We start from the raw sequence: 144,179 nt of genomic DNA on the forward strand, positions 1-144,179 counted from the left end.
TGTAGCCTTCCTCTACCACGCTTTTGGGACATGGACACAGAGAGCGGACATAGAAGCTTCATTGAGCATTGACCCGACACCTTCCCAATCCATGGTAAACCATAATTTCCATTATTTCACAGAATTTCCACAGGTCACATATCTTTTAATATTTTTTCATTTGAGAGAGAGGGACAGAGAGAGAGCACAAACAGGGGGAGAGACAGAAGCAGACTCCCCACGGAGCTGGGACCCTAACATGGGACTTGATCCCAGGGCCTGGAGATCACACCCTGAGCTGAAGGCAGATGCTTAACCATCTGAGCCACCCAGGTGCCCCCATACGTCGTGTATCCCGAATGACTTCTTTCAGTGGAGTACTTAATCGAAGGAATCATTGTGCAGCATCTCCTGTATACTCAGCAACGTGCCTGATGCCAAAGGTTTGCCAAAAAGAATGCTGTTATTCATAATACATTCATAAGACTGCAGTTTTAATCTCCCCCATGCTTTACTTGTTCCAGTGTTATTTTATGCAAACAAAATTTACTTTAAACAGGACCAAATTTCATAATTCCATAAATTACTGGTATTTCAAGAAACATTAGATGACAGTGAAGTCATTTCTAATTTTAGTTACATGAAGAGTTAAGTACCAAAAGGAGGTACCAACCCCAAAATACAAAGGCTATGCTACTAAGAATCATTTCTGATAGCTCTTACTATTCGCCCAATCGTTTACTAATCATGCCCTGGTACTGTTTTGCAATGTGAGATGCTTTTTGTAAAATAAATTCCATTTCATTTTTGAGCCTGATCTCAGAATCCTTAGATCTGGTGGACTTTATGGGAGAGCATGGCATTTTTTATGCACTTACAATGAAAAAGAGTTTGGATTAAATTTACATTAACTTTGCCCTTTTCAGCATTGCATAAATGTGCAAAATGCATTTAAAAGATAGTACTTAAAACTTGGAGTTTGGAACCTTATTTTTAAATGTAAATATTTTGGCTCGTTCTAGTTCCAATTGTTCTGACTTCGCTTGAGTCTTTTCTTTCCGATTCAGGTCCCTGAAGTGAGGTTTGCAGTTCCCTGGTTCACTTGATTTGCAGACATTTGAACAGAGAAAGCTATCTGACTAAGCATGAAAAGTGTATTTTCCCCCTGCTCGCATATCTTAAAAAATGAAAATGATTTGCCTCTACTTTTTTTCCTGTCCTTTCCCATTTCCCATCTCCTCCCCTTCCCCTTACACATCAGAAATAATCTGGGGAGATTAGAAAATAGGTTTAAAAAGCTGGAATTCAAAACAGGCTGTTTTGGGAGGTACACATGCTTGCGAATGTAGCCTACAGATCATTCTGCCCATACATCTTAGAACATACTCTTCCTGTCTCCCTGAGCCGTTGGCATGCTGACGGAGCAGTGCTAACGCCGCTCATCCATGTCTCAGTGGCTATCGCACAGATGAAAAATGTATCTAGACACCCCCTTTCCAACTCTGAGCAATGAACCTCAATGCTTCCTGGTGTCCTGGTGGCTTTCCAGGCTCCCTTTGGTCTTGCAGTGTCAGGACCCACAGTCAACACATCCCTTTCCACTTGCATTCCACGCCCCCGCAGCCTCCCACCTCTTCCCTTCCTCCTGCCTCTTCCCTTCTCTGCTGCGATTCCTACTCTCTCCCATTAACCTCCCGGACCCTTCCTCCGTAGCCATAGTCCTGGTATTCGCCGCCTCCTCTCCAGACCTAACCAATAGACCTGTTTCCAGTTCTGCCCCCAGCCATAGCCCCAGGTTCCCACCTGCACACCCCACTCTGAAGTTGGCCGAAGCCCACTGGTCCGTGGTCCTCACCTGTCTCCACCAGGGTCTGCAGGACAGAATCTCAGCCTCTGTGACAACGCCTGCGCTGTGGGTCATGACCCCTCCTGAGAGCCCAGCTTTGTTCTCACCACAGCCCAAGCGCATTCCATGCCTTTGCTTTGAAATGCATTTCCAACAAGGACACCACACCCTGGTGTCTGGTTTTCTCCCCTCCCACACTCCACACACCCCTGATCCTGACATGATAGTTTTCCTCCTCAATCCTCACACCCACTTGCAGACCAGGATCCCCACTCTTCCCTGCAAACACTTCTCCTGTGAAGTACAAACATCCCTGCTTTCCAGGGTCACCACCCACTTTACCCCTGCTCCATCACTGACCGATGAAGCACCTAGCTTCCCGTTTATTTCAGGGTTGTGTCATCCTTGGTGAAGTCAGCAGCCATGCAGACAGTCGGTCTCACACCAGGCTTTCCATCCCCTGATCGGCTCACTCCTATGGATTGCCTCCCCGATACACTGGTGGCCCTTTCCCACTAACTCTCACAACTATACAACCACCGTGATCTGAACCGAAAGGATGACCTTCTCCCACCACAATCTCCTACCTCTACTATCCTTTCCTGAACAAATACTGTCACTGAGTCTTCCAATCTATCCAGAAATCGGGTGCTCTCTACTCACTACTCCCCTCAAGTCTCATTTCCCCCAGACCCAGCTTTGACACCCCCGTTTCTCATTTGTATGGCCCCTCCCTGTTTACACAATTCCAGTTCCTTGGTCCTCATTCCATAATCCCTAAATTAAATCTAATTTTGCCAATTCTGGTTGGCATCAAAATACTTGGAAATTATAGGAAAAAAATATGCCAACTGTGCTGATTGCTCTCATTTTATATTCGTGACTACAAAGTTCTCAGGGCCCCTCGTTTGTCTGTCAGTCCTATTATGTTGTTCTAGTCAAGTTTTTCGAAATAACTATTTCACATGGTGCCTCTCTTGGAACTACCAACAAACACACCTCCCTTTCTCCCCCACTCAATGGCCTTGCTTATTTAACTGACAAAATAAAACCATCATCAGAGTGCCTGTCAGACTTTTCCCTACCTTCTCCCCCAAAATCAGCTTTTCCAAGGTCGCTGGTGAATTGCATGTTGCCAAGTTCTGCCGGGAATGGCCAGCAATCCCTGTACCGACGAATGAAACAGTACTCCAAACTTTGCATTGAAAAAGAACAGAAGGTAAGAGGGTCAGCACTCAGCGGTGAAGACCCTTTGCTCTTCTTTGCTCCTGCTTTTATTGGTCCTTCAGGATCCTCACCAATCCTTTATTACTGTTCCTTAAGCACGTGATGTATGACAAGGGGTCTTACTGAAACTGGGAGGATCTGTTTCAGGGGAAGACAGGATATGCTAATTTGGGCGTTTTCTACGTGTTAAGCTAAACATAGCCTAAGGGACAATGCCCAAATCTCTTAGATCACAGGGTGACTGTTTGGGCTTGGAAATCTTTGGGAAGGCAAGGCCCCGCGGCATTCCAACGGCAGAGTGGTCACTTAGGCCTTGGCATTCCAAAGGCCTACGCCCTTCTCCGAAACCTTCCCTGCCCCCAGCGACCTCCACGTTACATTGTAGCAAGCCAGGTATTATGGCTGATTTCGAGCTCTGCATTAACCCCAACAAAGTTCAGTGACATCTCTGTCTCCATTTTACTCTGCCCTTCACCATTTGACACAGGTAACCACATGTTTTCTTCTTGAAACTCATTTTAACTTGGCTCTGAGGACAACGCCTGTTCGTGGTTTTCCTCCCATCTCACTAACAACTCCTTAAAATCCTTGATTAGCTCCTGCATATCTTCCTGTTCCCTAAACACTGAAGTGCCCTAGGGCTCTTTCTTATCTACACTCCCTTCCCCTGTGAGCCCATCGTGGTTCCTAGGCTTTAAAGCAGCAATGTCCACATAGCTAAATCGTGGAAGGAGCCGAGATGCCCTGCAACAGATGACTGGATTAAGAAGTTGTGGTCCATATATACAATGGAATATTACTCAGCAATCAGAAAGAATGAGTTCTCAACATTTGCTACAACATGGACGGCACTGGAGGAGATAATGCTTAGTGAAATAAGTCAAGCAGAGAAAGACAACTATCATATGATTTCTCTCATCTATGGAACATAGGAACTAGAATGATCAGTAGGGGAAGAAAGGGATAAAGAGAGGGGGGGTGGTCAGAAGGGGGAATGAAACATGAGAGACTATGGACTATGAGAAACAAACTGAGGGCTACAGAGGGGAGTTGGGTGGGGGAATGGGATAGACCGGTGATGGGTAGTAAGGAGGGCACATATTGCATGGTGCACTGGGTGTTATACACAACTAATGAATCATCGAGCCTTGCATCGAAAACCGGGGATGTACTGTATGGTGACTAACATAACATAATAAAAAATCATTATTAAAAAAAATAAAAATAAAAAATAAAAGTTGAAAACAGATAAAAAAATAAAATAAAAAATAAATACCACCTTTAAATTGATTACCCCAAATTTTACATTTCAAATCCCCATTTCTCCTAAATTCCATGCTGGTAATTCCGATGGCCCAGCAAACGTCTCCACTTGTAAATCTAACAGGCATCTGGATGATGACTTGTTGAAAGTTATGACACGTGGGTGAGGTACAGTGAACCAGCTCCCTACCAGTGATATTGGGGGGGGGGGGTTCAAGGTCCCCCTGGGGCCCCTTTAACTGAACCAGAGCCCATGAAGCAACCAAATCTGGGCTTTGGCAACTCTTTAACTCATCTGTCCAGAAGTTCACTGCTCTCTGTCCAGCCTCTGCCTCTATATTCCTCATCTTACACAACACTTCCTTTCATGATTGCTATTTTTTTTAACCATCCCAACAACCCTCTGAGACAGTGAGGTTATTCCCATTCTGCAGATGAGACAACTGAGACCCAAAGAAGTTCACTTGCTTGCCTGATGCCATGCTGCTCAATAGTGGAAGGGCAGAAGAAGGATGTGGTCCCAGATCTGACAGCCTCCAGGCCCAAGGGTCGTCCTGCTCCATTGTCCTGTGGTCTTTTCTGGAAGAAGAACAGTGTCCACAGTGTAGACTTTGCATTAGGGACACGTAGTGCTCACCAACCCCAGAGATATCCCTTCCCTGACCCTTTTCACCCAAGAGCAGAATTCTCTAATCCTCGTCCTTTGTAATGAAGACGCCTGCCCCAAGCAGAGGAACCCCTCAGATGGAACTGTGGTTGCTTCAGAGTGGCAATTTGACCTTAGAAAAGAGATTGTCTCTTTGGGCTGCATTTCACCCAACAGATGGATGTATGAGGGTTCTCTCTGCACTTCTAAGCCCTTTTGCTAACCTCAGAGTCTGGAGGTTGTTCTTGCATGCACGCTGATGACTGTAGGTACTACCTGTCCTTAGTCAAACCCATAAGGTCCTGCCTAATCCTGGCCCCGACGACCTCTCGGATCTCATCTCCCACCACTCTGTGCTTCTCCCACTGTTCCAGCCAGGATGCCTTCCTTGCTGCCCCTCATACATTTCACGGTTGCTCCCAGCTCAGCCTGCCTGTTGGACTAGCTTTACCCTCTGCCTGAAACGCTCTCCTTGGATAGTAATATGACTCAGTTCTTCGCGATATTTTTATTCCCATTCAAATACCATCTTTCTTGATAAATCTTTGAAAATGCTACCTAAAAAAGCACTCCTATCATTTTGTTTAAAATTTTTTCTTCATAGCATTTATTGCTACTGTAACAAAAATATCTATTTGCTTACTTTTTATTATCTGTCTCCATTTTTATATTGTTCCATAAACATAAAGGGCTTTTATTTTTATTCTCAGCTATTTCTGGGAGTAATTTCAATAGCTTCTCAATAAATATTTGTTGAATGAATGCATAAATGTTATAGCCCACAGTGACCTTTACACTGTGTTATATGAATAAAAATTAAACTGGCAGCATGTATAGTACCAACTAGAAGGGAGTAGAGAATATGAGTAGGGGGTCCAGTTGAAGATTTATCACAGTAACTCACCTATAGGTAGGTGGACCAAAATAGTCATGGTGGAAATCATAATGTCTTATGATTTTTTTTAAGTGGAAGACAAACATTTTTGTTATGTTTTATCTGTGTTTTTACTTCATTCTCCTTTTTCCAAACCAGAAAGAACAAAATAAGAGAAAAAAAAAAAATTGTGTCCATTGAAAAAATGGAATCACTCTGGCTTCCAATCACTGTGACGTAGTTCCAATACTGGGAATGTGAACCAAACTAAAGGACAGGACTTGAGACTTAATAGCTAAATCCTCAAACCTCAGGCAGCATAAAACATATTTACTTAAAAATAAGGACCAAGGTTCTAAAGGTGATCTTAAGTTAAAGGTTATCTTTAGGCTATGGATGGACCATGAAAGGAATTTGTGTCGATCCTCTTGAGTTTCCATGGGACGCGATGGAATGGCTTCTGGAGAGCGTGAATCACCATTTCGAAGTCTTTACAACGTAGCCTTCAAACTCAGGGAAATTTCCATGGGCCGAGGATTGTAGGGGGGGAAGATACACAAAAATTGAAGATATCAGTGTCTCACTCAGGGGTTTTGCTATAAATCTTACCAATTTCTTGAAGACCAAATACTGAGGGAGATATTCTTTCATGTCAATGACTAGTAGATATTTCATGAGGAATTATTTACAAAAACCCCCAATTGCAGTTATGAACGGCATACCAGTTATTGTCCCTAGGTCAAGTTGAAGCATAATCTTACAAATATGGAAATGAAAGCTACCTTAGAAATACAGAAAAATGAAGTGGATATGCACTAATTCTGTGGAATGTAAGTAACAGGTAGCAGGTAATAATGGGTTTTAAAACAGAGGGCTGGGGCGCCTGGGTGGCACAGCAGTTAAGCGTCTGCCTTCGGCTCAGGGCGTGATCCCGGCGTTATGGGATCGAGCCCCACATCAGGCTCCCCCACTATAAGCCTGCTTCTTCCTCTCCCACTCCCCCTGCTTGTGTTCCCTCTCTCACTGACTGTCTCTATCTCTATCAAATAAATAAATAAAATCTTTAAAATATAAAAAAATAAAAAAATAAAAAATAAATAAATAAAACAGAAGGCAAAAGATCTAACTTTAAAACAGTGGGCAAAAGATCTAATTCTTAGTTTTCTCAAAAACAGGATAGAACAATAGAACAGAAAAGAAAAAAAAAAGTTGGAGACAGAAAAAAACATTCCTGAAACATTGCTTCTGTGCAGTGAGTTTTATGGTGATTTTTTTTTTTCATTTAATTTTACAAAATAGAAAAAAATTGTTGAATAGGATAGAACTAGAGAATGATCAGGAAGTCCTAGGAAGGATTAAAGATCGGTCAGCAAAGCAAGATTCGTCTTGAGAATTAACCCAGGGAATCTGGAGAGCCTCTCTATTCTGTTTCTTGATCGGTTTCTATTCCTGCACCAATTCCACACTTTCTTGCTTTTCTAGCTTTATCATAACTCTTGAAATAGGACATTTCCAGTCCTCTGACTTTGTTCTTCTTCCTTGCTATTATGGTGACTATTAAGTCTTTGCCTTTCCATAATAAAAACAAGAATGTTTGTTGATCTCCACAAAACAACTTACTGGGATTTTATTTAGGACTGCTTTCAATCTATGGATGAGTCTGGGAAAAACCAACAACTTGACAGTATTGACTCTTCCCCAACATTATCACTATCTCTCCACTTATTAATATATTTATCTTCTTTCATCAGAGTTTTATAATTCTCATTATGTTAATTTTGGGCAAATTTTGTTAGATTTATACAGAATTATTTCATTTATTTTGTGCTAGGTAAGTGGTATTGTGTTTTTAATTTCAAGTTCCAATTGATCATTACTGGTATATATGAAATTAATTGACTGTTTCATACTAATTCCGTATCCTGTAACCTTACATTAATCATTTATTTGATCCAAGAGGGTGTTATTTACCTTTTTTGGGGGGTGGTGAGGAATTTTCTACATAGACTGCCATGTTATCTTGAACAAAGGCCATTTCTTTCCTCTTATTCCGTTTAACTTTTATTTCCTTTTCTTGTGTTATTCAATTATACAGGAATTCCACTATGATGTTTCCAATCTCAGGAGGAAAGCATCTAGCTTCTTGACACTAAGGAAAATACTAACTCTAGGTTTTTCATAGATTTTTTTTTTTTTTGCAAAGTTGAGAAAGTATTCCTGTACTCATTCTCAGAAATTTTTTTTCATCGTGACTGAGTATTGAATTTTGTAAAATATTTTTTCTGCATCTTTTAAAATGAGCAAATGATTTTTCTACTTCAGCCCGTCCATGTGATGGGACATGCCTTAATTTCTGGATGTCAGACTAGCACTGCACACCTGGCGTAAATCTCACTTTGTTGTGATTTATAATTCTTTTTTATACATGGTGAGCTTTGATTTGCTAACATTTTGTTGAGAATTTTTGCATCTCTGTTCAGGACAGATTTTGGTCTCTCATTTTTCTTTCTTTGTCCAGTTTTAGTATTATGATAATGCTAACTACAGAATAAGGAAGTATTTCTTCTGCTTCTACTTTCTGGAATAGATTGTGGAGAAGTGGTATCATTTCTTCCCTAAATGCTTGATATAATTCACCATTGAAACCATCTGGTCCTATGCTTTCTGTTTTGGAAGGTTATTCAACTATTGCTTCACACTCTTTCATAGAAATATGCCTATTCATATTGTCTGCTGATGGGGCAGCTGGCTGGCTCAGAGGAGAGTGCAATTCTTGATCTTGGGTTCTGAGTTCAAGCTCCATGTTGCAGGTGGAGATACTTAAATAATTACATAAAGTTAAAAAATTGCTGCTTCTTGTGTAAATGTCAGTAGACTGTTTCTTTCAAGGAATTCATCCATTGTTTCTAAGTTATCAGATTTCTGGACGTAGAGTTGTTCATATTTTCCTTTATCATCCTTTTAACATTCATCGGATCAGTAGTGGTGGACCCTCTTCACATCTGATATTATTAATTTATGTCTTTGCTGTTTTGTTTCTTCATTAGCCTGACTAGATGTTTATCAATATTATTGATCTTTTTAAAGAAAAACCTTTTGGTCTTGTTGATCTTCTCTACTGATATCGCGTCTTCAATTTCATTGATTTCTGTTGTAATGGTATCCTTTCTTTTCTTATGCTTATTTTGGATTTAATTTGCTCTTTATTTTCTAGTTTCCTAAAGGGGAAGCTTAAATTATTGATTTTAGATCTTTATTCTTTTCTACTATGTGTATTAAACAGTATACATTCCCCTCTTGGCACTGCTTTTTTCCCGAGTTTGCAAAATATATTTACAAGTATTCCATGTCTAACTTCAAATAAAACTCTGCCAGCCCATCGGTAGTGTGGATGTGTCAAGTATTCCTAATTCCTACCTCTGTCCCTTATAACATTGCTGTCACCCGTTTCACTTCTCCATAAGCTGTAATTACTAAATACATTGTTGCTATTATTATTCTGAACAAATTATCTGTTGTATCAGTTAAGAATCGGTTAAATAGGGGCACGGGGTGGCACAGTTGGTTAAGCATCGACTTTTGGGTTCAGCTCAGGTCATGATTTCAGGGTCTTTAGATCGAGCCCCACATTGGGCAGTCTGTTCGACTCTTTCCCTCTCCCACTGCCCCTCGCCCTGTGCTCTCTTGCTCTTGCTCTAAAATAAAAAAATAAATCTTAAAAAAAGAATCAGATAAATAAAAGATTATTTTACCTTCATTTATTCCTTCTCTAACACTCTTTCCTTCTTTATGTACCTCTATGGAGCTTAGATTTGAGTTTCTGACCTACATCATTTTCTTTCTTTCTGGAGAAATTCTTTTAAAATATCTTGCACGTCAGTTCAACTGGCAACAAATTACCTGATGTTTAGTTTGCCTGAGAAAGTCTTTATTTCTATTTGACTTTTGAATGACAATTTCCCTGGATACAAAAGTAATTAAAGTGAGTGGTTTTTGTTTTTGCTTTTTGTTTTTCTGTTTACACTTTGAAAACTTTGCTTTGTTCCTGGTTGTCAGTTTCTGAAGAAAAGTCCCTAGTATGTCTTACACTCCTTACTCTCTGGGTGACTGGTTTCTTTGGCTTCCTCCAAGATTTTCTCCCTATATTTTATTTTCTGCACAATTGCCATGCCTCAGTGTAGCATTTTGGCATGTACCCTGTTCAGTGTTTTCTCAGATTTCTGGATCTGGGATTTGGTGTCTGTCATTAATTTTGAGAATTCTCACACTCCACGTATTTCTTCAGTTCCTTTCTCCATCTTTACCTTTTTGTGTTTCCATATGCATAGGTTACCCCTTGGGTAATTGTTTCATGCTTCTTAAACATTCTGTTCCATTCGCAACTATTTCTTTATGCCTCTCCTTTGGTTTTGCTCTTTGCTTTTCGGCTTGAGAAGCATCTTGGGCTGAACTGTGGCCCCCACACTCCCCCACGTTCATATGTTGAAGCCCTAACTCCCAGGACCGCAGAATGGGACTGTATTTGGGATTAGGCTTCTAAAGAGACCATTCTGGGTGAATGAGGTCGGCGGGGTTAACAAAGGGTTGGTTGTCTGCGGCTACGTGTCCTCCTGGGTGATGTTTTTTGTCTCCCATGCTCCCCAGCCTCCGTAAGTGGCGTGTGAGCCTCTCCCTTCTCCTCAGCTGTAACCTCCAGGTGTTGCTCAGGAGACCCACTGATGGGGCGGTACCACGTGGTCGAGGGAGGGCATTCCGTGGTCCTGCGCTGAGGCCTCCCCTTTCACCCAGTCCGGGAGCGCAGGCGCGGGGCGAGGCCTGGGGCGCGCTCTTTCCCTGCCCCCAGCCCGCTCGGGCTCTGTCAACCCAGGTGTGTCAAATAGTTTCCTTTGAGGGCAAGACCTTTGTTGATGCTGACAGTCCTCTAGGCATATTTCGGAATTACTTTGTCTTCGCCCTGCTGGAAGCATGACGGGATGATTATCCCGAGCCCTTGGTGGGGCTCCTGGCTGAATCCAGGTCCCTCTGGGTCCGTGCAGCCCGCGTTCAGGCCGAAGCGATCAGTCACGCACCCTCGCAACGTTCCCAACCAGCCCCAGCGGCGGCTCCTCTCCGGGCGGGCTTGTCTGTGCCTCCGGTTTTCCTGGTGGTGTTTGCTCTGTGACCTGGTTTCTTTCGGTGATCCGGGAAGGATTATAGATTTTCAGTGTGTTCAGCTTTTTTCTTAGAGGACGGCAGGGTGATTTGCAAGCCCCTCAAGCTTCAGACCAGATACTGGAAGCCCCAGACACTGTCTTTTAAGGTAAGTCCGACTAGTACTTAATTTTGATTTTTCCTGCCGCTACCAAACCAGAAGAGATGGGTGTGATAGAAAATAAAAGGTAAAGTGCCAATTCACAGTGTAAGGTGTTTATGACATTGGGGAGAATCAATAGCAGTGAGGTTTGTCTCCTCAGAGGGGGACCACGGAAAAGGGAGACGGGTTCCCCACCCCAACCCCCCCGGAAATGGCGGCTGGACACCGTGGTTCTGACGCAGTCCGTAGGGATCCCCGTGCTTCAACTGCCAGGAAAAGGAGCTGGGCCTCTGAGTGGCCCCCAAGCCTGTGAGGGTCTGATGCAGAGCTTTTCAATTTTGGCCGCAACTTAGAATTACCTGGAGATATTATAAAAATTCTGGTGCCCAAATGACACAATTTTTAAATCAACAATTAAATCAGATTCTCTGAGTGATGAGCCCAAGGTGTCCATGTATTTTAAAGCTACCAAGATATGTTTACTCTACAGTCAAGGACGACAGTTACAGTTCTAAAATATTCCAGGAAGAAATTGAAACCATGGTGGGAATTAAACAAGTTTTAGGCTTGATTTTTTTTTTTTTTTTTTTTTTTTACATAAGAGACAAAATATATGTTTACTCCATCCCTACAGATACGCATGTGCTGTTGAGTGAAAACAACAAACAAACCCTTCTCTTCGGTACCGGTTTTTTGTTTGTTGTGATTCACATGGAGAGGTTCACTCCTAGGACCAGCCTGCAGGTGGTGACCCAAAATGAGCAAGCGCCGTCAGCGGGATTCTTCAATGGGATGACACAGACAATAGTGGGCTCTGTTAGGAACAGGCACTGCTTCCCAAGACACTGATAAATGGGGCAAAAGGACACCAGAGACCCTGATGGTTGACAATAAAGCTAGAAGCACATGATTTTATCAAGGGGAGTCCTATTCTTCTCACACACACACCCCCCGCAAAAGTTGAACTGATACGTAGAGAATAGGAATATGAAAGGTCACCAAATCTCAGTTCTCCGAGGAATCTCTGCCAACTTTGGCAGAATGAGAATAGCGTCTGTGGGAGGCACTGGTGCCCAGGGGAGGTGAGCATGAGCGAAAGAATAGACCTGGTGGTGGCTATGGGTAACTAGTCTGATGCCAGGCTTCGTGAAACTTCTCGTGGTGGGTGGGAACTGCCGTGGCAGAGCGGGAACATTGCATGAGCACGTTACAGAAGGAGCCAGGAAGAGTGGATTATCCTTATTGTAAACCATATTTGAACCCTCAATCCGATAATGCCTGGGGTGCCGGGAAGCTTGGAATCGGTTTTTTCTGGTTGGGAGAGAACCTTATTTTGCCTGTGAAGGTGGGGCCTGGAGCCAGGGCGAAGGAGCAGAGGGCACAGATGTCCTCTGGCAACCGTGTCCCCAAACACACCTCCATCTGCAAACAAAATTGCAACTGTGGGCTTGAGTTTTTCTCTTTTTACTGTCTTACCAACTAACATTTCAGTATTGTCTTCTGGTTCTTGTGACTTCTGAGTCATAATCATGATAGAAATTAGAATCCTCAGACTTCTCACAATGCCACATCAGACCTAAATATTCTCGGGGTTCTGCCCATATTGTTTTAAAGGTCATTGGAAATGAGAGGTTTCCGAAATGCTTTCTTAATATATTACAGTTTTTGTCAACTTCACACCCAGGGTCGTCTTTGTCATAAATGGATTAATGCCATTTTTACTGTGTTCTCTGCTCAATATGTAAAATAAAAATCATGCTTCCATCCTCTCGGAAAATATTGCACAAGATGTGATAATAAATACCAATTCAGAAAAGAGATATCTGGTTAGTGAATTTGGTAAATGCCAGCTTAAAGCTAAACAGGTCTCTTTACTGAAGAACTATCTAAAACATGGAAGATCCCACCATGTATTGTAAACCATGGAGAGATTCATATATTAATTATAGCGAATAGTGTTAACCATATAACCGTATATATAATTATAATAGACAATTATATATAACATTTAAGTATATATAATACATTAACATAATAACTGTAATATATAAATATATAATTATATATAAAATATATATCCCTTAAAGTCATTTTACCCTGAAATTAGACTATTTCATAAATTTGACAAACAGGTGAACACATTTAACAAATCCATCCTTCACTCTATTTGTAGGCATGAATATTTGCTCTATGATATATTCAAAGCTTAACTAGCTGTCCTGCATTTACAACGGGAGGATATTTAAATACATGTGATAAACAATTTTCTCTGTGAAGATTCATGGCCATTTAGTTGCCACAGATTCTGATCATTGTATTCAAACCACGTGCTCTGCGGGTCTCACGTCAGATAATCTCATGCTAGGGATTTCTAACTGTTAACACCTTTAAATATCAGTGGGAACAGCTGAAAATCATGCTGCTTTAAGGTAGGTTAGTAGGACCAGGGAAATTATCACAATTGTAGAAGGAGAAAGTTTGAAGTTTTTCAGTTTCATGTTAAGCTACTGAGTGAGAAGTTTTTAGGAAATGGTAAAACATAGCTCTCTATTTCCTGCTCTTAATTCCCAACCACATTGATAGAGTGCATTGAAACAGCTGAAAATCAAAATCAAGGTTGAAGGAGGGGGTAAACATTTCACCTGCTCTCAATAAATACTGAAGACGCAGAGGGAAGAAAAAGTGGAGGGCAGTTACCCCAGGCTTGGGGAGGGTGGGGCACTATGCCCAGGAGGGAGGTGCATGCCCCCAGGAGTCCCCAAACTGCTTGCACACTCATCCCTCACCAACCCAGAATTCCTCCATTCTCCCTTCCTGTGGGTGATTTGCTTTCAGCAGCCAGTTTATTCAGACAAACTGATCAATGGGTTGTGGAACTCTTCAGTCACATGTGTCAAAGTTATAATCAGAGCGGAGTTAAGATACTCCCATATCAGTGTGAAGTCCATTATTAATAATGTCACTATTGATCACTAATTATTTGTTCACAGTTGAAATTGATCTGTTTTAATACAGTCTAATTAAAACCTTAGTGCAAATAAGTGTGTGCATGTGTGTGTGTGTGTTCAACACCTTTCCTAGGATTTATAGACTACATTCAAACCAAATCCCACAGTAGGCATTTAGGAAGTCTGTAACAGGCCTAAGAAGTTAGGGCAGTAATAAGTTCATTCATTTAAACCCACAAAAGATCGTCTGTCTAAATACCTGCAATGCATCTTATTTGTATACAAAAGTGTAAATGATAAATAGTGCATACTATTATAATCAGTGGGTTAAACTCGGGACATTGTTAGATGTGATTAGACTCTCGATAATTTAATAAATGAGAATGAGCTCAAAGCAGATAATAACTTCTGATAGTAGTATCTGGAGTGGTGTTGATTTAATGGGAAAGGAACTTTTCCTTTTTGTTTTTAGTTGTATGGGTGCAAATTTAATGAGGTGGAGCCTGATGTCTGGCCCATGAAGTGGATTACATAGTTTCCTTTTCCATTTGCGCAGATTTTCTGTTGCGCTTTTTTCTACTTTCGATCTCTATGAATTTGCCTATTCTAGATATTTCATGTACATGGAATCATACAGTGTCCGTCCTTTTATGACCAGCTACTTTCACTTAGCATAATGTTCTTAAGGTCCATCCATGTGCTGGAATATACTGAACTCCATCCTTTCTTAGTGAATGATAACCCATACTATGTGTAGACCCCACTTTGCTTATCTACTCATCCATCAATGGACACTGGGCTTGCTCCTGCCTTTGGCTTTTGTGAATGATGCTGCTGTGAATGTGGGTATCCAAATAGCTGTTAAAGTCCCGGCTTCCAATTCTTTTGAATCTGTATCTCCTAGTGAAATCTGAGTCGTATGGTAATTCTGCTTAACTTTCGGAAACACGGTTCCCACGGCAGTCACACAGGTTACATCTCCACCAGCAGCCTGTGAGGGTTTTATTCCTCCTGCTTCTCATGAACACTTTTTCTTTTTCTTTTCTTTTTTTATTACAGCCATCTCAATAGGTATGAAGAGGTATCTCATTGTGGCTTTGATTTACAAAATCACTTCCCTGGTGATTAATCATGCTGAGAATCTTTCATGGGCTTACTATTTACATATCTGAGCACCGCGTTTGCTGAATCACAAAGTTTGTGTTTCTGTTTTTGTTCATCTCAAGGCATTTTCTGATTTCCCTTGTGATTTCTTGTTAGGCCTAGTCTTATTCCACAGTAGTTGGAAGAGGTACTTTGTATGATTTCAACTTTAAAAAAATCATTAACACTTGTTTTGCAGCCTAACTAATATATGGTCTATTCTGGTAAATGTGCATTTAGAAAGATGGTTCTGCTGTTGTTAGTCGGATTGTTGTATCTGTTTTGTCTAACTTGTGTATAGTGTTGTGCAAGTCCCGTTCCTCGTGGACCTCTCTGGTTGTTCTACTCATATTGAAAGTGGGGTATTGATGTATCCAACTATTGTTATAAACTCTTTATTTCTCTCTTGAATGCTGTCAGGTTTTTTTGCTTCACCTTTTTTGGGACTCTGCTGGTAGCCACATATAATTAATGGTTACATTACTTTTGATGGATTGAAACTTTTAGCAGTATATAACATACTTGTGTCTTGTAAACTTTTACTTATTTCTGTATTTCTGTATGTCTGTATATTTGCTTTACTTAAACTCTGTTTTGTCTGATAATATAACCCTTTTGGGTGAGTTACTGTTTGCATTGCATAACTTTCTCCATTGTTTAATTTTCAAACTCATTGTATCTTTGTATTGAAATACTCTGCATATAGATAGGCAATATTTTCACTTATTCTGACAACTTCTGCCTTATTTGGAGAGTTTAGTCTATTTACTTTTAAAGTAATAATAACAAAAATTCACTTGTACCGTTTAATATTTTTTCCTGTGTGTCTTAATTTTTTTCTTCTTTCTTTCTTTCCTTCTTTCTTTTTTGTTCTTCTATCTTCTGTTATTGCCTTTCCCCATATGTAGTTGATGTGTGTGTGTGTGTGTGTGTGGTGTACCATTTTGATCTCTTATTTCCTTTTCTATCACTGTGTGTTTTATTAGTGATTATCTCGAGGATGCAATTCCCATGGTCACCTTATAGCAACCTACTTTGAATAATGCCAATTTAGTATCAAAATTACATAACACTGTGCTTCTGTACATCTTGTTCCTCCCCCTTTATGCTGTTACTTTCACTGGTTACATCTTTCTGCATTACCTGCCCACTAACCTCAATATAAACAATGTATTGGTTTGTGTGTTTGCCTTTTAAATCAGAGAACAAAAGAGGAGTTATAAATCAAAAGTGCAATAATATTAGTTTTTATATTTACCTGGGTGGTTACCTTTACCAGTGAACACTTATCCATACCGCTTGTATTTAATTACTGTCCAGCATGCTTTCATTTCAGCATGAGGGGCTCCTGTGAGCTTTCCTTGTGGGGGAGGTCTGAAGGTCATAAACTCCCTCAGCTTTTGTATGTTTGGGAATGTCATAATTTCTCAATTTCGGAAGGGCAGTTTTTATTTAGAATTCTTGGTCGGCAGGCTTATTTTTCCCCTTTCAGCATGTTAATTGTGTCATCCCACTGCCTTCGTGCCTCATGGTTTGTTGTGATAAGCTATTAATATCATTGAGGATCACAGGGACAAGTCACTTGTGTGGCATTCAAGACCCTCTTGTTTTGTTTTAAGCTTTTATTTAAATTCCAGTGAGTTGGGGCGCCTGGGTGGCACAGCGGTTTAGCGTCTGCCTTCGGCTCAGGGCGTGATCCTGGCGTTATGGGATCGAGCCCCACATCAGGCTCCTCCGCTATGAGCCTGCTTCTTCCTCTCCCACTCCCCCTGCTTGTGTTCCCTCTCTCGCTGGCTGTCTCTATCTCTGTTGAATAAATAAATAAAATCTTTAAAAAAAATAAATAACAAATAAATTCCAGTGAGTTAACAAGCACAATAGTAGTTTCAGGTGTACAGTCAAGATCCTTTCTTTGTCATTGTCTTTCAACAGTTTGTAACGGGTCTTGGTGTAGGTCTCTTCTGATTTAGCGTGTTTGGGGTTCATTTGAGCTCCTTGGATGTGTGATGCATTTGCTTCATCAAGTTTGGAAACTTGCATTATCTTTTCAGATGGTTTCTCTACCTCTTTCTCTGTCCCTTCTCCTGGGACCCCCCACAGATTGGTCTGCTCGATGGTGACCCACAGACCCTTGGGGTTCCTTCACCTTTCTTCATTCTGCTCTTCAGACTCCATAATTCCAATTTTCCTAACTTTGAGTTCACTGATCCTTTCTTCAGCTTAATCAAATCAGTTGTTGACATTTTCTTATACATTTATTCATTCCAGTTATTGTGCTTTGCCAGAATTCCTATTTGGTTCCTCTTTATAATTTTTACCTCCTTACTGATACTCCCATTTTGTTCCTACATCATTTTTCTGGTTTACTTTCTTTGCCTATGGTTTTCTTTAAATTTTTGAAAATATTTAAGTGTTGATTCAAAGGCTAGTCTAGTAACTCCAGTGTCTAGGTTTTTTCAAGGATGGTTTCTGTTCATTTATTTTTCTTTTGCACAGGCCACATTTTCTTACTTCATTATATGCTTTGTAATTTTGTATTGTTGTTGTTGAAAACTAGACATTAGAATATTATTCTGTGGTAATTCTGTAAATCAAATCTGCTCCTTTCTAGGTGCTTTTCTTCTGATGGCTGAAAGCTGACCCTTTGTCCTACTAATGTCATGTTAAGGTAAAAACTTCCTCCAATTCCAAGAGCAAAAAGCTAAGCAAACCCAAACAAAGTGTTTTCCCATGCTTTGTGAATCGACTTCGTCTCTGGTGCTGAGCCTAGAGACCAGCCTAGGATCTGCTCAGGTCTTTTGTGAACATTCATCCTGTCCCTGGTACATGTGTGTGGCTTTCTAAATTCCCACAGTACACATGGGTGTCCAAATTTCCCCCAAGAAACTCTCTCCAGGCCTCTGAGGTTAACTGTATGTCTCAATCATTACCTTTCGCCCCACGTGACTGTGGGTCTTTCTTGGCCATACAGTGTTTCCGAGCAATGTCTGTCATGTTTCTGCCCCAGGTGGGTTCTGTCTTAGGTGAAACAGAAATGAAAGGTTTACATCAGTCCTTCAGGCAGCCCCGAGACAGATTAGGACAGACAAGCGCATTACATTGTGGAGAGGCTCTGCTCCCTCTGAAGCCAGAGACCAGGGTCCGGCACGAGGGATTCAGGCTGCACCTCAAGACTCTGTGAGCCAGGGAGGGAGGTGGAGCAAGGGCAACCAAAAATGGAACAAAGCTTTCCCCCCGTTTTCAAGTTGCCTTGTCTTTGGTTCAGCATTTGCCTGATGGCTGTAAACAGTTGGCTGTTTTCCAGAGTCCTGACACAGTGGGCTCAGTTTCTGCTCACTTTTCCTTTTCTCTGTGGGGGAGGGGAGTTTGGAGCTGTCCAGTCCGCCATTTTGCCAAAGTCACTCCATTGACTCCACTTCTTTTTGATGTCACCTCACTGTCCAACCCCAGATATCACAGAGCTCCTATGAATTCCCTGGAGTTTCTCCACTTTCCCATGCGTTTGTGTGTATATGATCAGCTTGCTCTAATACTCTTACTAACAAAAACTAACATGGGGAGCGTTGCCTCACAATGACAGAATACTTATTACAGTGTTATGGTTAAGCAACATCCATCTTCCTGGAACACTGCAGGTATTTTCAAAATATACATCAGGTATTTGGCAGTAAAATACATATTTGGGCTTCTCTTCACAGATCTCACATGATTTCCAGCATAGAGATAATCAGAATCATTTTTGTTGGCTATTTTTCCTGAGATGTGATTGACATATAACATTCTATTGGTTTCAGGTGTACGACATAATGATTTGGTGTTTGTTGTATTGTGAAATCAGTACCGCAGTAGGTCTAGGTAACAGCTACGTTAACATGCTTTTTTTTTTAACTTGTAGGAAAAAGAAAATGGTCTCACTGTCTCTATTTCTTCCCACCACAGCTTTCAACAAGTTGAGTGTATGTAGATATGTCTGTGAATAGATGTACACGTGCAGACATACGCTCACCCACACGTACTTCCAAATATTTTATTGAATTATTTTGTTTCATGGAGAATGTTTGTCTTTATAACTTTTCATGAGCACAGTATTTTAATTTTGTTTGTGCCCCATACAGGACAACTTGAAGGTAATCTGAAGGGTAGGAAAGAATATATTTTGACAAATAACTAAGCTGCGACATAATAATCTGATATCTGAGCTTCTGTCTGTCAGATGCAATCATAAATAAAAGAAAGAAGCAAGGGACTGCTTTTTAAGGAAATTAAATTGTCTTGAGAATATTTCAAAAATGTGACTTGAAAGGGCATATACATGACACAAGTGTTCTTCAGATTTCTGTTGATTCCTGAATGATCCTGGGTGAGATCAGTCATGGTGATGTTCTTGTCTTGTGTCTAAACGCTCATCCAGGGAATAAACTCCTTCAGAGCAAAGGGCCTTGCTCACGGCCCCAGACTCCGGAGGTAGACCATGACTTTTTTAAGGTGATTCAGGCCTTCACCGCACCCCCTGGGGCCCTCAGGAGCTCCATGTAATGTTCCCTTTTGTGTTTTAAGATTTTTTGGTGTGATAATTAAGACAGCAACTAGTACAACCTTTTTAGGCATCTGCCCATACAAATATCTCCCGAAGTGAGGGCTGTGGATGTCCTGAGGTTTTGTACATTTTCTCGGTGGGCCAAATGTCAAGATGCAGAACATCAAAGTTCTGAATTCACTGGAACAAAAGGAGGAAAAACCTGCCACATTTGCAACTGAGAAATGGAAATGCGATACACGGGGAGTATGCTGACAGATAAAGGATGCAGAAGTGCCGCCTTTGCTTAGTTGGTTTTAAAGGCATTTTGCCACAACTGGTTAATAAATTTGCATATGCTTCTTCCAAAGTCTCTGCATTTAAGTAATTAGACATTAAGATTCTTATCAAGCTGCATTTTGCATTTTGTTCTGTTTCATGCTGTTTATGCAGAAGCCAATGGATATTTAACCTCTGAGAAACCTGCATTAAATCAATATTACATTAGTGTTTCAATGCCATTAGCGCCATAGCCATATGCCCAGATATTTTCTCCATTCAGAATGTTAGGAATCAGTAAATAAAAATGAGATAATTAACAATGAATACCTGCTACTCACATTTTATGTATATAACATTATCTCTTTCCATTCAAAGCATGGCATTATTACCTATAATTCAAGAAATGTAAACCCATACCCCATATATTGCATAGCAATGGAGCTCTCGTGATGACCTCCCGCAGGTTTCCATAGTAGCATAGTCATCTGGAAATAGCACAGCGCTTTGATTTATAGATAGTCGAAGATGGACTCCTGAATTATACCCATTAAAAGGCTAATTTCAAAAGAAATTCTTAGGTTGGAAATTTAGCAATGCAGGAGTATAAACTAACATGGTATTTATATTTTTAATGATTATGCATTTCTACTTTTGAATTTGAAGTAGCATTTCTATCATCCAAATGCCTTGCAATTAGAATATTTCCAAGGAAGGTAGATATTAGCTCCAGAGTAAAGGAATGTACTTTTGGCAACTCTCCAGTGTCACAGACAGTATTGCCACATGACCCATATGCGTGTTCATCGACTTGGGCTGCAGACTGGCTGGCTTAAACGGTATAAATCTATTTTCTTATGGGTCTAGACACTGGAAGCCACAGATCAAGAAGTGGTTTCAGCTGCTGGTGAGGTGTCTTAGCTTCTGGACATGGCCTTTCCTCTGCAGAGAGAGAGAGAACAATATTGAGCAGGCTCTGGTCCCTTTTTATAATGACGCTAATCCTGTGAGATCAAGGCCCACCCTTAGAAACTCATTTAATCTTAAGTAACCCTCATTACTTTCATAGAGGCCCCATCTCCAAACACAGCTATTTCAGGGGTAGCGGCTTCAGTGTATGAACTGAGGAGAGGGGCACAAACTTTCGGTCTGTAACCCCAGGCCTCTTGATCTCCACCTTCCTAGGGCCCTGGCATCTGCATTGCCCAGATGTAACAGGGGATAGCTTTGTATCTCCTGAGATCAAGGGGTGTGTAGGGATTGCTGGGTATGTGATGTCATGATAGATCATTTAGTTGCACCAAAGTTACTTTGAACTTCAGCAAACCAGTAACAAACTAGAGGTGACTATCGACTTTTAAAAAATAAGCTAACATTAAAAGATAAAACAAAACAAAACAACCCCAAAACCCTCTTCTTCCATAACATCTGAGTAAAGGTAAGAGAGTAGATGTTTTCCTGTGTCTTGTGGGAAGGCTCTCCCGTGCCCAAGACTATGCAATCGGCTGGAAACTCCAAAACCTCAGGCATTTACTTTGACCCTTTCCTGGCTCCTTCTCACCTGCTTTGCTCAGTGAATCTGGGAGATCACGTTCACTGACCCCAGGGCTGACCTTGTTTCTACAGGCAAAAAAGTGAGGCAAGAGATGCCCGTCACATAACCTCACAACGTCTCAGAGGCAGCAACAATTTTAACTCAGAATCTGGATTACTGAAACTATTTAAAGTTATCGTGGTCAGCAGAGACCCTTGGAAGTTGGAATGATGCTTATCTATAGTAGCATAAAACACCGTAAGGCATTCCTGCTCTAAAACTACACATGCATTCTGATAAACATCATATTCTGCGAAATCACGGACTCGAAAACAGGGCTTATGAGGGACATAAGGTCAGCATGCTAACTCCAGATCCAGAGCCCTAATTAAAGCAATAATGATCCGAACGTGAATTCTAGCCCTGTCCATGGGCATTGCCACTTAGAGCCACCCCCTGTGTGTCTTTGCAGGCCCTCAGGCTTGCAGGGCTTTCAAGACATTCACTTCTAATACAGACCGTTCCATCAAAATGAAAACTGCAACTCAGGGGTAACCTTCTTCATCAGTATTTGAACGCAGGGGGAAATTTCCTTGCTGCTTCTCTATCTATCCTTGAGCTTCCCGGGAAAGCTTATTATACTGGGAAAACAAAGACTAAGTCACCGATTCCTTGCACTGAAGTAGGACCCTTTTGCCAGATTTTGCATTTTTGTCCCCTTAAGATCTTTATATATTGCTGATGTTTTTATATTTAATCCTCTTATGACCTGACCATAATCCCTTCAAATTATTAACATGCTAGGGGAAATTGTATATCAACCAACAGGGTCTATACAAACTAACATTGTTTTCCTGTGTGTATGATCTAATTTAAATCAAAGAAACAACATATGTAGCAGAATACACTGTATTTTGGGGGTATGATAAGAAAGAAAAAAGAAAAAAAGAACAGAGAGACCACTGATTACATTATGAAGATGGCCAGGGCTTCATAAAGCACACCGTCCCAGAAATTCACACACACACACACACACACACACACACACACACACGCATGCATACACACACAGCTGCAATCATGTTTCTTTATTCAGTGACGCTCTCTCAGCTTCTTCACATGTGAATGACCTTGCCTTCTTCTTTCCCTCTTTCTTTAGATTTTGTCCCACTCTGGCTCTGCACACCTGCATGAAGCAGTTTTTTCCCATCAGTTCAACTTCCATCTACACCTTGAAAGAGCAGTGGTCACACCCCATGTCTGCACCAACTTCCCACGAGGAAAGGGCCCCAACAGCATGACTGAGCTTCCTCTCTTTGGTAGGAGATGAGGATCACTTTGTGATTGGAGCAGGGAGCTTATGAAAGCAAAAGAGGGGCACTCACGTTTGAAGAAAGACATTGAATTCTGAACTAAGGAATTCTTCTATAATTCAAGTAGCATGACATGCTTAAACCTTTTGAATTGCTAAGAAAGAGTTTCCAGAATAAGCATATCCCTTTTAATTCCAGCCAAGCAAGTATGTGAAAGAGCCTGTGAGGGTTTCTGAGGATAGAGGGAGAGCCAGAAGGACCTGAAGGACAGGAGGCCCCAGGGATGTAGTGATGACGAAGTTGATCCTGCTTGTGGTTTGGAATGCTATCTGAGCACCAGGTACTAGAGGCTGAAGGAAAGGTGGTGTGGTCTCGATGTGGATGTTCCCCCCAATTCATATCTTGAAATGTTAACCCCCCAATGTGAGTATGGACATGTGGGGTTTTAGAGAAGTGCTCCAGCATGAGGGTGGAGCCCTCATGAATGGGGTTAGTGCCCTCATGAAAGAGACCCCAGACAGATCCCTGCCCCCTCCCGCCATGAGAAGACACATAAGTAGCCGTCTGCACCCAGAAGAGGCTTCCACCTGGACCCCACTGTGCTGGTGCCTTGACCTTGGACTCTAGCCTCCAGAACTGTGGGAGATGAGTCTGTGTGGTTGAGAGGCCCCCAGTCAGTGGTCCTTTGCTGTGGCAGCCCCAGTGGGCTGAGGCAGAGGGCAGCACCATCCACCATGGCTTTCTCTGCACTGGTCACAGAAGATAGCATTACGCTGACTCTCCCCATTCCTTCCACCCAGCTTTTCCAAACGTGTCCTGTGTGAAATTCCCCGCAGAAGTTCCTCCCTGGTCCTCTCTTTTACCTTTCATCCTGATTCCTGAAAAGTCAGCTCAGGTGTCCGACCTTTGAATCCTTTTACTTTCTCCTCCATCATTTATTGCTTTCTTTTCTAAATAAGAATCGTAAATTGCATGGGGTCCTTATTTTAGAGTATAGGTCTACTTTCGAGTTAGGATTCAAAGCCCCTTATCATTTCTTGGAAATTCCATTTCTTGTTATTTTTCCAAAACAAATCTGTTCATAGGGAGCAGAGGACATGTCTTCTGTAGGTCGTACTTGAATTCACCGTGTTTGTCCTCTGCATTATTCTCTGCTGGGACTGCCATTGCTCTTAAAATTACCGCATTGCAGTCCACTTACAGACTGCCACCCTCAACAGGACTGGAACAGAAAGGAGTATTAATATAATCTTCTTTTCTCGGTTTCACAGTACAGAGTGTGTTCTATCCACGCCTTCCACAACACCTCCGTCTGAAATGTGTGCCTCTGTGGATTCTCGTGGGGTCATGTACGATGACCCAGTCTTCCTTCCATATATATAGTTCACAGAATACTTAGTCCAGTGGATGTATACAGTAAACAAGCTATACATAAAAGATCAACAAATCAATAGGTGAAACACATAAATAATTTTATGTGGAATTATTGGTCATTACTGAAAAAACCTAAAAACGAAATCTCTAAAAACTAACCACATTGTTGTAGAACGAACTCTGTGCAGAAGGATAGCTGAAAATAAAATATAATTTCATGTAAGTAGTAGGTTAAGAAGGGAAAAGAGATTTAGGGCCATTTAAAACAATCCAATGAAGTGTGAGCTTTACACTTGATATCATGGTGCTAAGGTCTGAAAATAACCCTTAAACTAGCAAGGACTTGAAGAGAAGTAAAACTGAATGTACACAGTGGGTATTGATCGTTGGGGGTTTCCTGCCAGATGTATGGGGAGATCAGTGGGACTGGAGCAAGTTTCCTCAGTGGATTCTGTAAATCCTATCACCTGTGAGACAGAGTTAAACCCATGAAATAACATGTAATGACGATTTCTCCATCGGAACAAAATCTCAATTTCAGTTCTAAATTGACGGGAATATCGTAAAGAATAAAACGGTTCCATCATTTACATGTTTTTGTCAAGCTGTGAGTTTTCATTTATATTTTCAAATCTTTAAAAACCTCAAGAAATAGTTTTCTCTTACGTACTTCTCCCCATCCATTCTTCTGAATTAAGACAGATGTTGGGTATGTGGCTGTCAGCAGGAGAGCTAGAGGCCCTGTAAGCTCTGGAACTAGAGTGATGGCATTCAAAGTTGGGCTTTATCACCAGCTGCTTGTAAGTCCTCCCTCCACCTGCCTCATCGTTCCTCAGATTTACATGGGAGGTGAAGAGTGAGGCAAATATAATGACACAGAAGAAAAATAAACTATTTACCTCAGAGGATTTCTGTGATGTTAGAAGAGGTGTGTGTGTAGATGGCTGCTGGCACCTAATGGTGAGCCCTTGTGAAATGATGGGCATTGCTATTGCCTAAAACAAAGCACTCCAGCAGCATCAAGAAAGCAGTTACTCTTGGTACCCAACCTAAGGAGAGGCATGATTCCAACAACTGCAGCAAAGTTTGTTCTGGGTCAAAAGGAAGAAATTAAGTTTCTATTTGGCCAAATAATTGTTGACTCTGTCAGAAAAGCATCAGGAGACCGAAACCAGGAATCCATGAGGACAATGGCACCGGAGGCAGGTAATGCCTGGCGTGGAAGGCCCAACCCCTCACATGGGCTGAAAGGCAAAGAGCAAACCTAACGAGGAAGCCCTCTGCCAAGTCTGACATGCGCCAGCAGCATTAAAAATTTGCTGTTGCTTTACCACAACTTGTTAACGCTTATCCCATCTTGATTTTCTTAAAATCCTGTGGACCAGGAATTACTCAATCTGACTAGGGACAAAACTCAGGTTCCTGAAGGATCTGGTGGGCAAATTAATGCTGGGATGGCATCCAGATCTGCTCCGTAACCTGTAGTGGTCCTTCCCTGGCCAGCTCTGTGCTCTGTACCGAAAACATTATACACAGAGGCTTAGGATGTAAGATATTCAACAGTGTTGCTTTTGTAATTTGTAACGTACGAAGTCTATGAAAAAAGTAACAATTTGTACACTAACTCTATAAAAGAAAAGAAAAGGCATTCTCCTCATTTCCATCCAGGCTGGCTGTTGGTCTGTCATCACAGCTTTCCTTGGCACCTGTCTCCTGCTCTCTGCCGGGCTGTTTTTCACTGGCATCTCCCTTCATCCTCTTATCTCTTTGTCACCCTCTGTTTCTTTTGCTGCTACTCTGTATTAATTCCCACCCTCCCAATTTGGCCTCAATTTTCAACTCTTGAAATAAATGGCCAAAAAAAAAAAAAAAAACAGAAAAGAAAAAGAAAATCTCTGCAAAGATCTGGAAGTTATGAAACAAAACAAATGGACATATAAATATGGCAAACACAACAGCAGAAATAAGCTCAAGAGATGGATCCGATATTAGAGAAAGGACAGAGGACGAAGCCAGTGAATTGCTAATAGCAGAATTCACCCAATCTGAACCACAATGACAAAGCAGACAGAAAAATAATGAATGGGGCCTCCTGCCTGGGGGACAGTAAGGGAATATCCAGCGTTTGTTTCTTGGAAGTTCCAGTAGGACAGAAGAGAGTGGAGCTGAAAGGTAGTGGAGAAATAATGAGTGAAAACTCCCCAAATTTGGTAAAAGATACAAACCTACAGATTCAAGAAGCTGAGTGAACTTCAAATAGGATATATCCCCACCCCCCCCACACAAAAAATGTGGGGACACACATCCTAATTAAACTTTTGAAAACTACAGGAAAAAAATCTTGAAGACAGCAGGAGAAATGACACATTACCTGTAAGAAACAAGAATTTGAAGGACAGCAGACTTCTTGTCTAAAACCACAGAAGCCAGAAGTCAGTAGCACCTTGTTTTTCATGTGAGGAAGGAAAAGTGACTGTTCATTGCAAATTCAGTATCCAGTGAAACCATCACTCAGAAATGAGAAGGGAATGAAAATATTCACCTCTACAGGAAAAGGAAAAGAATTTGTCACTAGCAGACCTTCCTGTAGAAACTGGCTGAAGGAAGTTCTTCAAACACTAAAGAGGTAATAAAAGAAGGAATCTTGAAGCATCAAGAGGGAAGAAGGATCAACAGAGCAGAAATATGGGTGTGTGCAATAGAATTGGCTCCTCGTGATTCTTACAAACAGTATTTGGTCACTAAAGAATTGTAGTCCCATCTGATACTCAAGACAAGCCTTTGCTGGGATTTTGATAAATGAAAACTAGGTTCACGCAAAACCTATATGCAAATTTCTATAGCAGCTTTATTTGTTATAGCCCCAAACTGGAAACAGCCCAGATGTTCTTTTTTTTTTTTTTTTAAGATTTTATTTATTTATTCTACAGAGATAGAGACAGCCAGCGAGAGAGGGAACACAAGCAGGGGGAGTGGGAGAGGAAGAAGCAGGCTCATAGCGGAGGAACCTGATGTGGGGCTCGATCCCATAACGCTGGGATCATGCCCTGAGCCGAAGGCAGATGCTTAACCGCTATGCCACCCAGGCACCCCTCAGCCCGGATATTCTTTAACAGATGAACGGTTAAATAAACTGTGCTACCTCCATAACACGGATGACTACTTAGCAATAAGAATAAAGGCACTGTTGATACACAAGACAACTTGGATGAATCTCCAGAGAGATGCTGAGCGAAAAAAGCCAATCCCAAAAGATGACATACTGTATGGTACCATTTATATCACATTTTGAAAGGCAGAATTTTAGAGAAGTATGATAGCTTGGCGGTTTCCAGAGTTTAAGGGTAGAGAGAGGAAAAGGGATGTGTTAACTATAACTTTATTTTCTGTATTTTCCGATGTTTTGATATGTGGAGGCCTTACTGACCCTACGGAGATTGCCTCTCCCAGAGCAAGCAAATTCTTAGAGAGCAAACATCTTGCTTGAATGCACCCTTTATATCCAAGAAAACCGATCCAGAATCCCACACTCCCTGGCCACTTCCCTAATTAGGTTCTCACACTCTGGGTCACTGTTCACCTGTCCTAATCACCCCAGAGCAGGTACCAGACAACTAGGGGTGAGCCCTGTCCCCTCGAGCCCACTGAAACTATTCAAACTAGCCAGTCCTAAACCTGTTTCCCCTTTCTCACCTCTTCCTTCCTGTGGAAACCACAGTAAAGGTCCTTGCTCAGTCCCCCACTCCCTGTGCCTTCTGATGGACCCTGATGCCTCCCGGTATGGTCCTACATGGGCCTCCTGTTTCTAGAAATCTGTGAGGATAAACTTCTTCTGTCATGACCATCATTTCTGTCTGTAAGTCTCACCATACCTGATGAAAACAAAGCTCAGGTATGTTTTAGAACAGGGGACCAGTGTGATGATGACAGGCAATGCAAGGGATCTTTGTGGTGTTGGAATTGTTCCGTTTCTTACCTATGGTTCTGAACGCGTGGTGCATTTGTATGGAACTTTATAAACACACAAATGGGTGCAGGTGGAACTCGGGAAATCTGAGTAAGATCAGTGAGTGCATCAATGTCAGTATCCAGGTTGTGATGTACTGTAGCTCGCAAATTGCTACTGAAGCTGAGCAAAGTACAAAAGGACTCCCTCTAGATCATTTCTTACAGTGGCATTTGAGTCTGCAATTACCTCCATGCAAATTTTAAGAACAAATGTTTTTAAGGCCAAGCTAGCAGGTTTTATAAAATTATATAACTCAAGTAAATAATCTGGTCTAAATACAGTTTCATGATTCTAAAATTCATTGAAAAATTATATGCACATTTGTAGGTGGGAGTTAGCTTTAGAAATATTTTGCTTAGAGAGTTGTCCAGAAGCTTCATTATTTGTTTTATGTAATTATTATTTGCTTCATTAGAATTTTCATAAATTGTCTATGAATGAGCAGCTTGTTGGATAAATTTTGGCAAAATAATATTTGGGTGAAAGGTGGGAAAGCAAAGAAGCAGACAAACTTCTGCAGTGATAGAAAGACTACCTTCTATTAACAGGGAAGAAAAAAAATCTAAAAATGAGCCAACCTGATAGCGATTAGAGTAGCATCCTGTGGAGAACAGGTGATGCAGGCTCACATTTCCAAAAATAAAACAAATCTCAGGAAAGAGTGGCGATACTCCAAAGAGAAATAGTTTAGTGTCCTTCTCAAAGGGGATCTAACATCACAGAGCTTGGGGGCTACTAGCTGGGACGCAGCCCGCCCAAGTCCTAACAACCACACATGCAGGCTCAGGTATGAGAACCTTTACCAAGGAGACCAGCGCAGCAGGAAGAACATTCTGACCTTGAGATCTGCAAGTGTCTCAAGGTCAGGTGGATTCAGGCTTTTCCTGTGGGGAGGAGTGCAGAGGCCAAAATTCCAGGAGTGGCAGGTGACTTGAGCGGGGGAGAGGAGCTGGAGCATGTCCAGTTCTGGGAGGTGCCTTTGGGAGGCTCTTCTGTACCCCAGCATCTGGAGTGTGCCAGCGTCCAGCAGCCTGTGGGGCTGAGAGCCCTGGGTAAAGGCTGGCTAGTTAGGTTATCAGGCTTTGTCTGGATTGCTCAGTGAGGCAAACAGTTCAGCTATTCTTTTATACTTTTATGAAAAAGGGAGTTTGGAGGGACTGTGTCTGGCCTTGTCCTACAGGCCAGCAAGGAGTCTTTTTGAATCTCATCAAGTTCTATAAGGAAAGGCAGTTCTTTGCAGTAGGCCCTTTCCTGAAACGGAAGAGATGGGGCATTCCTTCACTATCACTGTGTTCCAGAGCACAGGGCCCAAGAGAAGGCGGGCAGATCTCTGCAGAACCTGTTTCCAGCGTCTGCGTGTTGGGCGGCCTTACTACGCCCCTGCTGGGCAAGATTCTGCTCTGAAGGCGGGTGTAGGGCACAACAGCCACGGATCAGCAGATGCAAAGGAATTACAAAATAATGACTGAGAGATGGTGAGCTTGGGGTGGACAGCAAAGCCTAGAAAACCTTGTACAGAGAAAGGACAGAATTGCAGGAGGAGGCCAAAAAACCCACAAAAAACCAAAAGCGATGCTCTTGTATGTATGTACACATATTGTATGTGTATCGTATGCATATATATTGTAAGTGAGCTTTGAGATGGGAAATGCTGTGGTTGCTGTTTTCCCCCATATGTGGCCTCTTATTCTTCCCTGGACGTGATGCCTTCATGGTGGTTGCTACAGGCTGAAAGATTGTGTCCCCCCAAATTCGTCTGGTGAGATTGTGATTCCCAAGGTGGTGGTATTAGGAGGTGGGGCCTTTGGGAAGTGAATAGGTCATGAGGGTAAAGCCGTCATGAGTGAGCTTGGTGCTTTTATAAAAGAGACCCCACAGAGCTCCCTTCTTCTTTGCCCCACATGAGGACACGGGGAGAAAGCGGCCCTCATCAGGCCCTGAGTCTGCCTACACCATGATCTTGGACTGCCGGCCGCAAGAGCTGTGGGAAGTACATTTCTGTTGTTTTGTAAGCGGCCCAATTTATGGTATTTTTGATCTAGCAGCCCAAACTGACTGAGACAGTGGTGCTCTTTCTCTGTAGTGGCCATGGGGCCCCCAACACACACACACACACACACACACACACACACACAGAGCTGTCCCCTTGGCTCAGAGCCACCCAACATAGAGTGTAGGAGACACTCAAGTGGGATGAGTGACACTTCCCCCAGGACTTCTTCATGCCTTTGCTAAGATGGAGGAAAGTGAATCTCAGACTATCAGGTGTGTGCTTTCCCCCACATGATATTCCAGGCGGGAGAACTTTTTCCTAATAAAAGGGATGGAAACTCAGTCACTTTGACATTTCAAGCTAGACTGTCCCAAGCTCCAGAATTGTGATAAAGGAAATTCTTGTCCTGGCAGGCAAAAGGGATTAAATCAACAAACTGTAAGGGGACGGGAGGAAAGCAGTAATTCTCTTTGATGCTTTCTCAGGCTGTTCCCTCACTAACAGTGACATACATTCTTTGCAAAATTTCTTCTGTTTGTTTCATTTTTTGCAACACAAATTAAGCATTTTATAAGGTTAGACAAACTTCATTACTAGCTTTATTTCTAACCTAAGCAATCCTTTGTATCAGGATGGCTTGACATTTTGGGGACCATGGATTATTCTCTGAAAACACATACACACTCTTATCATTTGAGTGATCATCTAATCACTTGAAAACATAATGCAGACCCAGGTTACAATCTCTTTCTCTATAATATTTAAAATCTCAACTTGCCGATCTGGAAGATTTTCTGGGATGATTGGGATTTTCAATATTTTGAAGGAAAGATATTTTATAATGGTGTTCACCTGTCTTTCTTTCAATTACTTAGTATTTCCCTTATACTCCTGTAAGCATTTGAAATCTGCAAAATTTCAGATCTGCCTTTGAGAAACACCCCAGTCCACTAACAAACACACTGCCAGGGGCTATGGTTCTGACAGGTCCATGGCGCCCTCCACACTCCTTTCTTTATGTAAGAACTGTCACACCCATGACCAAGGCCACTGTGCGGGCTGAGTGAGATCATGTGCACAAATGCACAGTCTGGGGACACGGACCGTACGAATGTTCGTTGTCATGTGTGCAGCACTAGGTAAAGTGCCCGCACACACAGCTCACACAAGGTTTGTGGAGTAAATTTGGGAAAATAGCTCCTCTGGTTGTTTCCTCATCTGTACAGTGAAGGGATTGTACGGTTGCTATCTAGGGACCCCTTCTAATTGCATTTTTTTTCTCATTTAAAATAACAACAGTTTATAGCATTTTACCATTTAGAACAGGCTTAACCCTATAATCTCCTTGACCGCCACGATCACAGTCATGTCAGTTACACTAACTCACAGCCCAGTGTTTGGACTGAAAATGAATGGGAGCAATTTCCAAATCTCTTGTTAATGATGTTGGACCAACTCAATGATAATACATATTGGTACAGACCTTTTAAATTTCAATAGTGTTCTCCCCTATGGTATTTATTGTGCTCTCAAAATCACATGGGAAGTGGGCAGGTATTATTGACCTAGTTATTATAAAGAAATTACTAAATTAAGATGGAAGGAATTTAGACTGAGGTGAAGTGACTTTGCAAAATCCTCACAACTGGCTGGTGGAGACTGATGACTTAGACCCACGCCTGCTTACTCCACATTCATTCTCTTCCCCCACCGCCCTTCCTTGACACCAGCTCTACCTAATAGCAGCTGAAGCCAAGTTCCTTCCTTCAGAGTCTCTACTCAGGTGGAAGATAGAGCACCCACTCTGTTACCGGAATATTCCATTAGCCTAACCCTGCCGTCTCTTTCCACCTGAATTGCTGAGAAAACTCAGAAGAGCGTTGTCTAATAGATGCAGTCTGCAAAAGATTTTGTCCTTCCACTAACAAAGACACAATTGGGCATCTGTAACGCAGAGTGTGTGGGTGTGCATACGTGCACATTCATATCTGCCCCTTGAATCTACCCCATAGTAATTAGGACCTGTTATCTAGTACTAGATAGTGACACATATTGTCACACTTGTCACGATTGAGAACAGCCTTTGAAATTGGAAGCAAATTTATGGAATTGACTCTCACCAGAGCACCTGGCTAAATTGGGGGCAGCGTGTCTCCTGACTAAAACTAGGGGGTTCTACTCATTTTCTGTCTCCACGGCTTGTTGGTCAGGGTTGCAATATTAGGGACCTGGGTCTGGCTGGCATCAGGAGTAGTTCTGCCTACACTTTAAATCCCATAATTCCATTAATTTCCTGAGAGCCCCCAACATCAAGCTCCTCTCTCTGATCTGAATTAGCCTCACACACAGAGTTGAGAGGAACAGGGAATCCACCAGTGCAGAGATAAAGTCTGACTTTCTCCAGAAAAGCATCCTTGAAAATAATTCCAGTGACAATTTGCTCTGATCGGTTTGCCAAACTATAGGGTAGCCTGGTACAAAAATTCCTCAAGAGATAAGTGGAAGCTTTCTTGCCTTTGGCATGAGGCCAGAGGCACAAGCTACAAATTCCAGTTTCTATTCCCATTTAAGGACTGTCGAATGGGGATGCAGCTTTGAGGGCCATCTAGTTACTGCATTGGGATCCACGTGGTACCGATCCTTGGGGCCTGAGACCTGCCATCGTATGGGAACACGCTTAAGCACCGTCCAGGTGGATGCTTCCCAGCACTTGCCAGTGTCTGACACGGCCCTCTCGGCGAGCATCCTAGATCTCGGCTTGAGTTCATCCTGTAAGGGCAGCTCAAACGCTCTGAGTCCCTGAGAGCAGCCCAGGCTCTGGGGACGCCACGTACAGCTGAGCTGTTTATTACAGCATCGCTTTCTACTTCCCGGGGTGGATGCCCCATGTCTGCGAGGAATTATGTGTCACTGAGTGTAACCCCTGCAGGTTACCACCCGCTAGTTCTTGGCCTCAATCATCCTAGCGAGCTTGGGAAGCACTGAGGATGTCCTCATTGACTGGGGCGTCCAGTTGCCCCCTCATGAATCTGCACGAAGGTGAAAATGCTTCAACTTCATGATGCAGCAAGGTCATTTAAGGACATGTACTCTAACCGAAGGGTCACCCTCTGCTGCCCTGGCTAACATGTCAACACAGGCCCCAGAAGAACAGACCTTCAACCCACATGGAGGGTGATGATAGTCGGAGGGAGACTGGATCTCATATGTCTTAATCCAGAGATCCAATACAAGTGTCCCCAGAGTGTTCAAGACATTACTGGGCCCTCTGCATTTCCATAGAACAAGGCGGTGTCCTAAGTGCAAGCGATGGGTTTGGTCCTCCCCCTCCCGGGTGTGCTCCCTGGAGAGCCCCAGAGTGGTACTATCTCATTTCTACCACACAGCAATCCCGGCTATGAAGATCCATCTTTGTATTGTTCTCCTCTCTCAGAAATTCCATCTCACTCAGCACTTTCTTTAGTTTGGTATCTGAACTGACAAGCCTGTATGGGAGAGGAATCAGGGGTAACATTGCTGGCTTCACAGATTTCTATAATGTCACAGCCCCCTGACCCCCTCCCCTCACAGCCCGCTAAAAGCCCAGATTCACGGGGGGGGGGGGTGTTCTCAAAACAATTAGCAAATCCCTGCAAAGTTCTCCACTTCAGCTGCTTCTGAGACTTCTGAATAAAATGTTCTCCATAGCATTATGATTTAACTTAAAGCATCATCCGCGTAAAGAAAAGCAGATCTTATACCATAGAGCATAGTTTTAGAGAAGGAGAATACTCACAGCAAACACATAGGACCCTTTACCGCCTTTGGAGAGATCCGTTCCATTTGATTAGCTCCATTTACAAATAAGGCAATGGAGGGCAAGGACATTGGGAGAGAAAAATAGCAGTTTTAGTAGTCATTTTTTTTTTTTTTTATAGTGCACAAGGGCTTGTCGACTTCTAACACAGTTTGCAGTTGAGGATGGGCACACCGAATGCCTTTCTGATGGGGGTAGGGGTCTCCGGGGAGGGCTCCACATGGCATTCCAGGAGGGACGGCTGGAGTAGTGTCACAGACAGGCTACTCCCATCCCCAGGTTATTCACTGTGTCTCAGACTGCATTTAGCACCTTCCCCTCTGACACAGCACAATCTGGGCAGCCCTCCCTGTAACTAGTCCACAGTCAGTGAATACAAATTCACTGTATTCCCCAAATAGGATTCCCCAAACCTGGGTCCATGCTCAAAAAAATTTTTGTAAAACGTCTTCTGACAAAATAGAAATTTGTTTGGGAATTCGTTATATATATACGCCTCCAAAGCTAGCCACATGTGTTTTGTCCTCGCCTAGAATGCTCTTCATTCTTTCCATCAATGTGAAATCCCACCTCTTTTCCTGGGTCACCCAAGACCTTGGCATATCAGAAAATCTTCAGTAGCAAGCCCAGATACAGTAGGATGTCATGGGAAAACCTTGGACTTCATACTTGAGTTTCCATCCTGTTTCTGGTAATTACTTACCTGAGCCAGGACATGTCAATCAATCATTCAGAATGTACATTTCTGCATCAGCACATACATGACACATAGTAGGTATGTTATTAGGGCACCTTCTCTCTTCTTCTCATTATCCCAGTAGGAACCATGCCTCATACCTCTTTGTACCATGGCAAGGACTGTGGAATCCTCCACATTTCAGAAGCGCAGTAGAAGTCATGTTATTGCTGCTGTTGATGTCAGCAATCACCTCCTATTTTGGATCTGACTGTGGCGCTGTTTCGTATTTAAACAGGTTAACCAAAGAACTGTTTTGTGGTAATTCCAAGGGTGATAACTATTGCTTTTTAAAGAAGCTGTTCCAATAGGAAAGATTTTGTATATACAGTTTCAGGAAGTATTTTACAGGATCTTATTTCAATCAATAAGAAAGAAAGGACAATCCTTCAGAGAAAAAAAATATATTTAAACTGAAAGGCAAAGCTGAAAAGAATGGGGAGAAAGGAAGCTAAACTTGCTTTTTTTTTTTTTTCAAATTCTAACTTAGTATTTTTCATAGATGGTCTCAATTACTTCTCACAGAAATATTAGGAGTTCAAATGTAGGTATTTTTTTAGGGACTGGGCCATGGGTGCCCTTGAGTGAATGCACAAGGCCACCAACTAGGAAATGGAAGAATTAGGACATCACCTCAGGTTAGTGAAGATCCATGTTTTCCCCACACCAGGAATTTCTCCTTTTGCAGAATGTTGACCTACAGCCAGATGGAAGAAACAGGTCTTGTGAGGTAATCGATGAAGGCAGCCTTAATCAGTCTTTGATCACGGGATCTGAACATATTCCTTCGCCTTCACTACCATACTTTGCCCAATGTACTGTTCTCCGAGGATTTTGCTTTCTTGGTGAAAGGTCAGGTTAGATTATAAAAGTTGAGTGTCACAACTTAAAATTCATACAAGTATCTGCCCTTCGTGGGGTGTTCCAGAATACCAAGAAGCCTCCATGGTTCAAAGGACAAGACTCTACTAGTGACGTTTCAGACCTACTGGAATTCAAGGAGATTTGGAAACTTGACATATAAAATATAGAGGTAGTCATATAATTTGTCTATCCTTAATGTCAGTCAGGAGAGAACTGGGCAAGGAACAGAGGGAAGGAACTCGTTGGTGGGCAGAGAACACATGATGGAAATGTTCTAGAGCAGTCTGCGTCCCTTTCGTGAGGAGCCCTTTACAAAGCCAATCTTGACACCACCACCGCCACCGGAGAGTTCCTGTGCTCAGGGGTACTATTCACAAAATATTTGAAGGGAGAAGAAGAGGAAGAAGACCAAGTACACTTCACCTCAATTCCTGGCACCTTTAATGATCATCCCAGGACCCTTTTTCTAAAACAGTAAATCTGGCGGAATGAAGAGTGGACGGTATGCAGACACAATCACAGTGAGAGAATGAAAAGCCACTAGAATGCGCGTGTTTCCAAACGGAACTATGGCTCTATGGCTCTTCTCCATGTGTTTTAAAGCAAAGCAAAAGTTTTTAATTCTATGTTTTCTCAAGATGAGGAGATCATCAAGGGGGAGCTAGTCACCACAGGTGCGATGGAATTGATACAACACGTGCATGATGTCACCGTCTCCTCTTGATATCTGCGTCTAAGACATTGGTGAACAAAGTGATTATTTCCACGTCCGTGATTACTGCACAATCCGCTGACTTTTTATGAAGAAAATATTAAAAATCAGAGCAGTTTCAGTTTACAGATAAAGACAAATGCAGTGATTTGTAGTCTAAAGCTGCTGCGGAGGGGTGTGTGTGTGTGTGTGTGTGTTTATTATGACTGCTTCTGTGCAGGCCATTCAGGTAAACATATGATTTTTTCATATTACAATCTTGGAATGCTTTTCCTTCAAGAACTCCCTGAACCTAAGCAGAAACATATATACACAGGTCATCTTACAGTGAAGTAAAGAAGACGAAAATCCTAAAGTAAGATAAAAAATGAAGAATCACAGAACTTAAGAGGCAGCATAAACGTGAACCCAACCTCTGTCCTACAGCTAAGAAAATTGAGTCTCAGAAGTGAAGTAGTTTTGCCAAAAGCATCAAGCTAGACAACAACGTTGAGCCCTTCTGAAGTTTAGTCTCATTGGAAAATGGCTATTGGCGGAAATGCTTGGAAAAAATCACCTGCCAGGAGAGAACAGTTCGTCAAGCTAGGTAAGCTTTTGTTTGTGTTTCCACAGTCATATTTAGTCCTGGAGGAACAGCGGAATCTCTCCTCACTGATCTAATGACCTCAGCATTGGACGGTGCTGATAGCTATTAAAAGCATCTCTACCCTACGTTTGCTTTAGTGCAAGAGGACAGCATTATTAATGAACATTCCGAATGGCACCTCACCTAGCTCCGGACCAAGCTTTTCAAGCTTGCTAGGGTTCTACAATCCTTGGGAAAGAGCCAGGTGTGAGGCAGCCTTTCAAGCTGATCTTAAAAGGCATAGTCAGTAAAGCTTGTGGTTTTCCCCACATAGATTCTTTCAGGATTCACCTTGAGACAATCTGGGGGATGTTGACTGTGTTTCTTGTTCCCTACCAAAATCCACTTTGCCACTCCTAAAATGTGGATCAGAGCAGATGGGAAAGGCTTTCTCCATCTGGGTTCTTCTTTTCTTCTCTCCTCCTTCGGAGACTGACTGGATAGAAAAGAAAAATAATATTTTTCTGAAAATTTTGCTATATATCAACGATTGTTGATTTTCCCAACAGGTCTGTGAGGTAGGTATCATTTTCCATCTTTTCAGGAGAACAAACTTAGGTTAGGTGTTTCTCAAGGTCTCTTGTTTAGAAAGTGACAGATGTGGGATTCAGAGCATGTCCTTTAGACCACAAAGTTAACCCCCATACAAGTGGTTCCCAAACAATGATCTCGGCATTTATCTGTGTCACCTAGAAACTAGTCAGAAATGTAAATTCTTGGGTCCCATCCCAGACACGTTGAATCAGAAGGTCTGGGGTGGGGGTCAGAAGTCCGTGCTTCAACAAGCCTTCCGTGTCATTGTGATACACACTGAAGCTTGCATTTTGGTCTCCTTTAGTTTGGGTGCCCATTGGTAAAAGAAGAGAATTCACAATTTTCTCAGCCTCCCTAATGGATCATTTAGAGCATGGTTTGTCTTCTGACTCAGATGAATTTAACACATCTCAGTTCCTACATCCTAATGCCATTCCTCTGCTTCTGCTTATATGTCATTAACAAAGGAAAAGTTCTCACTGTGTGTGTGTGTGTGCGCGCGCACACAGATATACGTGCAATTAAAGGTGTTATTTTATTAGAAAAATATGGAAAAGTATTCAACTAATTTATTTTAAAACCAGTTAATGAGAATAGTTTTAAAAATCAAGATTTGTATGAATAAATAGTTTGTAAATGGAATTTTTTTTTTTTTTTTGACGGCCTAGCGAATGAGCTGACTTGGAGATTGCTGCATGCACACTTGAAAAGAATGTGTGTTCTGTTATTGAGTAGAGTGCTCTATACAGGCCCGGCTCTCTGTTTTTATAAAGCAACCACAGGCGTGTAGAGGAGAGTGTGTGAGAACCCTGGAGCCCAGGCTTGGGTGCTCCTCAGTGTTGGGGGGAAAGGGGCAGCAGGTGTGGTCTGTAAATGTTGGTGCAGCGAAAGGCTGAGTGTGAGTCACCATCTGGCCTGGCCCGTAGTAAGATGTGACCCCCTACAGAATCATGTGATTCCTGAAAGCCACCCGTTCCTCCTCATCAGAAGCGGAGTGATAATGGCAACCATGTTATGGAGGAGACTATGTATAAAAGACTTCTGCAAACCGTCAGTGATGATTCTGACTTGGGCTTGAGTTCTTCGAGCTACCCATACTTCTTGCTCTGTCAAGATAGGCACTGCATTTAGGGAAACAGGAATCCTATGGCTCCAGTACTGACCCTGCTATTAAAGAAACAATTTCCCCAGGTCTGTATTCACTGGCAACTTTTAGTCTGTGACATCGAATAAGCCAAACAATAACCCACTTAGCAATCATGGCAAGATACTGTATTCTCTAAGATTTTCAGGCATGTATAGCTTTTCTAGCTAATTAGCATTCTCCTTTGTGCAAAGTTTTGAATTCCTCATTTTATTTCAAGTATCTTGTTCGTATTTTCTGTCCCCTCAGGCAATTTCACATGAAAGAAAACCACTCTCCCTCCTCATTTCTAAGACTTTTCAGAGGTTTCTGTTGCCATCTGTCCACCCACGTCTTAATAAGGTAGTTGTTACATTATTTTAGGGATGTTTTTACCCTTCCCTCTGTCTTACTCATCCCACTGCTCAATGCCCAGTGCTGAATGCCAATATCGTTGCTCGTACTGCTTAGCCAGAATCCTGAGGCTACAGACAGTGTATGCTTTGGACTAGAGAATGAATTACCAAAGAGAAGAAAGAAAGAAAGAAAGAAAGAAAGAAAGAAAGAAAGAAAGAAAGAAAGAAAAGAAAGAAGAAAGAAAGAAAGAAAGAAAGAAAAGAAAGAAGAAAGAAAGAAAGAAAAAGAAAGAAGAAAGAAAAGAAAAGAAAGAAAAGAAAGAAAGAAAAGAAAGAAGAGGAAGGGAGGAAGAGAAGAGAAGAGAAACCCTTGGTCCAAAAGTGCAATGCTCCAGGCACTGCAGGCCAATGCAGAGAAGTGGTCACAAAGCTTCCTGGTGTGAATTCCCCACAGTACCTGACTTACTCTAATCCCATTTGGTTAATGCGCTTTAAATAACTGGCATTAGAATTGTGTATCAATCAAGGCTTTCACATCCTTTTAGTAATCAAAGGGGGAAAGAGCCTCTAGGAACGTAATAATGGGCTTCATCTACAGCCTGATTACATGAAAGCGGCCAGAGAGTTCTGGAGGAGCTTTCCAGAAACAAGTCAGGGGACCTCAGATCAGCTGAGAGAGAGATGAGACCAAGGGACCACCAATTCCTCTGCAAACACCCAACAAGGAAGGCTGGACACTAGATGGCAGCAGTGCCACATGTGTTCCTTCCAAATCAACCCTTCAGGTCTTGGGGAAAAAATATCACAACATTAACACACAAATACAACCAGATTACAAAATCAGCCTATTTTATTCGACAGCCCTCTCCCACCCTCATCCTACTTATGATTGAGAAACAGTTTGGCACAAATCATCTCTGATATATGATCTGGGCAAAGAAAATGCCCCATATAAATAACAGCAAAAATGGGTAGATATGGTTATTGGGATCATTGTTTCTTAAAAATGGGAATTAAAAAAAGGGGAATCAGATTTTTTTGTACCCCAGTGAAAAGAGGTGGCGTTCAAGACTTTAAGCAATACTGACCCAAGGAGAGTGAAGTTCAAAGGACAACCCGGGGCCTGTCGCAGTTACGTATGAAGGTGTTCAGTTGTGCAGGTGACACTCAATGTTGCTGATTGGGATCCTAATAAAGTAAAAATCATCCATGCATCCTAGACCCGGAGGGTTAGATTTTGGAAATGTTTTTTAATGGGAGAAATCCTTCTTGGTGACATGCATCATTAAGGATAGCAGTGGAAAGACAAGACACTGTCTTGTCGGCTCTCCTAAAAGATTTCCGGGGGGGGGGGGGGGCTGCTGAGAAGCTGGAAATGAACTATTGGGGCACTTAATGGGCCTAAAAAAACATTTTTGTTGACTTGCTGATTTACAAGTACCATTTGGGATCTGATTTGAAATCACAGAAGGGTGATCCTCCCCTCTACCTGCCTAGTTCAGCCTGGAGAATAACCCACGGATTCCACTGGGAATTCCTTAATGCCTGAACTATTTTGCCTTCTTACTCTCCCTTGGAGAGAGGGAGAATTCTCCATGCAAAACAGGACTCAGCATGTGGAGAATCCAAGTCATGTACGAGACTAACTTTCAGAAAATCAAATTTGGTTCCTCATATTTGGAAGCTCATATCTCTGTGAGACAGACAGCGTTGATGGTGGTTCCACTTGTTCCTGGTAGGCTGTAGGGAGACAGGAAATCATGCTTTGGTGCTTACATTTCAGGATTATAGCCCTTCATTTTCTGGATTGGTCATCACATTCTTATGTAGCCTAGAGACCACTGGGGCAAGGGGAATGTCAGAAAAATAAGGCAGGAATATAAAAAAGTATTATGAAATTGTCAATCCATTCAACCTTGAATTCTGACTGAGACAGCACAGGTGGAATGAAGCACCATAAGCAATTGCCAACCATGGGCTCTCCGTTCCACCAAAGGCATTCAGTGATGTGGAGGGTTCAGTGTTTAGTATCACTGATGACTGTTAATGTTTCTGGACGTGGAATATAATCTCTTACTAAGGTGTGCGGTGTCCATGTTCTGGTTCCCTCCAATCTTCTCATGGAGTTACCTCAACCTTTTTGGTCAAGAATGGTGAATCCTTTTGATGTCCTATCACTCACTCGTGATTTCTTTCTTCTGTGAACTGAGCAACATTCCCTAAAATGCCTTCCCTTACATATTCCCCCCAGAGATTGCATAAATACCTTTCCTATTTGGGGAGGGTGGAATCTGGTTCATTCTCTCTCCTACTGCCATTCTAGAACTCTGTTCTCTCTCTGCTAGCTTCATCCTTCAGCAGATTCAGAAAGGAGCTCTCCTTTAAAGTCCCCACCCAGCCCATTAAATGATACAGCGTTTCACTTGAAGGTTTGCCAACATGCCATCTCTACTAACCAGACCATGCTATGAATTCTAGACATTCTTCCTGATTTCGAATTTAATCTCAATCTAAGTTTGTTCACAACCTAAATCAGGAAATAGGAAAATCATTCTGACTTCTTGCACACAGTCATCATCCCAAAGATCTCTAAAAATATATAATAAATAAAAATTAAAAATATATACATATATGTTCCTTTTTCTTCCTTGGGGTTAGAGCTTGTGGGTTCTCTCTCCACCTGCAATTTTTTTCTAAGTTATGCAGGGGACTTCTCTCAGGTCAGCAAGGAGAAAGAGATCAGCAGGTGGAAGCCAGCGTCTGCCCCCGCAGAATCTCTCCAGTTTGCTCGAGTTGCTGGATTGCATTGCCTCTCCCCGCGTGTGGCGTGGGTGTCCCCCACCCGAGCGCCCAACGAGTCTCCTTTCTCCAGCCTGCGCGCTGCTGCGCCGGAGGCCGAATGGAGCGCAGCACGGCGCGGGGAGCCGGAGGGCCCGAGGCTGGGCTCTGTCTGGGATTGCGCCGTGCCCAGCCTCCTTCCCCTCTCTGTGGGTAGGGATGGTTGAGTCCAGCCGCCACGGCAGCGGCTCCTTGTGCCGCTAGCAGCCTGTCTTCTGCGCTCTCCGCCTTCCCTCTCTAGGCTGGCTCTCCTCCCCCCCGCACCCCCTCCCTCCCTCCCGCAGCTCCCACTCGCTGGCTCTCTCTCCAGCTGCCTCGGCTCCAGGTCTCTCCTGGCTGCGCGCTCGCTCCGCGCCTGCCCCCTCCCGCAGCCTCGCCGCCTTGGTGCCTTCCTGCCCAGCTCGGCCGGCGTGTCCCCGGCCCGGCAGCCCGGTCGGCGCTCGGAGCCGCTCAGCCCTGCAGTGGCTCGGGACCGATGCTATGAGAGCGAAGCGAGCCGGGCGCGCAGACCTGCAGGAGGCGTCGGGTGCGCGGCCGGTTTGGGGACCGGGATCTGTCTCCGGCTCGCCTTGCCCTCTGGTGATTATTTGGCTCTGTTTATAGCCCTGCCGTTCCTCGGAGAAGACGGGCACATCTGAGAAGAGCCATCGGTGTCGTGTGCGTGTGGAATATCTGCAGACATGACTGCGTGGAGGAAATTCAAGTCGCTGCTCCTGCTTCTGGTGCTGCTGGTTCTGTGCGCGGGGCTCCTCACTGCAGCGAAGGGTAAGACAGTGTTGCTTGCTACCGGGGAGATGGGGGAGCCCTCCGAGGCCCCGTTTGTGAAAGCGAGTGTGTGTGTTGAGGGCAGGGTACCCGGGCGTCGGCGTCTGCCGGGGGTTCTCCATCACCGACGCTGGGGTTAAAGCAATGCCCGAGAGCCGGGCTTCCATCGCCTTCTTCCCACCCTTGTCTCCCCCCTCCTCTTCTTCCCTTCACTTGGCTGGCACGACATGCTCTCTTTTTTTGGTGGTGTGGGTTGTTGGGGAGAAAGGAGCCAGACCCCAGTTGGCCTGAAACTGCGCTGTGGCCCGCGATGTTGCCTGCTTAGAGATGTGGCCCAACGGGTCGGGGTGGCTGGGGTGGTTCCCAGGACTTTCCCCGGACCCCAAGCGGCTGGGAAAGTGGCCCGGGCGAAGCCGGCCTCGCAAGTTCTGGCTCTCCAGGGGTTTGAGGGAACCAACAGGCGAACCTGACTGCTGCCCAGGCTCCCCGCACCCTTGCACCCACTCGGTCGTCCCTTCTTCCCCCTCCAGCATACTCAGGGAGCGGTGAGGAGCTACCTCCGTAAGGTCGCCCCCGCCTCCCTCTCCCTGGACTCCGCTCCTTGCAAGTTGGAAGGAGCCGGCAAGGTGCGTGAAGAAAGCGGGGAGACCTGGCTGGGGTTCCACCTCACTTGTATTTGCTGTGCTCTACCCCTGGCTACCTCCGGTCAAGAGAAGGAGTCTCCCTGGGTCAGTCCCGGGGCTTGGAGCTCATTGAACTTGGTTTTCTCCTTGAAACGAGTTAGGGAATGTTTTCCTCTAACTAGCCTACAGGCTGCAATCTCGGGGCTGGCAATAGCTCCAGCACTTGTCTATTCTCTGGGAAAGAAAACAAGCTCCCTCTTGATTCCGGGAGAGGGAGGGGAGGAGGGAGAGAGGGGAGAGAGAGGGGATATTGATTGATTTCTACATTGGAAAGTACCTGCCCCCACTTCCTCATTTTGGCCTCCTTGGATGCTCTTCCTATCAGTCAACACCCCATCGTCCCACTCCTGGGAATATCTATATCGATAGGGATTTTATTTCTCTTTTCCCTTCTAAAGAATGCTGTCAAATCTTAGGTGTCCGTGTGTGTGTTTTCTAATGGCCATTTGCTCTTTCCCCACATAGAGTTCCCCCTTTCCTCTCTAGATTCTTCCATCTTTTTTTTTTCCCACCCATTTTCTATTCCTTCAGTGTTCCAGATTCGAGGGTGATTGACAAGGCGAAGGAGGACTATCTCTGGTTCCATTAGGAAACTCCAGATGGGCCTGGCCTGGAGAGAGATGGAGAGAATGGCAGATTAGGCTTCCCCTCCTGGCTGCTCTTCTCCACCCGGTGTCCAGGGCCGGTTGAGAGCTGACTGCTTGGCACCAGACCCTCCATGCACGCACTCACCCATACAAAAGGGTGTCTGTGGGAATGCGCCCCAAGATCTTAGGGAACGCAAGTGTTTGGTGTTAGTCGCCTGAGCTCCTGGTCGCTCGTAATCGGGGACCTTCCTGCAGGCACCTACCCTCTGCCCACGGGCCCAGCTTGGTCCAGACGCCCCGCCTTGGGCGCCGCTGTTGGAGCTGTTGTGGAGGCAAGGCTGGCAGAGCAGGGGCGGGTGGGTAGCGGGCTTGGGTCATGCTGGACTGGCTGGGAACAGAGAGGCGATGCAGGAAAAGTCGAGGGTAAAGAGAGCTACCCCTGGGAAGTGCGTGGGTTTTTTTTTCTCAGGTCCGGGAAGGGGCCTGCGGACAGGACCTGGCTTTGCCTAGCCAAGCCACTGCGTGGAGAGGAAACACCTGCTACGCAACTCAGCAAAACTTCCCACCCCTTTCCTCTGCACTCAAAGTCCAGCTGTGCCTGGGGCCGCCTCCTTCCCCTGGCAGGCAGCGCAGCCTGTGAGCGCATTCTCGGTTCCCCGTGGTTCCGCGCGCTCTGAGCGCCCTTCCCCCGCAATTAGCAGGGGTTGCTGCGTGGAGACAGCGGCGGCAGCCCTGCCAGAGCTGCTTAGTAATCCGCACACGTGTGCCGGGCGGATTCCGCCCCCTCGCGGGTGGGCCCAGGCAGTTGGCAGGGGCTGGGAGGGAGGGTGTGTACCGGTAGGTCTTGGGCGGGGGCTGTTGGGGCAGATCCTGGGGCTAACCCGGCAAGGGCGCAAAGTCCTGGGAGCCCCGAGCCTGGAGCCTGGGGGAGCTGCCGCGGGGTGGGGAGCTCCTTCTGTCCCCTGGGGGTCCCAGGTCAAGGATGTAGAAGCTAAGAAGTGGAGTTCAGGGTCCCAGGCCCCCGGCGCGCTGTGCGCGAGAGTAGGGTGTGCGTGTGTGTATTTGCGCGTGGAGGGGACCGGGGCACCGCGCTCGCTGCGCTATTGCTAGACCTAGGTTGCGGTGGGTACGCGAGACTCTTTTATCACCCCGGCGGGGCCCGCGGGTCTGGGGCCGTGTTTTTCTCTGGGCCCGGAGGGTCAAGTGCGAGAGCAAGTGGCCGCGTAGGAGCTGGCTGCAGGCAGGAGGCTGGTGACGCCAGCACTGGAGTAGCCCTGAGAGCTCTCTGACAGCTAGGGTGGGGTCACATTCCCCTGCCGAGCGAAGCCCTGGTGGCCAAGGTCGGGCCTCTGCCCCGGGGCTTCGGGCCCCGGGGTGCCTGCCAGCCATAGGGCTTCCCCGTGGAGGAGCGCTGGAGGAAGGCGCGGGCCACCGTTGCGGGAGCAGCGCAGCGTGCGCCCAGGTGGTGGCTCCCGTTGTGTGGAAGGCAGGAGGAGAGTTCTTGATATGCGTGGGGTATAATTCGTGACCTGTTTGCGGAGTCGTGAGAGGCTGCAGGCGGCTGCAGCTGCGGTCATCAGAACCCAGTACTCACCGCCCGGGTCATCAGCTTTAGTTCATTGTGCTTTAAGCTTCTGTGCAACCTTGGGGGTACCCGAAATTCAATTTTGATGTCCTTTTTCTTTTTGATTACTAATATTGTAAAGGTCGAGTCCCAAGTGTTCCTATCTCCTCAAAAACAGCACATTTTCAGTGACCACGGGGAGAGAAGAAGGCTTTGAGAGTTTTCATCTAGCAAATAGGTGGCATAACTCATTCCGTGAGCTCTCAGATTTGCACCCTTATCCGGGGCTGATCTACCAGCGGTTTGGGTGCACAAAGTTTGCTTTGCTTCTCAATTGTTTCTTGTGTATGTGCAGAGACCAGAATGCAGTGATTTGCAAGCATTACTCAGAAAGTGTCCTAAAAAAGGGGCACATAATAGTAGCTCCATGGTCTCCCTGCAGGAAGCCTGGGAGCAAAAGGTGGAGTGCTTATCAAAAGTTCTAACATTCGCTAACCCACCCAGCAAAGAGATTTAAGCATGCATTACCAAATTTTCACAGCAACCATATAACTCAACACACACATACACACATACAGAGACAGAGAGAAGCCTTCCCAAATCTGCAAGCTTCTAGATGACTTACCTTGTTAACAATTCATATCACCAAAGAGGATGCTTGAGCCCTTTCATTTGCTGGCCACATTGCTTTATGGTTGAGCAACTCCACATGTACTCTCTCCTGGGGAAGCCAGGAATTCCTGTGAATAATAATTCCTGTGAATCCCCCCCCCCATATATTATATACTAAGAGGTGGGTTATATAAAGGGAAATTAAGACTTCTGCTTTCATGATTTTCTTAGCAAATCGTGGGTTTTTGTTTATTCATTCATTTATTAATTGCATTATGAGGGGATTAAGCTTTTGTTTTGTTTTTCAATGAAGAACTGTTCAGCCTAAAGCTCTAGTGCTTCTGGAGCACCTCTGTGCTCTTAGTTTGGGATTTTCGATCTGTAAAAAGGTAAGTGAAGGGAAGGCTTTCCTCCAAAGTGGCAGGTTTTGTAAACTTGAAGAGTGGGACAATGAAATCTCAATAAACATGTGCAGAGGAGCAAATAGCAGGTGGTAAAATGGCCGTGGAATGCCCCCAGGTCTCAAGCATTTCCACCAACACAGGCCTGGAGAGGAAAGGGAATGACTGTTAGTATACTGGCTTTCCGAGGGCCAGTCATGCTTTGGTAAGACGACTGCCAGTGCTTCTAAGTTCCTACAGGCAAAACCAGCTCCTCCTGTGGGCAACGCTTCCTTAGTCTCCAGTTTATTGTCTCGAAAGCCAACAGTGCTTTGAAAATGTCAAGAAAATGGTTCCGCTTCCTTTAAGAAATAGATAAACAAAGGCTCGGTGGCCGGTTAGTGCTCATTGCAGCCGATACAGCAAATCCAGTGTAGACATTTTTAAGCTGTCAAAATGCAAATGGCATATTAAATACTCTGTGCTCTACTGAATTCTAAATGGGACTCTGGTAGGTTTTCTGCTGAGCTCATAGTGAAAATAAGCCCCTAAGACTTGCGTACGTGCAATTCAAGCTGCACTTTCCCCTTTGGCCTTTTCTGTTTCTTCTCCTTAGGTTCATTTCCCTGTAGACTTAAGAAGTTGAACGGGTACTCCTTGCACAGAGTAGATGACAAAGCTATGTGGGCTTACTTTAATTGTACTTGTTGAGCTAGTAAATCAGAGGAAGACATTTGGGTTAAGGTATAGATATTCTGCAGCCTACCATATGTGTACATTTTGGTTGATGGGCATAGAATTGCTGGGCTGGCGGCGGGAATGGATAGACTCAGACCGGCTCTACTCCATGTTCTAGCCACTGTAAGGACCAGAGATGGGAATTACTTGAAACCCTAGGACTGGCTTGGCTGTGCCACTTAAAGCAAAGACATAAATACTTTGGCTGGGCTGAGACTAATTAGTCCTAAAGGAAATCCATCCTTTGACCTTGCCTTCAATTGCACAGCCCCTGTGCTTAGCTCACTGGATGTCCACTTCCGGAGAACCTATCTGTACGCAAACCCAACAATCCCGTTGAGGTACTTGCCTCAGTGCAAGGACCTAAGCCTCTTCCACAATGACTTTAAGATGACCTTACTTTTGACTAATTGTCTAAATTTAAGGTGGAAATTATTCCCTAGTACTGAGGTTGATAGTGACAAAATTAAAATTTCTATTATATAAAAAACAATACAAGAAGATCGTTTCTTCAAACTGGTTAAAATGGACTGATGGTAGGAACTTTGTGAAAATAACACTCTCCTTGTTGCAGTTTTGTGGGTTTCTTTTTTGTTGTTGTTGTTGTTTGGTTTGGTTTGGTTTTTTGTTTTTGTTCCCCCAGCAAAGCAACCTCTTTGGATGCACCATGAAACACTTCTTTTTTTTTTTTCCTTTTGAGTTTAGCTGCAATTTCTTTAAACCATTCTTATCAATCACTAATTTCTGGAAGAGGAAAATGCCACCCTTGCTTTAGGGAAGTTGTATGATCTCTCTTCATCCCTAACATCTTCGTTGTAGCTGGATGAGAGATTTCATCATCTACTAGGCACACGGTCTCATTTAACAAAACCTACTCCTGAATATATTACAAACATTCTACAGAGGAATAACATTTCAACAAATTAACTTGATTTAGAGTCAGTGTGACATTGACCCACAGTGGCAACATTTATCTGAGGCTAAAACTTCTTTGATGGATGAAAAAAAAAAATGCAGTCATGGACCCCTATTAAAAATAGTTCCTATATCTTTTATGTTTCATACATTCTGCAATTTATTCATTGAAATCTTCCTGCTTTATCTTAAACTAGTTTTAGCTTGAGGAAAGCTATAAAAGGGAAAGGGATATTTCAGTATTACCATTCTCTCCAAATATAAGTAGAATAAAAGCGATCCATCTTGATACTAACAGTCTTAATATTTCCAGTCTTCTACCTTAATACTAACAAGCTTAATGTAATTCTGGCCCATTGTTAATAAAATAATAAATCATGAATAATACTTTGTGCTTTAAAAATTACTCTTGTTACTGATGTGAGATCAAAGGAAATATAGTCATGGAGGTGGCTTTTCTCAGTTTTTTCGTCTATGAGTCACTTTTAGAACATTGCAACCTGAGACCAATTCTTGGTCTTACATATTTTGGAGATCCTCAACCTCAATAAAATTCAGGAAAAACTAATATGGCATATAGATATTACAGATGAACGTCCAACTTTCTGTCTGAATGATCCAGATAATTGTAAGCCATGTGAGTTGCAATGGAATCAGGGCAATTTTTGAGGACTTGGCGCATTTCCCCATGGGATTATTGTGGCAACCTTCTGTTTTTTGTATTAAACGTGTCTCCTTTATCATGGTAGATATTGGCATTATGACCCTGATGTAGACTTTTTAAGTAGCCTTTTGCAACCTCTGTGTGCATAAGAATCACTGGAGGTCTTGTTTAAATGCAAATTCTAAGGCCTCTTTCCCCATGTGATTCTCAATAAATGGGTTTTGGATGGTGTCAGAAATCTGCATTTATATATGTTATCTATCTACGAGTGATTCCTCCCTTTCAATAAAAAGCATCAGAATCTAATAACCTATTCATTGAGACTTCACAGACTAATTAGCCCCCACTGATTTCAAGATGAATGTACTATATTATGAAATTGTGCAATTATTTCAGAAGATTTCTTCTTTATCATTAGGACCTCCATCATCAGCATTCATCATTCTATGCTGTTTTTAATCTTTTTTTTTTTAAAGCAAAGATAAGATTCAAGCTCCTTGTCCATAATATTTATATTATGGGAAGACTTCAAGGGATAATTATACTCTTTCATATAAAAATACTGTGCGAATGAATGATTTTATTTTTTTCTTTTACTGTTTAGTGTACTCTGATATGATTAGTGTTATGTAAGAAAGAGCTAAATGTGAGATTAAAATTAGAATTATTTGGGGAGTGATCTCTAATGAATTAAGAGCATTTGAAATTAATTGTGAATTCTAAGCAGTCATTTTCCAGATGCCTGGGGAATCCCTATGCCTTTATTCAGAGAAACTTATTTATTTCTCCTCTTGTTTTTGATAGAAAATGTCTTTATTGATCTCTATAAGTGAGTAATCTTCTACATGAAGTTGATATTCATGTAAAATACATAGGGGACTCTCACCATTGATGTTCCCATGAAATTCCACACCCTTGACAGGACTGTGGTTCTTACACTCTTGCCTGATGACTCTCTGAGTGGATTGTCACTTCCTTTTTCTATCAGTAAGTTGATAATTAAGACCACAAACCTTTGACTTTTACGCAAATGGATAATCTTTGGGGTAACAGATAGTGAAGCACAGCTCATTCTTACGAAAATGGGTTTTGCTGGAGTTAAGAATATTCACTTTTCTTTCAAAGAATGGACCATGAGAGTAGTGTTCAGAGGCCATCAACAATTTTTGTCTCTCCGTTTCAAACTATCTCTTTTTATGGTTAGGAAAGTGCTGTACTTTGATGTATAATACAGCTGTGGATAGTTAAGACTTGCAGGGAATGATTGGCACTTCATACAGAAAAGAAGAGGGACCCTGACAACATAAGAAAGGTCACGTTTTTACAAGAAATTAACTGAATTGAGCAGATACTTCCCTTTATGCTCTAGAAATGTAAATTTCTTCAGCATCAATTTGGCATTTCTTGTTCTGTCTCCTTCTTTTTTCCCTTTCTTCACAAAATATAATTATTGTGAACAACTTAAGACAAATCCAGCATTTGGATTTTATTTTGTTTGCGGTGTTGGCTATATACATGAAGTTGCAGGGTACCTGCTCGAGATGTGTGCTCCATTTTCCATGGAAACAATACGAAAATTTCAAACTCTAATAAATCCCAACATTTTTTTTTTTAATTTGTAGATGATATCCAAAAAGTCAAGTAAGGAAAATCACCTTGTTACTGTTAGGTGGCATTATTTTTAACTGGTGTTTATGTATATGTATATATATATATATGTAGAACTACTATCATTTCTGGGAAATGTATATGGTGTTAGTCTATTACCATCCTAAACAATGAAGACCTGGGAGTCCAAGAAGAGATTTGGGAAGTCTAGACTCTTAAATAGAATTATACTAGTCATTTTGTTCACTTGAAGAGTCATGGTGTGTAGCAACCAGAATAACTCAATTCTGTATAACTGGAATTCGTGAGCTCTTTACTATTTACCTACACACTTTAATAAAGAAGATGTTGACTCTGTGCTTGCCCTCAAAGAGTTTTCATTGTTACTAAAAACTACAACAAAACCCTCAAGGTATTTACTAAATTAGTATGTGTTCAAATATCAGACTGTGATACAGGTAGCAAATGCCATGCTGATAGAGGAGCTCCCACAGGAGACAGAAAATTGGTCCAGCATCCAGCGTGGAGGAGAAAGGAGACAGGGGCAAAGTCAATGAGAATGAGGGTGTTGAATGAGAAATGGCTTTTTTCCCCCAACTATAGTGAGATTCAGGTTAAGTGTCAAGCATGTAGATGAGCCTAAAAATATTGATGCTTCTCAGAAATCCTTCTATGGCTCCTGAAAGCTAATAGTCCACATGCGAAGGAATATAAGCTACTGCCCTGGGACTTTTTCCTAATACAGGCAAATATGCAACTTGTTGGAAGCCTCGCCTCCTTTCCTCGCACAGCCCTTGGGTCAGCGTCTTGTTCAGACTAGGAATCTGTTTCTGGGAAACAAATATGTATGCCCTTTTAAAACTTCTTTCCAGGTTCCAAGAGTGATGCTCTTACTGTTATTTCTGTTGTAATGACTCCCAGAAAATAACACTGACAGAGCATTGGGTGCGTTTGTTGGGGGGTTAGGGTGGGGAGGGCATGTTTCGGTTACTGGTTTACTGGCAATGTGTATCTGTGCCTTAAGTACCATATGTATTTCTTCACAATATGGTGTGCTTCCCCCAAACTGACTTTCCAATCCTTTGTAATCTGGCTTCAGTCTCTCTGTTCAGCTCTATCTCTGAGCTTCCTGCTAGTGAATCCACTCCAATCAAATCAGTGTAATACGCAACCTAAGTGCACCTTTGCTCCCCTCTGTCTCAAGCCCACGCGGCTTTGAGTCCCTTTCTAGGCACCCGCCCATATTTGACCACCCAAGCTCTCTGTCTTCTACATTTCTTTGTCACTTACCACGCTTCCCAATCACTGCTCATGACATAGAACACTGTGAGTTTAGGATCTCTAAAAAAGTATTGTTTGTTGTCTGGTTTTGTTTCTGTATGTTTACATCATTCTTACTTGGTAGATTTAAAGTCCCACGCAATTAAAAGGCACTCTTCCAACTCCCGAACTATTGCAGTGTTTCTTTATACATTCACTATTTCTTCAACGAATAAACAAATGTTCTCATAGACGGGATTCTGTCCATTTTTTTTTATATGAGTCAAATGAATGTGTTGAAGTTATTTTTTGAAAAGACTCCTAGAAAACAGATGACCTGTGGAAGGTATCAGGAATGACCTCCTCAAGTCATGAAGAAATGCACTGTGACTTATTTATTCACATACCCAAACTAGAACTTGTCAAAATAACTAACTTTGAAACCCTATATCCAAATTACCATCTTGCTGTGCTTATTTGATTCATTTATTTCTTTTCATAATTGTTTCTCTTTGTAGACAAAGTAACTTGTCTGGGGTGTTTGCATTTTTTTCTAGTGATAATAATTTAATGATATTAGAGCTGGTACAGAATATATGTCAGCTCACAGTTGTCATTTTGATCTTCATGACTATTTCATGTCTCAGCTTTTTAATTTAAAAGAATTACATAAGACGATTATGGAACAAAGAACTAATCAGTCTCTTTCTTTTACCACTGCAATTACAAAACTACCTTTCCTGTGTTCTTCTGTGGCAACAAGAGAACCAGAAGGGACACTTTGTCAGGTATTTAAAGGATGATGGGTCTTCGGACCTGAAATGTACAAAAAACTGTAGCCACACCCAACTTTGGGGCATGATTTATACCTCCTAGCCTGTGTGTTTTTCTTTCAATTTTATGATGGATGGACAATAAGAGGCTGTTTAAAAAGAGTTGGTAAAAAAAAGAATAACATAAAATGTTATATGACAAGGTGAGGTGACTATCCTTTCTTCTGTGAGGCAGCTTCTCTTTTATATTTAAGAACAGATCCTGTGAGTAGTGGGGGAAGTGTGTTAGTTAGAGATCTAGTGTTGCTTCCTGAAGCCTTAAAATCAGAATATGAGGTTTTTTATGCCTGTTATTTTCAATTTATTTTATTTTTTATTTCAATTTAGAAATCACTTGACTCTAGTTGACACACCATGTTACATCAGTTTCAGGCGTACCCCCTCGTGATCCAACGTCTCCATACGTTCTGCTATGCTGACCACAAGTGTAGCTACCATCTGTCACCACGCAACGCTATTACAGCACCACTGGCCATATTATTTTTATGCGTTTTAATGACTACTCATCCTTTGGCCCAAATTAAGGAGGGATAGAGACAGAAAGCCAAGGGCATTTAGAGCAAGATCACGTTATGTTGACCTCTGTTCCCCACGTTTCTCTTCTCTGCAGGACCAGACGTCCCCAGGAACAGTTAAGAGCTAGAAAACAGAGTTATGAAGGACAAATTGGAGGGGAAATCCATCTCACTACTATTTGCATTAGCTGTCCAATTGCTGTATAACATGATTACCACAAACCCAGCAGCTGACACAGCACACATGTGGGATCTTACACTTCCTGATAGTCAGGGGGTCTGTGCATAGCTGAGCTGGGGCTCACAGACTATCATCAGGGTCTTGGCTGGGATTTCATTCTCATCTGGAGCTCAGCTGGGGAGGGACCCACTTCTACCATGAGTCAGGGGCTGGCAGAATTCCACTCCTTGTGGTTGTAGGCCTGACAGCTTAAGTTTATTGCTGGCCATCGGCCAGAACTCACCCTCAGTTCCTAGAGGCTGTCCATGGTTTCTTGCCACGTGGAGCTTCCCAACATGGCTCAAAGCCAAGGAGGGAGAGAAAGAGAGACTCAGGCAAGTCGGGAGCTACAATACTGCATGTAATCACATGATCACGGACACACAGTCCCATGTAGTCCATCACTTTTACCCTATTTTATCAGGTAGAAACAAGACCCAGGCCCTGCCCTCTTCACAGAGAGGAGAATTACACAAGGGCATAACCATCAGGAGGTGGGGATCATGGTGACCACCTTAAGAGTCTATCCACTACACACTCCTAGAAATACGTTAATATAGAAAAAGCATCATACAGTCAATAAGCAAAGGGCCTAAGACCTGACTAAAAATGGGCAACAAATATAAATAGGTATTTTGCATAAAGAGCAAAAATAAATAACATATGTAAGAAGAGGTCCCTAAAGGAATCATTCATCAAAAGAATACGCATTATACAATGCTGTTTTCCCCCAATGCATTTGTGAAACAGCAATTCACATAACCCGTATTAGCAAGCATATAGGGAGACCACATTCATACACCATTGTACGTGTAGAAAAGATTAGGGGGGAGAAGCTGGCCATACCAATCAAAATTCTAAAGTATCAGATATTTTAACCCAAAAATGTAATACATTTTGGAGCAATATATGCTTATTTGTTTTTAGCTTTCCCTCTAATAGTGAAAAATTAAAGTTTAAATGTCCATTATTCTAAAATAGCTAAATAAATTCTAAATAAATTGTACAACACACTGTATAGTCTATATGAAGTGTTTCCATGGTAAAAGACTGAGGTGAAAATTCAAAATACTACATACATTTTGCCTCCATTTTCATGTAGGGAAAAAGCAAGCTACTTTGATGCATATATCTGAAATATCTGAGAAGATGTGTACATTACAGCAATGATGTTTAAATGTTTGATTTTTGGGTAACTATGTTAGACTTCTCTAAATAAAATAATAGTTCTTACATTTTAAAAAGGATTATCTGGAAAAAAGAAAAGGACAAATAGCTCTTATCAAACCATTGATAAGAAGAGTAGACAGATTATAGGATTTTTGAACTCAAGGTGACCTTCAAGTTTATTATAAGAATTCTCCTTTTACTTGTATCCAAAGAACTTAACTGTCTTGGACAAATTCCTAGGGAAACTTGAGGCAGAGCTCAGTGTAAGTGAACACTCCTCTCATGGGAGGCCACATGCCTCTTGATGACCCAACATTCTGTCTCCCCACTCAGGACCAGACTGGCCATCTGTCTCCCTCTCTCCTGCCTCTCTAGCTCACTCTGGTGGAAGCAGAGCTCAGCACTGAGTGTTTTCCCTGACATGATGCTCTGGGAAGACAGTATGGCCAGGAAAGTTCTGGAATTAAATTCAAAGCCTAAGATCATCCTGGCAGCTAAAGAAGTACCACGCTCACCTTTACACTTCTGAGATGGTCCAGAGCCACTGGGCCTGGTACGGGACCATCAGTAGGATGACACATGTTAAACGATTGTACCGCTTTGTTAAAAAGTTAACTACAGTAATGGCTTTCACGTTGCTGAAGAGCCAGTGCTGTGATGCCTTTGTGTTAGCTGGTTCGTATGTTTCACGTCGGTGTAATTGGGGTGACATATTTGCCACTGCAGAATATTTAATTCTGAAGAACTTCGTATGTTAAATTCTACCATTCTGAAATATTTGTTTGTTGAGACTGCTCCAATTAATACAATTAGACAATTCTATGCTTGAATTTCTTAATGATTAAAATAACTTGAATTAGGAAATAACTTTTCTGAAGTGAAAACTTGTTCATTCTTTAAATTGGCAGTTCATGTCAGATGGTGGAAATATAATTCGTCTGAGTTTTTGTGTGCTCGGGCATTCTGTCTTGGAGAAGATAACTGCACAAAATGCTGGGTTTCATGTGCTTGATGGCGTCCTCTGGGAAGCTGGGCATGCAGGGCTCTGTCCTGTGTCTGCCCGTCAGAGTACGTGTCTTGAAAAATAGGAAACTCTCTGACACCAGGTCTTCTCATCTTTGCAAAAGGGATGTTAACCGGGCTCAGTATTATGAAGATTAGATGAACAAGCACATGTAAAAGGCTTAGAACAGTGCCTGGCAGTTACTAATCTTAAATAAATGTTAGCAACCATTTTATTGTAGGAACTAAGAAATTAGACTATCAATTCAGGATATGGCCCCAGAAGTGATACTGGAGAAAGCCCTATTTTTTTGGAGAGAAATTACAAGTGAAGATTAACAATTAAATTTGGATACAAATATATTTATAAGAATAATCCTGATACTAGTTTCTAGAGTATTTTAGGAGGTACAAAATGGTTTTCCATTCCTTACTTCATTTACAGACACACAGAAATTACTGAGATTTCTCAGAAAAGTCAAGTGCTAATAGGATCAAAGTCATAATTTGACCTCGTGCATCACATTCAGCTTGAATAATATTAAATGCTCAGTACAGCCACTTAAAAATGTGTTTTTTAGGCATTTATGACCACAAAGCCTTGGACATTTGAAGTGACCATGACAGGAGCAAGAAAAGAATATAGTAGAACACTTTCCAAAGCAAGACTGTGCTGAGGAGTCAATCTGTCTACACGTCCCATGTATTCGTTAGGAGTATTCACGACAACCATGCGATGCTTTTGAGTTCTGAAAGAGTTCATGTATTTTTCTAACTGCTTAGTTTTGCAGAAGAAAAGTATCTGAGGCTTCCTTGCTTGCTTGCTTGTTTATTTATTTATTTACCTACTTACTTACTGATTTATTTTCTGAGGCTCTTCTAAAAGGAACATTGGAAATGGGGCAACTTGGTGGTTGAGCCTTGTGAAAACATAGAATAGATTAGGTCCTTATGAGCAATATAGTAAATCCCTCACCTTGTGGAAAGTACAGTCAGTGAAGTTGGAGACTCTCAGGTGATTCGGGTTTTACCCACTGACCAAAACCCTTATTTTTTCCACCAAACATGGGGCAATCAATCATGCTAAGGTGGTCAATATAATCTGGCCTTTTTTTCCTGGTTCAGGCTTTCCAGTGTAGTGTCTCATGACTCAAGTACGATTGACCATTGAATTGAAAAAATGCCCATACCTCACCTGCTTGCTCGAAGGCCACATAGCTGTGTTGAGATGTTGAAAGGTAGCGGTCTCTTGTGTTTCAAAGCCCAAGTTAGCGACAAAAATAAATCCCAAATAGTGATGTTAGAATAAGATGTTCTTTCCAGGGTCACATGATTGAGACATTCAGAAGTCTCCAGTGGCCATTAGCAAAACGCAAGCTCTTTGATGTCGGCTCTGTCCAGTGTGGCTGTCAACACAAACATCTGTGTCTCTCACACCTGTTGTGGCCAAGTGCACACCGACACCAAGACTGTAAACATAGCAGCTCTGCAGGTCCTGCAGAGAGGAAGGACTTGGCAGGTCTTGGGTGTGAGATGCACCCATTTCATGGATTTCATGGATTCTCCTCATCATGCTCAGGGTCCTGCTGCAGGGCCCGTGGCTTCAGGTCCCCATGGCATCTCCTCCAGCAAATGCCAGCCTGGAAGCAGCGTATGTTGTGGTTCTCTGACTTGACTTTCGAATGAGGTCTTGTTAGGAGACACTCACTCAGCATTTCTTCAACAAGCGACCTGAGCACTGGGGACCGCATGCCTTATGATGCAGTACTTCAAAAGAATGTGCAGTCAGCAGAGCGAGGTCAGTGCTGTCAACCCAAATGTGGTCTTGAATAGGAGTTCTCTAGGTGATCTCCAGAGCTCTGAGAATTTAAGTTTTGGGGCCACTTTTAGAGCCCAGGGGGAAGAGGCATTTTTTCCCCATGTGCAGGAGTCCATGACCACGTACTCTGGACTCACAACAGTTTCCTCCCGCTAACAGTCGTTTGGCCTGTGCCATAGAATGAGATGCTCAGTAAGTCTGTGATAAGCGGGGCTGTGCTATTAAAGCAAAACACATGACCCTCTCCTCTCCTGTTTCAGAGAGTGGCATTTTAATTCCAGTCTTACCTTTGCAAAGTAGTTCATACCCTATTCGGCTATTCTTGAAGGAGTTATATGATCAATTAGATATCTTTTTTTTTTATATAGAAATTCATTAACAAGTAAAACACTAATGGTCAACATTGTAGAAAAGATTTCAGGACACATGATTGATGAACATGTAAACCATCCAGAGAATAATACCTGTGTGACTGTTGGCAGAAAACATGGTATAAAAATGAACACGTCACCAGCACTTACCGTGGTCAGTTCAAGTGCAGGTGGGAGACATCTGACAAATTGCAATATTAGAAGAAAAAGACAACAACAGCTACCCTCATTCCACCACTTCAGAAAACACTCGATGCTCTCGTGGGGTTTCTTCGTTTACAGCTGACTGGCAGCGTGTCTCGGCATACCCTTAAGGACAGTTGCGCTACAGTGGCACTTAAATGAATATTTGATGAGGAAAGAGGTCATTGGAGGGAAGGGGTGTGGAACATACCTACCAAATCAAATTTATTTCCACAGTGACACATTTCCAGCAGGTCCGTGCAGGGCATGGAGGGGGGCGGTTTCTTAACACAGATAAGAATGTTGAAGCAAGATGCCATCTCGGGTTAATTAGGATGGAGACGGTAGCTGAGGATGAGTTTCCAGACATGACAGGTTTCTTTTTAAGCTAGTTTTATGTTACTGAACTCTTTTGGACCAGTTAAAAAATCCGTTTGAAGAGTTTTGTCCATATTGAACGTCATGCGTGCAAAGAGCTAAAGCGGTATGAGATACTAGGAGGGCATTATGAATCCTTTTACGTGGTTTTATTAAAAGTATATTTATGAACAAACTATTTTTTGCATCTTGTTAAGATGCCTTTACTAATTTAATATAGGATATAAATAAATATAGGAAATATATCTAAGGCACTGAAAAGGACAGAAGACAAGGGGCCGCTGCAGTGTTTGGGCCGTTACTCCATGTATTTGTAGATACATGTTAAGTGGGGGAACAAACGTGATTTGTGCCGGCCCCATCACAATAAAAACTGATGATCGACCCTCATATTTAGGAAGTTATTACATACAACTAAACAAAAGCTCCATTTCAAACCAGAAAGGCATAAATGTCCATCGTTTCTCTTTCAAGCAGGTTTTCTTATAATAAATAACTTTTTTTTTCAGAGGTGGCCAATGTGAGCAACACAGGAAACAATTTGAATCCTTCCTGACCGCTCATCTCAGATTGCACTGGGCTCCATAAACAGTATCTGCTGTTTTTTTTCTTTTTTCTTTCCTGTTATTGCAAATAATGTGCACACAATTTATGACTGTGCCAGGATGGTCATAGTCTCTACTGCCGGAGTGTTTGGCTGGCCTCTTTGTTTGCACCGCACGTCAGGGGAAGTCACAAAGAGCCCGTGGTGGGTGGCTGTCCTCTGGCCCACTTGTCAAATTACCCTATAACACTTTGGAGTAACACCTGTACCTGGAGCCTGCCTACAGGTTGGGGTTTCTAGTCCAAGCTCTGTTATATTCTATTTTGGGGACCTCCAAACGGGGCACTTCAGTTTATTTGTCTGAGAAGGAAGTGATTTGGCTCTTTCCCTTTCTGCCCTGACATTCTTTGACTTCTGTTCTAACTATAGCAGCAATCAGCTAATCAATACATACTTAGAGGGTTACAGCAGAGTGGCCTAAATTCAATAAGGCCACTTGCAGCCAGGAGGTAGAAGTAATCCATGGAGTGTGTGTGTGTGTGTGTGTCTGTGTGTGTGTGTGTGTGTTTTCTTTTTCCTTTCATATTTATAATGCATTGAACTCAGTAATCTGCGGCTTCTCTCCTCAAATGACATACAGCAGATACTTCCTTTAATTAGTATAAGTTGAAATTAATTACTCTCTGAGCCTATTGCTCTAATATTTTCACAACCCCTTTGAAAAATAGAAGTCACCTTGGTGTATTCACAGCACTGGTGCCTTGGGTCTCTCCTAACTCAATGGGACCACCAGGTCACACTGACTATCTGCGTTCATCATGGGTCTTGTCCTTCTGGAAAGATACGTGTCCATTGCAGCTTTAGGGTAGATACCTCCTTTTCCAGCACTGTCCCTGAATGTGAATGCTTCTAGGAGAGTTGTAGGAAAAGCATCTATATCCTCAGAGTTCACTTTCTATAAATTTTGGAATTAAATCTACTGTCTAATAATTTTTTCACACTGCTGGATCAACCTTAACATTTATTATTTATGCAGAAGTTTATACAGTTGCAAAGTACTTATAATATTTAATAGCATGCACCATCTGTGGGAGAGAGCTACTACTCTATCTTATCATCTCATGTTCTCCTGACAGGGAACTTGAGGCTCAAAAGTCATCTTCTCCTGGCCAGGTATTCTGGGTTGCAGAACAAAGACCAAGAACATTCTTCTCCAATCCGTCTTAATGCGAGGCCTCTGAATCTCATCATTTTTTCTCCTTCCTTTCCAACTGCACAATTCTGCTGCCATAGAATGAGTGAAAAAAAATCTATGTCAATGTTTATTTGTTATACAACAAAACCATAAAATGTTGATGAGGGTCTTTTCCTGAAGAATCGTACATAGCCAACTGCCCTGCCTCTCTGCTGATTTTTCTTGATATCATTTTCCGGTGGCAGTCATCCATCTTCATCATCTAATGAGGTTGGCATTGTGTATATAGAATCTTCTAAAGTTGTGTCAAAAACTTTAAATATATCTAGACTCCAAATATTCACATTGGAAATAATCAAGGGAATAGCGAAATGTTGACTTCCGTGTTAAACGCTCTAGACTGGGCTCCATGATGTAAAACCCTGTCCAGACAGGATGATCCAAAACGTCTCTTTGCCTTGGATTGCTTCATTTTAAATCATACCATTTTTAAAAATGATTTTCCCTTTTACCTCAGGAAACAGACTTTGGGGGAAAACAGTTTCTACAAGCCGGGTTGCTTGTGTTGGATTTCTCAGGTTGATATGTAAGGAATAATGAAGCTCCTGGCCTCCATGTTCAGTTCAGAAGAAGCCAAGCCATTCCATAGAACCTCAAGTTTCTCTTTTAAATCTCTGGATGAATAAAAAGTAAATAAATGCATATGCAACAAGCCTGTCCCCATGAAGGGGCTGGTCTCAGGGCAGGTAAATAAGTGGTGTTTTTCTTGGATAGAGCTCACCTCGAGTCCTTCGGAGGAGCTGTGGAGGTACAAAATTAGCAAAGACGTTGTCCATCTCATGGTTGATTACAGAGACTTTTTGATTCCTCACTCTATCAGGTAGGAATAAACTCTGGGTTTCAGTAATATCAGTAGTTTCTATGATTTTATACTAGTTCTCAGAGTAACACGTACCATGGAAGCACTAAAAAGAGCTCTAGAACCTGCACCGGGAAAAGTAATGCTTCGATAGAAGCAAATCGTATTTTCAGTGCAAATAAATTTCACATTTATTATTGAAATTAATTCAAATATTGAATTAACTTTATTGAGTATCGCCTATAAGTCAAGCCCTGTGCTAGTTGCAGTGCCTCCAAAGTGAATGAGATAAAACTCCTGCCCTCAAGCATTTTATATTCAAGTAAGGGTGATTTTTCCCCCTCAATAATATGATCATAATACTAAAAAAAAAGGACTAAAAACAATAAAGTGCTACCTGATATTGGAGCTTCAAAGAAAATAATATGTATTTCTTGGTACGGTGTTACATTTAATAACTACAAGATAGCATGAGTTCCTTTTGATTGCCCAAGCATTCTGGATAATTTAGGTATATTGCACAGTTTTGTCTTCTTTGCGACATCTTTGGAAGGATGTAAAATGTGAAATGATAGGATCGGATCACACAGAAAATACACATGATTTATTATTTTTTTTAAAGTTTTAGGTGTAGAATTTACTGATTCTTAATTACATCCATCCCCCAATGCTTATCACAGCAAGTGCACTCCTTAACCCCCTCCCCCTATTTCCCCCATCCTCCCTGCCACCCCTTGTTCTGGGAACCATCAGTATGTTCTCAGTAGTTAAGAGTCAGATTCTTGGTTTGTCTCTCTCTCTTCTTTTTTCCCCACAATTTTGTTTTTGAAAATGACAGCCACACTAGTCAGGTAACCACACCGTATTTACAAGACTCCCTCCAACAATGAATGTCGGTACCTTCATTCATTGAACAAACGTTTATGCCATTTCATTTAGTTCCAGATATGGGGAAGAAAAGTTCAGGAGATAGAGTGAGAAATAAGACAGTGCAAGCTCCTGACTTCATGGTGCTCACCATGTGGACAGCTAGAGAACATGTTTGCTATCGTGCCATCTCGGGAACCAAACTCCCTACCTCACGCAGACGTTCTTTGTTCAGAGTCCTGGAAAGAAAGTCAGTGGTTTCTCTTTGAGTATCACTTACTGTTTTGTTCCAGGTTTTATGAGTCCCCGGAGGGGGAACATCTCTATCTCTGTGTAGTAAGCCCAGGTCCCATTCCTATACGTTGTGCCTGTGTGCCTCATTTTTGCCTGAAGGAGCTGTAGGCAATAATATAACTCCTTCTTCTTTTTTATTTTTATTTTTTGGTTTTATTTATTTGGCAGAGAGAGTGTGCAAGCACAAGTAGGGGGAGCATCAGGCAGAGGGAGAGGGAGAAAGAGGGAGAAACAGGCTCTCCTCTGGGCAGAGAGCCTGACAAGGGGCTGGATCCCAGGACCCTGGGATCATGACCTGAGTGGAAGGCAGATGCTTAACCAACTGAGCCACCCAGATACCCCAATTTAACTCCTTCTTTATCACACAAGTCCTGAAAACACTTGGGGACAGGTATCTATACCTCTCCCCTCCTCCCCTCAGCATTTTTTCTCACAAGTTTTTTCCCCCCCAAATTCCTTGACGCTTTCTTCATTGCTGGCTGCTGCATCTGAGATCCATGTCGATTGCTAGCTATATATCATGTGTAACATGCATGATGCCCGTTCCTAGTGAATTGTTTCATGGAAAACATGTTACAAATAATCACATACAAGGATGCCTGAACTAACAAGGGTTTAAAATTTATTTTTCCTCACGTAGAAATCAATCACAGGTCAACTTTTCTTTGAATTTTGTGTTTCCACATATAGTAATGGTAATTACATTAATTTTAGAGGAAACAGAACTTACAAGATTTGATAATATTGGTACAAAGACTGTGATGATAGAAAATAAATACTGATTTTTCAGAAATATTTTTAGCCATATATGTGCAAGAAAATGAGAATAATACTATACATTTCATATACATGCCTTTGTAATTGGAAATTATAAGCCTTGTGCGATAAGCATAGCTACTGCTAGATATATTTCTGATTTAAAACTCAAAAATTATGTCAGGTACAAATAAATCTTCCTTTCCTTCTTTAGTTTCATAATAACTATGGCAGGTAGCACCTGTGTGCCAATTTTCACTCCAAAGACCAGGATTATGAAAGTGTGCACTCTTGATGTGAGAGAGATGAGGACCTCCCTGAAGTGATGTCTGTTTTGCTACAATGTTGCTGATATTGATTATTTCATAAGACCAGAGTTCATTCATGATTCAAGAATGAATGTGGAGGAAATCCATACTGAAATCATTTTAAGAGATTTTATGTAAAAATTACTTTTATTTGCTTTATCGACTTTTAGTGTAAGTACCTGATAGCATTAAGTCTCATTTTTCAACAGTGTCACTTTTCTGTCACCATATTCTCATTTTTGACCTCAAGAACTCTAGATTAAAATAACTGGAAGAAATGTGAGTCAGAGAAGTCACAGACATAGTGAAGACCAAAGTGAGGACTAAAGTTCATTCAGTTCTGCATGACTTTTCAGCCCAGCACAATTTGGTGCTTTCCCACAAAGAACTGTCAAGTTCTTAGATTATTTTTTGAGCATATAGGTGTCACAGGTAAACACAGGATTATAGAGTAAATTCAACCTCTGCTACCTATTAGCTCATTTTGTCACTTTTCTTTGTCACTAAAATACTGAAATAACTTTCTAAAATGTATAATTGGGGATTGGAATCACGATATTATCTTGTTTTTCGTTCGTTTCTTTCTTCATTTGAGATTCTGCATTTGGAAAATAAATACTCCTCTTTGATTTTTTTTTTTAAACAAAAACGCAAAGCAGTGACATCGTCTTTGTCGCAGAGTCAGTGTTGTAAGTTAATTATATAGCATTTTTCAGGCTATATATTTATAACCTTTTATTTACATCTTTTTAATGATATATTTAAATGAAATAGGTACACAGGTTTTCTATCATTTCATAAAGTGGAGTTATTTCTAGCAAAAATCAAAGCCATTAGTATTTATTGTTTACATCGTGTGTTGCCCAAAGTTATCAAGATCAACCTTACAGTTTTCAAAAGATCTTTTTATCACATAAGAATAGGATTATAGTGGTGATCCTAAATGACTTGCTACGTTTTGTTCATATAGAGCATCTTTCAAGAATTATGTTTGTACGTTGATGAAGATGAAAGTTACGATAAAATTAGCCATAAGATACCTTTTGTTCTTTTTGTTTGTGTGTGTGTGTGTCTTTTTGCTCTTGCTGCTTTAGCACTCATTGCCTTGTATGGTTTGTTTCTCCCCACTTGACAGACCAGAGCAGTATGATCAGAAAAATTCACAATCTACCCAGTTCCCAGAGTGAATGAATGGCAGAAGCAGGGGTAAGATTCATTTTCTGTAGCCCAGTTCTGCCATTGCACCATGCCTCAAATAATAACATAGGATAATTCCTCCTCAACTTTTATAGCATTTTGACATATACTTAGTTTTATATTAATTTTATGCAAGACCAAACAACATTGTCACTTCTATCTTCTATTATTGAGCATTAAATTGCCTTTGGATTTTTAGATATTGAAGAGATAATGTATGTACCGTGTAAAACCTAATAGATATCTAAAATATACAGCATGTTGTGTATTGCCATCCAATTTTGGCCATAATATGATTAAAAGTTAAACATTCAATTTAGTAGCTATTTAAGCTCTCTTTCTTTTGGCATGTTCAGAATAGCATAATACCCTGCTTGTTTAAACAGAGAGATCCAATTGCTATCAGAAAAATATTTTTAAATTAGCCTATGTTAAAACTCTAGATAGAAACCTCATTTTCTTCTGCTCCACTAAAAAAATTGAAATAATAGATAATAGGTCCACAGTATGGATGAGAAAGGATGCCATCATAGACCAGAAACTTCCCCAAGACTTCCGATATTACAGACACACCTGGACATCAATGGGTTCAGATTAGAAACCCATGTTTCATAACATAATCCTATGAGTACTTCAATAAACTGTGGATTTTTGAAATTAAAGGAGAACTGGGTCATTTTGAAATAAAAAGAGCATCACTTACTACAGGTTTGCTCTCTGCCTGAGTAGAGAGGTAGCTAGGTGGTAGATTGGTAGATAGAGGTTTGTCTTTCTTCTGCCTCACTGGAGGGATAGACCAATTAATGGATAGATAATGGGTAGTTAGATAAATAGATTTAGGTTTGCTTTTCTCTTAATTCACTGGAGGGATAGATAGGTGATTCATGGAAAGGTAAACTTTTTATAAACTGGCTCCTAAATTCCTAAATATGACGTGCTAACCTGATGTATGAGTATTTTCCATCTCATCCTATTTGGGCTACAGTGGGGAAAGAGGACATTATACAAAGAGCCATGATATGTAATAATTGTTTATGTAAAATATTTTTCACCAGCAAAATGAAATTCCTAAGCATCTCTTACAGAACATTAACTTGGTGAGTAGTTTGTGTTTTGTACAAGTCACTTATAAAGGTGTGACTAGAAAGACCAACATACAAACACAGACTCCCATGGCAAAGGATGTAAATAGGGCATATCCATAGTGACCTTGGAAATCAAAACAGGAGCTATGTTGTACCAACATACAAACACAGACTCCCATGGCAAAGGATGTAATAGGGCATATCCATAGTGACCTTGGAAATCAGAACAGGAGCTATGTTGTACCAACATACAAACACAGACTCCCATGGCAAAGGATGTAAATAGGGCATATCCATAGTGACCTTGGAAATCAAAACAGGAGCTTTCAGGTCAATGAGTTGGGCAAAGCTTTACATACACGGTAGTATTCAGGATAAAATTTGAAAAAGGAATAATGGTTTTCCAGGAGAAACGACATCCTTGGTTTCAAACAACACTAGGTAAAACTGTGCAGAGTCATGAATGTTCATGAGCCGTGGTAAGAAGGGCAGGGTGCTTGGGTGTGGGAGCAGGTGGTGGTTGAGATCCCAGAGTTGGGGGCTTTGAGTAGTGTGGTTTGTGTCCTACTGGTTGGGGAATGGGAGAAAGGATGAGCTGCCAGGGATTTTTAGTGATGGGGAGATATTATCAGGTTTGTTGCAGAAACAAGCCAACAGATACCTCTACCTGGGATAGGTGAAAGCAGAGATCCCTGTCTTTTGGGCAGGTCCTAGTTGTTGAGAGAATGTTGGAAATCAGAGGTGTGAGAGAAGTTGGTTTGATTGAGGAGAACCAGCATAGAATAAGGCAGGGGACATCAAAACCTCACTGGCCTTCAAAAATCAGGGATCCTCTTTCTGTCATGATGGGTAGCAGAAACTCAGGTGCTGTCTTTCGCCCATGCTTCTGACAAGGGACCCGATCAGACGTGAATGGGCAGCCAAAGGTTTGTGGAGACAAAGAAGAATACCGGGCTGAAAACGGACTTGGGGGGAAGAATGAAAGGTGAAGTCAGGCATTCATCCTCCTTATAAAGAACTGGATCAATATGGACCACAGTCATAGAAATTATTTCCAAGGCATTCACATGAAAGTAAATTTTTGAATATTGCATTTCCTGATATCACATTCTATGCAATGCAAGACTTGTACTTACATAATCTTATTTCAGAAATATGACATTTGTATTTTTCCTGCTTTATGAAAATCATTTCTCCTTTTTCATATTTGAATTGAAATTCATCATGAAACAAATTATTTTTCTCAGCTAACCTATGAACCTAATTTTGCTGGTTTGGTTTATTTGTCAGATTCAATTACCCAAAACGATGCCATTTTGAAGCTCTGGCCATGTTATATCTGTCTCCCTACCGTCTTTATGTAAGAAAAAAAATGCACCACTTTCAATTATTTTGGAAAGTTGAATGCTCCACTCACATCTGCAGTACTTACCATAGGCATACGCATGTCTTTTGAGATGTGATACTGTTATTTCAGTACTTAGACCTTCCTTTTATACTTTTAGTCTGACCACCGTATCTCAACCCGCACTTCCTTAGGGACATGAGCCCTGTAACAAGAGGTACCGCTAATGCATTGGTGACATGTACACAGCCCGATTAACATCTGAGTAAGAGCGTCCAGGCTTCACGCTCCTGGAAACTAGTGAATGAAATCATTCCAGGGCTGAGTATAGATCTGAAGTACAGATATCATTATATATTAAGCTCTCTCAAAATTAAAAATATTTAATGGGGAATTTCAAATTGCTATGGGGAAAAAGCATTGTCTTATGATTTAAATATAATGATGGAATAATTTCATGAGAGAGCATATATAAAAAGTATCTAGTGTGTTCCCTGGTATGATTTAGGCACACCATTACGCATAGAATAATAACATCGTAGTACAGCTTATTTATCAATACGTGTTATAAAGCACAATGGCTTTATCATGATGAAGATTATTATTTTGTTCTCAGAATAGTTGAATAATTTTATGACTAATTGTTCTGTGGAGGAAAATGTAAGGATGATTGAAAAGGCTTAAGAAAACAGGAGAATTGATATAAACTTAATTCAAGTATGTTTCAGCCTTGGTTTTTTCCTTACTGCTGTGCTGTCTCTACAAACAAATTAGAAGTAACAACTCTCAGTCTTTAAAATTATTCTCTGAATGCAAAGAGTTTCTTTCTTCAATTGATTCCTGAAATTTTTTTGAAGACACATTAACTGCTCAATTATTACCAATCAATGACTAATTGAACTAGCCATTACCCTCTGGAGAAAACGGTGATGTCTGGTCGATTTCTCTCCATGCAATAGCATCAGAAGTACAAAATGACATAAAGTAAAATAGCAATTTGTAAAAGGCAAAAATTCTCAAAGGAATTTGCAGCGTTAGATTGCCAGTGCTTCCGTCACTTGGATGGTATTTTTAACCGTGCTTGTGAATAAGGGAAAGATGCTTTTATATAATAAATTCAGTAACTTGAAGGGTATGTTGACAGTGTACCATAAATTCCTTGGATTTTTACAGCTTAAGTATAACTGAGTTATTTTTAATCAAGACACATGTTAAATTCAATTCTATAGTTCCTTTTCCTTTTCTCCCCCTCAACTAAAAATTATTAGAAGGATGATTTCTGGGAACTTAATGATAATTTTTTGCTAAGAATATTTTTGCTTTTCTACAATCCTTATGTTTCTACACAGTGCACATGTGTCTAGTTCTGCCAACTGCAAAAATATTTAACATGTCTGTGTGGCATGCACTTGTCAACTTCCCTAGGATGGGCACTGGGGGTCGGGGTATTAGGTGTACATAGTCCCCGTGGGAGCCTTGGGGTATGTCCCACTGGGGTCTAGAAATGAGAGCTAATTTTCACTAGCTTATAGGTTAACTTGGTCCAAATATCAGAAAATAGTTTGGAACTCTTCAATTCTAATTTTGGTAACAGTCACTGATATTCAGTTAGAAAGATTTGAATTATCATAAAGTGTCCAATGATTTACATTCCAGACATAATAATCATGGTGAGTTATGTTCACAAGCACTGAAGGATGGTTCTCAAATTGCATATTACAAATTCTCTTTATACCTGTAAATATGTATGTCCTGTTTATTTTGATGTGTTTGTACCATAGTTAAATGGGTCAATGCATACATTTTGTCCTCAATATCTGTGAAAGCTCATAAAAACAGATTTAAATTTAGGCATTTTTCTTTCCTAAATAACAATTCATATTTCACTAGAAAAATTTAAAAATGCATTCATTTCTATTGTGTTATTTGAGCATCCCAACAAACTTCTAGCAGAACTTAAATCATGTGTTTGCATTCCATTAATACAGATGCAGGAAGTGAAATTCAGTAAACTCCAGGGGAACACCCAATTCTCTCATTTGTAAATGAAAACGAGACAGGACAAAACAGTGGAGTCTCAAAGAAGTTAAAGGGCTTGAAGAGGACACAAGTGTGGTGAAGCAGGGGCAGCCATTCTTCTTACTCTGAATGCTCAGCTTTTCCTCTCAAGAAAGTCATCTATATCTATATGCTTCCCAAAATAAACCTACTAGGCGAATAACCAACACAGAGAGGTGGGTCGTATTTGGATTGCTTCAAACAGATTCAACTTTGGTTGAAATGATAAGTGGGAAGCACTTGTAACTAACTATGCCTGACACCCACTAGGCATTTGGTAAATCTTAGCTAATTATTGTCAATGGTAGCTTCATTTAACTTGAGATATTTTTGAAATCCTTATTTCAGACACCCTTCATATGTTTTTTCCTAAGTCGGATTCATAGCTCATGATTTTCTCTCTGTTACATAAAAAAAATATTTGCAGGAATGCATATTCACATTCTTATTTATTTGCCTACAATAGATGTTTTTGAGGGCATCGGAATATAATTGATTTCTTTTTAAAGTAAAGCAAGAAGCAAGATGCATATTGCGGGAGACAGTTTATGAGGTGAAGAAATCATCCAAAGCAAAATGAATCAGTAGATAGCAAATGGCAGAGTGCAAAGAAGGACTGAGATTAATTTGTCACAGGCTAATGTGCTTGAAATCCCTGGTCCCCAAATTCCACTCCATAATAATAAAATACAGTTGTCGCAGCCGTCACTGCTATTAAACCAAAGTCAATGGTGGGTGCATAACCGGTGAAAGGGTGTAAAAAAGAACATTTTCATTCACCAAACAAATGTTCGTGTGATCAAAAGACAAAGAAATGTTCATTTTTCACCTTGGTTTAAGGGCCACAGTGGAATTTCTAGGACCTGGGGAATGGAGGTCTTAGAAGATTTTAAACAATGTCAGAAAGATGTCTTTCTGGAAAATCCTACAGTAGCCTTAGAACAATTAATTTGTTAATGATGATTCTTTTTGCTGTGCCCTTTGCTGCCTATTGATTCATTTTGCTCTGTATTTATTTTTCCTTTTTCCCAAATCTGCATCTTGGACCCTAAATCTTTGGAAGGAATGAGAAGATTCAGAGAAGACTAGACCACTTGAGAAAATAAAAAGCAAAACAAAATAACCAACCCAGAAGCCAGGAAATGGGCTGTCAGATCTACCTATATGTTCTTCATATATGTCATTAGGATTTGTCAGTCTATAAATTATAGAGCAGCGAATGTGAACTCTTTCTTTTAATTCCAGAAAGTTTAGAGTATAAGCCATTTCATAGGAATTGAAAAGTCGAGATACTTTTCTAATCTTCTGATAGGTATGTCCCACTGGGTAGCAATAGCCATAATTAGTGGCAAATTTAATAATTCGATTGCCTATCATTTGGAGATTGCCATGAAAATCATGTGGGTTTTTTTTTTTGTTGTTGTTGTTTTTAAGTGAGTAAGACACATTTAGCTGAGTGTTACTATTGCAAGGTCAAACAATTGCCTTTAAATACTTCTGGCTACACAAAGCAGTTTCTATGTGAACACACACTAGATGTGTCAACTCCCACCGGAGAGCCCTAAATATAAATGACAATAATGAAATTAAATGTATAAACTCACAAAAATGTATTGAATAAGATAGGTAAAACAACAAATAAGGGTGGTAGATATGTTTCTGGAAAGTAGAAAGTGAAGGAATTGTGGCTAATTTAGCAAAACGTATAGAAGGTGATGAAGACCCTGCTGGAGAGGACCCTCATGGGGTCCATTAGCTGGGAGCCCAAGTGCTGCGGAATGCTGGGGTGAGGTAGCAGCTTGGTTGAAAATTTGTATCTGGAGTGGTTAGGTTCTCAGATCCTCTTCCCTTCCTCTTCCATGCAAGAACACAATACACGTTCCATCTGGCATCCCTCACCCTGCCCTTCATTCCAAGAAAGTGGAGGTTCATTTTCCAGAGGAATTATATGGCAGTGCCTCTGGATTGGAGACATTAAGAACAGTGGAGGGCTAAGAACTGAGAAGATTAGGTGAAATTGTTTATAACAAATAGTGTAATCCTTAGTCCTTTTCTCTGCCCTACCTCTCAAACATTGGCAGCCACCATTTCTATCTCCCACCATTATTGACCCCACATCATTTTCCCCACTCTCCTCTGTACCTCTGTCTACCTGCCCTAGGCCAGAGATTGGAGGATTCTTCTCCGAATAAATTGGAATGATGGCAGCAAAATGACCTACAAATCCTGGTATTTGAGGATGCTTTATCAAAAACCCATCTGGGTGTGCCAGAATCCTACAGTCAACTCCTCAGAAATCAGTCTCTACTCACAGTGAGCTGAAAAAGAACTTAGCATTTATATTGTTTTGTGTTTCCCTGGATATTTGTAAAAGACTCCAACACAAAAAAAACAAAAACTAAAACAAACATAACAAATAGAACAGAAGACAACAAATATAATGGAGTAAACGGAAGGAAACCTTACAAAATGATCATTAATCCCAGGAGTAAAGAGAACGCTTGTATTCATGCAGCAAGAACGGGATGCAATAAAAATGAATGATCAGAGATAAGAAAAAGCTAATGACAACCACAAATGCTGTTGCTGAGTAAGACAATCAATAGATTAGAAAATGTAAGTCAAAGAAATCTCCCAGATGGTAAATAGAGGAAATCTGAAGTGAAACCAAGAGATGGGCAACAGGAAACAACAGGAAATTAGCAGATTAGTCATATTACTCAAGTATGTAAGACAAAAGAAAAATCTCAGAACTAAGTGGCATAAATTATCAGATTGAAAATGTTATCTAAATGAAGAAAAAAAAGTCCCAGTCAAGTAAAACCACATTTTATTGGGTTTATAAGAGGTAAATACTGAATTTTAATTTTACCAAAATACAGTTACTATTTTGGAGGATGAGAAGAGAGAAGAACTTCTATAAGATAGTTAAATGTCTAGCTATTATGTTAGGGAGATAATATGAGAACATTATTGAAAAATATATAGTTAAATCTGAAAAAGCAGCTAAACGAATTATTATTAGTTGTATTTCAGGATTTGAGGTGCCTCTTAAGATAAGCTTTTATTATTATATAACTTACAGGTTGCTGCAAGCATATTCAGTTGAGAAAATATTTTTGTCATTTTACAATGCACGATCATCTGGTCTTGCTTCTATATGAGAAACTTGTATACGTCGAGATAAAAATTTTATTGTTGGAAAACTCATGAACTAAACCAATCAATAATTTATGTGTATATGTATATATTTCCACTTATTCTGCATTAACATAGCAGGATATTCTGCAGTATATAAACATTTAACTATACTTTGTTATTGTTCCTTAAAGAATTGTAAATTAAAAGTTCAGTTTAGATGGGTCCTTTTCTTTTATGGCTCTTCATCCCTAATATGTACTAGTTGAAATTCATTTTCAACTGTGGGAAAGTAAACATGAGTTAGAAAGCTTGCCAGCTCCTTCAAATTTATGTTTTCACAGTGAGATTTCTTTGTTCTGTTCGAATTAAAATGCCAGAATATTAAACACGTGTCTGTAAGTTACGGACATTGCAAAATCCAATAAATGTTAAGTTTCAGTTTATCCATCCTTTTGGTGCCTTTCATGCTTACACCGTTATATTCCATCCTTGGGGTGAACTAGATCAAACTCTCCTAACTGAGACAATGATCTTTAGAAAAAGAATTGAAGGAGAGTTTAGGGGGGCTAGTGAACTCCAGAAATACTGACTATAATATATCCCTCCAAAATCATTTTTGGCAAATATTTTTAGAGTCCCCACTGTGGCAAGGCACTATTGCGGGTAATGAGGGTGGATGCTTCTGCCTCCTTGAGTTTGTATTCTGCTGGGGAGAGAAGAAGCAATAAACCATAAACACGGCACATGACATATGGGTTCATTTTAGTTTTTTAGAGGAAAATAAGTGTTATTTTAAAAAGGAAAATGTAGAGCAGGATAAAGGAAATGTTATGGCTATTCTAATGGTGCAGTTATCCCATTGAGAAATTGATATTTGACAAAGATTTTTTAAAGGTTAGGTATTTAGCTCTATGAATATTTTGGGCAGGAGCACTCTAGGTAGAAGAAACAGCCAAAACAAAGACTGCATGCAGATGTCCGGTGTACGTTGGTGGTAGAATTTTGATGTTCATGGAACCAAGAAGCCGTTGGAGGGCTGTGAACAAACGTAGACAAGATGTCTGCTGTATTGAAGATTATAATCTAAAGAGACAGGGTAGAAGCAAGAAAGCCAGCAGGAAGTAGGATGTTGTTAAACAGGTGAGCTGTAATAATGGCTTGGACCAAGGCGGTCATGGTGGAGAAGGTGAAAAGTGGTTAGATTCTGGATACGTTTGAAGCTACAACAAACTGGGAATATCCTGAGGGCATTGCATCCTTATAAATGTCAAGTAACAAGGCCCTGAGAAGTCCTGCAAGAAATAAACCAATTCCATTTTCACTCAGCTTTACTACACATTGACCTTAGAATCCTTTTTAAAAAATATATAGCAACCATTATTTTGTAGCACTAATGGTGCACGGAACGTATTTAGAAATGCTGTCATAGAAACCAAGACAATTTGTAAAACCAAGCATAGCCTGAACTGTTCTCCTCCAGATAAAATCATGTTCCCTTTGATGTGATATATGCTATATAACATAGCTTGATAGTCTCAGCTGAAAAATGCAATCTAGATTTCACACCTTTCTTATTTTTAATTTTGTAATTCTCATTAGACCTAAGGAAGCAAAGGGCAGATTTTATGTTTTTTTTTTCCCTAAAAATATTCTTTTCTCTTTATTGAATGAACAAGAAGTCAATAAATTATCTACTTTCTTTGACTAAAGGACATGCATTTTTCAGACACTTGTCAAGAGCATAGGATGTATTTTCTGCATGAAGGCTCTGGTTTTTTCACTTCTAGTTTTAAAAAGGGGAAAATTACTAATGGCTTATAAAAAAAGTTTCATTTATTTATTGAGTCACTAAATCTAATTAGGTCTATTATTCTTAAAAACTCCATGGTAACTCATAAAACCAGAAAGACTGATTCACATAGATTCCATACTTGAATACCTTATTATTATTGCAACAGAACTCAGAGCACTGCCTTGCTTAAGAAGCTGTCAGAATTTCTATTCATTTCAAGAGTTTATAAATTAACTATGGGAATATTTCTGGCTATGGTGTGCTTCTTTCTGAAAGCCTTGGTATCTTCAATATCTATCGCATTTTTCTCTTAATACTTTTAACCTTCATATACCTTTATTATAGATTCACATCTTAAAAAAAGTCCACCGGTCAAAAATTCATTAATCGTGGTTTAAAATAGGCAGATAAAGACCAACCATTTTAACATTGAAATTGATTTTGACAATTGGAAATATTTCAGGAAATGAAAATATTAGTATTCCCCAATTTAAGGAATTTTTTTGAACCCAATTTTTTTCATCTCATATTGAATATGTTGACTATCCATGAAGTATGTCAAGGGCATAACATGGAAACAGTATGTTAAGTGTAGTTGATCAAAAGACAGTTTTGTCTTTTTAGGAACATGGATTCTAAGTTTACGAAGGACCTTATAGAAATCCAGAGATCCATTTTATGGATTAAGAAATATCAAGTACACACAGCCTTGCAATATCAAATGAATGCTAAGGATGCTTTCTCTTCAACTTCGTGACTTGGACCATCTGTTGACATCACACAATTATGGAAAAATAACATCTTACTAAGGAGAGAGAAGCAGAAGGAGTACTTCAAGTAAATGACTAAAATACTTCTCCTCATAGACACTAGCTTTATCGATTTGCACTTCCATATTTCAAGGCCTGGCAGAATTGTGTGCCTACATCTTCCAATTGTACTCTCCATTCGCTTCGTGCGTAGTTGTCCTATTCAGTTCGCTTTCTAAGTTTTAAATTAAGCATAATGAACCCTTACACGGAAGGTGAAGGGGAAAGGAGGCATGAGAAATAAGGGAAAAAAATCCTAATATAACAATTGCTCTTCCTAAATTTTTGGTTCATTTTACCTCTAGAAAGCTAAACATTAATTCACCTCTTCAGTGCATTTTTTTTCTTTTACATGAAGATCTTTAACAAAATTGTTCTTTTTAATCTATCAAGGTACCAATGTCACAGCCATTCTCTCATACAAAACACTAGAAAGGTTGAGGAAAAGTATTTCATTCCACTCTGATAGGTTTTTCCTTCCTTAAATTATCGAGGGAGTTCAGGAAAAAGAGCAGAGGTATCCGTTCTATGAGATTTCTGACCATGGTGACTATGGCTTTGTGTATAATTGCTGGAAAGCATCAATTTTTAATGAACCCCCAAATTTACTCTTTGAGGCCAAATCCTTTCTTCCTTGTTTAAAAATTATTAGGGCCTTTGAACTTGGTTTGAGGTGAGGATTTCAAGCCTGACTCCAGGATTGCTGATGGCAACATGGTCATAATTGTTGCAGTGGGCAGAACACCTTGCTAAGCTTGATGTCTACAGATCCATGTTCCAGTTGTTATGAAGGACATTCTCACGTCATCGTCAGGTTTCATTTATTTGTATGGTTCCTCATGATTTATTCCATTCTCAGATTCATATTTCTAGCATAGCTGGTAAGAATCCCCAAATTTGTTTCTTTTCCTCTGAATTAAGTGAATTTCTCCACTGCATCTCTTGCACTCTCATCCCTCTGCTGTGCCTGAGATGGAATGAGGAACAGGATGAGGCTGCCCAGGTGGTTGCTTCCCTCCCTTGGGTAGAATGCAGATGGGTGTGGACGCCCGTGGGACCCTGTGTTAGGGACCACCACACTGGTGGAGAGAACACCATTCGTTCTTGTTGACTTCCACATGATGTGCGTGGAAGGCATGGAGCGGGAGGGAGAACCATATTGGTGGAGGTGAGAAATGGGAATACTTGTCGAATCTCCACTCCCTGGAATATTCACTCAGTGTTGATATGATCCCTGTGGGGACGGTTCATTATGCTGCCTGTAACTGAGTATACACACCAATAGTTTGCTTTGTTCAGGTCTCAGTTCACCACCCCACTTTGCTGCATTTTATCCTCTACCCTCGTGAATATGGACATATTTTATATCATCATATCTTATCATCAACAAGCTTACTTTTATATTTAAAGATAATTACATTTAGGGATGCCTGTGTGGCTCAGTCAGTGAAGCATCTGCCTTCGGCTCAGGTCATGATCTCAGGGTCCTGGGATTGAGCCCCGCACTGCTTCTCCTCCCTCTGCCCCTCCCCTGCTCATGCTCTCTCTCTCTGTCAAATAAATAAATAAAATCTTTAAAAAAAAAGATAATTACATTTAGATTTTTTTTATTATGGGCTCTATATGGGTCTGTCTTTTTAAATTATAGGTTTCTGAGGGCTGTAGAAATGTTGGACAACCTAATACAAAAATAACTTAGGAACATGAGTTATTTGTTTTGTAGGAGGAAGTACTGAACTTTCTTTGGGCTGATAGCCAGACCACTATTTCCTGGTTTTCTATTGCTCCAGAAGTCACAGAGCAAACTGTCCTTAAAAATATAGCCCATTGGGTCTGGAACTCTTTGTGTTCTCAACACAGGTCACACACAGTCCTATTTCTCTAACTTGAGCATTCATTGGAATTCCTGGAGGGCTTTTTAAAGACATGTTCTTGGCCTGTGGAGTTCTGATAAATGTTTAACAGCTGCTTTCTAGGGGAAAGCGGCCCTGATTCACAGTGTTTGCCAATTTCTGTGGTGTCAATACTGTGATGATGGCCAGTTCCAAGCCACCACTCTGCACACTGCGCATGGAGTCTGGAGGACACGTGTGGTACTCCAGCATCATAGTGTATCTGCCATGCAGAGAGCAGGCACGCACAACCTCAAGACCCTGTGAACAACACAAGTAATAGTAAAACATCATAAAAGGAATAAGAAGTGAAAAGTTTTGACTATTACCTTTGTTTAATAAAATTTAATTATAGTTTCATAGAACTTATTTTTGGTGATTACTATGTTCATAAATGACTTGCACAATTTCTGAATCCTTCTCTTTGCACTGCTTGGGCATGCCACTGGATCTCTCTCCACCCACAGGTTTTCTGAGATGGTGAATCTGGGGTGATGCCAGAAATTTCCATTTCCAACCATTTCCCCGGTGATGCTCATCCTGCTGGTCCCAGGCTCACATTTTGACAAGTATTGACAGAGCAACCAAAGGACAGAAAAAATAAGCTGGTTTTCTCTTCTGAAAAAGGACAGGGGAAATCCAGGAAAACTAGACAGGACCATTCTAAAAGATACAATTGTTACAGACACGGGGGATTGGTGTTTCCCTGATCATTCAAATACGGTATTTTTTTTTTTTTTATGATTTTATTTATTTGAGAGAGAGAAAGAGCAAGAGGGATCACAGAGGCAGAGGGAGAGGGAGAAGCAGACTTGCTGCTGAGCAGGGAGCCCGATGCAGGACTGGATCCCAGGACACTGAGATCATGACCTGAGCCGAAGGCAGATGCTTGACCAACTGAGTCACCCAGGCAGCCCCAAACCGGGTGTTTTAAAATAAATTCTTGAATTTTTGAAGTGACTGGTTAGTTTGTACAAATTTATCAATACCAACAGCAACAGTAAGGGAAAATAAGAATTTTCTCCTTGAACTCAAATATGGAAAACCAGAATTATGTCTACCAGTAATTACTATTAATATTGTTAATACCCTCTTGTTTCCTTCATATTTCTATAATGTTTGCATAGTGTGTTATAGCTTATAAAGAATGCAAACATACATTAATTAATTTGAGTACAAATTAAGTATTCACATTTGGCAGGATTTTGTCCTATCGTGTATCCTTTTAAAATGCATAAAAATTCTAAATAGAATGTACTTATCATTTAAAAATATTTTACAAAAAAATAAAATCAACTGTGGAAGAATTGAGAGTTGCTTTATAATTTATTTTGTTATAAATGGTGATTGAATTCAGTCATTCAAATCACCAAATGATGTCAGCTGCCCAAATTGTATACAGTGCATGGGGTGTTAGCCCAGAAATTAACAGCTTCCATCAGTCGGGGGGAAAAAAAGCAGTTGTAACTTTAGAGTTACAAATGGAAATATCACCTTTTTAAAATAACAAGCTTCCTTTATTTAAAACCTGTTATTGGCACTTCTATTATAACACTTATCACACCATATTGTAATAGGTAATTGTTGTTTAAAAATAATTCCTTAAACCATGAGCTCCTTGAGGTTAGGGAACTTATAATGTGCTTTCTGTTTATTTTCTAATGCCAAATAGCAGGTTCTTAATTGATGTTTGTCTGGATTGGTACATGTAGGGATACATGCAACAAATAAGTTTACGGAACTGGAGAAAGAGATTAAAAACTTTGATGCCTCAATTTTTTTTAATGTTTTTTTATTATGTTAGTCACCATACAGTACATCCCTGGTTTCTGATGTAAAGTTCGATGATTCATTAGTTGCGTATAACACCCAGTGCACCATGCAATACGTGCCCTCCTCACTACCCATCACCGGTCTATCCCATTCCCCCATCCCCCTCCCCTCTGAGGCCCTCAGTTTGTTTCTCAGAGTTCATAGTCTCTCATGTTTCATTCCCCCTTCTGATTACCCCCCCTTTCTTTATCCCTTTCTTCCCCTACCGATCTTCCTAGTTCTTGTGTTCCATAGATGAGAGAAATCATATGATAATTGTCTTTCTCTGCTTGACTTATTTCACTTAGCATTATCTCCTCCAGTGCCGTCCATGTTGCAGCAAATGTTGAGAACTCATTCTTTCTGATAGCTGAGTAATATTCCATTGTATATATGGACCACAACTTCTTAATCCAGTCATCTGTTGAAGAGCATCTCAGTTCCTTCCATGATTTAACTATTGTGGACAATGCTGCTATGAACATCGGGGTGCATATGGCCCTTCTCTTCACTATGTCTGTATCTTTGGGGTAAATACCCAGTAGTGCAATGGCTGGGTCATAGGGTAGCTCAATTTTTAACTTTTTAAGGGACCTCCACACTGTTTTCCAGAGTGGCTGTACCAACTTGCATTCCCACCAACAATGTGGGGGGATCCCCTTTCTCCACATCCTCTCCAGCAATTGTTGTTTCTTGCTTGTCAATTTTTGCCATTCTAACTGGCGTAAGGTGGTATCTTAGTGTGGTTTTGATTTGAATTTCCCTGATGGCTAATGATTTTGAACATTTTTTCATGTGTCTGTTAGCCATTTGTATGTCATCATTGGAAAAGTGTCTGTTCATATCTTCTGCCCATTTTATGATTTGTTTATTTGTTTCTTGTGTATTGAGTTTGAGAAGTTCTTTGTAGATCTTGGATACCAGTCTTTTATCTGTAGCATCATTTGCAAATATATTCTACCATTCTGTGGGCTGCCTCTTAGTTTTTTTTGACTGTTTCCTTGGCTGTGCAGAAGCTTTTTATCTTGATGAAATCCCACAAGTTCATTTTTTCTTTTGTTTCTCTTGCCTTTGGAGATGTGTCATGAAAAAGGTTGCTTTGGCCGATGTTGTAGAGGTTGCTGCCTATGCTCTCCTCTATGATTTTGATGGATTCTTGTCTCACATTGAGGTCTTTCATCCATTTGGAGTTTATCTTTGTGTATGGTGTGAGAAAGTAGTCAAGTTTCATTCTTTTGCATGTAGCTGTCCAATTTTCCCAGCACCATTTATTGAAGAGACTGTCTTTTTTCCACCGGATGTTATTCCCTGCTTTATCAAAGATTAGTTGCCTAAAGAGCTGATGGTCCATTTCTGGGTTCTCTATTCTGTTCCATTGGTCTATGTGTCTGTTTTTATGCCAGTACCATGCTGTCTTTGTGATCACAGCTTTGTAGTACAGCTTGAAATCTGGCATTGTGATGCCCCCAGCTTTGTTTTTCCTTTTCAACAGTTCCTTGGCTATTCGGGGCCTTTTCTGGTTCCATACAAATTTAAGGACTATTTGTTCCAGTTCTTTGAAAAATGTCATCGGTATTTTGATCGGGATAGCCTTTAAAGTGTAGATTGCTCTGGGTAGCATGGACATTTTAACTATGTTAATTCTTACGATCCATGAGCATGGAATATTTTTCCATCTTTTTGTGTCTTCCTCAATGTCTTTCAAGAGTGATTTATAGTTTCTAGGATATAGGTCCTTTATGTCTCCGGTTAAGTTAATTCCAAGGTAACGTATGGTTTTTGGTGCTATTGTAAATGGGATGGATACCCTAATTTCTCTTTCTTCAGTCTCATTATTCGTGTATAGAAATGCAACTGATTTCTGAGCATTGATTTTATATCCCGCCACGTTACTGAATTGCTCTATAACTTCTAATAGTTTGGGAGTGGCTTCTTTTGGGTTTTCCATATAGAGTATCATGTCATCTGCGAAGAGAGACATTTTGACTTCTTCTTTGCCGATTTGGATACCTTTTATCCCTTTTTGTTGTCTGATTGCTGTTGCAAGGACTTCTAGTACTATGTTGAATAATAGTGGCGAGAATGGGCATCCTTGTCGTATTCCTGATCTTAAGGGAAAGACTTCCAGCTTTTCCCCATTGAGAATGATATTTGCTGTAGGCTTTTCATAGATGGTTTTTATGAGATTGAGGAATGTACCCTCCATCCCTACACTCTGAAGGGTTTTAATCAGGAAAGGATGCTGTATTTTGTCAAATGCTTTTTCTGCATCTATTGAGAGAATCATGTGATTTTTGAATTTCTCTTTCTGGATAAAATCTAAAACACTGATAGATTTGCAAATGTTGAACCACCCTTGCATCCCAGGGGTGAATCCCAGTTGGTCATGATGGATAATCCTTTTAATGTACTGTTGGCTTCTATTAGCCAGGATCTTGTTGAGGGTTTTGGCGTCCATGTTCATTAGGGAAATCGGTCTGTAATTCTCCTTTTTGATGGGGTCGTTGCCTGGTTTGGGGATCAAGGTAATATTGGCCTCATAGAATAAGTTTGGTAGCTTTCCTTCTGTTTCTATTTTTTGAAATAGCTTTAGGACAATAGGTATTATTTCTTCTTTGAGTGTTTGGTGGAATTCCCCAGGAAAACTGTGTGGGCCTGGAGTTTTGTTTTTTGGAAGGTTGTTTATCACTGACTCAATCTCTTCATAATTAATTGGCCTGTTTAAGAAATCAATTTCTTCCTGTTTCAGTCTTGGTAGTTTATAGGTTTCCAGGAAGGCCTCCATCTCTTCCAGATTGCTTAATTTATTGGCTTAAAGCTGTTAATAAAAGTTTCTAATAATCCTTCCAATTTCATTGGTGTTGGTTGTGACCTCTCCTTTTTCATTCATAATTTTATTAATTTGGGTCCTTTCTCTATTCTTTTGGATAAGTCTTGCCTGTGGTCTGTCAATTTTATTAATTCTCTAAAAGAACCAGCTTCTAGTTCTGTTGATCTGCTCTACTGTACTCCTGGTTTCTAATTCATTGATTTCTGCTCTAATCTTGGTCAACTGCTTCCTCGTGCGTTCCTCCTTAGGCCTGTCCCTCTATTGCTGTTCCAGCTTCTTGAGGTGAGAATATAAAAACTGCATTTTAGATTTTTCTATTCTTTTGAGTGAGGCTTGGATGGCTATGTATTTCCCCATTAGGACTGCCTTTGCAGTATCCCATAGGTTTTGGACTGTTGTGTTTTCATTCTCATTGGTCTCCATAAATTGTTTAAATTGATTTTTGATTTCCTGGTTTATTGAGTCATTCCTGAGCAGGATGGTTCTTAGTCTCCAAGTGTTTTAGTTTCTTCTAAATTTTTCCTTGTGGTTGAGTTCCAATTTCAAAGCATTGTGGTCTGAGAATGTGCAGGGAATAATTTCAGTCTTTTGGAATCAGTTGAGACCTGTTTTGTGTCCCAGAACATGGTCTATTCTTGAGAATGTTCCATGGGCATTAGAATAGAATGAGTATTCTTTGGTTCTGGGGTGTAGCGTTTTATGTATATCTATGAGGTCCAACTCGTCGAGTATGGCATTCAAAGCCCTTGTTTCTTTGTTGATTTTTTGCATGGGTATTCTGTCTATTTCTGATAGTGGAGTGTTGAGGTCCCCTACTATTAATGTATTTTTATCTGTATGTCTCTTTATTGTGGTTAAGAGTTGGCTTGTGTATCTTGGTGCTCCCCTGTTGGGGGCATATATACTTAATTGTCATATCCACTTGTTGGATACATCCTGTAAGAATATTATAATGCCCTTCTGTGTCTCTAACTATAGTCTTTAGTTTAAAATCCAATCTGTCTGATATGAGAATTGCTACCCCAGCTTTCTTTTGAGGTCCATTGGCATGAAAGATGGTATTCCATCCCTTTACTTTCAGTCTGAATGTATCTTTAGGTTCAAAATGAGTCTCTTGTAGACAGCAAATAGATGGGTCATGTCTTTTTATCCAATCTGCAACCCTGTGGTGTTTTATGGGAGCATTTAGGCCATTTACATTCAGACTGAATATTGAGAGATATGATTTTAATGATGCCATGTTGCCAGTAAAGTCTTTGTGACTTTCTGTTCTGTATCACTCTTGGGGCCTTTTTACCTTTATAGAACCCCCCTTAATATCTCCTGTAGGGCTGGTTTCGTGGTTACAAAATTGGTTAATGACTGGCGATTCTGGAATGTCTTTATTTCTCCATCAATTCTGAATGACAGCCTTGCTGGATAAAGGATCCTTGGCTGCATGTTTTTCTCTGAAAGAGCTTTAAAAATGCCCCCCCCCCAGCCCTTTCTCTCATTCCAGGTCTGTGTAGACAGGTCTGACGTAATTCTGATGCCTTTGCCTTGGTACGTGAGAAATTTCTTTGCCCTGGCCGCTTTCAATACTGTATCCTTCGATCTAATATTTGCGAATTGCACTATGACGTGATGTGGCGTAGGTTTGTCGTGGTTGAGCTTGGGAGGGGTCCTCTCTGCCTCTTGGACATGAATGTTTGTTTCCTTTGCTAGATTAGGGAAGTTTTCAGCTACAATTTGTTCAAATATCTCTTCTAGACCTCTGTTTTTCTCCACCCCCTCAGGGATGCCGATGATTCTGACATCGGAATGTTTCAGACATCGGAATGTTTCATTGAGTCAGTAATCTCCCGTAACCTACATTCTTGCACGTGGATTTTTTTAAGTCCAGATTCTATTTTAGCTTTCTCTTCTACTAACCCATCCTCCAATTTGCTGATACGTTCTTCTGCCTCACTCACCATGGCCGTCAGAGCCTCTAGTTTTGACTGCATTTAGCTCATAGAATTTTTAATTTCTGCCAGATTCACTTTCATTTCCGCCCTTAGAGATTCTATATTCTCATTAACATTTTCGTTAATACTTTTTTCAAGTCTACACATCATCTTGACCATTGTTACTCTGAATTCCATTTCTGATAATTTGGTTATATCCATATCCATTAGTTCTGTGGCAGAGGCCACAGACTCATTGTCTTTTCTTTGCTGGGGGGGGCGGATTTCTCCTTCTCGTCATTCTGATGAGGAGAGGTTGTGGGGTTGTCCAGAGCCCAAATTATTGACCAGGACCCAAGCCGTGCGCCCTTGTTTTATAGGGATCTTAGGGATGTGGGCTTCTTGATTTTTCAGCCTGCCTTCTGGGGGAGGGGCCTGCTGCGCCGATACCCAGGCAACCCTGTTTGGGTAGAATCTCCGTGTCCCCTGCAAGGGGGAAGGGGGATGGGCACGCTGTGAGCCGGTATTTCCAGGCTTTTGTTCTCTGGCGGCTTTCCCTGGTGGTTTGCTGTGCCTCTGCTGAGAGTCAGAGCAGCAGTGGCTGAATCTCAGCCTCTGTCTCAGAAAAGAGGGATTGTGGACCGTTCTCCACTGATGTTCCGGCCACTTTAACTCTGTTTCTGTTGGTGCTGATCAACCCTGCAGCGTCCCAGGATATGCGCCCCACACCCGGTGTCCCAGCCCTCACTTCCTGTGCCCGTGCGTCTCTGTCCTTTGTGTTTCTAACGCCGCCTGCCGCCAGTCGGCCCGAGCTCCTGGAGCTCCCGGTCTCAGTCTGGTTCCAGTGAGCGCACCGGGATTCCGGAGTTCCGTGAGAAGTCTGGTGGTGCTTGCTCCCGGCTCACGGTCTCAGTCTGCTCTCTCGCGGGTGCCGGTCCACGAGTCCACCCGCTCCCCCGTGTAGGTGGCTATCGCTTCCCGGCGCCCGAACGTGGCGGCTCCCTCCCCCTTCCGTTTATCTTCCGATATCTGTGCGCGGTTTCATGGCTCCCCGCTTCGTACCTCAATACTCAGCACTGGAGATGTTCATTTGTAGAGATCCAGATGTATCTTCCTGCGTCTCAGGCTGTTCTGTGGATGTTCAGGCTGGTCTGGTACCTATCCAACTCGACTCGGGGGACCGGCTCAAAAAGGGGTCCCCTACTCCTCCGCCATCTTAACTCCCTCTCGCCTCAATTTTTTTTGGTTGAGAGGTAGGAAGGATAAAACCATTTATGCTTCATTCCTCTTGGTGTTGGTAGTTCTTCTTGAGTATGTATGTGATTCAGCAGGGGAGATTGTTTTTTAGGGTTTTATTTTTAAGTAATCTCTACACCCAACACAGGCCTGGAATTTACAACCCCGAGATCAAGAGTGGCATTCTACCAACTGAGCCAGCCAGGCACCCCAGTAGGGAAGCTTTTTAAATATCAAAGTCCTGGGTTCGGGTCCCTAGGCAAAATGTTTCACTAAGTCCAGTGTTGGGTCCTAGAGTTTGATTTTTAACAAGAACTCCAGATAATTCTTCCTAATGCAGGTAGTTCATAAGCCACACTTTAGGAAAATTATTGAAGATAAAGTGACAGACTAGCAGACAAACAGGTATTGATCTCCAGATCTAGATATAGCTAATAGACAAATTTAGCATCATGTAAAAATAGTACATTGATAATTCATTCTTGTACAGACCTTAACAGTTAATTCTGATTACTTCTATGCGTTTCTATGAGTATTATCACTGTTTTCGTGATTAAATTTAATGACTAGTTAACAATTATTTGTCGCTAGTCACCAAAAAATGGAGATAAAGCTGTTTAGGGGCACACTTCAAGTTACATAACTTAACATCCTGAATATACCGGGGTCAGCAATAGACTGCTCATCGTAAGACATTTGTTTTGTATTTCAAGTAGTGGCATTAATCATAAAACTTTCATTTGTCAGTCATGTGAATGACACAGGCTCTCTTCCATAAAAGGTGCTTCATGAATGAGTGTTCGTGAATGAATACTTACAGCATGTTCAATTTTGAATAGGCATTATACTGTCAGAAAGACTGATTTAGTTAGGCCAGTTAGAAATGTATGTTTGAAAATAGGACTGGAGACTCTTCAACAAAACTCATTAGGAAATAATAGATTCCCCCACCTCCACTCCCTTATACCTTGGGAATATTTGTACGTTGACAATCGAATCCCATCAATTCAATTTGGGTTGGTACTCTTTGTCCATTCTGTTTGAATGGGTGTTTCTTTTAGGGACTATACTTTTCTTAGCCTTAACAGATGCCCATATACTAGTGGTCACTCTTTTCTTACTTGTGGGAAATCTTAAAAATAAATCTGAATGTGTGAGTGTGGAATAAAAAAAAAAACCCTCTGTTTTTGCATCAGAGATTATAAAGTCTGCTGGTACACAGCAGAGGCTCAAGGTTCAGTACACATTTCACTGTTACAACTTTTATTTGTTACTGCATCACAAACTGCATCAGACAATCTTAACTGCATATGCTCACAGTTTTTATTTTATTTTTTATTTATTTATTTTTTAAAGACTTCATCTATTTATTTGAAAGAGAGAGAATGAGTAGTGGGGAGGGGCAGAGGGAGAAAGAGAGAGAAGCAGACACCCTGCTGAGCAGGAAGCCCAATACTGGGGTGGATCCTAGGACCAGGAGATCATGACCCGAGCCACAGGCAGATGCTTAATGGACTGATGTTCACAGTTTTTAAAAGCATTGATTACTATGCAGATATTTTATAGTTCCTTTAGCATATAAGCTATACATTTAAATTAGATAAAATTTCAAAAAGTAGGATTCTCTTAATATTTGATATTCACATAATGAATGTTCATTTTAATTTATTCTACCTGGTTTTACTTCTGATTGATTTTTTAAAACATTTTATTTATTTTATTTATTTGAGAGAGAGCCTAGGTGGGGAGGAGGAAGGGCAGAAACAGAGGGAGAAGGAGAAGCAGACTCCCCAGTCATCAGGGAGCCTGACTTGGGGCTCAACACAGGGCTGGATGCAGAGCTCAATCCCAGGATGCTGGGATCATGACTTAAACCAAAGACAGATGCTTTACAAACTGAGCCACCCATGTGCCTCACTTCTGAAAGATTTTAAAATTCATATTTGAGGTTCTTCTGGAATGCCCATATTAAACTATGTTTAAATATAAGTTGAATACAAAACTATATTGCCAATTATTTTATTTGATTTTATTATATTTTTAAAGATTTATTTATTTTAGTGAGAGAGAGAGAACACACTTGTGCATATGCAGGGGGAAGGGCAGAAGGAGGGGGAGAGAAACAGACTCCGCAATGAGTGTGGGAGCCAGTCCTGGGTGATCCCAGGACCCTGAGATCATGACCTGAGCCCAAATCAAGAATCAGTTGCTTAACCCATTGAACCACTTAGGCACCCCCATATTGCCAAATATTTTAAAATTAAGATCTCACATTTGTATTAAATAAAATATTGAAGTAGAATTTCAGTAACTGAGGAAGGAGTTAACTCGTTTGATGTCCTTTAAAATCATTTATTTTAGATACAGGTAATTGAAATCCAGTAAGTATGACCCGCTGATATACATTATTCCATTTTATAATAATTAAATGCAGAAACATGGACACTTGAATCAATGTGTTATTCGGTTATTCAATCCTCAGATTTCAGTAAGCAGGTTTATTTTCATTCCCTAATTAACTTGCTTGGGAAATAAGTGATTGTTGCCTCCCCATGACTATTTGTTATAACTTAAATCCATTTTATTATCTACAATAACTTAATTTTATCTTAGAAAAAAACTCTAAAGCTCCACAGAATTAAGATATTTTTATTTACATTTTCATTAAATTATTTTCTAATATAACAAGGTATATATGCTCATCACAAGATATTAGTTTCAGCAAGGTATTTAATGAAATTAAGGCTATCCAAATCTATTTGGGATATGTTAATATCACAGCAGTCTATTCGCCTATGATGTTATATAAAATATATTTTGTATGTATGTATTTTCTATACATTGTATACAGTTAGAATCTTCCAAATATACAATGTTCAGGAGATGTTGGGCTCTCAAGGAGCTGCCAATTTCAGGTCTGGGATAAAAAAAAGACTTTTTTTCTAAATCTATAAATAAAAAGGACACTAATATTTTACAGCGTATTGTACACCCAGAGGTCTGCAAAGCGTTTATTAACTCTATTGGTCATTATAAACAGCCCGTGAGCAGGAGAAAGCTCTGAAATCTCCTTACAAAGTTGTAAGACATGACTGGGGAAAGAGGAAGAGACCATAAGCCTTATTAATAATATAGGGAGAATCTTCCAGGCAGCACCTTGACTGATTGCTCATTTTGCACTGAAACTAAGAAAACCACATAAATAACTTCACAACCCCAGAAGTCATTCACAAGTATTCACAGTCATTTTCGGCAGGTTTAGTTTTGTTTTTTTTTTCCAGACCATGTTGAAGGAGAGTCACACCTCCAGCTGTAGCCTAGCTGGAACAATTAGCAATTAAGTGCAGAAATAGCTCCAGTGTTCTTCCAAGACTGAACTTTGAACAGTTTGGACAGAGACTAAAGGTCATTATTGGTGATGACATAAGACAGAGAAGACCTCATTCTGGATTAATGTGGGGCCACTACGGAATATTGTAGACTATTGTGAACTAAGACTCAGGACAGTAAGTGATGTGGAAATAAGGAAACCATGAAAAAGGAGTCACACCAGGAAGATAGACATTGTTTTCTGACACTTCTGATTAAGTAAGTTACTAGTACCTTAGAGGAAGAGGCAGTGTCCATTAAAAATCATCCCAAATAGTTACATTCTTTATTTCTTATTTGTATTTATTGGAGCCATTTTTTTTGGTAAAGTATATATAGGCCTATCCTCTTATTAATGCTTTTGTTTTACTATGACAGTAAACACTCCAACTGTGCATCAAGAGTGACACTTGAAATAGGTACACTGGGTACTGTCCCATTGTGCATGCTGCCCCTGGAATTGATACCATATCATTTGAAAGTGCATGATACACTGTTGCTGTGGTCAAAGTAATCCATACATTCTCTTTCCTGAAATTCTTAGCCATTTAAAAAAAACGATAAACATTACCACAAAAGGACATAATTCTTTCCCTTAAATCAAGTGATGTGTTTTATAGTAATAGAAGTTTGCTAAAAGAAAAATTATAAGAAAAATAGGGTATGTTTAATAGATTGAGACTGTCAGAATTAACAATAAAATAATGGAAACATTTGGTATAAACTATCAATTTTGCATTTTTAGTTGACTCATAAAATCTTTGAATGCTTTTAAGAATACATGTGTATGAAGGATCATGAGACCACAATTCTACCTAAAAGTTGCCTATGTTCTAGGACATCAACATATATAATAATATTTGAATAGTGTTAAATTGTGACACTTATTCATCTGTTCTTCAAGCTGTTTTGCTTTACTCATAAAAAAATATGATGAATTAAATACAATATTTTTGTTTAAATTACTGTAACAATATGATAGGATACGTATAGAGAGGTAGAGTAGATGATGGATGGATGGATGGGTAGATAGGGATACAGATCTATCTCCTTTTTATAAGATTTTATTTTATTTAATTCAGAGAGAGAGAGTAAGAACAAGAGAGAACACAAGCGGGGAAGGTGCAGAGAGAGAGGGTGAAGCAGACCCCATACTGAGCAGGGAGCCCTATGTGGTGCGGGGCTCCATCCCAGGACCCTAGGATCATGACCTGAGCTGAAGGTAGACACGTAACCGACTGAGCCACCCAGGTGCCCCCAGATCTATCTTTTTATATGTATCCTTTCTCCAGTTTTGCTCAGTATTATTTAAAATACAAATTTAGAGAATATCATGAAAAAACTTTGTCAGGGGCGCCTGGGTGGCAGAGCAGTTGGGCGTCTGCCTTCAGCTCAGGGCGTGATCCCGGCGATCTGGGATCAAGCCCCACATCAGGCTCTTCTGCTATGAGCCTGCTTCTTCCTCTCCCACTCCCCCTGCTTGTGTTCCCTCTCTCGCTGGCTGTCTCTATCTCTGTAGAATAAATAAATAAAATCTTTAAGAAAAAAAAAAAACTTTGTCAATGTTTTTGAAAATCTAGATAAAATGGACAAATTTCCAGAAAACTTTAACTTACCAAAGTAACTCAGTAAAAATCTTCTAGTATTAATTAGTACGGGATTTGCCAACTTTGGCATTGTTGACACTTGGGACCAGATATATCACGGTTGGTGGGAGGGAGGTGACTGTCTGGACATTTTAGGGTCCTTAGCAGTGTCACTAGATAGCAGCTGTGACATGTGACAACTAGAAATGTCTCCAGATGTTGCCATATGTCCCCCCAAGAACCAAAATTGCCCCACGCTGAGAAACACTGAAATAAAGGAAGCAGGAGTTTAACATTTTCTCACGGAGAAAACACCATACCCAAGCAGTTTTCTAGGTATTCCAGCAAATGTTGAAGGTACACAGGACTGCAATTTTATACCAACAATTCCAAAGAATTGGAAAGGAGAATTATCAGTTTATGAGGCCAAGACAACTTTGATAGCAAAACAGATGTGCTTAGTATGTGAAAGGAAAAAATCTCAGATCATTACCATTTATGAAGGTAGGTGCAAAAACCCTGAACAAAGTTGCATACACACCAAATGCAGTGGGATGTAAGATGATAGGACAAAATTGAGTTTATCCTCAAAATGCAAGAGAGGTTTAACATTAGAACATTGTTACCATTTACATGTATGAATTAAAGTATCACACAAAGGTCACAATTATTCCAATAGAAGCAGAAAAGAAGCTTCCTTAAAGTGACAAATGATATCAGATGTGCTATATAAAGCATATCTTAAAGTATATCTACCAGAAATCTGCAGGAAACATTATTCTTAAGAGAAAAACATATTTTTAAAAAATCAATTTTAAAGAAAAGATCACAGTCACCTTTTCTAAACCTTATACTGGAACTCCATTCTAGGACAATAAGGAGATATAAAAACACATTAAAAGTTTCAGGGCTACGTAGAAAGTAATCAGACCATTACTACTCTTAAATGATTTAATTGCTTACATAGATAATCCACAAGATTATGCACTAATTATTGGAAAAGAGTTTAGCAGCCTAGCAATGAATACATATTGGTAATTCTGTACTTCAGCTATAATATAAAATATAATTATAAAAATGTAATTTTAAAAGGCACCTTTTGAAATGGCAATGAAACATGACTTACTAGGAATAAATCTTACAACAGGTTTACAAGACTAGTGTTCAAAATAGTATGACTTTAATGAAAGTTATTAAAAATCTAAATAAATAGAGGCATTGCTGATGGCCTTGTATGTAAATACTCAGAATCAAAAATATATACATTCTCTCCCTGCCCCCAATCTATAAGTTCAATGCCATTCTAACCAAAATACCAATAGGATTTTTTATTAGAACAGGACAAGCTGATTAAAAAAATTTTTTTAGGGGGTACCTGGGTGGCTCAGTGGGTGAAACGTCTGCCTTCAGCTCAGGTCATGATCCCAGGGTCCTGGGATCGAGTCCCGCATCGGGCTTCCTGCGCAGTAGGGAGTCTGCTTCTTCTTCTCCCTCTGTCTGCTGCTCCCCCTACTTGTACTCTCTCTCTGGGTCAAATAAATAAATAAAATCTTAATAAAATAAAAAAGTATTTAAAAAAATTGTACAAGAGTAATGTGTCAGCAACATCCAAGGAAAAACAACATGGGGAAGGAACAAAGTAATAAGATTTATATATAAATATTTATTATAGAATTATAGTGATTAAAAGATCACATTTTTATGTGATGGATAGTCAGAGCAATGGGAAACAGTCCATGCAGTCATAGCTTCATGGGTCAAAAAGAACAGAAGGGATCCTTCAATAAAAGGTATTGGGAAAACTAGTCATTCAAATAAAAAAAATTAGATTCCCATTTCAAACCACTCTCAAATAATAATTCCAGATGAAAAGTAAATTTTGAAAACGTTTAGAATAAAACGAATATTTCCATAGAATAATAACTTCTGAAGTAAAGTCATCAGGAGCACTAACCATAACAGAAACATACAACTCATAAATTACAACTAAGAAATTCTTTTCATGGAAAGATAACAAAGAAATATAGAGCCAGAACAAACCAGAAGTAGATATTCTCAACAAATGTAACAGACAAGTGATTAGTACAGAATGCATAAACAATTATTCCAAGAAAAACAAAAGAAAACTCAATGGAAAAATGTGCAAATAGTGTAAATTAGCACACCATAAAAGAGGAAACCAGACATAGTCAATTACTGTATCTAAAAATTATAAAAATATTAGACTTTATTAGTGATCAGAATAATAAAAATTAAAACCTTAGATGCTGCTTGACATCGACTAGATTGGCAAATGGTACCACCTGGAGCAGTAGCAAGTGTTAGAAAATATGTTGTTCGGTGGGGAACCTTCCACCCTGCTGACAGAAGTAGGAATTGGCACAGCCATTTGGAAAACTATTTGGAAAACAAATTTTATAGTATTCACAAAAATACTATTGGTAATTCAAACCTCTTATTTTGTTGGCTGATTTATTAGCAGCTAGATTACAAAGGCATCAATTAGTAGCTTGTCAACATGATATCATATGTGAAGAAAATATTAAAATATGCGTGTATATAGGATCTGCTTTCTTTAAAGGAACAATTATATTCCCTAATTACTAAATAAGCCATGGCTTCAGTTCACAATGTTATGTCAATATAAATGTATAATTGGAGGCATGTTTTATTTAAATAGGATCATCATGTAATTAATAACCATACAGTTGATACAATAACATTGGTGTGAAAATTACTGAGCATACTGATGGTGACTTGTAATCCACTTATACACATTTCACCTTTGGGTAGAATGAGTGAATAATGTGATTGCTACCTCATTGCTTTGGTTTTAATCTGGGAATCAGAATCTAAGTATGCAGTAAAATTTGAACATCATTCCTCAGACATGGGTATAAAATTGAGTGTTGTATCCAGTTATACAGATTTAATAATGCTTCACTAAGATAGACTGCATTCCTAACCCAGGAAAGCTCAGAGCATGGCTGCCATGTTGCATTTGGACAGAGCTGACTCCATGGAGAGCCACTGGGCAGAGATCCAACCTGTCAGATTCTGCACATTGCCCAAACCCATCAGAGTACTGTCTGATGGCTTCGTGAATTTGTCAGGGTGGAGATACTTGAAAATTGTGACTACAGCATATTCAAAACCTGTTCCAACATTCTAGCAGTTTATACTTTCTGACTGAGGCTTGTAGTTTAGGGGAAATCTTTCTTTAGCTGACAAGGAAATGGGCTCAGAGGCAGCAATCCCTGAAAACTCACCAAGATGGGATTAGATCCATGAGTGGGACATGTTGAGCAAAACCAACAGAAAGGGGTGTTCGAGGCTGAGTAGCAAAGTTTTATTTTTTTTTCCTTTCTATTTATTTATTTATTTATTTATTTATTTATTTATTTATTTATTTATTTATTAGAGAAAGAGAGAGAACATGGATGATTCAGGGGGAGGGTGGTCGTGGAGGGGTAGAGGAAGGGGAGAGAGAGAATCTCAGGTAGACTCCCTGCTGAGCGCAGAGCCTGATGCAGAGATTGATCTCACCACCCTCAGATCATGACCTGAGCTGAAACCAAGAGTCAGACATTTAACTGATGAGCCACCCAGGCACCCCTGAGTAGCAAAGTTTTCACCTAGAGCAGGTCAAGTTCTGCCTTTAACCCAATTTGACTCAGAGCCAACTTGAGAATGCTGGATGTGCCAGGGACACACCATTATAGCAGCCGTGCTGAGGGTTCCAGCAGACAGGAGAGGCCTGATCTTGACGGGAATCCACATAGGCTTATCCCAAGTCTCTGTCCCATCTTCAGGTCCATCTTCTCTCTTATAGTCTTCACATTCCTTCCAGCAGATTTTCCTCAAACTCCATATTCTTTTGGAGCCTGCTGTTATTCAGGCTCCCGTGGGATTCCCTGCCAGATATTACTTCACTTGTGAGTTTCAGTGTCTGATCTTAAAATCTTCAAAATCGGACTCTGCTACCTATTTAACCTCATCCTTCTTTGCTCTCTGATATTCATCTTTTACTCCATGTAATATCCGCTCATTATACCTTCCACAACCTGTAATCGCTTTCCTCTCAGTGTCTTTGTTAATGTCAGTTTACCTTGAAAAATCTCCTTTCCTCAAACTCATTCAAATATTCAAATGTTGCCAATTTGCTTTCACCACATAGAATTTCTCCTCCAGAAGTTTTTACTCTGGTTCATCTAGTTTTCATTTATTAATTGCACTTGTACTCAATATTATATAACTTTTCCCCCTTGATCTCCATTTACATTTTATTTTGCTTTTTTAAAAATGACACTGGCATTTTTTTTCTTAGTTTTGGTAAAATATACCTAACATACAATTTACCATCTTAGCCATTTTTATGTGCAGTTCAGTAGCATTAAGTACATTTTCATTGTTTTACAACCATCACCACCATAATTGCCAGAACATTTTCATTTTGAAAAATGGAAACTCTATACTTGTTATGCAGCAATACTGCATTTTCTCTCCCCCAGCCAACTACCATGCTACTTTGTGTTTCTATGAATTTGACTAGTCTAGATACTTTATGTAAGGAGAATCATATGGTATTTGTTTTTTTGTGACTGGCTTATTTCACTTAGCATAATGTTGTCAGGGTTTATTCATGTTGTAGCAGGTGTCAGAATTTCCTTCCTTTTTAAAGATGAATGATATTCCAAGTATTCCATTGTATGTACTTACCACATTTTGCTTATTCATTCATCTGTTGAGGGACACTTGGGTTGCTTTCACCTCTTGGCTATTGTGAATAAGCAGTGTCTGTGGACATGGGTGTACAAATATCTCTTTGAGGCTCTGCTTTTGATTCTTATGAGTATATAGCCCAAAGTGGAATTCCTGGATCTTATAATAATTATATCTTTAATTTTTTGAGGAATGGCCACACTATTTTCCATAGCAGCTACACCATTTTCCATTCCCACCAACAGTGCGTGAACGTTCTAATTTCTCCACACCCTCACCAACATGTATTATTTCCTGTTTATTTTCATAGTAGCCCTTGTAATGGGTGTGAGGTGATGTCTCATGTTTTAACTGACATTTCCCTAATGATTAGTGGTGTTGAGCATCTTTTCTTATGCTTGTTGGACAGTATCACATAAATTGCTGAATTAATCTTTCTATGTATTTCTTGTATGTTAGTTCTGTGTCCTTGGGTGGATCTTAAGTACCTACCAGGAATGTAGGTACTTCTCTAATTCAGAATCTCTGATATATTATTTAAGCTTTCACAAGCTCTGTGGGGTATTCAATTGATGTTGAGAATTATGAGAATTATATTGAGTAAAAGAATTTCTGTGGCTATCTACAGACAAGGGTTTGGGGCACTTTTTGGTGACCATTATGTTATCTCCAAAGTGACTGACAACTACGTTCCCCTGGATCTCCTCTGCAAACTTTGCTTTTCCTTAAAATCCTCACGCTGCTGAAACTTCAAAGGTCTGTTTTGTCCCCTCTCCTTTCTGTTATATCTCAGTCTTTAACAATCGTATGTCCTAAGGATTTCTAAATCTGAGTTCCTGGATGCGCCTCTCTCGTGAGACTTCCCAGCAATTCAGATGCCTAAAATGCAATAGAATTAAGACTTGAAAGTATTTATTCTTTTATTCCTAAGCTTCTCATGCCTGTCAAACTGCACTTAGATTGCTCCAGGCTTTTGACCTTATTTTTGACTCCTTATTCTTCCTTACTTGCCAGGTAAAGTAGCCAACAACTCTCATCACTATTCCTTCCTTAAGGCATTTTCTCTATGTCCCTGATCAGTATCTTAGTTCAGTCCTCCGTAATCTCAAGTCTGTGTGCCTTTAAGACTCTCTAGCTATTTCATCTATTTCTGGTGGTATCTTGCCTTTGATTTGCTCCAAATACTGATGCAGCCAAACCTTTCTTGCTAAGGCTTGGTTTTTTCATGTCATTTTCTTGAGGAACAACTTGTAAATGTTTTGTTTTTTGTTTTTGTCTATCATATCAAGATAGATTTCTTCACATATTTCAAGGGGTGACCTATGGAACAGATATGAGGCATAGTCTCCAAAGTTTTAGACTGGGTAAGTTGGATAATGCTGGAGAAATCACAGAGCCAATTTTTACTTAATATATGGAATATATATTTGTAATTATTTGAGGTGTTTTTACATGCAGTTGGTTACATAAAAGTGATGATTTTCAAAGGGCTGAGTGGTCTTGGAAAATGTATACCTCATGAAGAGCTTACTAACTGCATAGAAATGGAATTAGCCCTTTAGGATTCCTTCAAATCATGAAATCTATGGAGTCAAGGGTAGCCTTTATTCTAAACAACTACTCTCCTATCATAAAACTTCTCAACTTGGTCCAGCTCTAAGAAAGTGACACTCTGTGTACAGAGTCCTGAGAGTACTTTACTTTCTTTGGAACTGCTTTAATCAAGTTATCTTTGTCCTGAATGGATACCCACCATCTACGTCATTTCAGTACTCAGACCTTTCCAAAGAGCTTTCATAGAATGGCTTGGAAACACATTTTCACTCTCTTGGAATTCTTTAACACATATTATCACATCTTTATTTATGTTTCTTGTTAAAATTCCCTAGCTGTATCATCTTTGTATGCCATTTCTCCTTAGCTGTGTTTGATAAGGTCAATAATGGGATTCTCTGCTAATTTTGTCTCTGCCATGTCACCTATCACAATGTGATATGTAGTGCTTCAAATGTGTGTATTTGATGGGTAGATGGTGGCAGCAAAATGCATATTGAAATATTAGTTCTTGATGACTTATTCATTAGAGGGGAGTCACAGTTTTAAATATGTGAGAATTGTTAATCCATGCATTATCTAATAGGGAAAATATTTTTTTAATGTTTTTAAAGATGTGTTTATTTATTAAAGAGAAAGAGCGCGCAGGTATGCACAATCGGGGGAGGGGCAGAGGGAGAGTGAAGGGAGAGCAGACTCCCCACTGATCAAGGAGCACCACAAGGGCTGGACACAGGGCTCAATCCTATGACCCTGAGATCATGATTTGAGCTGAAATCAAAAGTTGGACGATCAACCAACTGAGACACCCAGGTACCCCCAGGGGAACACATTTTTAAAACAATGAATTAACAAATTAAAATTAAAATTAAAATATCCGAACTTAGTGAACACTGTCTATGCCCTGCCCATCTGATGGGGACAGCATAGATACACATGAATTAATCTAGTATACCATGGTAAGAATAACACTAGCAAATAAGCAGTGAACTGCAAAGGCACAAAGAAGGTAGCAAGTCATTCTACCTGCATGAGTCAAGCAAGGGTTCACGAGAAGTTATACTGAAACTTCAAGAGGTTTCTCCAGGTGGAGGAGAGAAGAAGTGATTTCAGAAAAGGGGAAAAAAGAGTTAGAGAGAGAGAGAAGTGTGTGTGTGTGTGTATGTGTGTATGTGTCAGATGAAGATAAGTAACTTAGAAAATAGGGATTGTATGATAATTTGCTTGGAATAAAATATTTAGGAGGTTTGGGGTGTTAATTGAAAAAAAGTAAAGAAAGATTTTTTAAGTCAATAAGTAGCACAATCCCATTTACTCAGAATAATATTGAAGAGTAAAATGGTCTGAATCCTGTTTTATTGATCATTTTAAAAGTCAGTAACACACACACACACACACAAAGTAGATCATAGACTCTGGTTTGAAGATTTAGTGTCATCAAATTTCTAATCATTTTCATTAACAGAATAAAAATGAGAAAGTTAACAAAGGCTTTAGAAAAGTAATGTATAAGAAGACAACCGAGTTTTGAAGAAAGTTTAGACTTCTTTTTTTGCATTTGTGAGAAATTTATTGTACAGCATGGCTTGCTATGTGAGCATTGTTGGTATAGAATAGCAGAAATATCTCAGACCATCACAAGAAAATATTTTTATTTTGAACACCATATCTTAGCACTCAGAAAGTAAAACATTCATTCCGAATCCTATGCTTTCCAAGAACAGTGTATATTTCATTCAAAGGAACTGTCGAAACAACAGTTTAATAGTGTTTTTCAATAAATATGTTTGTTTCTATTTAACGGAGTTAACAGATTATAATACTAATTAAAAGAAAAAGCCAGAGACAAACCTTAGTAATTCAGATCTAAGAGACATCACTTTGCTCTGCAATTTTCTACACATTGGCCCCTTAACTACTCACTCTATATCTATTCCTGCCTTGTACAAATGCACTCTGAATAGAGAGGACAAGATAAGTTTCTTAAAATGGAAAGCGATCAGTTACTATCTTGATTAAAAGGCTCCTGTGTCCTTCTGTTGTGCTCCCCAGTGGGATCCCAGTCTTCTATGGTGGTGCATGAGAGTTAGCATGCTGTAGTAAGCATTTGAAAATTCATGCTTTTTGATCTATTGTTCTAAGTTTTTAGAGAGTGTGCAAGAGAGAGCGAGTGAGAGTGAGAGCAAGAGAGAACGAGTGGGGGATGGGGGGAAGGGGAGAGAGAGAGAGAGAGGGAGAGACAGAGAGAGAGAGAGAGAATCTTAAGCAGGCTTCATGCCCAGCACAGAGCCCCATGGGGGACTCGATCTCACAACCCTGAGATCATGACTTGAGCCAAAATCAAGAGTCAGTTCTTAAACGACTGAGCCACCCAGACACCCCAATTCTAAGTATTTTTGAAAACAAAGATCACTTTGGGGAGGATGAATCACCAATGCCAACAGAACTTCTTTCAAAAGCACAATAAATGCAAACATAATTTAGAGAAGTCAAGAGCTGATATTAAAGAGAGGAGATGGGTAAACTGGCAGCTGTGGTGTTAGTATTTTCTTTCTGCTGTCAGTGCAGATTTGCTCTGTTATTCTCATTCTTTATCCTGTACTGTGTGTGTGTGTGTGTGTGTGTGTGTGTGTGTGTGTGTGTGTGTCCGCGCGTGCATGTGCATGCTGTGTGAACACCCCCTCCAGGTCACATCACACTTATCTTACTCTGCCCAGGCAAAAATGTCAAGACATCATTCATACACCAAAAGAAAGCACTGTTCTATTTTAAATGGGGTGAAATAATTCATGCACTTTTATGTTTCCTTCAGATGCTCCAGCACTGCTGAGGTATTTAGAGGACTCTCCTTCTCTTTGTTCTTTATCATGCTGACAGAGGAGGAATTTGGTGCAGTAGGTTACGAACCATCATTTTGGTCACATCCTGTGCTTTGTAAATCTCTTTTTTATCCAACACATCAGTTCGTATCTTTCCTCAGTGTTACTCATCATAGGAAAAAAAGAAAACTTGACTCTGAACATTCCAGCCTGTAGAAGTGCCCGGTAAGAACTCACTGCATCAGATATCGATGTGTGTTCCTTTGGTGATTATAGAAACAGAGTGAGGCCATGGGAACATCTCATAGGGAAGACAGCATGAAACTATCTGCTCTTATTTAAAGAAATAATTGTTTGTTAATAAAACACAAGAGAACCATAATTTGGACACGAAAAGCAGCAAAAACTCATATTGAATCATTATTAGCAACAATTTTAAACCAATTTCTTTTAGTGCGCTTTCAGAGACCTCAGACACAGGTGATCATAAAACGAGTTTTATCTAGTTCTGTCTATTCACATTGATGTTTACAGAATTCAGTGAAAGCTTTAACAGTTACAGGTGATGTTTAATAATGTCAGTGACCTGCTCTTGGATTAAAATCCATCTACGAGGCATATGGGTAATTTAAAGTTTTGGCATATACTAAATGAGGTGTCCCATAGTCAGTTCTACAGAAGATATCTAAGATATTCTGTCTTCAAACATTTATTTGGAAAGGTACAGTCTATAAACAAGAAGCACAATTGGGAAAGGTGAACAATTTAAAAGTCTGTAATGATCATGTACTCTGGACAAGATTCCTTTTCCTTTGTATTTTTTCCTACTTATATCAACTTAAGCCTTTCTTCAGTTTTTAAAGATGATATTTCTGCCCACTCTTAAAACCTTGAACAGGCTGATTTATTACTTCCATTTTCCTCTGTCCCTATTCATTGATTCGTAATCCCATGCACACATTTTGAAAATTAAAATCCCAAAGATAAAACATGTTCTCTGACGATATGATATGTACGGACATATTTTAGCCGGTCTCTATCGTATGGGAATGCAATAGATTCCTGCCTTCCAACTTTGCATGAGTTTTCAGGATCTAGATGTAGCAAGGAAGATTATCTGGAAGAGGACAAAAACCATTTTTATTACTGTGATTACCTGTACTGCCTGCCTGTGATTATTTCAATTTCCCATTGCTGTTTCTTTGATGAAGTCCTCACTCCCTAATGCATTGCATTTTGAGTTCCTATTATTCTTGGCTGTTTTGCTGATTCTCCTGTGAAGCTACTGAAAAGGTAGTACGAGTACTAATTGTTCTAAGAGACAGTGTGACATCCAGGAGCATCCTGTTGGAAACAGAAAGTGGTGGAAGGTGGTGCAGAAATCATGGGTGCTGCTTCCCGTTTGATGACATTTGAGTCTGGATTTGGTCAACACCAAACCAAGCACACTCAAGTTGTTGTTCCTATTCTTGTATTCTTCTGCTTTATTTCTAATCACAGAAAAACTTATGTTTCATTCTTTTCCATCAAATTACCTTTGGTTCATTTCTCAGTCTTACTTTACCAAGACATGAAAACATGCAGAGCTTGCTTATTTCATTGCAGGGGTGATACCATCCAGAGAGTTTGAATCCACAGGGTTTGTATTTGAGAAGCAGAGTGAACAAGAACTTTCAGGCTTATTGCTGAAAATATTGAAACGAAGAGACAGTTTGTAACTTTGTATGCTTGTAATCATCTATTCACCCAGTCCTCATGTACTTGGCTGCCTATTTGGCTTAACTTAGTGGACACGAGCTTAAAAGACAGAGTTTCTGATTCTGGTACTTCACAGTCTCCATTCAGGCATCTGAAATGAGCCAAGAGTGACAATGCAGGGTGGTGGGGGCTAGAGCTGCACGCTTGGGGGCGGGGTGCAAATAGGAGCGTGTCTCTAACTGCAGAGTTCAGCGAAACTTCCCGGTGAAAGTTCTGCCTGAGCTCAGTCACGGTATGACGTGAGGACAGCCAACTAAGAAGAAAAGTTGGGGGCAAGAATCATTCTAGGTCCACGAAACCCATATGGGAAGGCAGAGGTGTGAGGGAGCGTGGTGTACTCAGGGAATTTTCAGTCCTTCTGTGTGACTGGTGCATAGAGTGCCTGCGGGGAGCTGTAAGACATGAACTTGGGTGTGAAGGCAGGAGCGTGGTCACAAAGGCATGTCAGGGTATGGGGACTGAACAGTGTAACTGCTGCCTGTGTGTGCTGATGAGCCCAAGTACTAGATGGATAGATGATCGGTGGGTAGATAACTAGATTATGGATGATAGACATACATAGGTCTATAGACAGACCGTGGATCGTTGGGTGGTCGGTAGGTAGGTAGATAGATAGAGGGATAGAAGATAGATGGGTATGTGATAGATGGTAAATAAGATATACATTATCATTAGATGGTAGGGAGGTAGATGGAGATAAATGGATGAGAGGTACGTAGAAACATGGATGTAGTCAGAGAGACAGAAAACAAGGGTAGCTAGCCAGAGACAGATGATAAGGAGGTGATGCAGAGACAGATGGAGAGACGGACAGATGGAAGGATACACTCGGCATGTAGACTGGGTCCCTTGGTCTCTCGCCTTGTTCTGTGGTGATTCCAGTCAGCGCAAAGCCCCGCCCAGAGCTCTCCTGGGGCTCTGGCTGATTTACCTGTCATCACGGTGGAGTGTTTATGCGAATGCAGGCTGGGGTTTTCCAAAAACGCAATAAAAACACGGAATAGCTTCTTGGATTATTACTTTTACTTGATGGCACCATAAAAATAATATTTTACGTGAAGGCAAATAATTGTAAAATTAAAATGTAGGGTTGAAAAATAACCTTGCTACTGATGCAGACCACTCTGTGTTGGGCCGTGCAAAACCATCCATCAGGGGAGCATGTGCCCTTCTCCACCGTGGGGAATATTTGGATGAAAATGTGGGCGAAGCACTGATCGTGGGCATAAGGCAGCCTCTTCCGTTTCTCAGCACTGTGGCTTCTTCTCGGCAGCTGACTTCTGTTCCGTGCTTTCTGCCTTGTCTCCAGTGCGGCTGCTCTCAGAGCCGCTCTATGCAGGGTCTGACCCATCCACTTACCCTGTATCTATTCATTTATTCATTTCGGAAATCACAATCACATAAACATCAATGACTGCCGATGTGGTTGTTGCCGTGTGGGAGTGGAAACGAACTTGATGTGCTTCTGGCCACGATGAAGTTGAAACAGCTAACAAATGAAACCCCTCATGAAAATAATGCTCCTCTGTCCCTTCTCATTTAAAAAAAAATTTTTTGATACAATTTGTATGTATTTCAGGTATACCACATGATGATTTCATATAAACAAGCATAGAAAAATGATGACTACAGGCACACTAATTACCATCTTATCTTCATAGAGCTGCTCTTTTTCGTGTGAAGAGAGCACCTGAAATCTACACTTTTAACTGATTCCGAGTGTTCAATATCCTGTTATTAATGACGGTTGTATGCCTTGCATGAGATCTCAAGGCTTATCGTATACCACTGTATCTTTTTGAATGTTTATGTCAAATATTTTGCCTATGTTCGTGTCAAATATTTTATCAAATATTGTATGTTTGTACCAGGCAGTTTTTATTTGGCATAAATGTGTGGACCTCCCGTGCAGGTGCCCTTAGGAGCCAGAGAGGAGGGACATCTGTGAAGAGCTGTGAGTTACTACATGTTTCCATCCCTGCCCATCCACCCATCCACTCATGCACCAGCATATCCCCACCGCAAATCCGCCTGTATTATTTGTATCAAAGTGCAATTTTTGAGAAGTATTTTTTCTTTCTCTCTTGAAGCCACAAAGCAATTGCTGGCATTTACTTACCTCTGCACTAGCAGCTCCCTCCTTGTTGGCTTTGAAATTAATTTTCTTTATCTTGACACAAAGACCCAAAATATGACTTTTTTCCCCATAGGAACAGACGGTGAGGAGGCAGCAGAAGTTGCAATTTACCAAAAAGGGGGCTACTATATTTAAACAGCATATTAATACATGACTATACAGCTGGACAGATTGTGTTCCTCCAACAGAATGTTGCTGTTGCTTTCCTGAAATTCACCAGTGCGATCATAACACTTAGTGGGGAAGCATGGCTAATGGGAAGGAAGGAAGGAGAGGAGAGGAGAGCAGAGGAGAGGAGAAGAAGATGGAAACAAAGAAAGAAAAATCCATCCTGGATGGAGAACAAATCAAGGCAAGGATTAAAGAGATTAAATAATTCATGCTGCCAAAGAAAGCGCTATTCTTTGATTCCTTAGAGTGACAAAGAAAAAAAAAAGCTCTTTTTACTCATCAGCAAAGGAAAATATTTATAGTATTTTAAAAATTCTGTCTTGAATCCCAGCGTTCTGGCTCAATACCTATCATGTGCCTATTATAACATACTTCAGCATGAGGCAATAGTTTTGAGCCATCTCAAAAATTAGTATGTTTGGGGGGAGAGAAATGACCTGTAGTTAAAGATTTGAACGATTCAATGAGGAGGGAGAATTGAGAAGCCTTATTAAATATCTAAAAATTTATATTTACATCCATTATACTGAAGTGTTATTTTAAGGACAGTACCTAAACCTCCTTGTGTCTGTGTAGCCACCGGGACACTGGGGCGTTTGCTCTCTGAGAATCACTCCTGTGGCCTTATCAACTCCCTCTGAAAACACATACGGACATATCAGCCTGCCAACTACGGCTTCTCTTTGCCCAAATGCCGGACTGTCAGGTTTCTGAGACAAGACTATACGTGACAAACTGAGGGTTTTATTTTCAATTAGCTTCTGGCTAAATGCTTTCATTTATATTTTATTTTAATTGAACTAAGCTTAATGAGGTAGTAGATTATTTCTATTCAAGACAAACTGCCAGAGATTTTGGAAGCCTTTGTAACTTTAGCTCACAGAAGGAACAGACTCATATGCGGATATTCTAGTTGCTGAAATCAGACATTGGATGTTTTATTTTTTCTTCTAGAAATATGTCAAGTGTGTAGTTACTTGATACCAAATGTTACTTTTTAAAATAATTTTTATGTAAAAGTCACTTTTCTAACAGGAGACAAGTTATATTTAAAAGACTTCCCAAAATGAAATGAAGGGAAGAAATTCAAAGTTTACACTTTTATTTATAGCAGAGCTCTATTGATTTAATGAATCTGTCTAGATGCCACTGAAATGTGATTGAAAGTTGAAAATTTTCAAGTAAAAATTGCTTTAGTAAATGCAACCATGTTGATGTTTAATATGTAAAAAAACCCAATATTAGAAACATGCATTTTATTTATTAATATCTGCATTAGATAATCCCCCAAATTAGTTGTAGTGTTAGTTTTTACTCTGGATGTGAACAACTAATGAACATAGTACAAGGATTTGTTAAATTAGCATCCCAAGGGTCCAAAGAATATTTGTAAAACATACATACCCACATAACAATCAGTACACTCAGGACTTCTGAAAACTTCCTGCAAATATACTGCAATTTAAAATGTTTAACAAGCTCAACATTTACAAATGGCTTTCTGAGTTTCCCTATGCCTTTGCAGGGTATCCAGACACCACAGATTGCTTAGACAAGGAGAGTAGACAGGGGACAACTCAAAAAATAACTCTGGGTTAGTTTTACTTTGTGTCGTCTTAAACAGAAATGTGCAAGTAATTCCTTTTCCAAGGGAGATAGATTATAGATATTTTATGATTGCATGATAAAGCTAGTTTATAGGATGGCAACATATGACCCAAACCTTTCTGGTGAAATCAGCTAGAGGCTGGGCACTTGGCCATGGCAGCTCCCTTGATCTGAAGACTCAGCATTGCACGTGGTTCACAAGGTGTGTGCTTCAGGGATCCTGGAGCAGGAGAACAGGCTGAGAGTGTTGGACGCCAGAAACCATATGCGTCTCTGTGGCAATGACTGTTGTTGGTTCCACAGGCATTTGATTGGCTGAATCAAGTTATGTTTTACCATTCCTACCATCAAGGGGATGGGCAAGTTTCCTCCTCCTACATACCAAAGGGAGGGAAGAATCACTTATCTGTGACCAGTAGTAACGTCTGCCATACAAATGTTCAAAATTGTAGGACAAACAAATATTCCAATGACAGGAAGTAGGCTGTCCTTTAATCTATCAGGTCTGCCCCAAACTATTTCATGCAAGACATAGAATAAGCTAAAAATAATAAAATCAGTTATATAGGCCAATGGAAAATACAGATGTGTGTATAGTTGCTTAAGTCCCAAACCAATTTCTATGGGCCAATAAAGTCAAGGATGTTTAGATTTACTTTTTTTATGTCTCCTATTGATAACACACTTGTTATATTAATGTGTTTTTATTTTTAACTTTAAGTTCAATAAATGTCTGTACATTTGGGATTCTGAATGATGCTAAGCCCTGTTCTAGATGGTGGGCTACATAGAAGAACCAGACCCAGAATCTAGGAAACTCTAGGAAAACGTAACCAAGGTTAAGATGCAGCCTGGCTGTGTCATGGTAGCAAGTCAGAGAAATGAAAATTTTGCAGCTGAAATGTCCCCTCTTTCCACAAATGTCTGTCTACACTTTCTAGAACCTGGCAACCTTCCTGTATCCAAAATTAACAGTTAGTATTCTCCACAATATAAATGACCTAAAAATTGATACCTGGGGTAGGAAATATTAATATTCCTGGATTTGGCAGGAACTAGTCTTTGGAGAGACAGGTGATAAATGTAATTGTATTCTTATCCTTGCCAATCATAGCAGGGGACCGTAAACTAGATAGAAAATATGCTGGAGTGAGGGATTGGCTTACTCAGCTCTAAACTCGGCTTCAGTTGCTAACAACTTCCAGCACAGCTGTGCTGAGTAAACTAATAATTAGCAGAATGTCAAATTTCTCTTTCAGAGCTTATTTCTCAAAGTCGTGTGTGGATATGTAGTGTGTGTGTGTGTGTGTGTGTGTGTGTGTGTGTGTGTATACACATATGTGTATATATATATATAACAGTTACAGATGATGCTTTCTGCATAAAATCAATTCTAATATTTATAGGGTTAATTAGCACAAGACTTGTACTATGTGACAGGACATGGTTGCGTGCTGGAATTTGGGGAGCATCCCGCACGTTCCCGCATTTTCCATGACCGGAGTCTAGAGCCTGAAGCACTTACATAGAGTGCATATAGGGTCACAGAAAAGTATGGTGGAGACAGGACCGGGGACGTCTCCTCTCACTTCCCTGGTGCCGTCTCTCTGCCCTCATGTTCCTGGGTCCCTCCTTCATTCTGCTCCTCAGCTCTTCACATTAATAAAATGTTCACATGACTGCCCCCGTCACAGCAAACTATCCCTGTAGTTAGGAGATAAATTAGCTTGTGAAATAAGACCTTCACTTTAGTAGCTAGAGAATTTATGATCGCTCTGATGCATAGTGGCTCTGCTTACCATGAAGACTGGCGATGGCCATCTTTTTGGCGCTCAGGGAATGTGTTGATGGACATGGCTGGCACCCCAACCACTGTGTCCTTGGCTTCCTCATAGTAACCATAGTTTGTGGTGATCCCATTTGTGAAGTCAAATCTCCAGAGGAAGAATACAACAGACACTGACGTTTTGTGGGAGAGATGAAGAAAGAGGTGTTGGTGAAGTGAACCAGTGGAAAGATGTGACAAGGGATTAAATCATTCGTAGACAAATGGATGGAACACACATCGAGATGAGCTTCTCCCTCATCCACACTGAGGTGAGCACTGGCCAGTACTTCTGAAATACCAAGACAGTTTCTTCCTATAACATCTAAAATATCTTAATAAACCTGTGCATAGTTTAGAAACATCTTGATGAATGAAACTCTTTAATTAGAAACACCTATTTCTTGTAGATCTGTTACTTCAAAGAAGTCCTTCAGGCTCTGTGTTTGTCTGCTGGGGCTCCATGACAAAGCGACAGGCTGGCTCAGATAGCACACATTTGTCTCTCAGTGTTCTGGAGGCTGGGAGTCTGGGATCAAGGTGTTTGACAGGGTTGGTTTCTCCCGAGGGTCCTCTCCTTGGCTGTCTTCTCTCTGTCTCTCCACACGGTCTTTGTTTCTGTGTTCACATCCCCCTAGTGTCCCTTCACTTCTTAGATGGAGTCCTTTTGGATTCTGGGCCTCGCCTAATGATTTCAATTAAGCTTCATCACCTCGAGTCCTTATGTCTACATACGAGCAGGTTCTGAGGTTCTGGGAATTAGGGTTTCAACAAATGAATTCTGAGGGGACACATTCTGCCCAACTAAAATCTTTAGCAGTGATGGGTACTAGTCAAGCCCTTACTCTGTTCCAGGCACTTTTGAGGGTTTTTGTGGTGTCTCATTTAATGATGACACAAACTTAGAAAATAGGTAGTATAATTGTCATTCCACAGACAGGAAGCTGAAGTTCAGGATGGCTAGTAACTTGCTCAAGCCCATGAATCCATCTAAAAATATGTATTTTATTGAGAGGTATTTGACATAAACCGTATGTAGGTTTAAGGCGCACCATGCCGTGATTTGAAACACATATATATTGTTATGGGATTACGGTTGTAGTGTTGGTTAACACCTCCATCATGGTACATAATTATCATTTCTTTGTTGTGGCGAGAACATTTAAGATCTACTCTCTCTTAGCAACTTTCAAGTATATGATACAGTATTGTTGACTCTGGTCACAATGTTGTGAATTAGATTCCCAGAACAAAATCATCTTGTAATTGCAGGTTTGTACCCTTTGACCAACATCTCGCCAACTACCCCACCCCGTGGTAACCATCACTCTCTGTTTCTATGAGTTTGGCTATTTTAGATTCCACATATAAGTGAGATCATACAGTGTTTGTCTTTCTGTATCTGACCTATCTCACTTAGCATAAGGTCCTCAAATATTTATGAACCCCTACTGCGCACCAGGAATTATTCTACAAATCTGTAGGTATATCACTAACAACACAGGTCAAGCACCTACTCTAGTGGTATCAGAGTTGGTAGTAAATAACCAAATACATCCATATTGGATGGTGAGAAGTCCTCTGCACAAAAATGAAGCCGATGGTGTGTTTGTAGGTGGTCAGGGAAGAGTGTTGTGATAAGGTGGTGTTTGATCTGAAGCCCGAGAGAAGCAGGGGCAGTACCATGCTGGTTGTCATCCTGAGGAAGATCAGTCCAGGCAGAGCACTGGAGTGTGCTCAGTAGGCTTGAGAAAGAGCCAAGAAACCAGGGTGGCAAAGGAGAGTGAGTTCATGAAGGAGTCCAGAAGAGAGGCCAAGAGATGCGCTGGGAGCCAGGGCTGGGGAATGTGGTGCATTGGGGGAAGGATTTTTACTTTTGCCATAGTGACTTGGGAAGTGATGGGGAGTTTTGAGTGGATTTGTGTTTGAAAGAATCACTAGAAACTTCGGGTGGAGAAGGTTTGGAAGAAGGCTCTTTGGTGGATCTCGGTCAGATTCTGGATGTGTTTATGGAAAGTAGAGTTTATAGGATGTGTGGGTGAGTCTGAATAAGAGAGGAATTGTGTTTGGATCCAAGGTTTCCGGTCTGAGCAAATGGACAAATGCATTTGAGTTGTCATGCTAATGACTCCCACATCTGTCACATCTGACACTAACTCTTGTCAGGTGATCCTAAAGCCATAGCTGTGACCAGTAGTTACCACCCCACTCCCATCCACTCACTCTCTGGAAAGGGACCGAAGCAAAGCGGGCACGTGAGCCCAGGACACTACTCTTGACCCTCACAAGGAACTTTCACCTTCCATGTCACTGACAGTCTCTGGAGCTGTCTGACAAGGATTCAAGTTCAGATGAAATTAAATAATGCTTTTAAAGTAAATAACACATGCTGGGGAAATGCTAGTTGGTCAGTAGATATTGTCTAGATAAGTGTTCTTGTTAAGACTGAAGCTAGACTTGGATGGGACTTCACGGTCTACAGACTCCTGCCCAGGGTGGGGGTGTGGGGTGGGTCCTATTGCTGCGAGTTAAGACCCAGGGAATATGCCTTCCTGTAGATTTCACAGCCTTACTGGTCCATCACGCCCTTTCATTAAAAGGCATCACAAATCATGCCTTTTAGATATGACATCTACTTTATGCTATTTTCTTCCTTAGAAGATACAAATAAAAAGGTAAGTTGCAGTATAGATTGTAAAGTCCTGTAAACGGTATTAACTCTGTGTTAACCATGACAAAGCAAAAATAAAAACAGAAACAGAAAAATGTCCAGCGCGACTGTTTGGCACAGAGACTCAGGGACGAAGCACTTGATTTTAATTCTATATTGTCTTTATTGTTTGCCTTTGATTTCCCCCCCGATCTTAGACCACTTTTTTACCTAAGCAAATGGTTAATTAAAAAAATAAAGGATAACATGAATTCATATATTCACATTGAAAAATTACATCCAGTTTTGAGATCCCAGATTTTGTTGTGGAGTAGTTACTGGTGTTAGTTTGAGAAAGTTATGGCCAAATGTGTAGCTCTTACAAATAGAGAAAATATGGGAAAAGGTAAAGAGCTCGTGGCAGTGGCACAGAATAGGATATTATACAAGATGATAGGTGTTTTATTACTTCCTTTAGTCAGAACCATAAAAAATCTGTGTTTATATCTGATACACCCATTTATTCATTTTTTCCACAAGAAAAAATAAATATAATCATGGCATCCTCCCTTACCCTGCAATTTGAATATTTCAGACTCGATAGTTTGGGCCGTCTGTTGGATTTATGAAATAGTAGTCTCATGGATATCATCATTGATATAGTAAAACATGAGGCTTCAAAAACTCAAAAGCACATGTCCATTTAAAAATATTTGTCTGTTTGTGTATTCATTTAGCTTGGCTTTGTGAGCTCTCACTTTTGCACCCATTAGTTATAAATAAATTGCTGAAACTGTAATAGGAAAACAAAACATAAACCTCTGGCTGAGTATGCATTTAAATGCTGAGGGAAACAAAAGATAGAGATATTTTGTATCTCTGGCAAAGTAGGAGATCAGTCATATGTAAGAAATGTCAGAAAGAGCACACATGTCAAATGGGAAGAACACAAGACTAGAAATCATCAAGTTTTGTGACTTTTGTGGTTGATTAAGAAATTATTACAAGTGGGGGCGCCTGGGTGGCTCAGTCATTAAGCGTCTGCCTTTGGTTCAGGTCATGATCCTGGCATTCTGGGATAGAGCCCCGCATCGGTCTCCCTGCTTGGCGGGAAGCCGCTTCTCCCTCTCCTACTCCCCCTGCTTGTGTTCCCTTTCTCTCTGCCTCTCCCTCTATCAAATGAATAAATAAAAAATCTTTTAAAAAAAGAAATTATTACAAGTGAATTCTACAAGAAATATATATTCTGAATGCATACTACCAAGTGCTTGTACTTATTTAAATGCTAAGGAAAAATCAGAATTTAAACAGGAAATCACATGACTAGAAACCAGTTGTGATCAAGTCAGTGGCCATCTGCTGGTATCCAGAAATCAACCTGCAAGTTAAATCATTTGAGCACATTTCTCTCACAAAAAGTGGTCCACACTGTAAAACCAGAATGGGCCATGCATTACTGTCTGATGTCACTGTGTTAGGATTGCCCTGCTGGTGTCCACTACTCAGGGGTTTGAGCAATCAGAGAGACCTGTAATGCTAACCTGCTGTGTCTAATTAGGCTCCAAACTCAAGATCTTGTGTCTTGGTTTTGACCTATGAGATATTCAGGCACATTGGATAATAACTCAGAATACTTAATGTATGCAGTGATTTAAGTCATTCATTCATTCCACAAATATTTATTGAATATCTTTGTGCAATGTAGATGATACTATGGTGGATACAAAGTATTAGATTTCACAAAATAGAGGAAGAGGTGGTATTTGGAGAGAGAAGATCTGGCTTCCTATCCCAGGTTTGTCTTTCACTAGCTGGAGAAACTGGAAAAATCATTTTGCACATGAACCCTAATCTGTAAAATGAAAATGATATGATGGGCATATCAAAAAGTTTGAGCAATTCTTAAATGAGATAATATTTATGGAAGTCCCTTGTAAGTTTTGCCAGCGTTATTATATTTGTTGTTATTCCTTTTATTGAAAATACCATATCACTAGTTCTCAGTACAATAAAATAGAAAGAGTTCAAATTCTTAAGAGCAAGACTCATTTTACATGAATATTCTTAGATTATTTTGGTGAACATTATCTTCAAAATGTCATATGAAACTGTGTCTGCAGCAGTCTTACCATGGTTATGGTCTTACTATGGTCATGTAAATATAACTGACATAACCAGAACTCAGTCAATCATTCATTTATTTCGAACCAGGATTATTAGTTCCCTATCTAGTGTAGGAAGTGACCATGGATTTTTGTTTGTGTGCCCAGAAGCTTTATTGCATTATCAGAATCATGAGGGAAGGGGCATGAAGTATTCATCATTTCCCCCACAGTGATTGGGATTTCATGAGAGCTGAGAGCTAGCCGAGGACCATAATGAATTCTATTCTAATTCCAACACTTTGCACGACAATGAAAAGATGACTCAGATTCCAAAGTTGAGGATGACTTGCTAACCCACTTCCTTTCCCTATAAAAACTGAATTGAAGAAACCTATTCAGGGAAATAAGTTAGTGTAGGGCATATGGTGTATGGACCAGTTGCCTCTACCAGTTGCCTCTATCTCATTTGATAATTACAAAAACCTAATGTTACAGTTATCAGCTTTGCTTCCAAAATATGAACATAGAGTGACTTCTTCATGGTGCCCTGGCAAGTTCCTGCAATCGAGCTCTTTCCCTGGATCAGTGAAAGACAGTGGATCAGGGCAGAAATTATTATGGAATAGAGAAGGTCGAGAGTACCAAGTTCTACTTGATACTAGGTCATAACTGGGAGCTCCATTCTTATATTTCTAATTTCTCAGGTTAATGGCACCTCCAGAAAGAATAGTCCATCCTCCCAGGCAATGCAAAATCACCAACTCCTGTCTTTGAGGAAGAGGCAGGAGTGAGTCAAGTATCAAGGGGCAGAAGGAAAAAGAAGCTATTTAACAAATGAACCACTGCATCTATTGTTATGTAACTATTGAAAGAAAACCTTTGGTGCAAAGTTTTAAAAAACCATTGTATTATAATTACTTATTCTAATTTCATGCTAGTATAACTGATAGTCCCTATTTCAAATCCCATTTAAGGTAGTCTTCCCAAGTCTAAGCAGTCTTACTGTGGTGCTCAGGTGGCGCCTCCCCATTTAGTGTAGCTAAATACTAAGGACTTCGTTACTGTATGCATGAGTGTATTTCTATTTTGGAAGATCTCAGTGTGCACATATACCACTACTCAGAATTACAGGAAGCTGGAGGAAAATGATTCCCTTTTGGAACTTGGACAAGGCTCCAGTTAGGACTCCAGCTGTAGGAAAGGCTTGATAAGGGAACTATTAGAGTCTACAGTCACTGCCCTATTTAGGGGAAAAATACTTCTTAGGGTACTTTGGGGTCCTCCAGCAGCCCCTTGTAGGACTCTAATCCTATAGGACTGTGAGAACACAGAGCACATAATGTGTCATGGGAGGATCTAGTTTGAAGGTCCATTGTTGCCACAGGAGATTTTTTCGGCTTGTACCATTTTACATGCGGGCAAGGTATAATGTTCCTTGTATATGCATATCTTCTCGTCAGAAGTCTATGCATTACGTTTTCAGGAAATAAACACAGTATGTGCACCTAAATACCGAGAGTACAGACGGTTTGACCAGTGACTTAGAACATGTCAAATTTTAAAACGGGAAGATCTATGTTATAATATCAAACTATTAAATGTTCTTATTGCTGAATGTGTCTATGACCTTTAATTTCTAAATTTGCTCCTATAAAACATCATTTTGCAACTATTTTGGTCAGTGTAATTATAGACAATTAGAAGCATGGGGTGCGATGGGAAGGGGCAGGGATAAGTGACGCAAGAAAGCTGAATAGGGATACGTATCTGCATGTACGTACTGTGATGTTAGAGCTGGGGATAGAGTAACACACACGCACACGCACAGCTTCTGGCCTTCTAGAATATGCTATCTAGTGGGAGATACATAAAAGCCAATGGGCAATTACAGTGCAGTGATTTTCGGGATTATGGCTGAGAAAGCCGGGTGTTCTGGGTTCACATTAGAAGGGCAATTTATTCATGCTGGGGATTCTCAGAAGCCTTTAAATAGGAAGGAAGCTGTAAGATTGGATCTGAGGCAGAGCTGGCTGTGGGAGAGAGGGGTATGCAGTTATTCCAGACAGATGTAAAAGTATGTCCACAAAGCCAGAGGTTGGCTTCTTGCATGAAATGTTGCATTTCTGCTGAGTGCAGCCCTTCCTGGGCATCTTCCAGTTTCAGCGAAGCTCCCCTGAGCCTGTATAACCCTCTTTCCCATGAGCCATGAAAGCAAAGCGTAAGAATCAGTGGCTGGTGGAGAAGAGCAAATCATTAGAACAGCAATGATAAACAAATTTCCTCTCAAGGTGAGTAAATATGCCATACAGAGTCCTGCATACATGCACGCAGATACACACACAGACGCACATGTGGAAACACATCATCACTTCTGTGAGGAATTAATAGTCCTTGATGAGCCTTCTACTATCTGAGTGAAATAAAATGTATTTGAAAAAATATACCTTGTACATTAATATGCATCATAATTTCTATGTTCATGGTTTAAGATATTCACTAATTATTTCAATAATTTATAAGATATTTCAATAACTATTTTAATAATTATAAAATAGTAAATATGCATATATATTTATACACACACACACACCCATGCATTTGGAAAGTGCGGTGTTGTCATCAGGGGACACTGTATAGTAATTCTTAAAATGATCTCGAAGAATATAGAAATCGCATTATACATATATTTTGTGTATAGCAATGATTTTGGGAATGGCTTTGGAAGATTAAAAAGAATGTTTACTGGAATTTGAATTACTCTGGGTCTGCCCTCATCCTATGAACACGTGTCCAGCACTCCCATTCAGATGGGCTAACTGTAGATGTTGTGTCTGTTGTTTCCAGAAGCTTCTAGATGGAAGAAAGGCAAGTAGAAGAAGCTTAAGGGGCACCTGGGTGGCTCAGTCGGTTAAGCGTGTCTGACATTGACTCAGGTCACCATCTCAGGGTCCTCACAGTGAGCCCTGTGTCTTGGGGCTCCCTGCTCAAGGGGAGTCTGCTTCTCCCTCTGCCCCTTCCCTCTCCCTTCCCCTCCCCCCCAGCTCGTGCTCTCTCTCTTGCTCTTTTTCTCAAATAAATAAATCTTAAAAAAAAAAAAAAAAAAGAAGTAGCTTGAAAGTCAACAGTTTATAACCTTAAATCACAATGACGATTTTTGAGAAGAGGTCCAAAGCAGCTTCACCCAGGAGTACTAAGAAAAATGATCTTGTTGCAGAGATATGTTTTTCAGTTGATTAAACTTGATTTTCAAGTTATGACTGGATTTTCTAGATTCTTCATAGCAGACTTTCCAGTGTATTTTCTGTCTAAAGACTTTATTATTAATTTTCTGATTTTCCGCACTGCAGACTCGAACACCAACTTGAATCAGTTGATTCAAACAGTTATGAGAATAATAGTATTCGCAAGAAATTTGAGCATCATCAAGGACAAAAACCTTGACCTTTCTAAGGGTTAAGCACAATAAGCATCACATTCCTAGGAAAGGAATTGACTCAGTATTACACGTATCACATCTATGGGGTGGGAATTTGTTTAATGAACTACTTTGATTTATCTCAATATTACCTTCTCTTTGTCATTTCCTTTCATTTTTCCCCTTACCATGTTCGTTACTGATACAAAGTGTATGAACGTTAGTATTAAATCCTTTTATATTATTGGTACAGAATATTAGAGTGTTGGATATCAAATTATTTCGTATTGTGACAGTGTTTTATAAACGACATGAAGCTAATATGGGCTTCCACTCTTTCTAACAAAATAAACAATACCCTGCTTAAATTTCCATAGAATGTCTCAAGATAATACAAGTCGAACCTCAGTACATTTTTTTATACTGAAAACATTGGCCATATTTCTACTGTTCCAAAATTATTAGTACATTTATATCTGCTAAAGCCTAAGCCAGAAAAGTTTTTTTAGCAAGAAAGTTCTCAATACACTGTGGCAGAATTATTATTTTTTATTCAAGGTATTATTTCTGAATTACAGCTGTGACAAGTTACAATGTATTTGAATTTCAAGCGTATTTCAACTTTACAAGATTTTAATTTTACATCGGAGACTTTAAATTAGTAAATACATTTATATGTTAGCCTTTTATAAGTGAGGTATAAAATGTTACTTAAAAACATAAATCATTGTTTTCTCTATTAAACTATTGCCTTGTTCTATTCATCCCTATGTCTCTAGGACCCACTTTATGATTCATATGCTTTTGGTGCCGAAACAATAGCATTAAGTCAGAATGAGCAAAAAAGCCCAAACACACTGAACACACAAATACTAGAATCTCATTTGATTACTTCTGGCTTATTTAGTCACCTTTAATACATTTTTAAAAACTCACTTTCTGTCGAGTGGTAGAAAGCTGTATTTTGTTGTTGGGCGTGTCTGTGTGTGATGGTCTTTGGAACATACGGACTCACGCACAGTCGCATGCATGTGTATGCCTCCGTCATAAAACATAGGTACACACATGCTCTTGGGCATCAGGTTCATGAATGCCATGTTTTTGGTGAATTTATGGAAATTTTATAATCAGATAATGAATTTATTTAACTGAAATGAGAAGATTGGGTAAAGAAAGGACATACTTATCAATCTGACGTCACCCGATTCTGCTATCTTTCACCTTGGCATCTTTTCAAGCACGACATCACAGAGGTCATCTATATGTGCAACATGGCTCTTTATGTGATATCCCCATCCTTTTCTTAAGATAGATTTGAGCAGAGATAGCTATTGTGCAGTGAACTGGACAACGGGTAAGGAAGCCACAGTGTATGGGAAGGACAGGAGGAGGAGATTAGGTAAGAAAGAGCGCCAAAGGTTGTAATGTGCCTACAGGACATTCACTGGACTCTGAGATTTCTGGCAAACGAAAACAAAAGGACAGTAAGCTATGTGATTTGCAAAGCTCAGAAATACCGAAAGAAGTCTGTGCAGGGCCACCCAGGTACTGTGGCACCGAGGGAGGGCAGTGAGCCCCACGCTTCTGTGGCTCTGCAGGCACAGTGTCCTTTGTCATACATCTTTTGCTGCAGGAGCCACAGGGCACTCAAGCACGGTTGCGTTCAAAGGAAGATGTTCTCAAGACACGCATGGCAGTGTCCATCTCAAATGCTACAATGTTCGGGACTTCTTTTCTCTTTTGGGGTCACCACTGCACTCGGGTCCTATCATGCAGAACTTTCTGTATTTTGGATTTCATCGCTAGGAATTGCAGATCTGACATCTGTGTTCTGAAGACATGGCGTCCTTGTGGCTCTCCTTGAGTCCGGACTCCTGGGGATGCCTGGTTAAGGGTCTTATACCCTATCCGTGCTTTGTAGGCAACTGCCAGTCAAGATGTAATGTTACTGAGGATAGCTATGTAATTTCTTCAAAAGTAAAATATTCTCAGAGTTTCTATTACATGCATTGTCTACTCTGAATAGTAGGCTAGCACCCCGTTAAGATGCCAGGAACAGTTCAGCATCTCACTGTAGCATTGCTCAAATACGAGCCTTGGAGCCCCCTGTTTTTTATTGCAATGTCATGACAGCCGTATTACTTTACAAGACCTGATAAAATAAAACCATCTATAAAGAAAATTTTTAGATTCTTTATGTAAGATATTTTCATTAGAGGTTATGGCTACAAAGTTTCCAAGATAGGATAGCTTGATATTTGAAATTCTTGCGTTCTGTCTTCCCGTGGTGTTTGACTAAGTAGGGCAGCATTTGATTTTCACATACACTTTCTCTTTCTAGACAACAATGTTTAATCTTTACGTCTCAATGAGTGAGAAAGCAAACACTCCTTACAAATCGCAAAACGATCGTCATTGACAAAGAGTTGACCTAAAGTAAATAAATCCCCATTGCATGTTTTAAGACGTGCTAATTCTATCACTGATCCTTTTTTCAAAGGGTTGTGCCATAGTTATTAGTTGCACACAAACACCTTCCACTCGATCTGCTGATGTGAAAACCAAGTTCTTATTTTGATATTAGCTCACGTCCTTGTAACCCTAATGAGCTAGCCTTCTCTTTAGTCTCTTAGTTTTGGTCATATATGGAGCTGCCTCAAAGTGCTCCCACAGAGAACACTCTACTTTCTTTTATAAAAACATTTTTATGCCCTGAGTTATCTTCCTGACTTCATCAGATGCCTGCTGAATCACCACCTGTCTTATTGGCATCAGGACATGATTTGCAGCACTGGCTTTGCCTTTCCAGGGCAGATCTGGTCTATTCTCTGAACAAGTGTCAACAGGTGTGGTGAGTGCAGGGCTCGGGGCCAGGGATGGGGACTGGCCGAAAAGAAGGGCTTCTTGTAGAAGAGATGACATGTGCAGTTTTATACATGCTCCCCGCGAAGACCCACCCTTGCCTGGCACCTATGGTTTACTGAAAAGATCCAACCAACTTGGAATAGGCAGGATGCCACTCTGACAGATGGGTCTCAGCATGGCCAAGATGCCAAGTATTCTATGCATCAAGTGTCTCTGCTAAAAGTTTGAGTCTCCGCCAGGATTATCCAAATGGATGTCTGTCTCCAAACCTGGACATGGTGTGTATGGCGTGATGCTCTCACTAACTCCACTGCTGCCAGGCATTCACTTCCACTTGTTTAAAGGTCTAGACGGGAAGGCCTGGGGACAAATAACCCAGAGTTAAATTGGATGCAATAGTCATCCAGCTGTTTCTGCTTCCTGCCCTCTACTGGGGGCATGAGTCCATGAAAAACCTCAGAGTTCTGCTCCTTCATACGTGCTCTCTTTCTCGGAAACTCCAGAAAGGAAATACTTGCTGGTTATGAAGAAAGGAAGATTGTAGGCAAGATATGTTGTTTATTCTCTATATTTGACAACATAACTTGATATGTAAAATATGGGAGACTTGGTGATTTTAAGACTATATGGAATACTAATTAGCAATAGATAGCCTTTTACCATTCCAGTAAATTCACGCAGGAAAATCTGCTTTTTGGGGGGTGGTGTGGAATGGGTGGATTATGTCTATGAATACCAGTGTCTGTGCTAGATTTTTGTCTGTTGATAATCACATTATACATATAAAATGATGAGCATACAGATTCGGTAGTCTTTATTCCACAATTACACCTCTAAGAGCTGACTTGGCACAGCCTAACTAGACATGAGGAACTGAATGTGCCTTCGGAATATTTATCACAATGAAATACAATGGCTGTTACTTGGTAATTTGACAGGAAGCAGAAAAGGTACTTTCTTCTTTGTATAAAATGTTCCTGTCACATTTTCTTTGACTTGGGATCAGGGCGCTGTGAGTATTACATGCCCTTCCTATGATCTCACTAGGGTTATATGAAATAGCAATGAGTCAAACTCACACAATGTCCACAGGTTCATTGTAAGGAACTTCCCACACCATGTTGTAAGGTGTGAACTTACTTAGGCAGCTGCACAAACTAAGCAAGTGTACTGTGCTCCTGAACGTGAGAATATCTAATCTGTATGACTTCTTGCCTTCCTGGAGTTCATTGCTATGGATTCTTGTCTCAATAGAGGATCTTCTAGAAAACTTACAGAAGGGAAAGGAGACTCTTCTACTTATATTTTGCAGTATTTTGAAATGAAACGGTTCTCTTCTCCCAACTCATACATTCCTAGATATCACTCTAAAGATTTTTAACCCAAATACAAATGATCTGATCCACAATATTGTAGGGTCTCATTATTTAAATTTTTGGGGGGCTTCAATGTTTTGGGGGGCCCTTCTTCAACTTTATTGAAGAAACTATTCAGGAAATTGATACAAATATCATCCAAAGGTTTACACTCTTTCTCTCTGCCTGATTTAGGTATCCTATAGTCGGTTGTCTCTTCAAGAAATGTTTTTTAAAAAATATGTGAAATAATAATTGCTGAATTTATAGTTTCAAATCTTAATTGGATACAATTAATTAGTGCCCTATTTTTAATAGATTCCTTTGATAATTGCATTAATTAGAAGGATGCACAGTAATTGGGTCCTCTCCAAACTATAATATCCCTCCAGCTGCTGGCTGGAGAAGCTCTTCTAGTTATGAAGCCCCAAAGAATATGGTGGAAAGATTGGCATGCTATTTGGCAGTTGTGTACATAATTCTGGAAACACGTGGACTATTCCCTTGCTCACAGATTTGTCAATGGATTGTCCTAAGATTAATTACAGCCAGGAAAGCTATGAAAGTGGGATTCTAATCTACAAAATATATCTGGTGGACCTGACTCTCACTCTTGGCCCAGGAGCAAATGCTGCAAGCTGATTAAGTGAGCTATAGATGTGGGCATGCTGACTTGTCCCTACAGACTTTTAGGAGGGCAGGGCTTTTGTTGCAAATAAGGCTGCTGGGGGAGCTTTCATTCTCGATTTCATGCTGATGGACAACCAGTCATTAATGACATTCAGTCAGGAAATATTGGTTGACCATCTCCTGAGGCACTCTACTAGGCACTGGGAAACAAGGAAAAGAAATGGCCCCAAGCCCCAGAAGGTTTTCCAGGAAAAGAAGCGAGGGTCTAAACAAATATTGACAGTAATTACAATAAAATGCAACAAGGCAATAGTAGAAATCAAACTTCTGTGGGGTTCAAGGAAAGGTAACAACCAATGTCCCCTGTGGGAGCTGGGAATGCTCTGTGAAGATGTACCATGTGCAAAAGTCATGTCTTCTCCGAACCACGGAGTCCAGGAAGCCTTTCTGTGCTCCCCCTTACAGTCTTAAAAAAGCAACTGGTGTTTTATGTCATTTGGCCTGTAAGCCTTTTAAACTAATTGAAATTCAGTGGTGGTTATCGTATTTCTCAAGGACCAAACAAACCCAAACACCACCACCACCACCACCAATAACAATGACAAAACAATGTTAGACTCCTTGGAACTTGACTTCAGTATAGCAAGTGCTTAGCAAGGAAACAAAGAAAGAATAAAATAGGAAAGAGAGCAATGCAGAGTGTGGATGACAAACCACCACGGTAAAGGCACCAAACATGGGATTGAGTCACTCGGTATGAAGGCATCAACATTTTGTTCCTTGTGATCGAAACAAAAGAGTTTTCTGCAGAGCTCTCCTTCTGTTCCTACTACTTTCCTATGATGTCTTCTCTACTAAGGCATTGACTTCCTGACTCCACACGTGCTCCTGAAAAAAAAGTGGGAGAGGCGCCTGGGTGACTCAGTCAGTTATGCATCAGACTCTTGATTTCGGTTCAGGTCATGATCTCAGGTTCATGAGATCAAGTCCTGCATCAGGCTCCATGCTCAGCTGGGTGGAGGGGAAGGGTCCTGCTTGAGATTCTTTTCCTCTGCCCCTTCCCCCACTTGCACGCATGCTCTCTCTCTCTCTAAAGTAAATAAATAAATCTTTAAAAAATAGTGGGAAAATATTTATGAATTTAATGAATTCTTCCCTCTTCCATTTGACTATGATTCCCACAGCATCATTTTAGTACAATTAACTGCCTGTCCATGTTCTTCCCAATGTCACTGTTGGGTCTAAAAGCAGACTCCACTACGCTCATTGAGAGAACTTTCCTAGTTTTAAACATTGTTTTTTTTTTTTCCTTTAAAGTGATGTTGAATGCTAGAAAAGTGCAGGTTTTGAAATTAGAAAGAACTGGCATCCAGGCTTTTTCTCTCACTAACCATGTAATTTCTGGCAAGTTTGAGAAATTTCTCTGGGCCTCAATTTCCTCATTTAAACTTTACAAAATACAGATAACTCTGTATCCTGGCTGAGAGTTAGATTTCAGATGGGATGCGCAATAGAGACCTGGCACGTTTTGGCATTCAAAAACGGATAAATATATTCATTCTTATGGTTGACTTAATATTACTTTCTTCCTCTTCTCTTGTTATACAGTCAAGGGAGTGTTTGTTTCCCTTGGTACCATTTGTACAATCAAGGCAAAGCAAATTTTTTTGGAATGAACTGACTTAAAATCTAATGGAATCATTCTGTCTGTGAGATTCATTTGGGTGAGGATTCTAAGTAGCAGTACCGCCCATAAACTGATGAGTGACGTGTCTGACATCATGGTTGTTATTATAAATACAGTATTGTTTTAATCACCACAACAGTCCTCCCAAGACTGAATCATGATGGTTCAGAGTTATCATCAGATGTCTAACAAGTGGTCAAGCTGGATTTGCTGTGTTTTCATTGAGTGTCAAAGTCTATGCTCTGCCCACAGCACTGCACTAATAGTGTTTATAAAGAAAAAGTAAAAACGAAAAATCTGTAAATTATTAACAAGACTCCTGTTCCTTCAAATTAGAGTAGGGTGAAAGTATAACCAAGTGTATTGATATTTAGGAGAACATAGAAACACACTTTAGAAATCTCAAGTGCTTTAAAAGATAGCTTTAACTTTGGTGTTGTCTGAGGGGAGAAATAATCAGATAGCCATGACTTCTCAAAAATAAGTTTATTTTTCCACATTGATATGATAAATGTACAAGCACACACAAAGATATGTATCATAGCTTTCTAGTTAGTTCAGAGTTTTTTAAAAGTCTCATCTGTATTCATAGTTACTTTTCAGTTGAAACCATGTGCCTGCATATGAGTAGATATGGTAACACCCAATAACTCATTATTTAATGTTAGCTTAAAACCAGTTCTCAAGCACTGTTAGTCACTGAATCGTTGTGGGGCGATACTTGTATGTATGGACAGAGCGGCACGGGCAGAAGACACATGACTGGGGAGTGAGAAGGTGTGGGTAGTATGCAGGGCTGTGATTTCCTTCAGGGTTAAGTCCTGACCTCCCTGGACCTCTGTTATCTTATCAGTAAACAAGGAGCTGTGATGGAGTCCCCTCCCAGCCAGGAGTCTCTGATGCCATGACCCAGGACTCTGTGACAAGGTTGGGAACTTCTGGATCACCGTGCGCATGATGCGTCATGGGAGGATGTCAGAGACCATCTTTTTCCTCCCATGGAGATGGGTTTTCTAGGTGGGGCTTAAGTTAGTGCAGCTAAAAGTGTAGCAATAGTACTTGAGTGTGCCATTTCCATACCAGAATTGTGGATGAGCCTCAGAGGGGGTGCCGTCAAATGTACTTGAGAGATGGGAGGACACCCCCTGAGGTCTAATGAGTAAACTCCAATTTAGCAGGAGCTTGGTCAGAGACTTCTACTCAAGGGGCTTAGAAAATCCCCGCATGGTTTGCCAGCACCTTTCCAGGGTGGATTCCATCTCATGGTGGTTATAGGAACTTGTTCTCTCAGCCCATTTAGATAGACTTTGAACAAGTTCTTTGTTCTATATATTGTATAAAGATCTCCTCATAGGAACTCAAAGTGCATTTGTCAGGAGGTTCCAACAGCTGCAGAAGGAGGCAAAGCACAGATGTCAGCAGTGAAGAGTTGCAGTGACTTTACATGATGGCAAAATACAAAAGGGTGTTAATACCAATGAGACAGAGACCTGCATATTACTCGCATAACACTGTGAGCTTGCATTCCTGGGACCTGGAGAAATTGCTTTGTCAGAGGCCAAGGGAATTACCTTACAGATCTGTGATTTCAAAAACTAGTGTCCCGGAGCTGATGAAGCCCATGATCCAGACTCACATACAGAGCAGGCAGTTAAGACAAGGTCATGGAGGTCATCTGAATCTGAGAAGCAGCACAGAATTTGAGGCAAAACAAGGACCTCTAATTTGCATTTGTCAATGAGATGAATATGCTTTCTCAGCTGATGAGGGAAGTATTTCCTGTTAGGGTATCACAGAGGGTAATGGCAGTTTCCTACTCTCTTCACAGAAAATCCATTGACAGAAAGCTTAAGAGCATTTTATAAATGGGGGTATATATGGGGACTCTTCACCATGGTGGGGGGTTCCGCTAAGATGTAAATAAATAGCTACGTTTCCCAAGATGGATACAAAACAAATTGTTTAAATTGTATAAATATATATAATACTGTGTTATATTAGACTACATTTGTCTAATTTATTATATATACCATATATATTTATAATATCTAATTCATCATGTTATATTAAAATATGATATATAATGGCATATTTATAATTTGTGTTATATATTTATAATACAAATATATGTCATTATATTTATTTAATATTTATATATTTATGTTATATACAATTATGTATATATTAAATTTTATACATTTAAGTTATATGTATATATGTTATTCTATATGTTTATATATATATGATTAAGTTATATATAATGTTTAAGCTTCTATTTTATGTTCCACAACCTTCCTGTTGATATGGGAATTTAAGCAATAGTATATATATATATAGGCTATACACATACACACACACACACGTGTGTGTGTGTGTGTGTGTGTGTGTGTGTGTGTGTGTATATATATATATATATATATATATATATAATAGAGAGTATAAGAGGGAATTATAATCCTTATGAGGATTTTGTTTTTAAATTTCCGAAAAGTTTTTACAGGTCAACTAGCCTCTAATCTTTACTAAGTTAAGGAAATGGAAGGCCGGAGAGCTTATGGGATTTTTCAATTTAGGGAAATGACATTTTCAATTATGTATCCCTCTATGGAGTGGAGCAGCAAAGGGTCATCTGTTAGACTCTGGAAACTCTACACTTCAGCAAATGACCAAAAATGCCTGGGTAATGGGTTAGCTTAGAGATGAAATAAAGCCTGAATCAAAATCACAGATGAGAAATCAAATAGAACTTTTTTTTTTTCAGAGATGTGTTCGAATAGTACTCCCAGGATTTCATTGCTTATGACATTTAAAGGCTGAGTGTATAGAGCACTAAAAATACACTGTAGGGAACAATCCTATGCTGGCAGAAAAAAACGTTCAAGAGCTTCAAAAGGTCCCTGCTATTTTTAATTTCTACTCGAACACTACCTTAGAGTGAGTAATACCTTCGCGAAGTCTACTATGTCGGTAGATGCAGTGGCAAAGCTCCTTGGCCGTAAGAAACATCAGACGATATTTGAGAAAATCTCTTGCATGTTCTTTTCCATTGCAAAATGAGTATCTCTAGTAAGGAAAGGTGGCAATTTAAAAACAATTAATCTTTATGTCAGTCCTTCTTTTATATGTTACTAGAACCATCAGGGAGAACTGTGGAAGGTATGTGCAAAATTTAAATTTCCCCTAGAAATTTTGCTTTAAGCTGATGCCTACGGGTGCTACTTTCTTTCTAGTCTTCGGTACCCACCAAGGGAATATCCACAAGCTTCTTGAATTTCTAAACCATTCAGATGGTGGCGTCCCCTGTGCTGACTCCAGTCCCAGTGCTCCTGCTCTCCACGCTGTGCCCACATGCCCACAGAGAGGCATGTGCTATCTTGAAAGGCCACCAGGCTCTGAGTGAGAACAACTGAGCTCACCAGAGGCATAAGGGGGTACCAAGCACCTCTTCAAATGACCAGCTTTTGCACCTGGAAGGTGCAGCTTACACCTGCTGTGCCCGAGTGTTGTGAAAGATAAAAAGTTAAAAACCAAAGCTCTTTGCATGCTGCAACATTCCTAGAATGTTAGAAATTGTTGGGTTTATATGGGAAATAAATTTACCGTACTTTCATTATCTCAAAAATCAACAGTTTAAAAACTATCAGCTATGGGAGCTTGTTATTACGTCTGATTTCAATTGTTAATTGTTGTGATTTGACTAGAGTTTGGAGATGTGAAGATAGTGGCACCTGCCCCTTCTCTCTCTTAGCTCGGCTCTGACACTTTCCAGCATGTACCAGCATGGAATTGCTGTCCCCGTGGCTGTCCCCATGGCTCTTTCTTCTGCCAGGGCCTCTGTCTAATCTTAGATGCTGTCAGTCCTCCAAGGGATTAGTACAAAACAAACTGCTGGAAGAGAAGCAGTATGATTTTATTCTTTTTGGGAATATTTATTTGAATTTATATAGCAAATTAAAAAGCTCAAAAAAAAAAATGAATCCTTATCGTGGCATTTCAGACAACTAGTGGTTCTACGAAGGGCTGGGGGTGCTTCTTGACCATTCAGGCTAAGGGTCTACTTAACCAGAACCTGCTGCTGAGAGGAAGCCAGTTCTTTCTCCTCTTAGGCTCTCTGTTCTAGAACTCTACTGTTTACTTATAATGTTCCTTAGAACTGTAGAACCCCCTTTGTCCCTTTCCTTACAAATATTTAGTGCCAAGTAACTTGTTTAAAGATCAAAGTTTTTTTTTAATGATTTTTTATTATATTATGTTAGTCACCATACAGTACATCCCCGGTTTCCAATGTAAAGTTCGATGATTCGTTAGTTACGTATAACACCCAGTGCTCCATGCAATACGTGCCCTCCTTACTACCCATCACCAGTCTATCCCATTCCCCCACCCCCCCTCCCCTCTGAGGCCCTCAGTTTGTTTCTCATAGTCCATAGTCTCTCATGTTTCATTCGCCCTTCTGATTACCCCCTTTCTTTATCCCTTTCTTCCCCTACCGATCATCCTAGTTCTTATATTCCATAGATGAGAGAAATCATATGATAATTGTCTTTCTCTGCTTGACTTATTTCACTTAGCATTATCTCCTCCAGTGCCGTCCATGTTGCAGCAAATGTTGAGAACTCGTTCTTTCTGATAGCTGAGTAATATTCCATTGTATATATGGACCACAACTTCTTAATCCAGTCATCTGTTGAAGGGCATCTCGGCTCCTTCCACGATTTAGCTATTGTGGACAATGCTGCTATGAACATTGGGGTGCATATGGCCCTCCTCTTCACTACGTCTGTATCTTTGGGGTAAACACCCAGTAGTGCAATCACAGATTAGAAACATATTATCTTCCAAATATATTGTCATGTAACCAGCTGATGTTTACGAGTATTTTTTTGATTGCCACCAGATAGACTGTGAGCCACTACACAGGTCTTCTGCTTGAGTATTTGCACTTTTAGACAAAATAGCTCATAAATAACGATGGACATCTCCACAATTTGCACATACTTTAGGACAGTATCATTCTTAAGGGGGAAAAAAATCACTCGGACGTAGCTTTAAAAACATGACGTGTCAGTAATAGAAACCACAGATGTACATTTAAGAGCTAAGTACAAAAATGGTCATTTTATCCATAAAGTGATTGCTAAGTGGAAATCAAAACAGTCAGTTGTAATTCACTCCGGGGAATCAAGATTCACACTCTCAGTGAGGCTGTGGGGCCGGGTTTGTCACAGAACCACCGTGTTTTTTAATTAAATCATGAGTCTTCCTGAGGGAATATTGCATTAAAATGCAAGGAGATCAGAAATAACGGCAAGATCTACATGCCTAGTCCTTGGTAAAGTCCTTACATTAGTCTTCTGGCGATCAGGAAGGAGGCATTTCAAATTACAGCAGCAGTTTTACAGAGTAGATAATTATGGCAAGTTATGAATGACAAAAATTACTGCAACTAACAGTTTCCTTTTTTTGTCTTTGCTGCTGTTTTGCATCCATTATAGTTTCTTTTTATAGCTTCCTTAGTTATCTGCAGTTAATTAACATCAATAAATGACTGGAAATGTTATATAGTACTTTGATTGCATTTTTATCTTTCTTGTTTCTTTCTTAAGCGAACTGTCGCTCCCAGTGTCTCAGGGATGTTGTTAACTTTGAGATGAAAAGGATTCTCAGTATGATTTTCCTTTTAAGATAACTTAAAAGTTTGACTCTTTGGTTTCAAATGACATGATTGATAGGCTTTATATTTTTAAAGATACCTATAGTTTCTATCCAAATACTACCTGGATGGCTAAGTGGTATTTAAACAACTTCGTTGCCTTAATTTCTGGTGATAATACAAACACAGTTATATATCATGGTATCTCTGTGAGAGATTAGCCTAGGATTTAGGGGAAATCTGTTGTTTTGGTAGGAGAGTTGGTTGTTGACTTTTTTTTTTTTAAGTGGGTACAATTTTGACATGGTTTTTGAAATTTGAAAGCCATTGAATGTTTTCCTCAAAGAGAGGAATTTTGTTTGTTTTTTGTTTGCTTAGCCTAGGCAATAACCTAATTTTGTTTACGCTTTTTCCCAGTGTTATTGAGATACAACTGACATATAGCATTATATTAATTTAAGGCGTACAACACAATGACTTGATATATGTGCACAAAACTGTAAAATGACCACCACAATAACTTTAGTTAACAATAGCTTAGTCTTGGGGCGCCTGGGTGGTTCAGTCCTTAAGTGTCTGCCTTTGGCTCAGGGCGTGATCCTGGCGTTCTGGGATTGAGCCCCACGTCGGGCTCTTCCGCTGGGAGCCTGCTTCTTCCTCTCCCACTCCCCCTGCTTGTGTCCCCTCTCTCACTGGCTGTCTCTCTCTCTGTCAAATAAATAAATAAAATCTTTAGAAAAAAAAAACACAATAGCTTAGTCTTTAACTTTTTCTAATTCCAAATAATTTTTGGAAGAACACTACAAACACTTACATACCACCGGAGGATGCCTAATCTTAAAATTTTCTGACAAGTGTCAAGCACTAAGAATGGTACGTTCCAATTCCATTATTCATAAAAATATGCAAGAACAAAATAATAGATATTTTTGGTATTACTTAAGCTTATTGAATGACTGGGAAGTCCAAATGTTCTTTTTCATCCTCTCCTTTTTGTATCTCTATTTTGCAGTGATACTAGTCTGTTCAATTTACAGTATTTTCATAGAACTGAGACTTACTGCAGGAAGTTACCTGTGTATTTTGTTAAATGGCCAATAGTAACTTCAAAAATCGGTCCTATATCCTTGATCAGTAATATGCAAACTACATGTGTGTACTAATTATAGAAGTATATGTAATAACCAATAGTTGAAAACAAAATGTGTCCATCAGTAGAGCCAAACTATGTTCAGCCAGAGGAACACTGTGCAGCTCTATGTACCCGATACAGAAGAGTCCACAAGTTTTATTGTTGAATGTAAAAAAATAGTGCTAAATATGTTAATGGAAGTCTGTTCTTTGTATAAAAATACGTATGCATGATATGTATGTATGTGTGGAAAAATACAGAATAAGAGCTGAAATAAAATTCGTGCATGTATGCACATCACTAAGGGTTCACACATCATACGGACAGCTGTGTCTCCTGCCAGGCTGGGTGGCTTACCGAGATCAGAGGCAGACTTATTTTTCACTGTAGCTTTTGGTATGTGTTGGATTTTGTTCCATGTGCGGGTATCGCCTCTCTCAAAAGAGAATAGGTTTGGTGAAATCATGTAAACATCACAAAGTTTATAGAAAGATAAGCATAGAATGGTCACCAGCAGACATGACATGCCAGTGTTGAATCCAAGGAAGGGTTAAAATTTAAGTGTTCCATATAAAACTTGTCATGAAGCTGTTCTTTGCTTTGGAAATTACATTAAAATTTTAACTTAATCCTGAAAAGATAATAAAGTACATTCCTTTTCAACAAACTTCATTTATACATAGATACATTTACATGTGGAAAAAATGAAGATCGTTATGTATATATATAGTATATATGTGTGTTATACAAACGTACATATATGCTTATATGCTATATATATATAATGTAGTGTACATTATAGATATTCCATAATAGGTCCACATAGCCATAATATAATTGCATTGGGTCATCAGATTGGTATTTCCTTACATACACCTCTTAAATGATGTTCAGATTGACAATAAGGTTTTGACATGATCTCTGGCTATAAAGATCCATCCTTGACCAACAATTCTTTTAGGGGCACCAGGTTGGATCAGTTGGTTAAGCGTCTGACTCAGGTCATGATCCCAGGATCCTGGGATGGAGCCCTGTGTTGGGCTCTGTGCACAGTGGGGAGTCTGCTTCTCCCTCTGCCTCTGCCCCACCCCTTCGCCCCTGCGTGTGCTCTCTCTCTCTCTCAAAAAATAAATAAATAAGTAAAATCTTTAAAAAACCCAATTATTTTCATATCATTAGATAAAATGGAAGTCGTCCCTATTACTCGTGCGAAGCGTTCATCTCAGAGATATGATGCTATTTAATGCGATCCATCTGATCTCTCTGAGATTATCTAACCAACCTTGCACTTACCTAAAAAGAGAGTACCTCTTCCTAGCACATACTCACCATCTCCGTGCAGTATGAATGCTAGCCTGGATAGCGGTGGTTGCATCTTAACAGGCTACAAAGAATTTTGAGATCATGCCAGTTTTAAAATATAAGTGTAATACGGGGAAGAGCTAATAAAAGTATCAAGAAAAGTACAGAAATAACTGACTTTTTCTTTCCTTTTTTGGTCCCCTTTTGTGGGGAGACCATATTCTTACAGAGGATCATTTTAAGCTAACAAGGATAAAAAAAATGACTGAATTATTTGGAAATAATTCTTAGTTACCCACTAAATTCTATGCAATTAATAATAATGGAAGAATCAACAAATTGATTTCATGTATAGAAAACTATACTACTGTAGTCTTCTCTCAATTACTGCATTTCTAAAACCACTGCAGTTGAAACCTCCTGTCTGAGGATAAAGGAATGTGTCAAAAAATTAGATATTTCGTTTGCTGTGGAAGAAAAAGGTAACCTTAAAGAAGAGGTAGAAATATAATTTTTCTTACAAAATAAAACAGTTGATCTATATCAACTTTTGGTTAAAACAATATTAACTCAAATGACACAGTGAAAAGTACAATTTCTATAGAATACTGATGAATGTATATTACTGCCAAAAATATCAAATTGGTGGCACAGTGCATGATCATGTGTTTACACTAGTTTTATATATTATGTACCAATATCCTTTATTCTTTTTCAATAATATGGTAAACCATTCATTCATTTACATGTATTTATTGAGAGCTTCCTATGTGGCAGGCTCTGTACTAGGCACTCAGCATTGGACTGGGAACAGTTAAGACACTGCACTGGCCATTAGGGTGCTTGTGCTCTGTATTACAAACAAATCAGGATATAAACTAGGCAAAAGCATTGTAATGTGTTACAGTTTGGCCTCAGAAGAAAAGCCAGTGAATTCTACTCAGAGAAAGTGATTCCTGAGCTGATATTGGAAAGATGAGTTAACCCAGTATGTAGAAGAGAGAATCCGATTCTCTGCACCCCCCACTGCCCCCCATCCCCAGAACACTCTGCAAACCCCTTTGGTAAATGAGTACATAACAAGCACAGCAACTGAGTAAACAGTTAAGGAGCAGGAACACGGAACCAGGGTCACAGGGAGTGAGATGAGGTCAGGGAGGTGGCATGGGACAAGGTGTGGGGGTTCCGTGTGCACTGCAGGAAAGTGGTTAGGGACAGGATGACCAGGGATGATGGCGGCTGGGCTGGGGTGAAGATGAGAGTTGAGAGAGGAGATAAATGAGACTTTATTTAGGGAACACCATCCACAGGACCTGGGGCTGGCGATGATGTCGAGGAGAGCAGAAAGCAGGTGGTCAAGGAAGAAGCCAACATTTCTGCCATGAATATTGACAAATGGTATCACTCTTCATGGAGATTGTACACGTGGGAAGTGGACAAGTGGCACACAGTGATTTCGAAGTGCCCAAACACGGCAGCAAATGGTAGCAAATGGGCAGGAGATAACTCTGGGCAAAATTGGACCCTAGAGGCATCATCTTGTTGTCTTCCCAGTGGGATCAGTGAGAGGCGGAAACATGGGGAGGGGTCTCGGTAAGAAAGGCTGGCTGTGAGGGAGACAACGGGGCCAGGTATGGAGGGTGCACCCATGGAAGAAGTAGCGGCCTAGGAGGAAAACCAGAAATGTGTTGTATTTTGAGAAGGGGGGGAGGGGGAGTATTTTCAGGAGACAGAAAAGTTGCATTGAGGCCAAGGAAGGTCCATTTGTTCAACACTATTCTTTGAGGGCCTGCTATGAATAGGATCCTGGTAGTGACTGGAGGTCAGGATCAGAGCGGCTGAAATGCTGGTCTGCAAGAGTGTCCAATACAGAGAAAAGTAATCTAGAAGATGTACTTATTAATACTGCTGCATGAGGCTCTACTGTTATACCATAGATGGTGAAATAATGCATGCAAGCTTTTTTTTTCCCTCAGAAGAAAAAGGTACTCTGATATGATTAGAAATCTTAAAATTGTTGACTTTAATTAAAGACCACTCAAGACATGACTATCTCATATTTTCTGTGAAACTACACATGAATTTCTTTGTTATGTAACCACAGGGAACTTAAATAAGTAAAGTATATATTGACTCTTAGTGCTTAGACAGCCACAATAGGAAAAGGTGATTGAAATATGCTCCTTTACTTCTTTTTATTAGATAATGAGACCTAGCATGTCATTGTTCTTTCCTTTTATTTGACTGTTGGGATGCTCATCTAAATTTAATTCTCGATTACATAAAATACTTCTTGGCATAAGTATCTTCATATCCTTCTAAGTACTTTCTCTATATTTTAAAAATTTTGTTTTGACTAATATGCTCCCTTATTAGTGTAAGCCACTTCAATTTTAGAAGTAAGAAAAATTATGTTATTGATCAATTCGTGTTTTGATAGTTATGCATGAATAGCAATATCTTGCTATCCCAACCAAAATTTCTGTGAAGCATTTTCTTCAAATGTTATTTCTTCCAAAGGCACATATGCCCCAACATATGAATATTTGCAACTAAGAGAAAGATTTTTAGTCAAGTGTTGCTTATCGTGATTATGTGTATGACCATATTACCATGTTGGATTTACAGTGACTAATTATATTTAAATCAAAGCACAGGGTATCCCACTTCTGGGTATATTTCTAAAGGAATTGAATCAGGATCTTGAAGAGATGTCTGCACTCTGATGTTCATTGCAGCATTATTCACAATAGCCACATTGCACCATTATTCACAATAGCTTAATAATTCACATTATTCACAATATGGAAACAACCTCAATGTCCACTGACGATGAATGGATAAAGATGTGTTATATATACATACTGTGGAATATTATTCATCCTTCAAAAAGAAGGGAATCTTGTCATTTGTGACAATGTGGATGGACCTAAAGGGTACCATTCTAAGGGAAATAAGCCACACAGAAAAAGACAGATACTGCACGATCTTATATGGGGAATCTAAAATACTAAAATTTATAGTACAGAGAATAGAATGGTGGTTCCCAGGAGATTGCGGAGGGGGAAATAGGGAGATATTGGTTAAAGGATGGAAACTAACAGTTACAAGATGAATGAGTTCTGGAGATCTAATGTACAGCACGATGACTGTAGTGAAAAATACTGTATTGTACACTTGAAATTTGCCAAGAGGATAGATCTTAAGTTTTCATCACTAAAAACAAAAACAAAGAGACAATGAAGGAGAGTAATATCTGTATTAAGTGAAATATACTAATTATCTTCATTGTGGTGATAATTTTACAATGTATATACAATGTATATACATGTCAAAACATCAGGTTGTACACCTTAAATATATATAATAACTATGTGTCAATGATAAATAGGTTACAGGATGTGGCCAGATGTTATATAATCAAGCTGTTCCAAAATGAGGCTGTGCGTTTTGTGCAAAACTCCCACTTTCCTATTTTTACGTAGAAATGACTATCCAATAAGAATTTTATAACTGTATTCTTAGAATAATACACATTAAATCTATTTCCATCCAACTGTAATATTTTTCAGTTATGTTAAAACTTAGATAAATCAAGGTATGATCCTTATTCAGCCAAAGATTTTAATGTTGCTACAAAATATAAATATTTATTATTCAATTTTTATTTGGTGACCTCCCACCTCTCTTCCAACAATGATCTAAATTAACACTCCATGGAGAGTGGTGTTAAAGGACTATCATAAAATCTATCCTATTTCATGTTTCTCCAACTTTCCTGCTTCTATAATTTGGCGATTTTCATAAAATTTTTTTCATAAAAATTTTCATTCAGCTGACTCTCTTTATTAGCCATTCAAAGCACTGCCTGTGATTTCTGAGCCATGCTCAACCTTGGATGTAACAGAACACGGGCATAAAGACATGTTTTATTGTCAGGCTGAAATGAAGCCACACAGGCAAACACCTGCATTTGGTCAGCACTCGTTTATGATTTCTGCACACACACAACTGCTTTGTATGGGTCACCCAGTCACTGTGGGGCCTGGACCACTGTGCTAGATCTATAGTTGATGAGTGTCTCGATGATATGCAATAAGAGCATTTTATTTCTAGCAAAAGCTGGTGTCCAGCCCTGACCTCTCTATTCAGCCATGCATTTTAGTCCTTCCATTTGCAGTGTTGAGATACATGTTGAGTTCTCTCCCACCACCAATTTTAGAAGGGAAAAAATGACACATATATATGTACGGTATTTATTTATTCATTTGTTTACTTTTGTTTTACAAATAACTTATGCCTAAACATTCCCAACTAAGAAAACTAAATTTCCCTTAAGTTTTCTTCTTGTTTTGTAAGTTGGGATCTGTTTTTGCAACATGAAACAAAAAGAACGTGGCCTGGAATAGATTAAAACTAGACATATCACAAAAAATAGGATTATGCCAAGAAAAATAATATCTTCACTTAATAAAAATCTTGCTTTATCATTGCTTCTACAAGGAATTGAAGATGATGCCAGCCAGAATTCTTAAAAAATAAGGTAAAACTTTTAAGTCGATATATTGAGACTATAAAATTCAGATTTTTTTTTCATCCCAATATTATAGCAAAAGCTTACTTCAGGCTCTGTTTCATTCATCTTTCTATCCACCTATCTATTATTCAAATTCTCAAAGTAGAATGAGTAACACAATGTAGTAACAAGCCTCAAGTGGCAATTTCTTGTTCTTTTTTTAAGTGAAGATACTATGCAGATAATCCCATATTATTAATCAGTAACCAGCTTCTATCTTCTATCACCTATGTAGTCAGTCGCCTGGAAAAGATTCCCAGTGTTTAAATACCTAGAGTGGTTTCTCTTCACCCATTGGTATTCAGAGAGAATAATTCATGGACAAGGCTGAATATTGAAGTAGTTCACTGTAAGTCAAGGTGAAGTATCTAAAGTCATAAGGCAAAGGACAGAGCTATTTATAATATGAAATCGGTATTCAGAGATATACAGTTTTAGTTAACAGTTTTCAGTATTTTCCTAATTGATGTTCCATAAAGAAACAATAGAAACAACATTAGTGAGTAAATAAGAACAGAGACACAAAATAAAGACTCTCTGGACTAAAGACAAATGCAAATCTCCAGATTAAAGAATTAATACTGAAGTGAACAAATGCATGCAAACCCAAGATTAGTTTAAGAATATACTAGTGAAATTTTAGAATGGCCAGCACAAAGAATCATTCTAAAAGCTTATAAAGAAGGACTGAATAAAGATGATCTGCACAGCTAAAAGAGAAAAAGATACCTCTTAATATTAAGTCACACTGAATATAGAAGACAAAGGAGAAATTCCTTCAAGTTTGAAGAGAAATTATTTTGAGCCTATAATCCATTAAAGCTAGCATTCAAGGCAGAAACCAGAATAAGGATATTTTCATATATGCAAACTCTCCCAAATTTAGCAAACCAGACCTTATACAAAAAAGTATTACTCAAGGAATCATTATAAAGAATTCAATCAGAGACATTTGGGGGAGGAAATGATACGAAAAATAACCATTAAATGTTATAGCTTTAAAAAATATCGAGGAATGATTTTTAAGGAGAATTAATACCAATCTGAAACTGAAATCTAAGATATATGTTACAGAGAAGCAACATGAGGTCTTTTGTAAGTGGAATAAAAATAATATGGTAAAATTCTATTCTTGTTTGGGGATAGAGATGCCAGTTAATTCTGAACATTAGTTTAGAAAAGTTTTAATATTTGTTTTAAAATTTAATTGTAGTCACTAGAAGAATGGAAAGACAATGAGTAGCTCTGAAGCCTATTGGGGGGGAAAAACAAACAGAAAAGAAGGTAGCAGCTGGGAAAGAGGGGTCTTAACCTCTAATCCTGTGAGAAGCTCAAATGCACCTCTAATCAATGCCTGTGAATCAGTATAATTCTTTTATTTTTTTTTAAATTTTTTATTATGTTATGTTAGTCACCATACAGTATATCCTTAGTTTTTGATGTAGTGTTCCATGATTCATTGTTTGCATATAACACCCAGTGCTCCATGCAATACATGCCCTCCTTAATACCCATCGCTGGCCTATCCCAATCCCCAACCCCTATGAAACAAACAATCACTGAAACAAGGTTAAAAACAACTTGTGATGTGTGTGGTACAAACACAGGCTCACATAATTTTTAACAGGACACATAGCTTTACAGATTGGTGTTAAAGACAACATACAATAAGACATGATACTAACATTGATTTCAGAGAATACAGAGCTTACTATCCTAAGCTTTAACAGACAAAAAAGAAATGCTTAATATTATGCTAACCATGCTGTTACACTTATAAGGCCCTAATAATTACAAATTTGGGGAGAGATAAAAGTAAAGAGAAATATAAAGATATAACATTGTCATAATCAGAACACATTTTCCTCAGAAATGTGAAAGATCATGTAGACAATAAAAATAATTAAGACCCCAATAGGGGCACCTGGGTGGCTCAGTCGGTTAAGCATCTGACTCTTGGTTTCAGCTCAGGTCAAGATCTCAGAGTTGTGAGATTGAGCCCCACATTGGGCTCAGTGCTGGGTGTGGAGTCTGCTTAAGATTCTCTTCCACTCTCCCACTGCCCTTTACCCCTTCCTCTCTTTAAAAAACAAACAAACAAACAAACAAACAAAACAAAAACAAAAACAAAAAGCAAAAAGAAAAAGAAAAAATAATTAAACGGTGCCTGGATGGCTCAGTCAGTTGAACATCCAGCTCTTGATCATAGATCAGTTCTTGATCTCAGGGTCATGAGTTCAAGCCCCACATGGGGTTCCATGCCCATGGAACCTATTTAAAAAAATAAAATAAAATAAATAAATAATCAAGACCACAACACTGTAAAACTAAAAATCAATCACAAGAAAAATCTGGAAAGAACACAAATACATCAGGGCTAAATAATATGCTACTAAACAATGAATGGATTAGCCAAGAAATCAAAGAGGAAATAAAAAAAATATGTGGAGACAAATGAAAGTGAAGACACAACAGTCTGAATTCTTTGGGATGCAGCAAGAGCTGTTCTAAGAGAGAAGTTTATAGCAATTCAGGTCTACTTCAAGAAGCAAGAAAAATCTTAAATATACAACCTAACCTTACACCTAAAGGAGCTAGGAAAAAGAAAGAAGAAACAAAGCCCAAAGCCAGTAAAAGGAAATGAATAATAAAAATTAGAGCAGAAATAAATTAGAGACTAAAACAACCAATAGAACAGATCAATGAAACTAGGAGTTGAGTCTTTGAAAAGATCAACAATATTGATAAACCTTTAGCCAGACTCATCAAGAAAAAGAGAAAATTCAAATAAATAAAATAAAAAATGAAGTAGGATAAATAGCAGCTAACACCACAGAAATACAATTGATTATAAGAGAATATTATGAGAAATTACATGCCAACAAATTGGACAACCTAGAAGAAATGGATAAATTCCTAGAAACATACAATCTTCCAAAACTAAATCAGGAAGAAATAGAAAATTTGAACAGACCAATTACTAGCAATGAAATTGAATCAGTAATCCAAAACCTCCCAACAAAAGTCTAAGCCTAGAAGGCTTCAGAGGTGAATTCTGTCAAACGAGAGTTAATACCTAGTCTTCTCAAACTATTCTGAAAAAATAGAAATGGAAATAAAGCTTCCAAATTCATTCTATGAGGCCAGCATTATCCTGATACCAAAACTAGATTAAGATACCCATAAAAAGAGAACTGTAGGTCAATATCTCTGATGAACATGGATGCAAAAATCTTCAACAAAATATTAGCAAACCAAATCTAACAAGACATTAAAATATCATTTACCACAATAAAGTGGGACTTATTCCAGGGATGCGAGGATAGTTCAATATTCACAAATCAATCAATGCGATACATCACACTAAAGAGAAAGGATTAAAGTTACGTGATCATCTCTACAGATGCAAAAAAAGCATTTGACAAGGTAAAGCATCTATTCATGATAAATGCTCTCAAAAAAGTAGGCTTAGAGGGAACATACCTCAACATAATAAGACCATCTATGAAAAACCCATAGCTAACAGCATCCTTAATGGTGAAAAACTGAGAACTTTTCCTCTAAGGTCAGGAACAAGACAAGGATGTCTATTCTCACCACTTCTATTCAACATAGTGCTGGAAGTCTTAGCAGCAGCAATCAGACAATAAAGAGAAATAAAGGCATCCAGATTGGTAACAAAGAAGTAAAACTGTCACTATTTATAGATGACGTGATACTATATATAGAAAACCCTAAAGACTCCACCAAAAAACAAAAACAAAGAAAACCCTACTAGTACTGATAAATGAATTCAGTAAATTTTCAGGATATAAAATTAATGTACAGAACTCTGTTGCATTTCTTTACCTTAATAATGAAGTAGCAGAAAGAGAAATTAAGAATACAATCCCATTTACAATTGCACCAAAAGCAATTAAATATGTAGACATAAACTTAACCAAAGGAATGAAAGACCTGCACTGTGAAAACTCTGATCAAAGATATTAAAGTTGACATAAACAAGTGGAAAGGTATTCCATACTCATGGATTGGAAGAATTAATTTTGTTAAAATTTCCATCCTGTCCAAAGCAACCAACCTCCAGATTTAATGCAATTTCTATCAAAATACCAACATATGTCACAGAACTAGAATAAATAATACTAAATTTTGTATTGCTAAATGAAATAAGTCAGCCAGAAAAAGACAAATACCATATCATTTTGTTCGTATGTGGAATGTAAGAAACAAACAAGAAATGAACAAAGGGAAAAAAAAGACAAGTGAAAAAACATACTCTAAATACAGAGAATAAACTGATAGTTCCCAGAGGTGGGTAGGGAGTGGGTGAAGTAGGTGATCGGGATTAAGAATCTACTTATCATGACGAGCACTGAGAATGTCTAGAATTGTTAAATCATCATATTGTACACTTGAATTTATATAACACTGTTAATTATATATCAATTAAAAAAGTAAAGATAGAAAAGATTTAGAAAAAATAACAACATGATGGGGATGATGATGATGAAGATGGTGATGATGGTGATGAAGATGGTGATGATGATGGTGGTGATGATGGTGATGAGGACGGTGATGTGATGAGGATGGTGATGGTGATGAGGATGGTGATGGTGGTGATGATGATGGTGATGATGATGATGATGATGATGATGATAGGCCATATCTATTAAGTGCATGTCAGGTAGTATCCTGAGCACATTACATGGTTACCTGTATGGATTGGTTTAATCCTTGTAACTGAGAAGTTCGATCACATACCACACCCCAGAGGTGGTTGATTAATAAATCCATGTGTTTTAAAATGCTGATCTGATAATGTTGTTCATCTTGTCTTAATTGTCCACAGGCAGCTTAGTTTGTTACTGTTTAACCTTCTCAAAATGGTCATTATTTTCTGAAAAGAGATGAATATAAATCCAATATATTCCTGCTTAAAAATTCTCTTATAAACAGTTCTTGAGAGTGACACAAATTTAGAACGTGTTTATTACACAGAAATAAAGAGATCAAAGAGAAAACCAAAGCAAAGAGTGGGTAAGTCACTTGCCAACCATCATGGATCTGGAAAATGGAAGGTTAGGATTCATTCCCAAGCATTTTCATATTTGACCATGTGTCGTAAATGCTACCACCTTGAAATTGTGTATTCTTTTCAGGGATTCATAGAATAAGAATATGTAAGGTCACTCAGATTATTCTAATAAAATTCAAAAGCAAATTAATGCAGATCAAGCTCTCAGTCCATGATGGAACAAAATAAAAATTCAACCTGAAACTAATGTAACACTGTATGTTAACTATACTGGAATTAAAATAAAAAACTAATAAAAATATTCAGTGAGGAAGACTACCTCCCCAAGGAGCCACACACACACGCACACGGGTCCACACACGTAGTTATATATATTTTAAATAACTTTGGCTAACAGGTGACCTGATGGCTCAGTCCATTGAGCCACAGGCTCTTGGTTTCCACTGAGGTCATGATCTCAGGGTCCTGAGATCAAGCTCTGCATCAGGCTCTCTGCTCAGCGGGGACCGTGCTTCTGCCTCTCCCTCTGCTTGTTGCTCTGTCTGCTTGCACACTCCCTCTGTCAAATAAATCAATAAAATCTTTTTTAAAAAATAGTTTTAAAAAACAGAAATGAAATGGTTTGACTCATAAAACGTATTGGTAGATTTGCATCTCCTATTGGGAAAAATGTATTTTATGTAAATATATCACAACATTTATAGATTAATTCTCATTTGGGTTAAAGAACAAACACATAAAATATTTACCTACATATTTGGAGAAAATACAATGTGTATTTTTATAAAACTTTAATTGGAGAAGCAATATAAAGACAGACATAAACTCTGAATCCCTGAAGAAAATGATCTGACTACATGTTTGACAATAAAAATATTAAGATAAACTTTCTGATAATAAAAGCATGATAAAAAAGTTGACAACAAATGATAAGGGAGTAATATTTAAGAATATGTAAAAAAGGGATTATCACACAGAACACAGGAGATTCTATAGTTCAAGGGAAAAAAAAGCAAATTAACTAGAAACATCCATATAAATATAACCGGGCAATGGAAGGAAGAAATACAATCATCAACCCAATTATTTTATTGAGGTAATAAACCCAATCAAAACAAAGAAATAGAATATGTCAGCTCAACTTAGGAGTTTCATCCCTACACTATTACCGGGTATTATAAAGGATAAAAAGATAATGCCAATCAGAGAGTAAATATAATGAGTTAATATGTCGATATAATAAGTCAATAAGTCAGTGTATCAATACAAGTACAACAGGTGTGCAAATGTATAGGGAAGATTTATCTGCAAAAGAATAAACAAATCTTCTCCTCTGGGGAAAGCAGTAAAAATGAGGCTAGTAGTGGAAGAGAATATAATTAGAGTCTTTTACATTTTTCTTTAGATATTTCTGTTCTTTTTTGCCATTAGATAACATCTATGTATTATGTAAAAAAAAAAAACAAAAAAAAAAAACTTTCACATGCTGCCGGAAATAAAATCATCTACTTAAAATGCTCATTCTTTCCTACCAAGAATTGGAGTTGTGTTCTGTCAGAGGAAGGAAGCTAACACGGACAGTCTGCCATGGGGCAGTCCTGCTGTCCTTCACATATTTATCATATTTCCCCATTAGGAAAACGGAATTCAAAGTTATTAATAGATGTCATGTAGCCTACATTTACAGTAGTGGGACCCAGATGGGTTTTAAACCAGATTCCTGGCTGCCCACCCACTGCTCTTTACACCATTCTCCTTTACAGGGATGTGGGTTTATCACGTCAGTGCAAGAAGACAATATTACCTTTATCACCATCAGTGTATGTGATTGATTCCTTATCATTAAAACAAAAGGACACCTGGCTGCACGAGCCCTCTGAGGATTTTAGAGGAGCAATATTTTATTGACAATGCATTCTAATGCCTCAAAGGGATCTTGCAAAGTTGTTCCAGTTATGTCTAAATGAAACTACTTTGTTCAAATTGCAGGTGAGAAAGGAAAAAAAAAATTCACATGTGACAGGGAAGAAGAAAACAACAAGTTCTATTTCTTCATGCCTCCCGCACCTTCTACTGACTCAAAGAATGTTTATTTCCACATATGGCGGTGTTAACAGAGCTCTCCTTGCAGAGTTTCACATCTATTTTGGTCTTACCTCCTTTGGAATTTAAGTCTCTGAGGCCATCTTTCCCCCCTCTTTGATAACCTACCATCTGTTTATTTGCTAAAATAGAATATAAAAGAGGGAATGTCGACTGTTGCAATCAGTGGATACTACAAGATCGTATCTGCACAAGTGGAATAAACGCATTCAACTAATTGAAATGTCACAGGTTGCTAGTTAATGTCTGGACTCAGATAACTGGAGAGTTTTAGGAAACTTGGTCTTTCTTTGAAAACTATTAAAGTGGTCATGTGTGTTGATCTGGACCCTAAAAGAAAGACATACTGTGTTTATAATCTTAAGAAATTTGAATTCAGCATCTTTTAACAACGCAACTGATTATGTGGCTAAAACACTTCCTAAATTGCGTGATGCTGTGATTTTCAAAGCAAACTGCATAGAAAAATGTAGTCTGGTAGTGTACTATTTACTATTTATTTTAATTATAAATGTATTGTAAACTTGTTATGTTCATGCACAGTAGGATAAATGAGAATATTGGAAGCTCAACCTAAAATCTGGAGCTAATGTGAGGTTATTCAAGGAATAAAATGCTCTCCACTTAAAAAAAAAAAAGTTTGCTGTAATAAAGCTCAGTCTTTTAAGTCAGTTTACATTGCTAGCTTAGTGTCTTAGCTTGCAAGATTATTCTTCTTTTCCGTAAGGACAGAGAATTGTCCTTTTAACCGGCTCTTGATAATGAAACCCAATTGTCACATTTTGCAAAACTCACTGCCTTGGAGATGGCATGCCTCAAATGGCATAATCAGGCCTGGGAGAAGGTTTTGCTTAGTTCTCAAGCAGGAAAATTTCCTCTTATTGTATTAATTCCGCTAATATGGACCGTTAATAAATAGAGCCATTTCCATGCATTTATTTATTTGGAGGTTTCTTAATTGAAAACATGCTTTCTTAATATGAAACCAAGCAAAACACTGAGACCTTCCCTTTGATTCTTTTGCAGCCCTCCACCGCTTTCCTGGGCTCTCCCCTTGTGACCGGGGCTGAGCCTGGGGTTGGGGAGTGGGGTTGGCTACAGGTCTGTTTTGAACAGCTCCATGTGATGTGCTAACAAAGCAAGCACATATCCAATGTTGTCAAAATTTTCATTAACGGAAATTTAACATACAAGGACGTCGCTGGGGGCAGTACGGGTCTAGATGTCCTCCGTAATGTCCAGAACCCCCCATGACTGCTATCCAAGTACCACCTCCTCTGTGCATATTTCCTCTCTAACCACCAGCACCTTCTCTCTCCTCCTTTTCAACTTTCCTGGTATGTATTTACATTTCTCTTGTCACACCGCATTTACTCCACTTTATCCTTACAAAATCATAAACTACCTGAGGCAGAGGCAGCCTTATTTCAGTGTGAACATGACCCAGTGTGTTTATGAAATTTTAGCTAAAATGACTAGAAGTGATGTCTTTAAAAGAGATTTAAAGGAAAAATGATATTTTATGTAGGTCATCCAAAAATGAACATTTTCAGTTTTTAGAACTGGTTTCTGATTTATAAACTAGTTGAAAACGATGTTAGCACCTTTACCTTTTCACTTCGGGAAACCACAAAACGCCAAAACTTGTATGTTTCTGCTTTTGGGTAAGGCATAGCTGCAGATCGTAAATTCTGGCAGAAGAGAGGGCTGAAGTCCCAAACTGGCTCTGTGAACTGGACAGATTTCTGCACATGGTGATTGTCTGTTTCACCCTCTGTAAATACTAGCTAACAACAGCAGCTCTGATTGCTAGGGTTCTGACCTCCAGTTTACACAGTAATCACTCAGAAAATGCTTCCTTTAGTCCTTATTAGGGTGGCAAGGACAATATATGAAGTATCGTGTGGCTAATCGTCCAAGGCTTAGTGAAGGCTAATTTCCTTCCCACCACTTTTACTCTTTTTCTCCCCAGTTTTAAAAAAAAAACAAAACAAAAAAAAAACAAAAAACAAAAACCTGTATTTGTAGCCCCTTATTTTGACCAGTAGTCATAAGTCATTTGAAGATTTCTTTTTTTTTTAACTTTTGGACTTACACGCATTTGCAAAATACAAAGAATTTTTGTGTACCCTTCATCCAAATGTTCCTAAGGATAATACCTTTTCTAACAGTGAAATTTTCAAACTAGAAAAATAACACTCATACAAGAATATTACATAAGTTTCAAAGCTTATTCAGATTTTGCCAAATTTTCTGAGCGAGGACAGAGTCCAGGATCACATGTTGCATTTGGATGATGTGATTCTTAAGTGTTGCCTAATGCAGAACAGTGCCTCTGTCTGCCTCTGCCTCTCAAGAAGCTGACACATTGAAAGAATATTTTGTAGAGTGCCCCTCAGTGTGATTTCGTCTGATCATTTCCTCATGGTTAAACTAAGGCTCTGAATTCATGGCAACAATATAACCGATATTGTGTCCTCCTTAGTGTGTTATATAACAGGACACATGATGCCAAGATGTCATTACTGGTGATGTTACTTTGATCCCTTAGCCAAGGTGTGTCGGCCAGATTTCTCTACTCCATAGTTACTTTTCGTCTTTGTAATTAATGCAAATATTGTGGATATGCTTTGAGTATTTGTAAATATCCTGTTTTTCATCAAATTTTCATCCACTAGCTTTAGCGTACATTGATGTTTCTTTCTCTTTTTAATTATTTTTAATTGAAGTGTGGTTGGCATACAATATTATACTAGTTTCAGGTGTACATCCTAGTGATTCAGTAATTCTATACATTACTCAGTGCCCATTGTGGTAGGTATAGTCACCATCTGTCGCCGTGTAAGGTCATTAAAATATTGTTGACTGTATTCTCTATGCTGTACTCTTTATCTCAGTGATTTATTTATAACTGAAAGTTTGTACCTCTTAATCCCCTTCCTATTTTGCCATCTTTCCACCCACCTGCCCGCTGGTGACCACAAGTTTGTTCTCTTACTTATGACTCTGTTTCTGTTTTTGTGTTTGCATGTTTTTTTTTTTCTCTCACTTATTTCTCTTAATATAATATCCTCTAGGTCTGTCCATGTTGTTGCAATGTCAAGGTGGTTCTTTCCTATGGTTGAGTGATAATCCATTCTCTTTACATACCACACCTTCTTTATCTATTCATCTGTTGATGGACACTTAGGTTGCTTCCATAACTTGGCTATTATAAACAATACTGCAATGAACAGAGGGGTGAATATATGTATATATTTTCAAATTAGTGTTCTCATTTCTTTGGTTACATTCCCAATAGTGGAATTACTGGATCATGTTATTTACACTTAATTTTTTGAGGAACCCCCCATACTGTTTTCCATAGTGGCTGCACCAATTTACATTCTCACCAGCAGTGTTGGAGGATTCCATTTTCTCTACATCCTCCCCAACACTTGTGATGTCTGTCCTTTTGATACTAGCCGTTCAGATAGGTGTAAGGTGATATCTCAGTGTGGTTTTGATTTGCATTTCCCTGATGATTGTTAATATTATTTGTTCAGATGTCTCTTGGCTATCTATGTGTCTTCTCTGGACAAAGGTCTTTTCAAGTTCACCCATTTTTTAATTGGATTTTTTATCTTTTTTGATGTGGCGTTATATATGTTCTTTATATATTTTGGATATTAACCACTAATTAGATATATCATTTGCAAACATTTTTTCCCAGTAAGTAAGGTTACCTTTTTGTTTTGTTGGTAGTTTTCTTTGCTGTGTAAAAGCTATTTATTTTGGTGTAGTTCCAATAGTTTATATTTGCTTTTGTTTCCCTTGCTTCAGGAGAGGTATTCATAAATATGTTGCTAAGGCCAACAACTAGGAGATTACTGCCTATGTTTTCTTCTGGCAGTTTTATGTTTCCCAGGCTTACATATAAGTACTTAATCCCTTTTGAGTTTATTTTTGTGTATGATGTAAGAAAGTAGCTCAATTCCATTCTTTTGCATAGAGCTGTCCAGTTTTCCCAGCACCATTTATTGAAGAGACAGTGTTCTCCCCACTGTATATCCTTGCCTCCTTTGTCACAGAGTGACTAAAAATTTG

This window comes from Ursus americanus, chromosome 27 (assembly GCF_024610735.1).
Source record: "Ursus americanus isolate L20-20 chromosome 27, mUrsAme1.1.p, whole genome shotgun sequence".
Taxonomy (NCBI): Eukaryota; Metazoa; Chordata; class Mammalia; order Carnivora; family Ursidae; genus Ursus; species Ursus americanus.